The 115,086-nt window shown below is 38.2% G+C and overlaps 1 long non-coding RNA gene across 2 annotated transcripts; it reads right to left on the bottom strand.

Annotated features, from left to right (window-relative positions):
• Positions 1–50,692: 50,692 nt before the first annotated feature.
• On the bottom strand, positions 50,693–103,113 carry LOC111561484. Of its 2 annotated transcripts, XR_006600893.1 has the most exons (6): positions 102,948–103,113; positions 89,909–90,158; positions 81,231–81,347; positions 78,958–79,042; positions 52,379–52,476; positions 50,693–51,382 (listed from the first exon to the last, which is right to left on the bottom strand). It is a non-coding gene; the product is annotated as an uncharacterized LOC111561484 (long non-coding RNA). The 2 variants fall into 2 exon arrangements; XR_002744131.2 differs by lacking the exon at positions 52,379–52,476.
• Between the last annotated feature and the right edge of the window lie 11,973 nt (positions 103,114–115,086).

Here is a 115,086-nt window from a genome sequence, read left to right as displayed (position 1 = left end):
CACTACCTCCTCACCTCTCCTCAGCATCAGATATAATGTTTTGCACATACTCAGCCTTCAATAAATATTTAATGAATAAAAATATAATGGCATATCCATTTTTAGCAAGGGTTAGAATAAACAGTGAGAAAAGATCATAAGACAAGAGAGAAGCAAAGCATGTCTAAGCTCAGCCTCCTTGGGTCCTCTCTCCCCTTTTACAAATATCTAAAAAATCCTAGAAGAGATATTTTTTCACATTTTTAAGGACTCAGCTAGGACAGGCCTCTTTCTCTAGTCTCCCATAAGGGGGGAAGGCACTATTGTGAGGTGACCTAAATTCATTCATTTTGACATCATCTCCACATTTTTTTAAATTCCCCCTCTACCCTTGGAATACCCTCTCTATTTCTGTCCATTAATCTTCATTGAAAATCCTCTTCAGGACAAGAAATTTTTCCTACATTATGTTCCTTCTCTGTATTAGTGCACACTGTCATTTTGTATTTATTTGCTTTTATTGTGTTTTGTACTGTGTATGTATTTATTTGCTTTATAATAATCTTTTTTGGTTTTAGGTAACTACACCCTGAAATCGTACTCTGAAGGGGAAGAGGAAAGAGATGTAACATAAATTTGGGGCGCCTGGGTGGCGCAGTCGGTTAAGCATCCAACTTCAGCCAGGTCACGATCTCGCGGTCCGTGAGTTCGAGCCCCGCGTCAGGCTCTGGGCTGATGGCTCAGAGCCTGGAGCCTGTTTCCGATTCTGTGTCTCCCTCTCTCTCTGCCCCTCCCCCGTTCATGCTCTGTCTCTCTCTGTCCCCAAAATAAATAAACGTTGAAAAAAAATTAAAAAAAAAAAGAGATGTAACATAAATTCAAAAATATACTAAATGACAAATGTTTTAAAAATTACATCTCTTTATTCTTCACAATTATCCAGCAATAGAGATACCATTCATCCCTGCTCATAGATGAAGAAAATGAGGACAGCCAATTTTCTGGAAGCTATGCTGTAAAGCCAAGATTTAATGTACCATATTCTTGCCATGAAAAAAAGTCACAAACTCCCATCCTCTGTCTCCTACCCCCCAGTATTCATTATTTATGGTAGATTAACAACCCTGGTTCTTCATAGCCCTGCCCTCCACATCCATGGTCTTTGCCATACAACTTCACAGATCCTTTCTTTAATTAAAGAGGGGAATTGCCCAATTGCATAACTGGGCTTGCCCACTTGCTCCTCTGTCTTTGCCGTGAGATCATACCCAAGTTGGCCCAGTGGTGCCAGAAGAAGAATGAGAGACACAGAGAGCAAATTCAAATCAAAGTCCAGCCCAGTTTAGATCAGCTGACTCCGAGACCCATGACAAAGACCAGATAATCTCAACAGAGACATCCGCCAAATCAGCTGAGAGCAGCTAATCCTCAGCTGACTTGCAGGTCCTCAGAATACATGATTACTGTTAAAAAACAACAACAATTCTGATTTCAAAATGCCTACTTTCCTACTATACCACATTATTCTTAAGCTGGATACGAACTTCATCCTATGATGTCAGAAACATTGATCTCTTTAAACCTCATTCTCTACTGTAAAAGAGAAACTGATCTTCTCGTACAGGGGTCTCCAAAGTCTCTAAGTTGCAATGTTCCATGATTGTATTTCAATTTTTATAGGGGGTTCTGTCATTCCATTATTTGTTTCCTCTTCTTTTTCTACTCCCTAGAGGATAATGCAATAGCATATAACAGAAAGTTCTTTGTTCATTAGTTTATTCATTCATTTGACAAACTTACTGTATGTTGAACATAAAACAAAGTCCTATTGTCAGAAATGTATAGTCAAGTAAATAAAAGTTAATTGGGCCAAATGTTTAAATAAAAGTACAGCTTTAAAAATTTTTTTCACAGTGATTTTATTGCTTTTATTCATAGGTAGACGATGATGATGTATTCAGGCTCTAATTTATTGGAGAGAACACCTTTATTTTAGAAGTAAAGAGGATTTGGTAAACAAATAATCACCCTACAATTGATTATCAAGTTTCCTCTTTGAAAGAGTTATCTATGCCAGCCTATCAGCTTCATCTGCTCAGCAGCTAAATCTCAGTCAAGTTCTCAAAATACTCCACAACCTTTCCTTATGTTGTAATGGGGCCTAGGGATGCATGTCATAAGGCCACACCTATGGTGTGATGTTGAGTTACATCCCCCCTCCCAAAAAAGCCATGTTGGAGTTCTAAGTCCCAGACCACAGAATTTGACCTTATTTGAAGATAGAATCTTTAAGAGGTAATAAGGTTAAAATGAGATCACAAGGGTGGACTCTAATCCAATATGACAGATATCCTTATAAAAGGGAAAATCTGGACACAGAGGCAGACGTGCATGGAGAGAAGACAATGTGAAGACACACAGAGAGACAGCCATCCACAAAGCCAAGGAGAAAAGCCTGGGACAAATCCCTCCCTCACAAACCACACAAGGAACCAACCCTGCCGACACCTTGATTTGGGACTTCTAGACCCCAGAACTGTTGTTTAAATTTCTGTTGTTAATGCCCCTGGGTTTGTGGCATTTGGTTATGGCAGCTCTGGCAAACTAATCCAGGTATCTTTACACTTACCACAACTAATCCTGCTCTGGTCATAAGGAGACCCCCTTAATAAAAAGGAACTAGTCGTAAATTTGAAAACTGTATTTGCCTTTAAGCAGGACACTTTATAATTAGAGAAGTGCGTCTGTTTCTATGAGACTGCAGTTTCACTGGTACTTGGACAATGAGAAAAATATGACTGTGGTTTGGTGATTGACATTTTGCAAAGGAAGGGGATAAATGTCTATTTAATAAACTCTTTTCACAAAATAAAAGTTTGCATATCACCCATATCACCATCATGATCACCCTAGAGTGATTCTAAATTCACAGTAAGTCAACACCCTAAAAATCGCTTGGGAATTTTTTTTTCGTAAGTGTGTAGTCACTGAATTTGTAATTCTGGAACTGTGGCATGTGTGCTGGGAAAATCAATTGTTTCTTCTTTGCTTCTGTATTAGTCAGGGTTGGCCCGGGGAAAACCAAACCAATAAGATATATATTGATACATAGAAAGATACATTATGAGGGATTAGTTCACACAGTTACAGAGACTGAGAAGTCCCACAGTCTCCCATCTGCAAGGAAAGCCAGCGGTGACCCAGGAAAGCCAATGCTGTAGTGTCAGTCCTAAGTTCTGAGAATCAAGGGAACAGAGAAGTACTTGCCCAAGTCTGAAAGCCTGAAGACCAGGAGTGCCAATGTGCGAGAGCAGAAGATGGGTCTTCTAGCGCAAGCAGAGATGAAATTTGTGTTTCCTCCACCTTTTTGTTCTATTCAAGCCCTTAGTGGATTGGATGTGCTCCCCGACAGTGGTGAGGGAGATCTTCCATACTCCATCTACTGATTCAAAGGCTAATCTCTTCCAGAAACAGACACACCCAGAGATGTTTTACCAGCTATATGGGCATCCCTTAGCCCAGTTAAATTGGCACATAAAATTAACCATCACACTTTCTCTTCTCCTATATTCGGCCAACTCCTACAGATTCTATATTTGTACCTTGCTTTGCATACCACTTATAATAGTCCCCTCCTTTTCCTTAGGGGATATATTCCAAGACCCGCAGTGGACGCTTGAACCCGTGGGTAGCACCTTATCCTATATATACTATGTTTTTTCCTATACATACATACCTATAATAAAGTTTAATTTATAAATTAGGCACAGTAAGAGACTGACAGCAACTATAATAAAATAATTATAACAATATAGTGTAATAAAAGTTATGTGAATGTTGTCTCTCTCTCAAAATATTTTACTGTAATGTACTCACTCACCCTTCTTGTGATGATGTGAGATGATAAAATGCCTACACGTGAGACAAAGTGAGGTGCGTGGTGCCAGCATTGTGATGTAGTGTTGGGCTACTGTTGACCTTCTGATGATTCGTCAGGAGGATTACCCGCGTCCAGACTGCTGTTGACTGTGGGTAACTTACACTGCAGATAAGGGGGAACCACTGCGCCTCACTTCGATCACATCTGTTCATCCTAGCAAAGCAGCCTATTGAATGTATCTCCACCTCTAAAAGCTTTTTCTTTATGCCAGCCTATCTAGTTTAGTGTTCTTTTAAACTCAGTCATTTAAGTTTCTCCTCTGCACAAAATTCAAGGGTTCTCCATATCTCAAAAAAAAACCAACATTTTAAGGTTTTTTTACAATTTGTATCCAACTTATTCTCTCTCTACTTCCTCCTACTCCTACTTACATTTCCTACATTCACCTCATTTTTCCCTTTTTCCACACTTTTCCCCAAAACTTTCTTTTTATTCAATATGCCTTTATCTCTACCAATTCTACAAGGTCCATTTCAAAGATAACTTTTTCTTTTTCTTACAATGTATACAGTTACACACTCCTGTGTTCCATACACTTGGGTCCAATGGATTTCTGAATTCAGAATCTTTTGGAGTTTATACAGAGAATAAGTACACCTTCCATTTATTATGTAACATCCCCACTAAAGCCTGATCAGTCTCTTGAGATCAAACACATCAATTTTTATGCAATAAAACATAAAATCACACCGAATGGGATAAATAAATACTATTGGTAGTGTCGTGTCAATTCAAGTCAGAACTTGCAATTAAATGAGTTTGGCACAAACTTATTTTTTAAGAACTCAAGTTTTGGGGCACCTGGGTGGCTCAGTCATTAAGCGTCCGACTTCGGCTCAGGTCATGATCTCACGGTCTGTGAGTTCCAGCCCCGCATCGGGCTCTGTGCTGACAGCTCAGAGCCTGGAGCCTGTTTCAGATTCTGTGTCTCCCTCTCTCTCTGACCCTCCCCCGTTCATGCTCTGTCTCTCTCTGTCTCAAAAATAAATAAACGTTAAAAAAATTTTTAAGAACTCAAGTTTTTAGAGCTTTATAGATTTTAGAATTGTGGGTTTTTTCCTCATACTTAAAATGCTTGCAGCTTTACTACTTTCTACTTCGTTCATATTTGTTCATGCCTATATACAAGGAGAATTTATCATTGGCAGGTAGTATATTAAATATTTTATACATATGCACCAAAAAGGAACCTACCAGGAAAACAGAAACCAAAAATTTACAACAGAGAAACTGATTCAGGGAATTCGATCATACAAATGGCTGGAGGAACCGATAGCCCAACAGGGAAGAGTGAGGTAAACCAGACCGCAGCAATAGCAGGAGGTCACTGTCACCCTTAGGATGAAGAGACAAAAGAAGGAGATGATGTTGTAGGAGCCCAGAGGCTGGGGACATCTGAAGGAAGCAGGAAGCAAGGTGAGTCTGTCCAGCAGGGGCTAGTGTCATGGAGGAAATGCAGCTACTGCTTGACAATATCTCCAAGCAGAGAGGAAAGGGGATATATGCGCTGGCTTCTCGTTTCTTTCCACAACTCCGATCTTCCACCAGCCACAAGTCTGTTGACAAGGAGCCTGGGGAATGCAGCCTGAGGAGTCAGCCCCTCAGTGATACAAAGTAGAATGGTCAAGGAATGGATCTGAATGCAAACAATCCCAAAGTAGCCTGATACGATATGTTCCTTAACTCTTACACCCTACACGGAAGGCACTATTATTATCTTTTACAAATAAAGAAACTGAGATACAAAGAGGTTGGGAACTTGCAGAGCTAGTTGGCAGTGGAACCACAATGCCAACCCAATTCTAGATCCAGAGCCCTCCTAAATACCAAGATGTCCTGGAACAGAGTAGATACTCAAGAGATTTCTTTATTGAGCACTTCCTAGGTAGAGTCCAGAGATACAAATATGACTGAAAGCCTGAAGTTGGTACACTAACTCAACATTATTCAGCTCAACCAATATTTCAGAATAAAACAGAAAAAAACAACTGTTGACCCTTCATAATTTTGACAACAGTTCTAATTAATAGCATATTCATATAGTCATCTTCATATTACATGTAGACATAATGTCGACTCTTTATTTCACATGAGAAAAAATACCAGATAAATAGTGGCAACTGCTGAAGAGCATATTAATTTCTCACTCAGCAATAGTTTATGGATAGATGTAAGAAGAACCTGATTTATTTACTGTCTATAAAATGCAAGTCGCAGAATGAATAAGATTTGGGAAGGTCAAGCAAGCCCTCCTCTAATCCCATGAGGTCTGATTTCCTTCTCTTTACAACAAAAAAGGAGAAAGAAAGAAAGCCAATGAGAAAAAGAACTGAAAGAAAAAAATAGGAAAACTCACTTCTTGAACTAGATAATACTTACAATAAAAAAGGGAAACTAGGGGGCGCCCGGGTGGCTCAGTTAGTTAAGCGTCTGACTTCAGCTCAGGTCATGATCTCACGGTTCGTGACTTCGAGCCCCATGTCTGGAGCCTGCTTTGGATTCTGTGTCTCCCTCTCTCTCTGCCCCTCCCCTGCTCCTGCTCTGTTTCTCTCTGCCTCAAAAATAAATAAAACATTTTTTAAATTTTTTAAAAAATAAAATAGAATGGAACATTAATACATGACCTACGGTTACATGGAGTTTTCTAGAATGAGCAGTCATACCATGTGGTCCTAAAGTTAAAGATACATAGATATGTTGAAAGTCTTTTATGGCTGTTGCTATGTTGGTACCAGCAATGGTTAGGAGCCCCTAATTCAATAGTATTAAGAATACCCAAGTATGACTCTATAGAGCCACTGTCTCCTCCCCAGCCCCCCCCCCCCCCAGCCTCCACATTTAAGTACCATGGAAAGGTAGAGGAAGGAGCAGAAATCTAGCTTTCCTTTGTGAGTGAGCGTTATTCGGAATTTCTATAGTTCTGTTGCCTTAATTGTTGCATTATTACAATGATCAGCAAAAATGCCTTTTCACCTATATACTGCTTTTCTTTTAGTAATGTCTCTATCGTTAAGACGTATATCAAAATTCTTGCCTGATTCTGGTAGTTTTTCAGGTTGACTGAAAAGTCTGAAATAAAAAAAAACTTAAGTCTGTGCACTTGGAAGTTTCAATTCAAGGCCATTCTATCCTTCTATAGAAATTCTAGGGAACGATTTCCAGTTTAGCAGGACAGAAAAGAAATAAACATACACTTTCCTATAACCCTCATTCAAAAACTATGACTTTTACTTAGAAGAAGACAATAAAACATCATCTCTTAAATTACCTGAAGGAAAAAAACTAGACTAATTTGGACAATAAACATGAGAAACTACTTTGCCTGCTTTCTGACAGTATCATCTGAGCCTAGCAAGAGCTCTTTTGTTGTAAGCTTAATAATGCTAGGAACCTAGGGCATATGTCTGCTTTTTTGCCTTACATAGAGACTAATTTTCCTAAGGAGTATTGCTTATCAACTGTGTTATAGGTTTGGAGTATTGGTCTGTGATTTTATTTCCCTAAAGTAGTGAGTGATGTGAACTTACAGCAAAACTCCTGAACAGACAGCCTGCAAGGTCTATAAGGACTTTTGTGCAGATTCTGAAAACTCCTTGAGTTTTCTGGAAATCTAGTAAAAGAAATTTGAAAAGTAAAACACATAATTATTTCATAATGTCTTACACTAGATACTCAGGGAACATTTATGAACTAATTTTTTTAATAGAAGGAAAAACAAGTTAATGACAAACACTGGATTTTTGTAACAGGGGATTGGATTTGTTACCTGTCCTCAAGTCCTAGAAACACTCAAGGGTCACGTGTGATTATAAATTGCCCTAGACCCACAGACTATTTTACTCTTGAGTTCCTTCAGAAGAACTCTGCTCTCCTCTTGGATGAGTGCCCTCCAGTTCCAGCTATTTATTTGCATCTACTTTGTCATTAGGTTTAGAACATACTGTGCCTTTGTCACTATTTGTTCTGGTACCTCTGACCTTTCAGCTTCAAGTTGGAATTTGGGAGGGAAAATCTCCTTAGCATCTTCCTTAACAAAGAATGAAGCACAAAGTTGACTGGCTCCCTGCTTTTTTTTTTTCCTTCTCATTCCTAAAGGCCTCTTTCACATCATCATCAAACTTCACTCTGTCAGATTGTTCTGACAGAGCTGAGCAGTAAGGAAGCCTATTTTCTTCATTCTTTGCTACCAAACTCCCTGACTCCCAAGAGCCCACTGCTCTTCACTACACCCTACCTTTCGTTGCTTCTCTCTGACAAGGAGCCTAGTGCTTGCATAACCCTGGTCCTTTCTGGTCCTAGAAGAAATTAGTCTAATTTCACAAATTCTCACTGATAGTGATAGCCAGACCAAGATGCTCCAAGGCCAGGTGATTCTGAATGGAATGTACTGTTCTTGATTGAGCAAAAAGGGAACTCAGAAACTTGGATTGAAGTCCCAGATCCATCACAATTGGGATCGGAAAGGCAAGTTATTTGATCTCCCTGACCTTGATTTCCTCAACCAAGAAAATAAGAATGGTAATGACAATTACCATACATGGTTGTAAAGAAAACTTAAATATGATAATATCTGTGATAAGTGATTTGCAAGGTAATAATAGCAAGTTAATATTCACATATTCACATATGTTTGGATTCTATAAGGCACATAATTCATGATGCTCTTTAAGTTAATATTAATTTTTAAATGTCATAAAGTTGGAGAGCCATTCACAGTGATATAAGTGATTAGTTAACTGCTCCCCCACGTCTCATCCCCATCCTTCCCTCCATTCTGGAGAATTTACCATCCACAAGATGTCCATCTAAAGCAGACAGAAAATGTTTAAAGATCCAAGTCCATGCTCTGAAACAACAATACTAATTTAAGTACAAATAAAATGGCCCTATTCTCACAGATGTTTTTAGATAGAATTTTTCTTTTAATGTCTTCAGGCAAACTTATATTTTAGACCTGAGAGAATCACAAGATGGTTTGCTTTGGCCTACTCTGTCTTGCCAAGATCTTGAAATTAATCTTATTGTGAATCCTATTATCTTTTATTTCAGCTACACAGAATTCTATAATTAAATAACTGAACACTTTTTGTCTTCTTTGTCTTTGTAATTTCTTCAAGATGCAAATATAAAACAAAGCATAATTATTAGAAACAGATTTTAAGAGTCAAAAAAAATAAGGGGCATCTATGTCTATGTCTCTTTTTTTAGACTCATCCCATGTTACAGATACGGGCTTCAGAGAATCCATACACTTCCCTATGTTATATAAAATTGTTGTGTGTGCATTCTTTTCTCCGAGGAAAGGGTCCTTACTCTTCAGTGATGATCCATGATTCAACCAAGGTGAGCGACAACAGCTCTTCTTGGCCCCTGAGTGAAAACCAATGCCAATGGATGTCTGTGAACTTAAGACCTACTGTAAGTTTTCTTCCATCTACCACGAAGCTGCAGGCCTTTTCTCCACTAATTGTTGTATTTGTTTGTTGCCTTAGAAACAGCAAAAATCCAGTGACTGGCCCATCACTAGCTGCTCAAATGAATGATAAATGCAAATGGATGAACCCTGAGTGTTACCTTTTGATCTCCCAACTTGCTGGGGTATCTCTCTGGAGTTTTCTTTGCAGGGCAATTTGAAAGTTGCTTTTGAACAGCTTTCTTCTTTCATTTTTATTGGATAAGAAATTACTCTACATTCTGTTCAGCAGGGAACACATTATTCTGTCAAAGCTGCATAGAAAGAGAGGCATTTTCAAAATGAGTATCACATAGAGGAGGGATAATTCTTGAAAGAAGTTTGGCTCCGTAAGATAAACAGAAAAAAAAATATTCTGAAGAGATTTATGAGAAACAATGAACTCTGGTCATGTAGGACTGTCTATTTGAGGGAGAGCAAGTTCCCTTCTATAGTTACTGACATTCATTCTTCTTGTTGTTGTTTTCATCAGACATTATAGTAAGAGAGTTACAAAGTATCAGAGCATTTGGGATGCCTCTGAACACACAGAAGAAATATACACCTCTCTCCAGCCAAGTAAATTATTCTCTGAGGGTAAATTGGGCCCCTATTTATAGCACCATTAACTCTTTTAGCATGAAAGAATCTCTAGATATAGGACGTAGATAGTGCACCTGAAGAGCATACCACATAAGCAGCTTACTCTTCCCATAAGATCAGAATCACTATGCTATAAATAAAATGGTGACAGATGCGAAATTCTGAGTACCATATTTACTACCCTTGTTCTGCCTTCTTCATTCCTTTAAGAGCAAGCAACACACTTAATCAGACATGATCGACCTGAATCTGAATCAAATCTCTTCTGTTCAAAAAAAAAAAAAAAAAAACCCTCTGAGGTGAACTTCTGATCAACAGCATCCCTTAATTAGATTCGAGAGTTTCTCCCTACTACCCAACATTGCTAGAATTTTACATTAGGAATTATACGTGACCCTACAGGACTCCAGAAGGTGGGAGACAAAAAATAAAGAATGGAAGAAATAAAAGCTGGTAAGGGAAGGAGAGAAAGAACATTTGTTCAATTAATGATAGAAAGGGGGTGGGTCTATCAGCAGAGATCACTGTAAAGAGAGGCGACTCAAGGAGTTACCTGTAGGCTGTGATTTGAGTGTTCTAGAAAAGCTTTTCCCAGTCATCTTTTCCCCATCCCCATGCCACCTCCAATCCAAGTTCAAATCCACAGCTTCTTATTGGAAACCCAAGAGGCCAGGAGGAATTTGGAATTCTAAATTTTTGGGACTTCACAAAGTTACTAAGAGTACATATACCTTATGTTAGTTAACACCCTATGTGGAGTACTATCATCAGATACATTGATATATCTGCTACAAAATGTATGAATACTCACCCTAAATGTGAAAACAAAGACTATAAATAGCCTTTTGTCAATTCATGCCAGGTTTGTACCCAATTAGGTCAGGTCAGCCTTTGCCACCAAATTATTCTTTCGAGATGGAACACTACTATGTTAGTTCACTCCAAGTGGTCTTTCCTAGATCTCATACCCATGCCTTCCCATAGAAATCATTAGTTGCTTGAGTGGCCCCAAGTCCACCAGATTTCATTTTCATATTTGAATAAAAATGAGTCAAGTTCCCCTCCAATGTAGAGTGGGAAACTTCCTGCCTGCCACCCTGCCAAATCTCCACGCCCTCTCTGATTTGTCCTTTCTGCTGAATTGCCATCTCACTCACATCTGGCTTCTGATGTCTGTTTTGTGTTCTCTGTGTGGTCCAAATATGGAATACAACCCCTTTTCTTTTGAGTGTCCAATAAAAACAAAGCAAAGTGGGGATAGACCGGAGGAAAGAGATACAAGTGATACTGAGTCTGTAGAATGAATGGGATTTGGCTCTACGGGCTCCCAGAAAAAGAGAGGCATTACATTCCTGGCTTGGGTGAATGCCTAGGAATAGTGCTTCCTACCAATATAGATACGAAGAAGTTTCACTGAAAATATCTTACATTCTAGAATCTTACCAAACACATAGGGATAATGGCAAGGCGGGGGTGTCTGACATCTCAGAACAACGCAGAAAACAAATGAAAAATGTTAAGTTCAGAGTCCTCATCCATTCCCACCACTTGGAACTCTAACTGCCTGTCTTCTCACAGGACTCCAGACTCTGGCTATGATGTTGGGGATCCTCTCACTATTTCTGTGCTGTCCAATAGAGTAACCTACTAGCCACATGTGCCCACTGAGCTCTTGAAATTTGGCTAGTCCAAATTGGGACATGCTGTCAAGGTAAAATATATCACTAAAATTAACTTCACCTGTTTCATTTTACTTTTTAACCTAGCTGTTAGAAAATTTTAAAGTATATGGCTGGGGGTGCCTGGGTGGCTCAGTCAGTTAAGCCTCCAACTTTGGCTCAGGTCATGATCTCACCACCTGTAGGTTTGAGTCCTGCAGTCCCGCATCAGGCTCTGTGCTGACAGCTCAGAGCCCGGAGCCTGCTTCAGATTCTGCGTCTCCCTCTCTCTCTGCCCTTCCCCCGCTTGCATTCTGTCTCTCTCTCCCTCTCTCAAAAATAAATAAACTTAAAAAAAAAGTGTATGGATGACTCACATCATGCTTTTCATGGACAGTGCTGATCTAAATGTTTCTCTTAATTTCCTCCCTCTCAAGAGTCTCTTTCAGTCTTCTTTCAAAAACTCAAAAGTTCAGTTCAGTATACTAAGCAAGCAACACAGCCCCCTCCTGATCTGTCTATCTTATCTTGGCCAAGCCCACTTGAAAATGAGGGAGGCGAGGGTGATAGAGGGTGGGGGACAGTTTCCTATTTCATTCTCAGAGTGGCTGCTAGGGTACTTTCTTAAACATAGCTTATTTTTATCCAAAGACAAATTGTGCTGCTAACCTTAAAATAGAAAAATCTTCTTTCTATTACTGACCTACACTGAAAAACATATTTATCAGTCACTAACTTTGTAAGCTCTGTAGAACTTGAGCCACCCGAAATTCTTTGTTTCTTAATTTTTTTAAATGTTTATTTATTTTTGAGAGAGACAGAGACAGAATGCGAGTGGGTTAGGGGCAGAGAGAGAGGGAGGCACAGAATCCAAAGCAGGCTCCAGGCTCCGAGCTGTCAGCACAGAGCCCAACACGGGGCTTGAACTCACAAGCTGTGAGATCATGACCTGAGCTGGAGTCGGACGCCCAACCGATGAGCCACCAGGCGCCCCAAGCCACCCGAAATTTTTGACTCTATGTCTCCATTGAACTGATGTGAAAAATCTTGAATGGTGGCTGATACCCTGTTTGAGTTTCAGAGAACCCAAGATTGGGAAGCAAAACAATAGGAGGTTGACACCCTTTAAGGAGATTTCATTCAGAGCATGGCAAGGTCTGATGAAACAAGTCTGCCTGTTGTTAGAAAACACCTCTTCACTTACTCAGTGCATATGTAGTGAGCACCTACTAGAAAGGAGTAGTGTGAGGGCTGGACAGTAGGTGCTCAGCACACCCAAGTTCCTGGAGGCAGTATTCTTCTCCCCTGGACACCGAATGCCAATAAGTAAGTGTCTGATTTCCTACATTTCTCTACCTGAACATTGTTACTTTCTGACAGTGTATCTTGATGGTTACAAAATGAGTCATTAATATCACCTTTCCATTAGAGGAAAAAGAGATAAGCTACAACAGATGTTGAGTTCCACAAATTAATCTAAAAGGCAAAAATAAGAGAAAGACTATTTCACAGCCTACTTTTATTCTTACAGCTAATAAAAATATCTTGCCTTTTTTTTTCCCTTGAAATCACCAACCTACTTTATATGATTTAAGAACTCAGGAAATGTGACAGAATATAATTACCTACTCCTGCCTTTTAAAAAAGGTACCAGAATAAAAAGACCATCATGTTCCAATACACATCTGCAGAGATATAGAAATATCACTGGTTATTTTAGTTTTTTTTGTAATGTTTATTTATTTTTGAGAGAGAGAGAGTGAGTGGAGGAGAGGCAGAGAGAGAGGGAGACACAGAATTCGAAGCAGGCTCCGCGCTGTCAGCACAGACCTGAGCCGAAGCCGAACGAACACTCGACCCACTGAGCCACCCAGGCGCCCCAAAATACCACTGGTTATTTATGATTCTAGCGGAGCTTGCTACTTTTTATTAACAGTTATCAGGACAATTCAATCTTTGTACATTATGTTCCTGAGGATAAATGTAGTAAATTAGGTGAACTTTAAAAAGTTATTCTATGTATGTTTATTTCACAAGTATAAAGAAAATCACTCAGTTATTAAAATCACTGAAGTCCATATATATCTCCAAAGATACCAGTCCTTCTCTCTTAATTAGTTGGAATTTCACACCATTTAGATACTTTAAAAGCTCAAATGCACGTTTAATAAATAGTAAAGATAATAGCTGACACCATATATTTACTAAGTGGTAGGCACCATTCTAAGCACCTGCATATACTGACGTATTCAATCCGTACAACAATATTCAGAGGTAAATCTTATTATTTTCCACATTTTGCAGATAAAGAAACTGAAGGACAGAGAAATAAAGGAACTTGCCCAAGGTCACCAGGCCATTCGTGGCAGAACCTGGGTGATCCTAATCCAGTTAGTCTGATGACCCCAGAGTCCTCACTTTTCAACCTTGTGCTCTACTTCTTAACAAAATAATAACTAATAATAAATAATGACATTTGATGGGGTTATTAGTTTAATTAATAATGCAAAAACTGATGAAAACACATCTGACAAAACTGACCACAAACAGTGAACAAAGCAGACATGAAAATCAATCTACCTTGAGAGTAAACTCCAAGTACGGTCACTCAAAATTATCCACAGACACCAGCAATTTACCTCTGAAAATCATAGGCAGCTGCACTGCATTTATTTCAACTTCAGTTGAAATGAAGAAAATTGTTGGTAAAGCTGAAAGACAACTTTAAAAAATGTGAAAGTTGTTACACCAAGACCAGTGTGTGCTAGTATGAAGAAGATCAGACTGCGGTCCATGTGAGAAATGATACAGAGGAAATGAAGAAAGGAGACAGGTGAACTTAGATGGAATTTAGGTGGAGGTGACTTGGCTACTGGATGGACCTAACAAACGAAAGATACACATTTGAAGCTGTGGTTCAGGGACTTGACTTGAATGATGCTAAGACAATGAAGATCTCTGCCATTCGTTAGCGTAGGGGACAGAAAAAGAAAGGCACATTTGAGGGCATAGATAGTGAACATAGTTTGGGAAGTGTTTGGTTTAAAGTGAGTTAAATGGGTGAAGGTCAATAAGGAAGGCACTTGTGATGAGCACTCGGTGTTACATGTGAGTGATGAATCACTGAATTCTACTCCTGAAATTAATATCACACTGTATGTTAACTAACTGGAATTTAAGTAAAAACTTGAAATGAAGGAGCACATGCACCCCAATGTTTGTAGCGGCACTATCAACAATATCCAAACTATGGAAAGAGATTGACTGATGTCCGTTGGCTGGTGAATGGATAAAGAAGATGTGGTACAGGGGTGCGTGGGTGGCTCAGTCAGTTGAGTGTCTGACTTTGGCTCAGGTCATGATCTCGCAGTTCATGAGTTTGAACCCCATGTTAGGCTCTGTGCTGTCAGCTCAGAGCCTGGAGCCTGCTTTGGATTCTGTGTCTCCCTCTCTCTCTGCCCCTCCCTTGCTTGTACTCTCTCTCTCTCTCTCAAAAATAAATTAATCAACATAAAAAAATTGTTTAAGAAGATGTGGTATGTATGCATGTATATGGTGGTATGCATGTATGCATGATACATGTGGTATCCATGTATATACATGCAATGGAATATTACTCAGCCATCAAAAAGAATGAAATCTTGCCATTGACAACAACATGGATGGAACCAGAGTATATTATGCTAAACAAAATCAGTCAGAGGACAAATATCATATGATTTCACCCATATGTGGAATTTAAGAAACAAAACCAATGAACGTAGGGAAAGGGATGGAAAAATAAGATAAAAACAGAGAGGCAGGCAAACCATAAGAGACTCTTAAATACAGAGAACAAACTGCGGTTTGCTGGAGGGGAGGCAATGGGGGTGTGGGCTAAATGGGTGATGGGCATTAAGGAGGCCACCTGTTGGGATGAGCACTGGGTGTTATATGGAAGTCATGAATCACTGGGTTCTACTCCTGAAACCAATACTACACGGTATGGTAACTAACTTGAATTTAAATCAATAAATTTAAATTAAAAACAAAAACAAAACACGTGAAACAAACATAAAGTGTGAATGGAACATTAGATGATAATGTCCTGAAAGAGGTCGGAAGAATGAATCTGAAGCACAGGAAAGAGGTCTAAGTTGAAGACAGAGTGGCCATCAACACGTATATTATAGTTTCAACTATAGACACACCACCCCTACACATAGTGTTTTGAAAGGGAGCATTCCTAAAGTGAGTTTATTTAAATTCTTCTAACGTTCATGAAGTACCAGCTACACCTATGGCACTGTGATAAGCACTGTGGAAGTTCAAAAAGGTCTGTAACTACATTTTAATTGTACATTTCCTCAAAACCTTGCATTTGAACAGAGTAAGAAGACCAACTCATGAGACAGAATATGACAGAAATTTCAACAGAAACGCAAAACCTTTTAGTGAATCAAATGAACCACAGTGGTTGGATTATCAGGGAATATTTAATGAGGGAAGAAGCACTTGACCAAGGCGAGGCAATAAAAAAGAGAGGAAGGATGAAGTTGTGACATGGAAGTAGAAGAAACCACTTTTAGTGTTAGTCCAAGCTTAGTTGCAAAGGACAGAATCCATACCAACCTCTTTATTTTATTTAAAAAAAATTTTTTTTCAATGTTTATTTATTTTTGGGACAGAGAGAGACAGAGCATGAACGGGGGAGGGGCAGAGAGAGAGGGAGACACAGAATCGGAGACAGGCTCCAGGCTCTGAGCCATCAGCCCAGAGCCTGATGCGGGGCTCGAACTCACGGACCGCGAGATCGTGACCTGGCTGAAGTCGGATGCTTAACCGACTGTGCCACCCAGGCGCCCCTCATACCAACCTCTTTAAACAGAAAGGGATTTGCTATAATTCCGAGGTATCAAAAGGTTTACAGAGTAAATAAGAGAAATGAATAAATAAAATCTGGGCAGAGAGTCCAAGAATAAGTCCCCAGTTCCCACTGCAGGAATGGACTTCCTAGACACTGCTTCGCCTGCCATGATCAAGGAGCTGCCGCCTCCAAGGCCGGCCCCAGTGTCATCCACCTCAACAGCAATTTGTGCTAGCAAAATGGATACTTTTTGCTCTTCCTCTCTTCAGGACAGAACTTAGGTCCACATTTAAGTCTCATGTGATTTCATCTGACTGGCCGGACCTAAATCACATCTGACACCTTTGCGAGGAGATGTGGTTTTTAGCTTTCTAGCCTCTGCAGTACTAAAGAACACACGAAAAGGAGATTGGAAAAGATGATGGGTAAGACAATCTATATATCTGCCACACTGGACATTTTTGGAGGCTAGGAACCAAACACCCATCCACCAATTCATTTACTCATTTACCCAAAAAACATTTTGGTGTTAGCAATGTGCCAGTACTCAATATTAATTTTACATTTCTACCTTTACTCTAACTTTGATTCTCTGAGAACACATCAGTTCACTATTCAGCTACAGTCCGTTATGGTACACTTGCCACTTTTTTATCTAAAATATGCCTTTATATTTTCTTGACAATTGCTTTTATTGCTTGAAATGATAGCATAGTTGTTGGCTTTCTGTGTTGGAATCATCTGATTATTAAAGTAGTTTATATTCTTATCTTGTATCTGGTAGCAAAAGATCTCATAATCTTTGAAATAAAGAAGATAAAAAAATGTCTCACTGTCCCCCCATTTCCACTCATCTGGAGAACATATGTTTCAATCTTCATTTAATGATCCTCATCCTGGATAATGGTAATAAAGAGAAGGATAAGGTCTTACACTGTTGGTGGGAATGCAAACTGGTGCATCTACTTGAAAACAATATGGAGGTTCCTCAAAAAGTTAAATATATAATTACCCTATGACCCAGCAATACTCCTACTAGGTATTTACCCAAAGGATACAAAAATATAGATTTTTGCACCCTTGTCTATAGCACCTTTAGCAAAAATAGCCAAGTAATGGAAAGAGCCCAAATGTCCACCAACTGATAAATGGGTAAAGAAGATTTGGTGTATATACACACACACACACACACACACACACACACACACACACACACAATGGAATATTACTCAGCCATCAGAAAGAATGAAATCTTGACATTTGGAACTAGATGGATGGAGCTAGGGTATATTAGGCTAAGCAAAATAAGTCAGTCAGAGGAAGACAAATACCATATGGTTTCACTCACATGTGGAATTTAAGAAACAAACAGATGAGCATATGGGAATGGGGAAAAAGAAAGAGAGAGGGAAATAAACTGTAGAGAACAAACTGAGAGGTGCTTGAGGGGAAGTGGGTGGGTGGATGGGCTAGATGAGTGATGGGTACTAATGAGGGCACTTGTTATCACGAGCACTGGGTATTGTATGTAAGTGACAAATCACTGAATTCTACTCCTGAAATCAATATTGCACTGTTAACTAACTAGAACTTAAATAAAAATTTGAATAGAAAAAAAAATAATAATAATAATGATAAAAGAAAGAAAACCATCCAATTGGTTTCCAAATTATTGTAAATTTGTTTCATTTAAAGTGTCATTTTCAATATTATTTTCCTATGATAGGCTGTGTGCTATGGTCAAATCTAAATCCTTGAGCACTTGTTAATATCTTTATTTTATTGAAATAAATTAGGCTCATTAAAAATCACAAACACAACACCCCAGAAAATGAGAAGGAGGAAAATGAGAAAAATAGCATTAACAATTTTGTAGCGCTTACCACTTGCCAAGCACCATGCTAAACATTCAACTTAGCTTCTTTCAATTCTTCTAACAACCTTAGAGAGGTTCTATGATTACCACTATTTTACAGATAAGGAAACTCAGAATATGAAAGAATAATTCGGTCAACAAATTGGCAGTTTTAACCAAGCATAATTATACTTCTAAGCCCTTCTTTTTAACATAATGGAGCCCTTTCTGAAACTAATATAACATTGTATGTTAACTATCCTTCAATAGTTTAAGGAAGGATGTGTTTGCCCAAGTCAAGATTGAGTAAGAGTCTACTATACCTGTAAGGTATACATTTGATTGTAAGGTAATACATGTTGATTCATAACAAGTTACTCCACATCTGTATAATAAGTGTGCGGTTGTCTAGGAAAGTCACATCTAACTTAATTCTATCCTTTCTGAAAAGGAATCTTTCAACGTTTGTTTATTTTTGGGACAGAGAGAGACAGAGCATGAACGGGGGAGGGGCAGAGAGAGAGGGAGACACAGAATCAGAAACAGGCTCCAGGCTCCGAGCCATCAGCCCAGAGCCTGACGCGGGGCTCGAACTCACGGACCGCGAGATCGTGACCTGGCTGAAGTCGGACACTTAACCGACTGCGCCACCCAGGCGCCCCTGAAAAGGAATCTTTAACTCTAATTTTACTTTCAAACTGTAATACTCCATTGTACTAACATCAGACCATGTGAAACTCTATTGTTTTCATTGAGCCTATTATATTAGTACCTCTATCTAAAAGGTTTAAAGTCATCAAGAAGATACCTCTTCCTAAAAAAACAGAAATACAAATTAGAGCTCCACTTTTTAATCAACTTGAACCAAGTCTTGTCCCAGACTTTAATGGGAAATTCTTCAGTCATCATGACAGCACCCCCAGAAAATAAATCATGTTCCCCAGGCCCAGGTTCCTATGATTATCCTGGCATCAGATCATGACATTAATAAACTTAGAAACATGAGACAAGAGTGCCTGGCATAGAGTCCCAACTTGCTGTTAATTTGTGATGTGGCTTTAAATAAGCCATTTAACTTCTTCTCTATTTGCTTCCTCATCTGTAAAATCAGGATTAAAAATAAATTCTCAGAATTTGGTCAGCAATAATTAATGTTTTGAAACCATATTAAGATATGAGCACTGAGTAGAATAATATTAAAACTTCCAAATCAGTGTCCTGATGTGTCCAGGGTCAAATATCTAATTTGGCACTAGATTTTGTTCAAATCCATTTCCCACAAGTTCATCAAAGGACTGTCCAGGCAGTGATCTATTTGAAACATTATACCAATGTCTTTCATTGTGTAAACACGAAAATAAGTATTCACAATTGATTGTGCAGGAGGCATATAGAACTAGAGAGTAATTGAATTTTTACTAAGATAGCAATTCAGTGACATTATGTCTTTGTCACCTAGAAATTTCTTTATAACCTGAAATAATCACTGGAATTTCATTATAAATTGGACAGCTACAATTGCCTTAACAGAATAAAATTTGAGAGATTAAATATTTCTTGTTGATTATATTGTAAATGTTTGTTTGGTTTTGAGAGACAGTACGTGAGAATATATGTGTGATGGGGAAGGGCAAAGAGAGAGGGAGAGAGAATACCAACCAGGCCCTGCATTGTCAGTGCAGAGCCTGACACGGGGCTTGATGTCACAACCCTGAGATCATGACCTGAGCCAAAATCAAGAGTCGAATGCTCAGCCAACTGAGCCACCCAGCCACCCCTCTTGTTGATTATATTTTAAACAAACTGTCTTGTCCTACAAAAAAAAGGGGGGGGGAGGGCTTTTTTTGCCTCAATAAGACCTCATAACTGAAATTGTACAAAATTTGCTCTTTTTTCCTGTGAGTAGCAACATTGATCCAGACAACAAATACTCATTTAACATTATCATGTGCCAAGCAATATTCCTGGTCTTGCAAGTAGAATAGTAGGCAAAACAGATCAAAATCCCTATCCTTGTGAAGCCTACATTCTAGTGGAATGTGAGGAGAGACAGAAACATAAGTAATAAACATAAATAAATAAAATACATAGTATGTATGCAGATAGAGATAAATGTTATTTAAATAATAAATTCAAATAAATGGTTTTTTAAGAAATAAAACAGAAGAAAAATCACAAGGAATGTTGAGATATCTAGATGGGTTGAAGTAGGGTGAAGATAGCAATTGTGAAGAGGGTGGTCAGAAAAGGCATCCCTGGTAGGAAACTTTTGAACAAAGACCCATAGCTTTATTTGTTTGTCTGGAGAAACTACATTCCAGGTAGAGGGAAGAGCAAGTCCAAAAGCTTGAGGCATTCCTTGAATATTTGGAAACCAGCAAAGAAGCTAGGATAGAAGGAGCAGAGAAAACCAGGCACTGAGTAGTAGAAGAGGTTGGCAATATATCATGAGGTATACTTCTGAGGTCAAAAGGGTATTATATTATACTCTATGTGGAGACTAAATTATATGAGGACAAGGTGGTGGCTGGGAGACCTGGTAAGAGGCTATTACACTAATCCAGATAAAAAAAAGATTCTGTCTGGGACCAAAATAATGGTGATGAAAGTGACTGGACTCTCAAAATATTTTAAATATAAAGCTAAGAGGATTTACCAAATGATTTGATTTGGAATGTGAAAGAAAGAAAAAAGAAGGAAGATGTTAAGATTTGTATACTAAGTATCCAGGATAGAATTGCCATCAACAGAAATGGGAAAGACTTCAAGAAGTGCATGCTTTGGGGGAAAGCAAAGGTTTATTTTCAGGCAGGCTTAATTTGAAAATGTTATTAAACATCCAAATTAAGACTGGATGTACAAGATTGGAATTCAAGAGAGAAGTCCAGGCTAAAGAAATAAATTCAGTCTTCATCAACATATAAAGAGAAAATGTTTAAAGCCATGAGGCTCTATGAGATTGCATGAGAGTGAGAATAGCAAAAAAGTAGACAAAATAATTCAGAACAACTCTTCTGTTAAAAACTAAATGTTTAACTAAATATAAAAATACTCATATCCTCAGAAAAGCATCAAAGATCATTCAGGCTTCAAATCATCCGAGTAGTCCAGAAAATCTTAAACCTGACATTAAGTTAATGTGATACAGATTTTAATGCCCCCAGAAACTTGGCAGAAACCACCAGAGTCCTTTATTCAGGAATATAATACATGTGTAGACCTCGAAGTACTTATATAGTCAATTTTCCATTGTAATATTTGAAAAGCAATCAAAGGTAACTAGGCGCACAAGAAGACATGGCAGAAACTACAGACAATAGAAAGAGATCCAGAGGGGCTCCAGATATTGGAATTTCCAAAATAAGATTTTAAGACAACCATGCTTACTTTATTCATGGAAACAGACAACTGAGAACTATAAAAAGAAATCATAACAAATTTGAAAAGAGCTAAAAATATAATTACCATAATTAAGAAACCATGGAAAGATTTAAAAGCAAATTATATCTGGCTGAAGAGAGAAATGGGAAACTAGAAAAACTCAGAAAAAAAATATCCAGAAGAGAAAAATCATAGCATATGGTTAAGAGGGCTAGAGCACACTGTGAAGTTTGACATATATAACAGGATTCCCAAAAACAAGAGGACAGAAGCAATATTTGGAGAGGTTATAACAAATAATGTTTTAAAACCAATAAAATGCATCAATCCATAGATTCAAGAAGGCCACTAATTTCTAAGCAGAATAAACAAAAAATGAAGAGAATATTTTCATTGACCTAAGTCTATAGAACTTCAGTATTTAGAAGTTGGAGATATTGGGGGCACCTGGCTGGCTCAGTCGGTTGAGTGTCTGACTTCAGCTCAGGTCATGATCTCACAGTTTGTGGGTTTGAGCCCCACATTGGGCTCTGTGCTGACAGTTCGGGGCCTGGAGCCCACTTTGGATTCTGTGTCTCCCTCTCTGTCTGCTCCCCCCGGCTCGCTCTCTGTCTCTCTCAAAAACAAATAAACATTTTTAAAAATTTAAAAATAAAGAAGTTGGAGATATTGATGAATGAATGAATAAAGGAGATGTGGTTTATATATACAATGAGATATTGTTCAGCCATGAGAAAGAAGGAAATCCTGCTATTTCAACAATATGGATGGACCTTAGGCATTACATTTAGTGAGATAAGCAGAGAAAGACAAATATTGTATCTTAGGGCTTATACGTGGATTATAAAAAAGCCAAACTCATAGAAATGGAAAGTAGAATGGTGGTTACGAGGGGCTAAGGCATAGGGGGATTGGGAGATATTAAAGTCCATAGGAAAATGAGAACTCATCAATTGGGAGGAAGATAACAGGTCTCCAAAGAAGATCACATTTGAGATGGACATCAAAGGATAGATAGAATTTCAATAAATGGAGATGGACTTTATTTAAAGAATAATATGAAATCATCAAATGTTTTAGAACAGGAAGAGTAATCTGGTATGGTACATAAAATGAGATAAAAAGAAACTGAAGGCTGGAAGACTTCTCTCAGTGATCTATAGCAATAGTGCAGATGAACAGTGAAAGAAATAGAATGTAGCATTGAGAACGGCAGGGAAAGAAAAAATGAAATTCTGATTGTACCGGTCAGCTATTGCTTCCACAGTGCCATTTAACAAACAATGCTGAAATTCAGTGGCTCTAAAAAACAGTATTTTTTCTTGATCAGACATCAATGCATTGTCTAGGGTTTGGCTGATCTGTCCGGGCTTGTTCAGGCTTAGGTCCAAGTTGTAAGTTGGGTCTACAGCTGCCCCATGTTTTTCTCATCTCCCTTGGACTAGTGGAAATAGAAGAAATGAGAGAAATGCAAAATGCCTTTCCCTGAGTAACAAAAAAATAAAATAATAAACAAAAGAAACAAATAATAAACCAGTTGAAAAGCTGATTGAATGATTAGTCTGTGGAGAGACCAATGACAAGTGGTCACAGATTCTTTGAAGCTACATTAATTTTGAGTAAATTCCAAGTGTAAGCATCTCTAATATGAATCTCAAAATGAAGAAATTTTAAATTTGGGAAAGATATAATGATACTTCATTGATTTTAGAGGACACTCTTTCATTCATATATCCAGTACCATTGATTATGAAGAGCGATTGAAGTTGGGTTGAAGAGCAAAGACATTCCTAGAAGAGGAATCATCACAAGCACAACGTTTTCTAAAAAAGCAAGAGAGTGTTCCTATATCAAGTGCATGGGGCGGGTGGGGGAGGGGAGGGAGTGAAGGGTCACTGATAAGAAAGTTGGTAAGTAAGGCAGCAAAGAGCCAGCTTACAGGAGTCATAGTTCATGATATCCTCCAGGATAATGAGGAACCATTAATGGGTTTTAAGGAGGAGGAATAGTATCTATGCCATGCTCAACTGGGAACTTCTCTGTGGAGTCATCCTTGATTTTCTTCACTCTCACTCAACTTCACTGCCATCCAAACAATTTTCATATTCTAAAGATTTTAATTCCTATGAGTTTCTTAAGTCTGTATCATCCTCTCCATCACTTATAGCTACCAATCCTGTTCAGATTCTCTTTGTACTATTTTTATAGAAAGCCCTTCAGTTGCTGCATTAGTTATCTATTTCTGCAAAATAAATTATCCCCAAACTTAGTACCTTAAAACAATAATAAACAGAATTTCTTTAGTTCTTCAATTCAAGCTATTTCTTTGTGGTTCTTATTGTTGCCTTTGCTTAAAGTTACCCCTGGGTTCAGAATATCCTTTTCCTCCAGCACCCATGCCCAACCCTACCTTCATCTTTCTCCCTAATATCTTCTAGTAATCTTTCAAGAATCATTTCAGGAGATACTTTGCCCAGCAAGTCATGCCTGAGTCCCTCCTCCAACTTCTGCCCCAGAGTCTTGTACTTTTCCTTAGTGCTTCTTTAACACTATATGCATATTTTTCTCTCTTACAAATCACATTCTAGAATAATGGTCCAGTTATACACCTGTGTCCTCTGCTGAATAGGTAACATTTTGAGGTCTTAAGCCTTCTCATATTCATACACAAGCATTCACAGCACAAAGTGTCTAAAAAATAATAGACAATGAATGTTTGTTGAATGAATCATTGACTAGATTTGTATATTGGAAAGATTATTTTAAGAGTGATGGAAAATAGGGGCGCCTGGGTGGCGCAGTCGGTTAAGCGTCCGACTTCAACCAGGTCACGATCTCGCGGTCCGTGAGTTCGAGCCCCGCGTCGGGCTCTGGGCTGATGGCTCAGAGCCTGGAGCCTGTTTCCAATTCTGTGTCTCCCTCTCTCTCTGCCCCTCCCGCATTCATGCTCTGTCTCTCTCTGTCCCAAAAAAATAAATAAACGTTGAAAAAAAAATTAAAAAAAAAAAAAGAGTGATGGAAAATATATGTACTAGGAACTGAGGAAAATGAGGTCAGGGGAACCAGGTCAGAGGTCATTTAGACATTTAGCCTGAACGATGGGAAGTCAGGGGTGCCTGGGTGGCTCGGCTGGTTGAGTGTCTGACTTCAACTCAGGTCATGATCTTCCGGTTCACAAGTTTACAAGTTTGAGCCCCACGTAGGGCTCTGTGCTGCCAGCTCAGAGCCTGGAGCCTGCTTCAGATTTTGTGTGTGTGTGTGTGTGTGTGTGTCTCTCTCTCTGCCCCTCCCCTGCTAGTATTCTCTCTCTCTCTCTCTCTCTCTCTCTCTTTCTCTCTCTGTCTCTCTGTCTCTGTCTTTGTCTCTCTCTCTCTCTCTCTCTCTCTCTCAAAAATACATAAAACATTAACAATTAAAAAAAGAAAGATGGGTAAGTCACTGATGATAAAGTGGTAAGGACAGATTCAAAGGATGTTTATGAAGTTGAATCAGTAGAACTAGGTAAGAAATTGTGAGGAGGGAAAGGGTGAAAGTCTCAGCAGAAAGAGATGGTTGAATGTAGGAAAGATTACCAAGAAAATAGATTGGGGAAAAAAATCTGAAGACGTAAGTACAGTTTCTGAGACAGAGTAAGTGCTCAGCAAATGTTCATTGGCCTTTCTCTCTCTCCCTTTCTTTCTTTCTTTCTTTCTTTCTTTCTTTCTTTCTTTCTTTCTTTCCTTTCTCTGTTTCTTCCTTCTTTCCTTCCTTCCTTCCTTCCTTCCTTCCTTCCTTCCTTCCTTCCTTCCTTGTTTCTTTCTTAATAATGAAAGTGGAGCCAGGAGCAGGGAGGGAGGGGGGAAGGGAGAGAAGAGGGAAGAAGAGGCTAAAGTGAAAGAAGGAAGAAATAAAGAAAGGAAACCTTTTTTGCAAGCAAATTTTAAATACAGGAGCAATATCTTAGTAATAAACATTAGGGTTGTTTTCCTTAGAGACAAGAGAAAGAAGTAACTAAAACCTAATCTTGGTAATTTAAATGGGTTTAGTCACTTTGCCTGTATTTTAAACTCAAAGATCAAAATAAATGAACTGACTAGAAGAGTCAAGTAAAATGCATTCTTAATATAAATGTAACAGAAGAGATGAATAACAAGAGGGGAAATTAACTATTCATCTCCCCATTTCTGACTCATTTCCCTGTTGAAAGTGGGAGAAAACATTCACAAATCCCAACATTATCTTCAAAACCACGTCTGCAATATTCAATATGCTTGATATGTAGGTGAGAGGAGCAGGGCAGGAAACCTTCATTCATTTGGAGTACATACCTGGTCCTGAAGAGTATAGTGGTTGAAATGATCAGCAATTTTATGTCTTACAGAAGAGAGGATCACATGTAATTGGTATATAGTAAGTCTGGAACATCTGGCCAGATTTTTAATGAATCCAAAGCAAGTTTGAGAGGTATAGAATCATAATTGATTTTTTGACATCCTTATTGATACTCCAACAAAATTTGTAAGAGAAGGCAATGTAAAATCACTTTTGCTAAAAGAGAGTTCAGGGCCCCACCTCCAGAGTTTCTCATTCAGCAGGTCTGTGGTATGGCCTGAGAACTTGCATTTCAAACAAGCTCCCAGGTGAGACTGAGAAACTGAAGTAGTTAATGATGGAGATGAAATCTTTATTAAAATTGTATGTTTGTTTAAACTTCATTTTTTTCTATTTAAGCAATGCAAAATATTAAAACGGCTGTGGAATCAAACTGAAACAGTTTTGAGTTCCAGCTCTACACTGATCTGCTGTGAAATTTTGGGGAAGTCATAATCTGTAGAAAGACCAAAATAATGAGACCTATCACACATGGCTGTTACGAGGATGAAATGAAGTCATGTAAATCACTTCACTCCATGCGTGACACATGATAAAGCTAGATAAATGCCACTTATTATTGTTGTCATTATTATTACAAGAGAAAATATAGCTCTATATGGTACCTAACACACCCACTCCTCATTCATCGCACATCAAATGAAATAAAACATGAAGCTGATTCTCATAGGACACCATTCACTGGAAATGAAATTGTTGGTCAATGTCATCCTTTAAAAGAATTCTTTATTACATGGTGTGTGCAAAGTCCTTTTTTGAATGCTAGGACACAAAGATAAAGCTCCTACCCTCAAGGACTTTCCATCTTCTTAAGGAAAAATGACATAGAAAAACAGTATTAACTGTTGGGAACTATGCCCCAAACTAATGGCTGAAGGAAAAGAAAGTTTTATGGAGTAGCTGCAGTCACTTTGAGCTGGGGTACAAAGGAATGATTCATGGAGGAGGTGGACAGTGGAATTTGTTATTTGGGGCTCTCCAGCATCTGACTGTCCTTTTCTTAACAATATTCCACTCTCCCTTTTGGAAAAGTCCACAGTGTGAATACTCTTGGTTGGAGTTACTGTTCTCTGCACACTATGGAAACAGAGATCCCTTCTACAAACTGACCAAACAAATGGACATAGGACTTAGTCTGGGCCAACTAGGTGCTCTATGCCAGGCCTTGGAATTCTGAAGGGAATGCAAGGGATAAGGAATACTTAAAGGTCAAGGTCATGACAGCTACAGTGGCAGGGACTAAGTCCTTAATAGGCTTTTCTTGCCCTGAGATGCTTGCTATCTGTCTCCACCTTCTTGACCTTCTAGAGTTTTCCTGGTTCCAGATGCCCAAAACCTCCTGTGCCCTTCTAACCTCCTGTGAATTCTGTGATTCTTCTAGTAAATTCCAACTCCTCATATTTTTTGTGGCAGAAAGGAAGGTAAGGCTTAAGTTAGCTAGCATCCACTTTCATTGTTTTGAACCAAGAACTGATAGCATATAAAACATGAGTTTATTTTTCAAATAAAGGTAAAATTCATGAAAGAAGAGAAGAAAGATCATGGTTTGATAGGGAATATGGCAGAGACATGGAAATGAGCTCATGAAAAATTACTACATTCATTTGGTTAAAATAAGAGGTTGATACAAAGGAATCATGGAAAAACCACTCTCCAGCAAATCAGCCTAGGAAATCCTTACCCTCCCTCTTTAGATAATTCCTAAGCCCATTCAGAACTACTTTACTCCTTAGGCAAAAATCACAACAGAAACCATAGAACTCAGCTTGGTCACTTCCCTCCCTGCCCCCTGTACCGCCACATCTCTCTAGTAGTATAACAACCAAAATTTGCTTACCCTAATCCATTGATTGACTATTTCTTTGATCACCTGATAATGTCTACCCTCATCTGTCCTCAGACTGTCTTGTTCTTTAGTCCCCCATTTTTTTAGAAAGAGAGCACATGAGTGGGGGAGAGGGGCAGAGGGAGAGAGAAAGAATCTTAGATTAAGCAGATTCCACACCCAGCACAGAGCCCAATGAGGGGCTCAATCCCACCCACAACTCTGGGATCATGACGTGAACAGACATCAAGAGTCAGACGTTTGACCAACTAAGCCACCCAGGCAACCCTAGAGTCCCTAATATTCTTCAACACATTTCTGCATTGGCTCCATTTCAACAACCTACCCTTCAAATTGCCTTTGATTGCATTGACCTCTATCTCAAGCACTCCAGAGCTTCCAAGTAAATTGCTCTGCTTTAACATCTACATCCTAGACAACCACTAATGTGTTTTCTCTACTCCTCACTGGATATGTTGGTCTAGCTTTAAGGGAAATATATCTCCAGAACAGATACATTCCCAACTGGGTTAAATCCAGCCACTTAAATCCAGCCAGAGCATGATGGAGTGACTTGTTTAAAAAAATTGTTTGGGGGGAAAAATCTGGTACTAGCTTAGTAACAGTTGGAATGGGGGAGAAACTGAATACAAGAAGACCAGTTGAGAACAAGTATGACATAGGACTTGGACAAGGGTGGTAACAGTGGGACTTGGAAGGAAAAAAGGAGATAGAATACGACAAAGGAAAAATAGACAAGACTTAGTAGAAAAGAGATGGAGGTGAATCAAAAATAACTTTCTGGATTTAATCCATGACCAAACTAGAGAAATAGTATGTCCTGGTTCTGAGAAACTGTTTTATATACTTTCACAAAAGTTCAGAGAAGAAAAGAAGAATTTCAAGGCAGTGAGAACAATCAACAAGGCAAATGTTATAAGAAAGTCCAAAAAAAAAAATGAGTCAGTTATTTTAAAAAAAAGTCTTTAGATGTGTCTCCTAAAAGGTCACTGGTGACTACGAAAAAGAGTTCAGGAGAGTATGGGACTGAATTCGGACCTATAGAAAATAAAGAATGAATAGGCAGGAAATAGAGATGACAAATATCAACTATTTTAGGGAAGTTTGGAAATGAAAAGAAAGCCAAAAAATGAGGCAATGATTGAAGATGTTAAAGTTAAGAAAGGGTGATCCCAGTCTCGTTACAAAGCTATAAGGAAACTGTCCAGTGGTCTTTTCTGCTACTATTATGAGTCAAGATTTTTATAGATTTTTTAATGTTTATTTTATTTATTTTTGGGAGAGAGCAGGGGAGGGGCATAGAGAGAGGGAGACAGAGAATCCCAAGCAGGCTCCACACTGTCAATGCAGAGCCTGATGTGGGGCTCCAACCCACTAACTGTGAGACCATGACCTGAGCCGAAATCAAGAGTCAGACACTCAACTGACTAAGGCACCCAGGTGCCCCACAAGTCAAGATTTTTAACCTTAAAAGTCATTGCATTCTAAAAGGGACTGGCACAGTTTCTTGCTGTTAACATCTGTCGGCTGAGCTGGTTAAGACATAATAGTTGATCACACAGACACTGTTTCAGAAACATAGAAAAAATATAATTAAAACACAAAGAGACTGAGGTACCGACCAGTCTTATTCCTACCTTTCTACTCTCTAAATGAATTTGGTTTTGTTTGATGTGAAACAAGATCCAGAGAAAAGGGTTTTTAATTCAAAGCCTGCGCTCTCTCTTCCAAGAGAAACTAATTGCTTTATAAAGTCGAGAGTGCTTTATAAAGTCCAGAGTGCAGGCAAGGACTCGAGTTGCAGAGCAACTACATGGATTTCTGCATTTGGAAACTTGATCTTTCCAAGTCATAGAAATGAAAACAAAGCATATATGAAAAATGACTGCCCTGCTCTTATTTGAGTGTTTGCATACTGTTTCCCATAAAGGAGCAGAAATCCAGTGCCAGACTTGTGCATACTCAGAAAGGTAAAAAGATAGCATCTCAGGAATGAGACTGGAGAAATGTGACTCATCTCTCTTGTCCCTTGCCAAGCTTACCTTGAAATTTACTTCTATAAACATAGTCAGCAGAGACTACGCAAAAAAAAAAAAAAAAAAAAAAAAAAAATTATCTTCTGAATCTACATCTGGACTTTTTCTCTACTGCCACATCTTGACCAGCTAGTAGACTTTTCCCCTCTTCTGTTACATAGTGCTAGTTACCAGCCATGCAATGTACCTTGTACATTAGAAGTACCTTTCTTCTAACTTCCTCCTTGCCTGCCAGCCTCATTTCAGCTTTGCCATCACCCTGTGAAATGAACAAGGATGATAGGGGTTTTTTTGCCTTCCATTGATTATTAAGGCATCATGATGGCCATGCAAAGGGAACACAGATGCTTGACCTTATTTTGGTGTTGGGTGACAGTGCACTTCTTCTGTTTATACATCAGAATGCATCTTTGAACTAAGTTCAAAAGGTAGAAGTGTGGTCTGTATATCAAGCTTAAATGTGATCTCAAATACTTTTTTTTTCTTTTTAGTTATCTACACAACTCAAAGGAAAGGAATGGTTTTGACAATTGTTTGTTTGTTTTTAATCAGCCTAAAATGAATCAAAGATTGTTTGAGCCTCAGATGGATTTTTGGTTTGAATTCTTTATATTAGCTGAATGATGGTCTTGCATTATCTCTTCACGTTTACAAAATCATGTTCAGAAACTAGTACAGATTGTAAGTGTGTGTCATCTCATATACTCTCTGCACATTTTTTACATCCTTACTCCTCAGCAACTCAGGCACACCTCCAATTACTGGAACTCAAAACAAATTGTTCCTGTTTACAATTACTGAGGGATGAAAGGATTGGTCACTAGCCCCATAAACCCACAGAGAACTTCCCGCTATGGTTATATACTATCCTATCATCCTCATAATGTCAGCTAAATTCCCTTAGCCTAAATCTTGCCTTACAATATTAGACCATCTACATAATGCAAAGTAAAGAGTTTTGGTGTCAATTGTTCTATTCACTTGGTCAATTTAGAAAACTAAACAAGATCATTCAAGCTGCCGCTATTATTTTTTTTAACCTGAAGTGACTGAATTTACTTTGTGTTGTATAGACTCTTCCCTCCAGAGAGGAATTAGAGACTTCTATAAGATGGTTTCTATGGATGAGGAGACTTTTGCAGATAGTTAATGTCTACACTTGTACGACGTTAGTGTCAGGAGTTCTCTTCCAGAGTATCTGGTGGAGGAGCTTAAGGGGCAATAGTCTGACATAAAGGCAAGTCTCGGAACCTCATCTTAAAGGCTTGAGGTGGCTTTAAAGGTTGTCATGAGTCGGTCTTCAGCCAAGGATTTGCATACAGGTGGGGATTGTGGGGATTTTCCAGAACAACACTTATAAGGGAGTAAAGGAAGCAGGACAGAGCAGAGGGAGAAGTTGAAGTGCAGGAGAGTTGCAACAGAGGCTTCAGCCTCTCCCACCGAGTGCTCTGAAGCTGGAATGGCCCCTCATATCTGACCTGAACTGAAGCAAGGAGCTGGGCCTTTGTGCCCCTCCCCCTTCACACCCCCACTCACCCTTTACTCACCCATCAACTAGTCATAGGAAATACGCTGGCCCGGCTAATGAGATGTAAGCTTGGCAGGCAAAAGAATTTCCTGGGGGAGGGATCAGCTGTGAGCCCCAGCAGCCAACACTTCTGGCCCGTGGAGGGATGAGGGTGTTGGTGCTGAAGGCAGGATCTGGAGAAAGCACCACTTCATCCACAACAGGGGTGGATAATGAAAATTGTAGGGCTGCCAAGGCCATCCCCTTTCCTTCACCCCATGTGATCCTTTCTTCTGCCACTGCCTAAAGACCCCAGCCAGAGTCCAAGGACAAATTTGTGAACATGTAATATTTTTGAAGTTTGTGATTTTATGTTCGTGGAAATCTTTTAACAATTCACCTTACCCTGTTAAAATCTAAAACTTCTGTTTTGAAGAAATAGTTCAAATTGAATAACATTTTCATAGAATAAAACTTGTTTCTTTTTTAATATATATATTTAATGTTTATTTATTTTGACACAGAGAGACAGACAGACAGAGCATGAGAGGGGAAGGGGCAGAGAGAGAGGGAGACACAGAATCCCAAAGCAGGCTCCAGGCTCCGAGCTGTCAGCACAGAGCCCAAGGTGGGGCTCTAGCCCACAAACCGTGAGATCATGACCTGAGCTGAAATCAGATGTTTAACCGACTGAGCCATCCAGATGCCCCTAAACTTCAGTTTCTTAAATCAGTATTTCTCAAACTAGGATTTGGGGGGAGATCCTTAGGAAAGAGGGGATCCTTATGATATTTTTCGAAAGGAAGTTGTACATTATTCACTATAAACAAGTATAAGAAATGCTCTTAGCAGGTATTATAGCCTCCTCAATTACCTGTGCAAGAAAAGAACCATGATGTTAAATCACTAGTTGGATTTTCAGATAAAGTAACTGAAGGAAGGAAGGAAGAATAGAAACAATGGTGGCAGTGGGACTATCTGGGCTCAACAATCAGAGGACTTGGGTTCAAATCCTGCATGTGCTGCTTCTTACTAACTGGGTGACATTAGAGAAAGTAATTAAGTTTTTTTTTAATCTTTTATGATCTCATTTGTAAAATGTGCCTACTCACAAGGTTGTTGTGAAAGTTAAATAAAATAACCCAGCAAGGATTCAGCATAGTGCCTGGCATATTTAAAAACACTAAAGAAATAATACATATTATCATTTATGTCACTAAATCTTTGTCGCTGCTTTGATATAATTTGGCACACATCTTTTTTGCATTGCCTGAAAAAATACGTTAATAAGAAGATAATTAGAAATTTGTCACCATCCTATGATTGGCTTAATGTGGTGATGACATAACCAAGCCAAAGACCAAAATGCAAAAAAAAAAAAAAAAAAAAACAACCCAGCATTTTCAAGCTTTTTGTTGCTTGGGAGGTGGGTCTGAAGAGCCTCATTTAATGAAACCAAAAGAATTGAAGCATAGCTTGTAAGAGAAGACTAAAACTGTTGTAAAAGGAAAACAAGCAAACGAAACCAACCATAGTCTCTAAAAAGAGCTGGTGGAAGGAAATATTATGTCTACAGAATCATAAGTCAAGAAATTCTGGACATATAGCAGGCATTCAATAGATATTCCTTGAATTGACATACATCATATGAATACAGTGAACAAGACTGTGTTTACCAACTAGCATTTTACAATGGAAAAAAAATGAATACCTACCATGTACCAAAAATGTATATATTAAGGTCTTGAATATGTAAAGAGAAATAAGACATAATCTCCACCTTACAGAGCTCACTGTTCAGGTATGAGAGTGATATGTCAACAAATCAGCACAATACAGTGACACGGTGTATTGGGAGCACAGGGAAGGGGCTACTAACTGATGGGAAGGAGCAAGCTTAGGGATTTTGATATTTCCCCATAATCAACAGGAACAACACAGGCTTATAAGCAAAGGGGTGGCATTGCTTGAATTTGTTATTTTGGAAAATGCTCCATTCATTCATTTTTTTTAATGTTTTCATTTATCTATTATGGCCAAGTACTGTCTAGCGAGCAATACAGACAGCCTCTGTCAACTCCAGTTATAATGCAGTTATAATCAACTTCCAGCAGACTGCAGGAAGAACTGAAGCCAGGTGACTCTGGTGGCCAAGAGACCAGCTAAGAAGCTGTTGCATTTATCCTGTGAAGAAATGATGAAGAGAAAAGAACAGATTCAAGAGATAGGTGGGAGAGAGTCCTGCGTTGTTCAGAGAATTCAGAATCACATTTCATTTGCCTTAGAAAGATGCGCCCCTGAGGCCTTGTGATCCTAGTTCTAAAATCCTGGTTCTGTGGCTGTCAGCTGGGCCAAAAGGTCAATCGCTTGATGCTATTTCCTTTCTTCTTCCCACTGTCTTTTCTGGAGCATAAACAATCATGCTCCTCACATTCCCATCAGATAGGAAATTGTGATTCCAGGGAAATGGACCAAAATTAGCCAGCTTCCTCCTTATAAGCAGGCTTCTTCTCAATAAATAAATTCTATTTACTTTGAAACCAGAAACCTTGTTTAATATCTAGTATCAATATCAAAAGACAGTCTTGTTCTCTTTCTTCAAATGACTGAAAAAACAGATCGAAGATGAAACAGTTTTTAAGACAAGAGTTTTAGGACCTCTCTCAGTCAGACTCTGCCTGATAAAAATGACTTCTCTAGGATACTATTTTTAGCCTTCATCTTTTTCCTACCAAAATATGTTCTCACTAGTACAAAATGTCAGCTTAATGCAATAAGAGTCATTTCTCCCCAATTTTGCTATTAGTAAAAATAATTCCACCCAAACTAAGCAAATGATATCTGAGTGTTTGAAATGATGCCAATTAAACAGTATTTCATATCACTCTAAAGAGCTGTGGTAGAGATTTATTGATTGAGTTACTGTTCACTATAATTTGCAAATGTGATTGAATTCAGAGTTTGTTTATAGTTAAACATTTGGGGCACATGAGATTCAATGTCTTCTTCACCTTCCTAAGCCACAAGAAGACCGCTCCTCCCCTCCCCGTCAGTCTTGCCAGTTTGCCCAAATCGGCAGATATCTTAGTTAACTGTCTTTGCAAAATTGGTTGGCATCAATCTGTCTTCATTATGCTTTCATAGACTGAAGACAGCTGAGAAAGTACTTTCTACAAATCTGTATGGTCAAGGAGTTTAGTCTAAGAGTACGGAATAGGGTATCTTTGCATCATAATTACCTCTAATTCATTTGAGCCTGCCAACTTCACCTCTTCCCTGCCTTGGGAAGCTCTTAAACTAGACAGCAACTCAGAGTGTTCCTGGGCTCTGATAATAGAGTAGCTGTCCCTCCCCCCTAGCGTGCGTGCGCACACACACACACACACACACACACACACACACACACACACATCTCTTTAAAGGAAGGTTAAAAATGGCCCAAATAAGAAGTGAAGAACAGCAGAGCAAGAGATTGGCTAGTGGTAATGATGAAAACGACAGGTTTGATGGTACTGCCCAGGCTTCCTGAAGGGGGTCATTTAAAAGATGAGCTTGGAAGGAACAGGGATATTTGGAAAAACAGCAGTAGTAGAAAAGGCATTTAAGACTGAGGGAAATATGAGCAAAGAATAAAATCAAGAAAGCACAGTGTGTCCAAGAAAACCTGTGATACCCAATTTAGCTGCAATTGGGTACGTGGATAGCAATAAAACATAACCATGTAGATAAGGTAGGTTTATTGATGTGTGGATTGTTCTAGATCCTACAGAAAAAAAGATTAATTTGGTAGACTCAGAATAGGCTGATATTATGAAGAAAAAAAAAACATTATCAGATGCTTTAGGAAGCATCTGCTTATGCTGGTAAGCAGTTTTTAGAGTGAACAAGAGAAAGAAGAGACAAAGAGTAGGGAAAACATCAGGGAAGGGGGGTTATTTCAAGCAAAATGTACTAAAGCCTGAGTTAAAATGATGGCATTGGGAATAGAAATGACATAACAGATTCAAGAGCCATTGTGGAGTTAGGTTCTATATAACTAGGCTTCTTACTGTGATTACAGAGTAAGAAGAAGCAGGAGTCATAGATAACTCCAAGGTCTCAACTATAAATTAATTGAATAATTCAAATGTCATTAATGGAAAAGTTAGAGTAAGAAAAAAACAACTTGTTTTGGAGAACACACGATGAGTTCTATTTTATATATATTTATAGATGGTAACTAAGATTTAGAGGCAGAAATGATTATGTCAGATCCTCTTAAGTGCCACCCTAAATACTCTTAGCCTCATTTGCCTCTGGGTTCCTTGTCCAATTGGTCTACATGAGCCTTCACTTTGATGACTAACTCTACATGGGCTCCAACAGGTACACCTAATAGCACCTGACCATTCATGCCAATGAATACACCTTCCATCTTCAATCCCAGGGCTTCCCTGTTACCACTGAGATGTAACACCCTGCCTTGCTTATTCAGGACACATATATACACAACCAAAACACAGGGAAGCTAACACTTTTTTAATAACTCTTTGAGTAATGGGAGATAAAAGCTTATGGGTAATTACCTCTTCCCAAGATGGATGGTTCAGAGATGCAGTAATTTAGTACAGCCTGTTGGAAGGAGGCCCTTCAAGAGTGAGTAATCAGTTGCATTTGATACCAGCTGGTACCAAGGCCAGACTATATCCCTCTTTGGCTCTAGCAACTTCTCTCCTCATTCTCCTTTTCACTCGCACCAGCTTCCCGTATTCCCTAGTAAAAAGTTTCATGTAAGCTTTTACTTGGGCAATCTAGCCTAAGAGAATAGCTAAAGCCCTAACGAAGAGTGATTGGTTATTTATTTTATAAACACTTGGTCACTGAGATTAATGTGATGGCTACCAGTGGTATTCCAGTTACTCTTCTAGGCACATGGTAGATTTGCACTTCTCTCATCCCTTGACATTGAGTGTGGCCAGTCAGGTGTTTCTCTGGCCAATAATAACGAAATGTGAATTGACAGGATGGATCAACTCAAGCTTTAAATGCTTAACAAGGCAGTGTGTATTTTTCTGTGTCCCCATAAAATAATGAAATCTTCTTAAATCTAAATTTGTCTGAAAATCCTTTAAAAAATCATACACATCAACAAATATAATAAAACTTCTGAAAAAAAACCCACAAGATGGCAGAACAGCATGGAAGTTTTTTGTGTGTCTCACGTCCATGAAATACAGCCAGACCAACACTAAACCATCCTGCACACCTAGAAAACTGATCTGAAGATTAACACAACAATCTGCACAACCTGAACCACAGAACTCAGCAGGTACACGGCATAGAGAGGTGAACTTGGGGAGAGAAAAGCCGTGAGAGACAGGGAGGTACATTTGTGTGTGCAGAGAGGACAGAGATGGTGGGGAGAATACGGGAAAAGCACCCCTCCCCAAAAGCAGCTGGAGAGAAAGTGGAAAATTGGAAACAGCCGCAGGGACCGAACTAAAAAAGGAGAAAGGAGAAAAGAAAGGGTTTAAATTCCATTAAGACTGTAAACAGGGGGAACGCAGAGTCTGCAACCCCGTAGCTCAATACCTGGCAGTGCTCTGGTGGGAAGGGCAAATCCCAGGAGCAGAGTGGGGTCCGAGAGGTTCTCAGGCCACACGGCGAGAAGTGGTTCCACTGCTGGAAGGACATTTGGTAGAGACTGAGCAACCTGGGCCCAGCAGACCCCAGAGAATGACCACATTCTCTGGTGCTGGAATAAGGTTGTTAAGGGTGAATACTGGTGCCAGATGTGTGTTGTGATTTTCCATAATCCCTGAAAAGCTGCTGCTACAATATCTTGCAAACTTTTTCTGAGGCAGGCTGGCACCTGGCCGCAGTCTCGCAGCACTGGCAGCAGCAGGGTCCAGCAAGCATTCCTGGGTGCAGCCGATATTCAGCCAGTATTCATTTGGCCATTGCTCGGTGCGACCTTCCTGCAGAGGGGCAGAACGGGTCAAAAACACAGTCCTTCAGAAGCAAGGGGCCGGGGAAAACAGCCGCATCTGAGACAAAACTCGGGAGAGAGGTACTACCTGGGGCTTGGTTGCAGACAGTGTAAAAGCGGGGAGCAGACGAAAGCTGAAGACAAAGGACAAGTGCTCCATTACTGATCGGGAAGAACAGAGTTTCCAATACTAGAGACTGGGTAGCTGGGTGATGCCATTTTCACTGCTCCCGGGCATGCACATACTCACCTACAAGTGCCACAACAATCCACCCCAAGGCTAGCAGCGCCATCTAGTGAAGAACAGAGCCATTACACTAAGCCCCACCCAATGGGGCCAACCTCGCTATTCAAGAACACAAGTCTCACCGCCTGCTTAGTTTATGGACTATAAAGCGCTTCATAGTCTGACTTCTAGGGTAAAACAAAGTAATTTCATTCATATTTCAGTCTGTTAGCAGGTCCATCTATTCAAACATCTTTCTTTCTTTTTTCTTTTTTCTTTTTTTCTATTTTTCATTTCTTTTCTTTTTCTTGAATACTGAAAGAGAAAAAATTCATTTTTATTTTCAATTTTTATTAAAAATGTTTTTCTTTAAATTTTTTACTATATTTTTTATTTTTGTGTAAATTTTTTCAAATTCTATTTTACTTCCATCATTTTATTTTAGTCTACTTCAGTGTATTCATTTTTTCAAATTTTCAAATGATTTCCTTTTTTTTATTTTTCTCTCTTTCATTTCTTTTCTTTTTCTTGAATACAAAAAGAGAAAAAATTCATTTTTATTTTTAATTTTTATTTAAAAATTTTCTTTAATTTTTTTGTACTATATTTTTTACTTTTGTGTAAGTTTTTTCAAATTCTAGTTTACTTCCATCATTTCATTTTAGTTTACTTCAGTGTATTCACTTTTTTCAAATTTTCAAACAATTTCCTTATTTTTTCTTCTTTCCCCTTTTTTCTCTAATCTATCAAGCCACGTTCACACCCAGACCAAAACACACCTAGGATCTAGCATCACTTATTCTATTTGTGTGTGTGTGTGATTTTAATTTTTTAATTATAATTTTTTTTAATTTTAATTTTTTTAATTTTGATTTTTTTTCTACCTCATTAATTCCTTTTCTCCCTTCAAAATGCTGAAACGAAGGAATTCACCCCCAAAAGAAAGAGCAGGAAGAAACGACAGCCAGGGACTTAACCAACACAGATACAAGCAAGATGTCTGAACCAGAATTTAGAATCATGATAATAAAAATACTAGATGGAGTCGAAAATAGATTAGAATCCCTTTCTGCGGAGATAAAAGAAGTAAAAACTAGTCAGGATGAAATAAAAAATACTATAACTGAACTGCAATCATGAATGGATGCCACGGCAGCAAGGATGGATGAGGCAGAACAGAGAATCAGCAATGTAGAGGACAAACTTATACCAAATTAGTGAAGCAGAAAAAAAGAGGGAGATTAAGGCAAAAGAGCACAATTTAAGAATTAGAGAAATCAGTGACTCATTAAAAGGAACAACATCAGAATCATAGGGGTCCAAGAAGAGGAAGAGAGAGAAATAGGGGTAGAAGGGTTATGTGAGCAAATCATAACGGAAAACTTTCCTAACCTGGGGAAAGACACAGACATCAAAATCCAGGAAGCACAGAGGACTCCCATTAGATTCAACAAAAACTGGCCATCAACAAGGCATATCATAGTCAAATTCACAAAATACTCAGAGAAGGAGAGAATCATGAAAGCAGCAAAAGAAAAAAAGTCTTTAACCTACAAGGGAAGACAGATCAGGTTGCAACAGACATATCCACAGAAACTTGGCAGGCCAGAAAGGAGTGGCAGGATATATTCAATGTGCTGAATCAGAAAAATGTGCAGCCAAGATTTCTTTATCCAACAAGGCTGTCATTCAAAATAGAAGGAGAGATAAAAAGTTTCCCAGACAAACAAAAATTAAAGGAGTTTGTGACCACTAAACCAGCCCTGCAAGAAATTTTAAGGGGGACTTTCTAAGGGGAGAAAAGATGAAAATGTAAATACATACATACATACATACATACATACATAAATACCAAAAGCAACAAAGATTAGAAAGGACCAGAGATCACCACCAAAAACTCCAACTCTACGAGCAACATAATGGCAATAAATTCATATCTTTCAGTACTCACTCTAAACATCAATGGACTCAATGCTTTAATCAAAAGACATACGGTAACAGAATGGATAAGAAAACAAGATCCATCTATATGCTGTTTACAAGAGACCCACTTTAGATCTAAAGACACCTTCAGATTGAAAGTAAGGGAATGGAGAACCATCTATCATGCTAATGGTCAACAAAAGAAAGCCAGAGTAGCCACACTTATATCAGACAATCTAGACTTTAAAATAAAGACTCTACCAAGAGATGAAGAAGGGCATTATATCATAATTAAGGGGTCTATCCACAGAGAAGACCTAACAATTGTAAACATTTATGCGCCAAATGTGGCAGCACCCAAATATATAAATCAATTAATCACAAACATAAAGAAACTCATAGATAGTAATACCATAATAGTAGGAACTTCAACACCCCACTCACAACAATGGACAGATCATCTAATCAAACAATCAACAAAGAAACAATGGCTTTGAATGACACACTAGACCAGATGGAATTAACAGATATATTCAGAACATTTCATCCTAAAGTAGCAGAATATACATTCTTCTCCAGTTTACATGGAACGTTCTCCAGAATAGACCACATACTGGGACACAAATCAGCCCTCAGCAAGTACAAAAAGATTGAAATCATACCATGCATATTTTCAGACCACAATGCTATGAAACTCAAAATCAACCACAAGAAAAAAATTGGAAAGGTACAAATACTTGGAGACTGAAGAAAATCCTACTAAAGAATGAATCAGCTAAATAAGAAGTTAAAGAGGAAATTAAAAAGTATATGGAAGCCAATGAAAATGATAACACGGCAACCCAAAATCTCTGGGATGCATCAAAGGTTGTCATAAGAGGAAAGTAGATAGCAATCCAGGCCTTCCTAAAGAAAGAAAAAAGGTCTCCTTACAGCTAGCCTTACACCTTAAAGAACTGGAAAAGGAAAAATAAAATCCAAAACAACAGAAGACAGGAAATAATAAAGATTAGAGCAGAAATTAATGCTATCAAAAACAAAAAAACACAGTAGAACAGATCAATGAAACCAGAAGCTGGTTCTTTGAAAGAATTAATAAAATTCATAAACCCTTAGACAGTTTGATCAAAAAAAAAAAAAAAGGAAAGGACCCAAATAAATAAAATCAAGAATGAAACAGGAGAGATCACAACCAACACAGCAGAAATAAAAACAATAATGAGAGAATATTATGAGTAATTATACGCCAATAAAATGGGCAAACTGGAAGAAATGGACAAATTCCTAGAAACATATACACTACCAAAACTGAAACAGGAAGAAATAAAAAATTTGAACAGACCCATAACCAGTAAGGAAATCGAATTAGTAATAAAAAATCTCCCAAAAACAAAAGTCCAGGACCAGATGGCTTTACAGGGGAATTCTACCAAACATTTAAGGAAGAGTTAATACCCATTCTCTTGAAACTGTTCTGGGCGCCTGGGTGGCTCAGTCGGTTAAGCGTCGGACTTCGGCTCAGGTCATGATCTCGCGGTCTGGGAGTTTGAGGCCCTCGTCGGGCTCTGTGCTGACAGTTCAGAGCCTGGAGCTTGCTTCGGATTCTGTGTCTTCCTCTCTCTCTGACTCTCCCTCGTTCATGCTCTGTCCCTCTCTGTCTCAAAAATAAATAAACGTTTAAAAAAAAAAAAAGAAAAGAAACTATCTTAAAAAACAGAAATGGAAGGAAAACTTCCAAATTCTTTCTATGAAGGCAGCATTACCTTGATTCCAAAACCAGACAGAGACCACACTAAAAGGGAGAACTATAGACCAATTTCCCTGACGAACATGGATACAAAAATCCTCAACAAGATATTAGCCAACTGGCTCCAACAATACATTAAAAAAATTACTCACCACGACCAAGTGGGATTTATACCTGGGATGCAGGGCTGGTTCAATATCTGCAAAACAATTAACGTGATTCATCACATAAATAAAAAAAGGACAAGAACCATATGATCTTCTCAATAGATGCAGAGAAAGCACTTGACAAAATACACCATCCTTTCTTGATAACAACCCTCAAGAAAGTAGGGATAGAAGGAGCATACCTCAAGATCATAAAAGCCATATATGAACGACCCAACAGTAATATCATCCTCAATGGGGAAAAACTGAGAGCTTTCCCCCTAAGGTCAGGAACAAGACAGGGATGTCCACTCTCGCCACTGTTATTCAACATAGTATTGGAAGTCTTAGCCTCTGCAATCAGACAACACAAGGAAATAAAAGGCATCCAAACTGGCCAGGAGGAGGTCAAATTTTCACTCTTCGCAGATGACATGATACTCCATATGGAAAACCCTAAAGATTCCACCAAAAAACTGCTTAACTGATTCATGAATTCAGCAAAGTTGCAGGATATAAAATCAACACAGAAATCGGTTCCATTCCTATACACCAACAATGAAGTGACAGAAAGAGAAATCAAGGAATAGATCCCATTTACAGTTGCACCAAAAACCATAAAATACCTAGGAATAAATCTAACCAAAGAGGTGAAAAATCTATACACTGAAAACTATAGAAAGCTTATCAAAGAAATTTAAGAAGACACACAAAAAATGGGAAGATTCCATACTCCTGGATAGGAAGAACAAATATGGTTAAAATGTTGATACTACCCAAAGCAATCTATATATTCAATGTATTCCCTATCAAAATAACACCAGCATTCTTCACAGAGCTAGAAGAAATAATCCTAAAATTTGTATGGAACCAGAAAAGAACCCAAATAGCCAAAGTAATCTTGAAAAAGAAAACCAAAGCAGGAGGCATCACAATCCCAGACTTCAAGCTATACTACAAAGCTGTAATCATCAAGACAGTATGGTACTGGCACAAGAACAAACACTCAGATCAATGGAACAGAATACAGAACCCAGAAATGGACCCACAAATGTATGGCCAACTAATCTTTGACAAAGCAGGAAAGAATATCCAATGGAATAAAGACAGTCTCTTCAACAAGTGGTGCTGGGAAAACTGGACAGTGACTTGTAGAAGAATGAAACTGGACCACTTTCTTACACCATACACAAAAATAAACTCAAAATGGATGAAAGACCTCAATGTAAGACAGGAAACCATCAAAATCCTCGAGGAAAAAGCAGGCAAAAACCTCTTTGATCTTGGCCACAGCAACTTCTTAATCAACATGTCTCTGGAGGCAAGGGAAACAAAAGCAAAAGTGAACTACTGGAACCTCATCAAAATAAAAAGCTTCTGCACAGCAAAGGAAACAATCAGCAAAACTAAAAGGCAACCGACAGAAAGGGAGGAGATATTTGCAAATGACATATCAGATAAAGGGTTAGTATCCAAAATCTATAAAGAACTTCTCAAACTCAACACCCAAAAAACAAATAATCCAGTGAAGAAATGGGCCAAAGACATGAATAGACACTTCTCCAAAGAAGAAATCCAGATGGCCAAGTGACACATGAAAAAATGCTCAACATCACTCATCATCAGGGAAATACAAATCAAAACTACAATGAGATACCACCTTACACCTGTCAGAATGGCTAACATTAACAACTCAGGCAACAACAGATGTTGGCAAGGATGCAGAGAAACAGGATCTCTTTTGCATTGTTGGTGGGAATGCAAGCTGGTGCAGCCACTCTGGAAAACAGTATGGAGGTTCCTCAAAAAACTAAAAATCTAGGGGCGCCTGGGTGGCGCAGTCGGTTAAGCGTCCGACTTCAGCCAGGTCACGATCTCGCGGTCCGTGAGTTCGAGCCTCGCGTCAGGCTCTGGGCTGATGGCTCGGAGCCTGGAGCCTGCTTCCGATTCTGTGTCTCCCTCTCTCTCTGCCCCTCCCCCATTCATGCTCTGTCTCTCTCTGTCCCAAAAGTAAAATAAAAAACGTTGAAAAAAAAATTTAAAAAGAAGGACACAAGAGATATCTTAAGGCTAAATTTGGGGTAATTTTAGTAGCAGAAAAAAATAATGATAGTCAATTCATTTTTTTTTTATTTTTTTTTCAACGTTTATTTATTTTTGGGACAGAGAGAGACAGAGCATGAACAGGGGAGGGGCAGAGAGAGAGGGAGACACAGAATCGGAAACAGGCTCCAGGCTCTGACCCATCAGCCCAGAGCCTGCCGCAGGGCTCGAACTCACGGACCGCGAGATCGTGACCTGGTTGAAGTCGGACGCTTAACCGAATGCGCCACCCAGGCGCCCCGTCAATTCATTTTTAAAAAAATTTTTGGACTATGTGTCCAAGTGATACCAAAGAAAAAGGGGTGCAAGAGAATTTCTTTATAGGAGAATGCCAGCTAATAAATGTAGAATGAATGTTAGAATTAGAAAAACAACTTTTGCAACCATCGAGGTAATAATTGATTTAAGCAAAAATCATGAATGGGTGCTAAAACCATTGGGTGAAAGTTTGTTTAGATACAGAATATTTAAATATTCTCATAGTATGTCTCACTTAGATTGCTATAGCTTACAAAGAGAAAAAAAGTAATTTAGCAATGGGATAACTTTCGCTAAATTATCAGATTTCACATCACTAGTCATGGGACAAACTGACATGATTTGTGCATCCTAATATGATTCACAGTGCTCAGAGTAATCTGGGTTAAGAAAACTGGATATGACTCTAGCCACTTGCCACTACAAAAAGAACAATTACTTAGAATTATTACAAAATAACAAATCAGAATTACTGTAAAGCTCTAATGATATTATGTATCTGAAATAGGAGCAAGTCAGTATGCCAAAAATCAAATTTCTAAAGCCAATTCTATTAGCTAAATGACTAAATTTAAAAAGCCCCTTTGCCAACTCCCCAATATTAGTAATTTAACAAAGCCTTGTTTCTCTTAACTATTTGAATAGCATTTCAATAATTTTATGTAATTTTTTACAGCAGCAATAGGAAACAAATAAAGCCATTCTGCCACCTACATTATACAGTCCACATCCAAGCTACCCTCTGAAGACACTCACTTGAGCAAGCGCAGCCAACATCAGCAGATGTTAAACCACCCTGTTCATTACAACTTGCTATAACAATGACCAACATTTAAAAGATATTTTTGGTAAATTGAAACAATAGGTATTATTTGTCAAATTGGTAGACACCATTTTTTAGCAAATTCACTGAAGCAAAACAAAATACTTCAAAAATATTATTTTCATTATCGTGCTAAGAAATAGTCATTTTACTGGTGAATCAATTAAACTAAGTAGAAAGATAGAAACTACACATAAAAGAATTTAATACCCACTATTACATTGCCTTCTGTATAGCAATGATTAATTGAATATAGCCAAAGTGTTCTAAAATATGGAATAATTCAATCCAAAGCATCTATACATAATGAGTACTCGTGAGGAATGGAGTATAGGATTGCTTGTGTGTCTGTGTGTTTATGTGTATATTTGTGTGCATACATGTGTGTATGCTTCTGCATATGTGTTTTTCACAAAATGGCTACAAAAATCTTCATGTCCTATAGAATATGCTCTAGTTGCCTGAAAATCCAAAAACCCTTTTGGATTTTCCTATATGAAAAGATATATGATCATAAGATCATTATATTATATATATATAAGATATATATTAAATCTTAAGAAGATATAAGGTCATAAGAAATATCCTATTTCTTATATCCTATAAGCTATATCAGCTTAGGAAATATATGGAGAAGAAAGAGACAGAAGGAATTAATAAAAACATGTGGAGAAGAGAAGAGGAAAGATAAAGGAAAGCAAAATGAAGAAGGTGGACATTCAGTCTTTGGGGAGATAAAACAAACACAAAGATGATTGTTAATCCACTAGGACACAAACCTTAACCTAAACCAGTTTAATGGCATGGGACCCCAGACGTAGTCTGTGAAGATCATAAAAATGCAATGGCGTCAGCAAGAGGTGGTTCCTGGTAATGCAAAGGCCATTCTGTCCTAAAAGAAGTAGGAAGATATGATGATTTCATGAGAAGATGAAGCTGCCAAGAGCTGGAGAATCTTCCTTCATTGTCTCATACGTACATTTTGCCACACACAGACACTGACTGATGACATCTGAATATAACAGCTGATGAGGCACCATGGCCTTGGAGCCAGCAAATGTTTTCATCAATACACCCCAGCAGTTATGATTTGCATCCATTCATTCCTTGTTGATCTTGGAGTAATTCCCTTTTATTTTTAATGATATGATAAGATATTTGCTCCTACAATTAACTCAACATATCCAAAAAACAGTCTGCTCATGTTTTGATGGAAATGTTTTTATCTACAAATGGTCAATGTTATTTTTCCCAGCGCCTTTTGGAACCAAGCCATTCATGATTTCCATTGGGTGCACCCTCATATATTGACAGTAAAGTTCCAGTGCTTTGTAAACTTTTCCATAAACCACCTTCAGCAATAGTTATGAAATGCAGTCATACCACGGATATCAATCTCCCTTTTCTTATCCAGAACCATAACATCTGGGTAGGAAAAGGGGTGTAAGGTAGGGGAAGACAAGATTGGGGAATGGAACAAAATGTTCTGTTTTCATTTTTTTATTAACATTAATGTTAATGACACTTGCAATTCCATATATATATATATATATCTTCAAACATTTATACATATATACATATATATATTTATACATATATACATATATATATGAAGATATATATGATATATATATCTTCAAACATTTATATAGGCTAGATTAAAACTAATATTTTTGCTTTCCAGATAGAAAAAGTCTTCATTAGAACAATTTTGATATTGTCTAAGAGCAATGATAATATGTAGTGCAAACATAAAATCTCTGCAATATGTTGAAATAACCTCTTCTGGATCAATATCACAATGTCTGTTTCCTTTATAAGTCTAGCAAGTATATGAGATCTTCCTAAGACAGTTAGGTGTGTGACCTTAGACAAACTAACCTAACTTCTCTAAAATGAAGGATAAACCCTGGTATGTCTTTTATCTCTAACATGACTAAAATAACTGAGTAATCATTAAGTTTATTTTGATGTGACTTCCTTTCCACAGATGTTTAAAGCCCACAGTTACCTCTACTGCATATCTTCTTTAAAATAGCTCTCAACAATTTTACTGAAAGACAGGATATTCCTAATTTAGTCACAATTTTTTCTCAGCATATTTTCTTAATTTTAGTTTTTCTTTTCTAACATTTTTTTTGGTTCCTAATCTAAACATTTATGAATTAAGCAGATTCTTTAAAAGACTGATGATGCACAATCATTACTAAAGCTTTTGTGTGACATAATCTATAGGCACCTAAAATAAGCACTTAAAACATTCTTGACCAGGCAGCTCCTCTCCCCCAACTTCACCCACAACCTTGCTCTCACCACCCTGATCCAAGGCATGCCTTCCTGAAGAAATAAAGAAGGCAATGAAGAACTAAGACACTGTAACTATTTTATTATTAAATGTATCCCTGGCCCGAACTAGACAACTGAGTTGGGTCTTTCCCCAAGTTAGGTAAGTGCTCCTTTCTTACCTAGCACAGAATAGCACAGAATACAGCACAAGGATAGCACAGAATAGGCCCCTCTTGGCCTCTCTGATTTAATTGGTCTTGGCTGGGGCCCAAGTATCAACTTGTTGGAGCTCCTAGATGACAACAAGCTGCAAGTGTTGAGAAATGGAAGCGCTTGAGGCTCTTCTAAGCACCCCCTAAAAGAGTCTGAGTGGGGGAAGAGCTGAGGGGTTGTACATTTCTTGGCGGGTGGGGGTTGGCCTTGATCTTCCACATGGTATATTTGTCTTGTGCTTCATTTAAAGGTTATTTACCACAATATCAAAGGGATGAAATTATAAAGATTCAACAAGTATTTATTACATTGCATACTCAAGATAGAACTGTTCCACTTGCAAAATAATTGGATCTCATGGCATCCTTCCCACCAGCGGATGATGTTTTGTATAGGATTCAGAGTATTATTAACGTTAGCCACACAACACTAATCCCCAAACCATCTGGGATAACTATGCAAGTCACACGTGGGGAGATTTTTTAAAAGTCAGAATCTTGGCCCCACCACAAATCTACTGAATTTGGATATTCAAGTGCTTCACTCATCTCCTTTACTAGTTTGTAAACTGCTTCCAGAGTAAGTTCTTTGCCTCATACAGCTCTGCAGCCTTCACAGCATCTAGCAGGGTGCTTCACTCCTGATAGTGCTTACTTCATAATTTTCTAGATTAAAATGAATATGAACACTGGCAATTCTTCCCTTGATAGCCCAATTTCAATAGGTGATTAGAATAAATCAATAGACAAAGTATCAACTTAATTTATATATGAACTAAATTCAAACTGAAAACCTCAGGCCAGAAAAAGCCCATCATACTTGAAATAATACTGATGACTCTCCAGAAGCAAGGCAAAGTTCTCATTTATCAGATACCTGGAACATAACATTATCTTGAAACCAGTTTCGCAATTATAAGCCAATTCTTTTTGCAAAGAGTTATATGATAGTTTTCAAAGGTATAGGCATCTATTATTTATTTATTTATTTATTTATTTGGGAGAAAGTGAATTTATTTATTTATTTATTTATTTATTTATTTATTTATTTTGGAGAAAGTGTGTGCATGAGCACGTGAGCAGGGGAGGGGCAGAGAGAGAGAGAGACAGAGAGAGAGAATCCCAAGCAGGCTCCACGCTAAGTGTGGAGCCCAATGCAGGGCTTGATCCCAGACCCTGGGATCATGACCTGAGCCAAAATCAAGAGTTGGACATTCAACCAACTGGGCAATGCAGGCAACCCAAAAAGGTGTAGGCTTTTAAAAATACCAACAGTACTTTCATTTTTATTCCACTATGACTGAGTTTTAAATTGAGAAAGTCATTAAATAAATATTTATTGAATGCCAAATGTGAGCAAGGCACACTGCTGGATGATAGGTATTCGGCAGTGATAGGACAGCTTTCGTGGGGCTTACATTCTAGCACACGAGATAGTTAATTATTTTATGGCATTTTAAATAAATGCTATTAAAGAGAAATACAGAGTGGTGTGAACATATAACAGGTGGATTAGGTCCAGACTTAGGGTCAAGGCAATACCATGTATATACCTCATCCTAGCATGAGGCACAGCAAGTAAGAAGACCCTACAGCCAGAAAGGATGTGAAGCCCACAAGAAACCAAACGAAGGCTCTGGTGGTCGGAGTTCAGGAAGCAAAGACCGAGTGGTGAGAGATGGCTCTGACAAGACTGTCAGTCAGTTGGACTTTGTTAAAATGAAAATTGTGGTGCTTACCTCAAGAACAGCAGGAAATCATAATGAGATTGAAGCTGAGGGCTCGCACAGTCAGACTTGCACTTTTCAAATGCCCCTGACTGCAGTGAGAAAACCGGATGCAATTGGGAATGGAGGGAATGAAAGGGAAGAGATCTTCAAGAAGACTATTCTAGTGATCAAGGTAAACAAGATGGTATCTCCAACTAGTGAAGTGACGGTGGAGATGAAGAGAAGTAGGTATTCATGAAAGATTTAAAGCTAAAATCAGCAGGAATAGGTGACTGATTAAACATGAGGGTGAGGGAGGGGAAAGAGTTAGAGCTGATGCCCAGTCCTCTGGCTTGGACCACAAGACAACTGCATGCCAGGTCAGGTCACCCAAGGAACACATGTAGACATCTAGCCTTGGGGAAATAAAGCAATAAGGCTATTTGGGTGATGATAACACAAGCAGTTACACAGAAATAGCTCTGCACCTGATGCTGTTCTAGGTACTGTGTGTGTGCATATATATATTATTTTCCCAAAGCCTCATAGCAAGTCCATCAGATAGATTCTATACAGTCCTCAGTTTACCAATGAGAAGTCAGAGGGGCAGGGAGGCTAGGGGAGTTGCTCAGTCACACAGCCAGTTAATGGCACAGTCCCTCAACCGCTATATTCATATTCAACAACCTACCTATACTGATTTTGAGGTGCCTGGGAGGCCTCTGAGTGGATTTATCAATCAGCTGTGTTTGAGGAGGTCGTCGAGAAGATGTGACTGCTGGTTGACCCATGAGCTGGACCCAGAGCATAGGAGGTTTCTCACCTCCAACCCTATCCTTGGAATGTGCGTTTCACCCACCATTCTCATAGCCAGAGCCATAATCAACGACACAGCTTGGAGAGAGCAATGTGTTGTTGAGACTATCTGAACTGTATAGTGACCGAACTCAGTTAAGACCTCTCGGTAAACTAAGATTCTGGCCAGCAGGTGTGGAGACCTGCTTGTCTTATGGCCACAGGAGACAAGCCTCATGTGTAAGTTCCCTTGCTTTTTAAAACTGCCACCTACCAACCTAGAGTGGTCCGCCTCTTTCTTTGGTCTCTCCTTGCCCTCCGTGTAGCCCCGGAGGCCAGTTTGCAACCATTTAGATTCATAGGTCCGGAATTAATTGAGGTCTGGCTGGATACATTGTTACATAAGAGAAAATAAGGTTGTGTTAGCAGAGTTAAGAACATTACTTAATTTCAGCTGATCCTTGAAGACCAAATAACCTTTCTCCAGAATAAAAATTTTTAAGTGGAGCAGATTAATTTTGGAACTCTTCCCAAGCGATTTTCTATTTAATTGCACTGAGGACATCAACACCATACCATTTCCCCCCCTTTACATGAATGGCGTGGGTTTCAGATAAACATGGATTCCAACCTCAGGTTCCCCTTATAACTAGTTCTGTGCCCTTGAAAAAAAAGCTGCTTTGCCAGTTTGAGACTCAGTTTCTTCATCTATTAAATAAAGATAAAAAAAAAAAAAAACCCAGCAACTGCTTTCACATGTATAACAATTCAGTGACATAACATATACAGAACCAGGCACCCCCTTCTACTATCTCTCCACATGGCCTCCTGATGAATATGTTACGGCAAGACTGTAATGTAAATAGTTTCCTTATTTTACATTAATTGGATTATAATGCAGTTGTAAGAGTGTGTAGACTGTAAAGGAGGGGTGAGAACAGTCTCCATTCAGCCTTGTGTTTCTGGCAAGCATCCAAGAGCCTTAACATCAGAAGGGAGGACACTGTTGGGGAGGGGGTGACGAGAATAAAAATGTTCCAGGATGAGAAGGTGTGTGACTACCTTGATTCTTACACTAAAATATTGAAAGTACTTAGAATTCTTTGTGTTAAGAAAACTGGATATATATTCCACCCACTAACGACCACAAAAAGAACTTAGAGGCATTTGGCCTGTGTGGACTTGCACCACGCCATTTTATTTGAACTCCTGTGGTAACGTCAACCTTTCATGGAGGAGGAGCAAGGAGGATTTGTTAGAAAAAGAGAGCAAGAGATTCTGCAGGAACTTCTTAAGTGCTTTTAAAGCAAACATTTGAACAGAGCAAGACGCACTCACTTTCTAAAATCGGGGCTTTCCATTTTACTGTTCATTGAATGTTTATTCATAAGCCTCCAGGAATTATACAATTTTCTTCAAGCTCTTATTTAATGCTTGATCGGTGCCAAGATCAAGGAGCTTCCATGCTGGAGAGGGGAATTTAAAAACATTTGCCTTGGTAACTGAAAAGAATTGTCTTCTACTGTACTGTTATTTTCTCCATTTGAGATAGGAAGCGGCCACGGAGGAAAAAGCGAAAGTAGAGGAACTTGAAAAACAAAAGTAGGAAAGGATTTATTCATCTTAGCACAATGACTGCAGGCAGACTGAATCATTCTTCCTTTGCATAAACATTCTAGAGTTGTAAGAATAGCTCATACCCCCAACGCCAACTGGAAGGAAAAGGGAAAGAGGTTAACTTTGTAAAATAATGGGCTTGTTATTAGTTTTCCATAACACCTAAACACAGGTTAACATAATGAATTCAGTCAAACACTTTCTAGCAGTTTAAAAAAACAGTATGTCTTTGGGGGTACCTGGGTGGCTTAGTTGGTTAGGTGCTCAAGGCTTGGTTTCGGCTCAGGTCATGATCTCACCGTTTGTGGGTTCGAGCCCTACATCAAGCTTTACACTGGCAATGCGGAACCTGCTTGGGATTCTCTTTCTCTCTCCTTCTCTCTCTGCCCCTACCCTGCTCACTCTCTCCTCTCTCTCCAAATAAATAAACTTTAAAATAATAATAATAATAATAATAATAATAATAATAAAATAATAATAATAATAATAATTTTTAAAGTATGTTTTTAAAATTTGAAATCAACTGGGGCACCTGGGTGGCTCAGTCAGTTAAGCGTCTGACTTCAGCTCCGGTCATGATTTCACAGTTTGTGAGTTCAAGCCCTGTGTCGGGCTCTGTGCAGACAGCTCAGAAGATAGAGCCTGCTTCAGATTCTTTGTGTCCCTCTCCCTCTGCTCTCCCTTGCTCATGCTCTGTCTCTCTCACTCTCATACAAAAATAAATAAGTCTTAAAAATATAAAAATAAAATAAATAAAAAATAAAAGTTGAAATCAACTGCATGGGTCTACATGGACCTCCACTACTAATAAGGTTGGTATAAACTATGTTTTTAAAATAACAATACTTGCTACCAATAGGTAGGACAACTAAAATGCCCGAATTTTTAGATAAACTTTGACTGTCAATCTATCAGTTATAGGTGGAAGGGATCCCCACTTTCCAGACTGTGGAAGCTTAGCTCAGGAGCAAAGGGAATTTGTCAGGAGCCATGTGTACAACTGACCCTTTCAGAACTGACTTTTGGCTAATGAATTATTCCCATTAATGTAGAAGCAACAACAATGGCCACAGAGCACAGTCCAGACCTACACAGTTTCCTTTCTGGAAGGTGATCAGAACCAAATCACAGATCCTTCTGACTAAGTGAACATCCGAGGGTTCTTAGATTGATCAAAGGGGAAAATATCCTACAGAGGAAAAAAAAAAAATAAAGGTCATTCTTGAGCTATTGATTTTAATAATAATTTTTAAATGTTTTGGGGCACCTGGATGGTTCAGTGGGTTAAGCATCCGACTTCAGCTCAGGTCATGATCTTGCAGCTCATGAGTTTGAGCCCCATGAGCTCCTCTGCGCTGACAGCTCAGAGCCTGGAGCCTGTTTCTGATTCTGTGTCTCCCTCTCTCTCTGCCCCTCCCCCACTCATTCTCTCTCTCTCTCTCTCTCTCTCTCTCTCTCTCTCTCTCTCTCTCTCTCTCCCTCTCTCAAATAAATAAAAACATGAAAAAAAAATAATTTTTAAATGTTTCCTATCCCCTAGCTCATATTGCAGGATATATTGTAAATGCTTTGTAAATCTCCCATGTCCATTAAACCATTCTGAGCAGAACAGCAAATTACAGTGACTTATACGTTTACTCTCTCATAACCACTGCAGCCTCTGTCTTATAAGGGGTACGCTGGCTGTGGCTCTATCCCTTAAGGATTGTATCTTGAGAGCTCCCTTTTCGAGGGGCTGAGAGCCCTATGGGAAAAATATCCTTGTATACTTTCTACGGTAAAGAAAAAGAGCAGTGGTGAATCACTTAAAATATCAAACAGTAGGTATAAATCACTCAGTACCTCATCCCCATTTTGCCGATGTAAAAAGTCCATTTCCATGGAAACAGGGATTAGAAATAGCAACCTATGAGAAACACTGGGTTTATTGGAACACATGGAAGTTTTAGTTTGGTTTTCAGCCAAATCTTGAAAAAGAAAATCTTTGACTAATACCTACATGCTATTTTTATCACTTGGAGAAGCAATGTTTGAATTATGGATTAAGGGAAAATCATTTTTTTCCACTTAAAGGCAATCAAAAACAACATAAGCTAATTTAGGGATTGGAAAGCATTATAAGATTTGAAAGGTTCTCCCTGGTTGTCCCCAGTTTTCTATCTCTGCTCTGCCTAAGATAAGTGTACAACAACAAAATAAGGAGAATAATCTGTCTTGATTTGCAGATTTAATTGCAGGTTGAACCCAGGGCTTTTAATTGGTATCTATCCCTAAGTGGGAAATCTCCAGACTGTTTTCATTCACAGACAAAAGAAACATGGAAAGACATCTAACAATACTGTATTGTGTAAATTAAAAGCCTCCCTATGTTTAATTATTGAACTGCTTCTTTAATAAACAGGAAACTGCAAACTCAAAGATTCAGCTTGGGAGACAGCATGGTATCCCAGAGTTAGCAAACAATCTGTGGGCAGGAAGGTAAGAATTTATAGGAGACTACATCCCTTTAGGGCCTGCTATCTCTCCTCATCTATCTCTCTCACCTTTATTTGCTCCTCCCGCAAGGCCTACCTCAAAACTCGCCTCTTCCTCAAAGCCAGTCCTCCAGATTTACAGTGTACATTATTCACAGGTAAAGTTTTTGCAAACGCACCAACTGGCTACAGTATACTTATAGCCCTCAAAATCGGCAGTGACGCCATTTTCCCAGTCACTCTCAAATATATGGAGAGCACACCTTCCCAGGTAAAATCTAACCAGGCAACATTCTACCCTCTTGTTTCAGCTCTTGTACTATATACAAGTGGCCTTTTTGTCATCTATTCAATACTACGTCTTTTGCATGTTGGTGTTTCCTGTTGGTGATTTCGCTGTTTAAAATGGCCCCCACGCACAGTGCTGAAGTGCTGACAAGTATTCCTAAGCATAAGTAGCTGTGATTTCTTACAGAAAGAATGCGTGTGTTAGATAATCTTCATTCAGATGTGAGTTATAGTGCTGTTGGCTGTGAGGTCAATGTCGATGAATCAACGATGTATATTAAATAAAGGTCTTTAAACAAAGACACACACAGAGTAAGATTATGTACTGATCAGTTGTTGAAAATGTCCTGACCAGAGACTCACAGGAACCTAACCCTGTACTTCCCCTAAAAGCGGTGGGTAATGTCTAAAGCAACTAGCTTCAGTATTCCCTGATTCAGTGCTCTCAGGAACTTCATAGATCATAACTACTGCAAATAACAAGAATTCACTGTACCTTAAACTCATGTTGCTCTCATTTTAAAAATATCTTTACCTTCCAACTAGCCCCTTATTGTTGATGGCCTTAGACTCTGGTTGTTGATATTATACTGTTTAGCTCTTTGTTATGTACTTTTTGATAATTAATAAAACGATCATCATCATCATCATCATATCAGCTCTTAGTGATTGAGGTCCCACTGTGTGACAGAGTACTGAGAGCTTTACAACTATTATCCCTTTTGTGGATGACCCATACCCCAATTTGATGACAAGTTCCTTTATAGTCAGGAACCTCATCATTTTTTACTGTGTAATATCGTCTAGCAGAGAGACAGGTCCATAAACCTTGCTGAAAAAATGTAATTTTGCTATTTTTGCTCTCATCACACACTTCCTTAGGTAACTATTTTGGAAAGCGATTTAATGTAAGTAAATTTTAAGTTATGGTTAATGATTAAATCATAGTTATCATATTTCTTATCTCTGTCATGTTTGAGCACTTATGATTTCTCTCACTGGCTGTGTTTGGTGCCATATATATATATATATATATATATATATATATATATATATATGATATATATATATCATAGATATATATCATTGAAATGGTTAAAACACCTATAGAAACCTAATACAAAAAAGTTTAAGTAACTTTACAAAGTCATTGGCCCTAAGGGATGGAATTGGACTCGAATGCAGAAGTTCTTACCCATTTCAAGTATTTTCCCTCTTAAAATCAGAATGTTTCTAAATTCCCTGTAAGACAGAAGTTATAATAATAACTAAAACTTAAGTGTTTAGTCTGAGCCAAGTGCCGTCTAAGTAACTTGCATTCATCAATTTATTTAATCCTCATAGCAATTTTATAAATTCAATGGTATCTACCTTTTACAAGAAAGACACTGACCTCTAGAGAAGTGAAATAACTTGCCCAATGTCACCTAGCTAGAGAATAAATAGCAAAGCCAGGATTTAAATGCAAAGTGTTCTTCCTCCAGAACCTCAGTTCTTAGCCATTGCACAATATTGCTTTCAACCCATGGGTATATTTTCTTAGACTGTTACTATATAATGACAAAAGGAAACTCTAAATTTATTAAAGATATAATTAGATTTATAATTTCTAATCATAAAATCAACCATATATTTTGAAAAATAAGCATAGGTGAATGTGAGAGATACGTTGTTTATTCTATGGGCATGTGACCAAACACAGTCTTGGTTTCTCCACCACAGGCTGACATGTGCTTCAAACTGATTAGAACCTGACAGAGGAGCTAACCATGTGACTGCATGATTCTGGGGTCAGACAGACCCAGGCTTGACTCTCAACTCCACCATTTACTAGGTATGGGATATTAAACAACTGAATTACCTTCTGGGGTGTCATTTTTCCACCTTTGTCCTAAAAACTACTATAATACTATCCAGCTCACAGACTTGCTGTGAGAAATAAGATAAAATATTTGAAGAACCCACCATAACAAATAATAGGTAATCAATAAATGTAGGTTCCTTACCTCCAGGGAACTCTTAATCCTCTTCTACTAAAATAGGGCACCTAGAAATCAAGGGCTGCTCAAATCAGAAAAGAGCTCACCCTTTGATTCCTGAGATTTTGACTGCTAGCCACTGTCATAGCCACATTTTCACAGGAATAGTTTCTCTCCAAGCATAGTAGACCCTCCCTCCCCCGCATTCACCATTTTGCTTTCCCTTCATTTCAGGTGGTCAACTTCAAGTCAGGAAACAGATGGTCGTCAATATGTCAGACAATATGTCAGGTCTGACAATATGTCAGAAGGTCAATAATAGCCAAACAGTACATGATAATATCCATGTCATTTACCTCACTTCATCTCATCATGTAGGCATTTTATCAACTCGCATCATCACAAGAAGAAGGTTGACTACATACAGTACAATAAGACATTTGAGAGAGAAGCCATATTCACATAACTTTTATTATAGGATATTTTTATAATCTATTTTATTAGTACTTGTTGTTGTCAATCTCTTACTGTGCCTAATTTATAAATTAAACCATCATGGGTATGTATTATAGGAAATAACATAATATATATGGGGTTCAGTACTATCTGGAGTCTCAGGCACCCACTGGGGGTCTTGGAATCTATCCCCCATAGACAAGTGGGAGAAATACTGTATTCTAAAATTTATTGTGATGGCGGTGGCACAACACTGTGAATATATTAAAAATCATTGAATGTTATACTTTGAAAGCCAATAGTACATGCATTTTATGTTGTGTGACGATAGATCAACAGAGTTTAATTAATGTCAAATGATAATTAATTATTAATCAAGGCCTTACATTTCTAAATCAATAAGTGTTTTTTTTAAATCTTCTCTTTGCATTAAAGTGAGTTGAAGATAAAGAAATAGAGATAACTAAATTAGATATCAATACAGCAATTGTCTGTGAAGGGTACGACAGATGGGGTCACAACGGAAGGGTATGAAGAGTCATATGCCTCTTTAGAATTTTACTACAAGAGAGGACGTTTAGAGCAAAAGAAAGCTCTGTTCAAACAGGTCCTCAGTGTGAAAACACACCTAGGGTAATGAGTAACAACTCTATAAAACTTAAATTTTCCTAAGATTTCCTATTTTTTTAAACTCATATTCATCCTTTTATCTTTTCTAGCATTACAAAGTATACTATGAACTCATAACTGTTGGGAACTACTAGCCTAGTCTTGTCATGTCATGATACCCCTGAGAGATACTGCATTTCTGACCCTGAATCCCATCCAGATCTGTATCAATCTCCAAGGCCAAGTCAAAGACTCTGGAACCCCAAGTGCCACCAACTCTGGATTTCCCAGTCCTGGTCTCCAGCTATCTACTCAGATAACAGGACTCAAATTCATCTTTTTTGCTGCTGCCAATTATTTACCTGACCTATGACCCAAACTATAGCTTCTCCTTCAACATTGCATTTTGTTCTCCAGAATGAAATTCCTCTGTCGACAGCAATTGCTGGGGCAATACTTCCAGCCCAGGAGCAGTTATAATTGCTTATCCAACCCCCACCACAATCTCCATCCCATCTTAAATAAATAATCATTCCAAGAAGAATGATTAGTTCTTCTAATATGGTCACCAAGATCTAAGTACATAGGAATGACATTCCTTTGCTCACTAGTTAAGCTCCAAAATTCTCAGCTACCTTGGACTGTTTTTATTGCTCACAGTCAATCAGTGAGTTAATGACTGTGGCAGTTACTTCTTCCGTTTGGCAGTACTCACATCTCTTCTACTACCAGTCACATAGAATAATTGCATTTCTCTATCCTATGAAGTGAGGCAAGACCATGTTATTTCCTTAAGTCCATAAAATGGTAGCAAAAGTTACCTTGTAATAGAATGATTTAATTGATAGTGCTTGACTTTCTAGCTCATGCTTCTCCTGTCACAGTAATCATAAAAGTACTTGTTGATATAGATGAGTCATAAAATCAAAGAATCTCATAATGCTAAGCCAATGCATGTAGGATAACTACCCCAAAGAATCACCTAAATTTGCAAAGTGCTAAACAAGAAATACATCTATGTTGTATCAGGCACCTGAGACTTCAGGTTTGCTTGCTAATGAAGCATAACTTGGACTATCCTAACTGATATAGTCACCAAATTCTAACTGAATGTATGAAAGTATATTTATTGTATGTGTCAGTGATGATGAAAAACTAGAAACAATTCCAATATCATCAACAAAGAATTGGTTAAACAAATTATGGTACAATGGAATAGTGTGCAGTCACTGGGAGGAAACACATAATAACATCAAAAGATGTCCAAGCACTTTTCTAAAGAAGACATCCGGATGGCCAACAGACACATGAAAAGATGCTCAACGTCACTCCTCATCATGGAATTACAAATCAAAACCACTCTGAGATACCACCTCAAGCCAGTCAGAGTGGCTAAAATGAACAAATCAGGAGATTACAGATGCTGATGAGGATGTGGAGAAATGGGAACCCTCTTGCACTGTTGGTGGGAATGCAAACTGGGATACAGTTACCCAAGGGATACAGGAATGCTGATGCATAGGGGCACTTGTACCCCAATGTTTATAGCAACACTTTCAACAATAGCCAAATTATGGAAAGAGCCTAAATGCCCATCAAGTGACGAATGGATGAAGAAGATGTGTTTTATATAAAGAATGGAATACTACTTGACAATGAGAAAGAATGAAATGTGGCCTTTTGCAGCAACATGGATAGAACTGGAGGGTATTATGCTAGGAGAAATAAGTCAGGCAGAGAAAGACAGATACCATGTTTTCATTCATATGTGGATCCTGAGAAACTTAACAGAAGACCAGGAGGGAGGGAAAGGGGGGGAAATAAAGTTACAGAGAGGGAGGGAGGCAAACCATAAGAGACTCTTAAGTACTGAGAAGAAACTGAGGGTTGATGGGGGGTGTAGGACAGGGGAAAGTGGGTGGTGGGCATTGAGGAGGGCACCTGTTGGGATGAGCACTGAGTGTTGTATGGAAACCAATTTGACAATAAATTATATATAATATAAAAAAATTAAATAAATAAATAAATAAATAAATAAATAAATAAATAAATAAAAGATGTCGAAGATATACTCTCAAAAAGAAAAAAAGGTCAGTTACAAAGCATCATATATAATGTAAAAATTTTTATGAAAAGAAAACATATGTACATGTGTACATATAACATAAATAAAATCTGTACATGTAACATGGATGTAGGCTATATTCTATTCATGCTACTATATGCGAAGATAGATCTGTAAGAATATTTTACAAGGTAAATAGAATTATAGGACATTTTTTCTCTTTAGTTAAACACTTCTGCATTGTTGGAATTTTTTTTTTGAGGATCACAGTTTACTTTTAAAAACAGAAAACATACATAAGTTTTTAAGTAAGCTCTATGCCCAGCACAGGGCTTGAACTCACGACCCTGAGATCAAGAGTTGCATATTCTACTGACTGAGCCAACCAAGGGCCCTATAATGTTTTTAATATAACATTCATGTTTGCCCACCTTTCTATTATCTCACCACCTTCAAGAGGTAACACATCTCCCATAGGTTTAAAAAAAAAAAAAAAACAAACCCAGGGGACCAGGGTGGCTCAGTCTGTTGAGGGTGCCACTTCAGCTCAGGTCATGATCTCACAGTTCCTGGGTTCAAGCCCCATGTCAGACTCTGTGCTGATAGCTTGGAGCCTGGAGCCTGCTTCAGATTGTGTCTCCCTCTCTCTCTCTGCCCCTCCCCAACTTGCACTCTGCACTCTGTCTCTCTCTCTCTAAAATAAATAAACATTAACAAAAACTTTTTTTAAAAATCTAGGTAAGAATATAGTGTTTTGGTTTGGTTTTTTTTCATTCCATTTGTTTAAAAATACCTATTCACCAGCAGAACAGACACAAAGTTCTACTTGTTTATTTCCATGCCTGAATTCTATGAGACAATTCAAAATTACTTTGTTGATACATTATACTTAATGCTTTCAATGCCACCTTATTTAGTTGTTGTGTTGGTCTTCTCAAGAATTCTTCTTTGCTAGACTACATGAAATATATGCATTCCTGTTTGCTTTTGGCATCCAACATTGCAATGCTTCTGGTTAATGTTTTAATTAGGCATCACTTCAAGCAAGGGAGGAATTCACTACACAGCAGATAGTTCATTGTGTCCAAAGAATGTTTAAAAATGTAAATTTTTAACAAAATACTAGAATAGATTTTTTAAAGGATAATTGACTCATTTAATTCTCTGTGTCACTTTGATTTGCCACGTTTATGCAGTAGTTCTCTTTTATTAAGAATTAGTATTCTCAATTACTGTCAATTTAGCAAATAGGAGAAATAAATTTCACTTTTTGTACTTCATTGGCAATGGTGTTTTCAGTATTTCAATATAAAAATAACAGGTAAGGGCCTTATTTAAGCTACTAACCATGTAATAAATGCAAATTGAGAAGGGGATCCTTAATGGTACAGAAAAATTTGTTTACTTGTCCATATTGGTCTAACCAGTGAAGTATTTGGTGATGTTTCTCAACCTAGAGTCACAAGAACAGGCTCTACAGTCAAACTGCCTGATTCAAATTCCAGCTCTGCCACTCACTGACCACATGACCTCAGGCGAACTACTTCATTTCTTTATCTGCAAAATGGGGGTAATAATAGTACCTAATCACAGGGTTATTGTGGCAGCTTAAATGAGAAAATCCAGACAGAGCAGTTAGCATGGCACCTATCATTTTGCAACAACTCGATAATTGTTACCTGCTGCTAGTTAGTATAGTTTATAATGACATTGATATTGAAATTGCTGATTCTTTGTTTTGTTATATGTTGATTTTTTTCCATTGGAATATATCTCTTGGTGGTAGTGTCCATCCAGCAAGAAACTAACAATGTGAGTAAAAATCCCAATTTTCTTACCCAAGTTTTATTTTTTGTTTTTTTTGACTTGACTTAGACAAATAAAGTTTACAGTGACCCTAAGAGAAAAATCAAGACTTGAGTATCTTGCTAATTGTTTAGAGACAGTGCTAAAGATTCATTTTACTTAGAAAAGTTGAGTTTACTTTTGGCTTATTAAAGAAATGCAGTAACAGGGATCAAAATTTAACGAGGCAATAAGAACTTTAATAAGTCTTTAAAATTCTTAAGAATTATGGCACCTGTGATGATCCTGATATACCCAACATCTTTTAAAACTTACTGTAATATTGTATTTGTAAATTCGTGGCCATTTAGAAAATTACATCAGCTCTAAAATGTCCATAATCAGCAGCAATCTTTCCAGGAAATCCACTTTATTCATATTTTTTCCTTTAAAGTGTGCATTCTTTTTCTGTTCCATCACACCTTAATGACTAGCAGACATGTTTTCATAAATTTTAACAAAATGAGTTTAAAGGACATTATAGTCTCTGAAGGGAAAATTCTGTAAATCATTGTCTCAAACTGATCCTTGGGAGTCTTCTCATTAGTTAATGAGAAAAGAACAGCCATGGACTGAATACCTAAATGATGACTCCGTACCAAGTGAAGACCAGTGATATCATGGCATGCTGTACAAAGATTTCTTTATAGTCCAACTTGTAAACATGGTGACAAAATTAATGACAAAATATGTCATAGTATAGACATAGAAAGCTCCAAAGAGCCTGCCCTTTAATGGTCAGTATTCACATAACAACTAACAATTTCTTTCTAGCAAAACCTCCTCCATCACATTAAATTAATGTCGCTAACTTATATTTTACTGGTTTTGTAGTTTGTACATGTGTGTTAGTTTTGTTGGTCGTGTAAGAACCATAAGCATTGGGAATTTATTTATTTGTTTGCTTATTTATGTATTTATATATTTATGTATTTATGTATGTATGTATGTATGTATTTTAGCATTGGGAATTTAAACCTAGTTTGTACGCATTTAAATTAAAAAATAAATTTTCAACACTAAAAAACACTGAATTTGAATTTTTTAATCGATATTTGAGGATTTTTAAAAGACTAGTAGTGGGGATCCTGGGTGGTTCAGTTAGTTAAGCATCTGACTCTTGATCTTAGCTGAGGTCTTGATCTGACAGTTTGTGAGTCTGAGCCCTACTTCGGGCTCTGGGCTGACAGCACAGAGCCTACTTGGGATTCTCTCTCCCTCTCTCTGATCACCCCCCAACCCAGCTCACTCTTCCTCTGTCTCTCTCTCAAAATAAATAAACTTAAAAAAAAATTCTAGTAGTTAATTTGTCTTAAAGAAAATGAAAATATAAGTTCTATTAATTCTAATATTTTCTTCCTGATGTTTTAGTTGAATCTAATATTAAAATACACATAAGATGGGGCACCTGGGTGGTTCAGTTGGTTAAAAGTCTGACTTCAGGGGCACCTGGGTGGCTCAGTCGTTTGAGCATCCGACTTCAGCTCAGGTCACGATCTCTCGGTCCGCGGGTTCGAGCCCCGCGTCGGGCTCTGGGCTGATGGCTCGGAGCCTGGAGCCTGCTTCCGATTCTGTGTCTCCCTCTCTCTCTGCCCCTCCCCTGTTCATGCTCTGTCTCTCTCTGTCTCAAAAATAAATAAACGTTAAAAAAAAATTTTTTTTTTTAAATAAAAAAAAAAAGTCTGACCAGCTCAGATCATGATCTCGCAGTTTGTGAGTTCAAGCCCCACGTCGGGCCTTGTGTTGACATTTCAGAGCCTGGAGCCTGCTTCGATTCTGTGTCTCCCACTCCCATTCTGTGTCTGACCTGCCCCTACTCATGCTTTGTGTGTGTGTGTGTGTGTGTCTCTCTCTCTCTCTCAAAAATAAATAAACATTAAAAAAATTACGCATTCATAGTACATATACCACCAAGTTGAGGGTTGAACATGCATTTGTACGTTGTTAGCCATGGTGGAAACTAGTAAGTGAGGCATGGGAAGAATGTCTGCTTTCCTCTTTCTTTTCTTTTTTTTTTTTAACCTTTATTTATTTTTGAGACAGAGAGAGACAGAGCATAAACGGGGGAGTGTCAGAGAGAGGGAGACACAGAATCGGAAACAGGCTCCAAGCTCTGAGCTGTCAGCACAGAGCCTGACGTGGGGCTTGAACTCACGGATTGCAAGATCATGACCTGAGCCGAAGTCGGACGCTTAACCAACTGAGCCACCCAGGTGCCCCTGCTTTCCTCTTTCTTTAGAGATGTAATTACAGCAGAAATTTGTCAAGTAGAATGTCTCTAGAAATTACAATTATTTAAACAAATTTAACTTTTGAAAGTGTTCCTCCCATCATTTAAACATAAGTGATCATAACCATACAGTTATATATTTGTCTTGTTTAGAATAAACCTTGTTTATACTTTTTAAAATGTGAAAATTTTGAATGTGATCCAAAAGGATACAGTTTCACAAAACTGATGGCCTGTTTTCTTAGCCTAAAATATTATTGGCCACACCTAATATAGCATATCTAATGTTCAATAATTAAAAGTTTTGCATAAGTTTATTTTTATTTATTTTGAAAGAGAGAGAGAGAGCACACGGTGGAGAAACAGGGAGAGAGGGAGACAGAATCCCAAGCAGAATCCCAAGCAGACCCCAGTGCGGGGCTCAAACTCACAAACTGTGAGATCATGACCTGAGCTAAAGTCAAGAGTTGGATGCCTAACCAACTGAGCCACCCAGGCACTCCAAGAATTAAAAGTTTTGACCACAACAGTTTTATAAGAAATTTAATACAGAGACTCTTTATTTTAATGCTGAGGTCTCATCTTTTATTTTTTAATTTTTTCATGTTTTTATTTATTTTTGAGAAAGAGAGAACGTGAGTGGGGGAGGAGCAGAGAGAGAGGGAGACACAGAATCTGAAGCAGGCTCCAGTCTCTGAGCTGTCAGCACAGAGCCCAATGTGGGGCTCAAACTCACAGACTGTGAGATCATGACCTGAACTGAAGTCGGACATTTAACTGACTGAGCCACCCAGGTGCCCCTCACCTTTTTATCTTTAGTAAGAATGACTTCCTAAAGTCATTACTACATCTTACTAAAATAAGATATTTGAGTATTATGAGTGAAGAACAACAAAGCATCACCATGTTTTTAGAAATATTTGTGTGAATATATATATATATATGTACATATATATCAATGCAGTATGTTCCTTCTCAAAAAGAGACGAATTAACAAAAATTTTACATTAATAATGTTTCTGATATTCATTCAAAGTAATTTGTAATAGCTATGCATTCACAAAATTTCCCAAAGATTGAATAATCGTTAATTTTTAATTCCAGCAAATCACAGAATACCTTCCTTTCTTCTGGCTGTGACAAATTTACAACAAAGTGACATTTTATCATGGGTTTCTTTTTTTATTCCTTCCTTTTTTTTTTTTTTTGCTAGTAACTGTAATCACAATTAAAAAAAACATATCAATAAAATTGTTGTAACAGCATCTTTAAAGATGTTTTTAAATGCTTATTTATTTATTTTGAGAGAGAAGGAGAGTGAGCACAAGTAGGGGAGGGGCAGAGAGAGAGGGAGAGAAAGGATCCCAAGCAGGCTCTGCACAGGGCCCAAATTGGGGCTTGATCCTATGAACTGTGAAATCATGACCTGAGCCGAGATCAACAATTGGACGCTTGACTGACTGAGCCACCCAGACCCCCCTAAGGATTTTTTAGTCTCATTTCTCCTACTCCTACAACCCTTTCTCAACTTTATTATCACTATAAAAACAAACCGCAAGGCCATTTATGATGCACTTAGAACATTCTGTACCTTTATATATGGTTTTTTACCAATTATGTCTAATTTAATCTTGTCTTAAGGGCACTCATTACTACATTCAGCCATTCATCGCAAAGCACCGTTCCAAGTTAGGGAGATCCACAGTGACTATGACACCTTACCTTCCATTCTCACGGTCATGCTGTCTCAATAAAAATAATAATCACCACTTACTGAGCACTTAATTAGACAAACTTCGCAGTGAGGTGTTTTGTTTTGTGTTTTGTTTTGTTTTGTTTTGTTTTGTTTTGTTTTGTTTGAGAGAGAAAGAGTGTGTGTGGGAGAGAGGGGCAGAGGGCAGAGGAAGAGAGAAAGAGAATCCCAAGCAGGCCCTATGCTCACCACAGAGCTTGACACAGGGCTCGATCCCATGACCCTAGGGTCGTGACCTGAGCTAAAATCAAGAGTCAAATGTTCAACCGACTGAGCCACCCAGGCACCCCCAGTGAGATGTTTTTAATAGAATTGTCCATTTAATTCTCACAAATCGACCATGTAGGTAACAGACAATATGGTAGAGTTCCACTCACTTCTAGCTCTGCCATTTACACATTTACATGTGTCCCTTGGGTGTGAAACTTAACCTCAACTTAACCAGGCCTCAATTTCATTTCTTTCTTTCTTGCTTTTTTTTTTTTTTTTTTTTTTTTTTTTTTTGGAAAATTGGGATAATCATAGTATCTTCCCTTTAGCTATAAATCAGGAATCATACTAGTAGCTAGCGCAGGATTTCTTGTGAATATTACATTCATTAATGTATATAAAGTAGGTAGAACAATGTCTGACTCAATAAATGTAAGTCATTATAGTTGCTGTTTTATCAGTGAGGAATTTGATGGATTTAAGTTACCTGACATAAATGACACAACAATCGAGAGACTACAGAGGAGTTCAAAAGACTGGCCTAACTCCTTGGATATCCAAGTGAACTTATTTTTGTACCAATACCAAAATCTGCAACAGCTTTTTCCCTCTCAGGAAAATTGTAATATAAAAAAGAAGAAAAAATAACCCTCTGAATGAAACTGAAGAAACTCTTTGAAACAGTTTAGTTTTCTCAAGTATAATAGTGAGGAAGATACTAAAGATTCTCACCTTATTGAAAGGATGAGAGAAAATAAAGACAGAATACTTAGACCTACAACAGAAGTGAATAACCCAGGGATGCCTGGGCGGCTCAGTCAGTTAAGCATCTGACCTTGGCTTAAGTCATGATCTCAGGGTTCATGAGTTCAAGCCCTGTATGGAGCTCTCTGCTGTCAGTACAGAAGCCCTCTTCAGATCCTCTTTGCCCCTCCCTCCCTCTCTCTCTCTCTCTCTCTCTCTCTCACTCTCTCTCAAAATAAATAAACATTAAAAGAAATTCCTTTTATTTGCTGTTTACTCCTTTGAACACAGGTAATATTAGGTACCTGTGACAACATGCAAAATTAAAAAAGCAAAATCATGGGCTAATCAACAGACATGAGTAATTCAATCTACACAAAAACAAAGTCAAAGCCTAACTCTGGCTTTTTGTCACTTTGGCTTATCTTGAGCCAGTATTTTAGCATTTAAAGAAAATGAATCAGTCATATATTAAATCACTTCATAAAATTTCTTACTTCTTATGGTTTGCAGAATCACAGTAAATGTGAATGTTAAGCTTAGTTTTAAAAGGTGAAAAGTGAAAAAAAAAAGTTATTTCACTTCTAGAGACATACTTTCCACATTATTCATATAGAAAAATAATTTATGGAACTCTGAATGTTGACCACTAGTGTATTACATCACAATACCTCTATGTTTTTTTAATAAAGTTTATTTATTTATTTTGAGAAAGAGAGCAGGGAAGGGGCAGAGAGGGAGAGAGAGAATCCCAAGCAGGTGCAGAGCCTAAAGCCCAGTTTGCACTCATGAAATGTTTAGTCAGGTCCTCTGCCCATTTTTTAATCAGATTGGTTTTGGGTGTTTTGTTTTTATTTTTGTTTTTGGTGTTAGTTTTATGAGTTCTTTATATATTTTGGATATTAACCCTTTATCAGATATATTATTTGTAAATATCTTCTCCCATTCAGTAGATTGTCTTTTTATTCTGTTGGTAATTTCCTTTGCTGTGCAAAAGCTTTTTATTTTGATGTTGTCCCAATGGTTTATTTTTGCATTTGTTTCCCTTGCCTCGGGAGAATATTTCTAGAAAAATGTTGCTGTAGCTGATGTCAGAGAAATTACTGCCTGTCCTCTCTTCTAGGATTTTTATGGCTTCAGGTCTCACATTTAGGTCTTTAGTCCATTTTGAGTTTATTTGTGTGTATGATGTTAGGAAGTTTCTTTTTTTTTTTTTGCATGTAGCTGTCAAATTTTCCCAGCACCATTTATGGGAAAGTCAGTCTTTTCCCCTATTTTATATTCTTGCCTCCTCTGTCATAGATTAATTGGCCATATATATGTGAGTTTATTTCTGGAATAAAAAGATTATTTCCATTGATCTCTGAGTCTGTTTTTGTTGTTGTTGTTGTTGTTGTTGTTGTTGTTGTTGTTCCAGTACCATTCTGTTTTGATTACTATAGCTTTGTAGTATAACTTGAAATCTGGAATTGTGATACCTCCAGCTTTGTTCCTCCTTCTCAGGATTGCTTTAGCGCTTAAGAGTCTTCTGTGGTTCCATACCAATTTTAGTTATTACTCGTTCTAGTTTTGTTGGGAAAAAAATGCTGTTGGTATTTTGATAAGGATTACATTGAATCTGTAGATTGCTTTGGGTAGTATAGACATTTTAACAATATTAGTTCTTTCAATCCACGAGCATGGAATATCTCCATTTGTTTGTGTCATCTTCAATTTCTTTCATCAGTGTTTTATAGTTTTCAGAGTACAAATCTTTAACCTCTTTGGTTAAGTTTATCCCTAGGTATTTTATTCTTTTTGGTACAGTGTCTCTATATTAAGTTAAAGCATTCATTCTCAAAAAAAGATTATTTTTCCCCAAGAGTTTAGAGATCATAAACTATGTGTGTCTACAGCACTTAAAAACTGCTTAATAATATGTATCTATTAAATAAGTCCTAAGGATCTAACACAGGATATGGTGAATATAGACAATGATATTATATAATAATAATCAAACTTGTTGAGAGACTATACCTCAATTATTTCCACAACAAAAAAGAAATGTTAATTGTGTGATGTAATAGAGATGCTAACTATCACTACAGTGGCAATCATATTACAATATACAAGTGGATTAAATCAATATGTTGTACACCTTAAACTTACCCAATGTTATACACCAAATATATTTCAATAAAAATGTATTTTTTCTTTTGGTTTATGAGGAATCCCATGTAAGAAGAATAAAACATAGATGATATTGTTCCCTGCCTTGACACAAGAGTAGCAATGGATGCCTTGGCAAGTCTTCAGTTGATAAAATGGGTAGAAGAAACAGCCGGAGCATGAGTGATGCAAGAAGTAAATACAAACCAGCCAAACACATGAGGATATTATTTGGGGCATTTTTGCTTGCATATGTTCACATAACATTGCAGCTGGGTAATGCTGGGCTTTAACTTATGCATATCTGTGGGATAGAGGAATCTCTCAAAGAATGAAGAGAGACTTTATTCAAAAGTGTACAGTGGAAAATTAGTCCTCACAATGGGCTTTCTTGACAGAAAACCACCGGGTTAGCAGTATGTGTTCCATCACACATGATTTTCTAGGGTTTGATTCAGCTGGTCCAAGTAGAAATGACAATTAGGGCACTGTGCAACAATAATTGCTTGCTGTGGCACTAATCACTTGCTGTGGCACTGATTGAAGCAAATCCTCTCCCCCCTCCCAAGGAAAGATGTTTAAGCAAAAGGATGTGACTATGGTATCTTTAACTACGATGTCCATGAACAGTGTTTAAATATGAACAAATGAAAGGCAGCCACGTGTGGAGGAACACAATAATGTAGTAACTTCAAGCTGATGTGTCCATTGCATTTGAATAAGAAGAAATGAGAACAAACTACACTTGAAAAAAATTTTACTCAGACTAAGATTCTACTTTTGGGGGTGAATGAGGAAATAAGGTTTTCAATCAATATAATAATAAAGCTTGATACTGGAACAAATAAAAATATCTCCATACATATAAATATAATTCTGGGTAAAGGGTGTATGTAAGGGATATGATCAATAAACAAAGAAAAACTTTCTATTCTACTGGGAAAACAATAGGCTTATTTTAGGCATATGGGATCCAAAGTAGTCAATCATTAAGATAAAATTAGTTGAAAAATTATTGGTCAGTATCTACTAAAACCAATATAGGTGCACCCCATGACCCAGCTAGTCTACTCCTGGAAGTATAGCCAACAGAAATATATACAATGTCCACTGAAAGATATATATAAGAATATTCATGCCAAAGAAACATTCCAAACTTGCCAAAGTCCATTCAAAAGTATAAAAGATAAAGATATAACTATACAATAAAGTACATTTTAGTAGTGATGTAATAACAATGAATGAGTTTTTCTTACACAGAATTTAATGAATTAATCTTTAAATATATTCTGTGTGATTCCATGATCCATTTACATGAAATTGAAAAACAAACAAAGTATCCAGGGTGTTAGAAGTCTGGATATTGGTTACCCTTCTGCGGCAGTGTTGTGATAATATGAGGGGGCTCTAAAGTACTGGGAACATTCTGCTTCTTGGTCTGTTTGCTGGTTACACAGTGTGTTCACTTCATGAAAGTTCATCAACTATTCATATTTCTGCTTGTATATTATATTCATTAAAAAGTTTACTTAAAAATACAAAGCAGATCTGGATTCAAGTCCCGACTCCGTGTCCTACAAGCTGCATGATATTAAACAAGTTACATAACCTCTCAAAGCATCAACTTTCCAATTTGTAAAACATAACAATTATGTAATTATTTATGTAAATGATTATGTAAAACATAATAATAGTGCCTATAATTATATAAGTTAATGGGCCTGGCCCAAAATAACTACTTAATATATCAGTCATGAAACGCTGAGCTATAGAAGAAAACAACCTGAGAGCTAAGAGGAACATCACTGGAAAGGCTCAAGGCACATTAGATAAAAAAGAATACCATTTGAAAGCAAGAGCCATCAACAATGTCAAGTGCTGCAGAGACGTCAAGAAAGAAAGGGAGAGAAAATATTTGGCAATATGAAAGTCCTTGGTGACCTCTACCTGACTAGATTAAACCAAGGTAAAAGCAGAAGTCAGACTGCTGTGAGTTAAAGCACAGAGGAAAGGTGAGGAAATGGAGATATGTAACTAGCTCAATAAGTGTGGCAATGAAAGAGAAAGGAAGAAAGAAGGAAAGAAGGAAAGAAAGAAAGAACAGAAAGGAAGGAAGGAAGGAAAGAAGGAAGGAAGGAACGAAGGAACGAAGGAAGAGCGAGTGGGCCATAAGTAGAGAAGGATATAAAATTAAGGATAATTTTTAATTGGCAAGAATATACACACATAAAGAACCAATGGACAGAAATTGATAACACAGGAGACAGGAAGATCAACAGAGGTCCCCAGTGAGGTGAAGAAAATGGAAACCAAAGCACAAGATAGAATTAATCTTGAGCAGGAGGAAAGACCTCTCTTCCTGTGTGCCAAGAGGAAAAGAAGAAAGAATGAGTGCAAATTCTGAGCCAATGATAAGCAGGGAGACAATATGACCAGATGGTTTCAATTTTCTCAGTGAAGTAAAAAGCAGCATATCATCTACTGAGAGTAACGGTAGAATTGGTGGAATAGAGACCTTTTAAATGAAATTAAAATACAACTACTGAGTAAAGTGGGAGTGGCCTTAACCAGAGATACACAAAAAATATTGCCAGGTAGTTCTGAGGTCCCAACTATGTTGTGAACCATGACTGTTCCATGGCACCAACCTGGTAGTTCATGTAAAGTCCTGCAGTACTTTGCAACTCTGAGCTATTCTTGTAATGACTCTTCAATTTTAAGACCCCAGGTATACAGAGATGACAGATTGCTAGATTGATCCAGATATGAGTTTTTGGAAAGTTTGGTGCAAAGGAAAGATTCATGGTTTCAATGGCATACACCCAACTCAAACTAGCTTAAACCCATAAGAAAGTCGATGAGGCTATATAACTGGAAATTTCAAAGTATATCTGGTTCCAGGGGTTAATCACTGTCACTGTCTTTTTCTCCATTTCTTGACACCATTTTCCTATCTAGTGTTTTTTTTTTTTTTTTCAGGAAAATTCTTCATTATTGGCAGTAAAGGAGAACACTTGAATCTTAATCCATCACTTACAGTAGCCATCCCCCTCAAAAAGAGAGCACATCTTTCCCATTAGCTTCAGAAATTATTACAAAAATGACTCCTATTTATCTTCTTGGATCACAGGTCTATCCTTAAATCAATCATTTCAGCCTAAGCAACGGAATACTCTGAGTGGCTACCTCTGGAGCTGATGGGTGGAGTAAATTCCACTCAAACCACATGGGCTAACAATATGAGGGAATCCTTAACCAAAAGGAAGAGATGCAAGGCTGACAAAATGGATAAAAAGGAAAAGCTTAAAAGCATGTCACTTGTCTTCATTTATTTTATTTTCCAAGTGTCCCCTTTGCATTCAGACTTAAACTTATACTTTTTATATTTCTGAATACCCAAGCTTAATCTTTTATTTTTTCACTTTCTCTTCCACACATTCCCATGATTCTATTCCTTGGTGTCACCCTCTATTCATCTACCTTCAAAATGCTTACTAATCTTCACTTTCTAAAATCCTTCATTGACCAAAATTGATTCAATACTTAAAAAGCAAAGCTATTTTAATTTTTTCAATGAATCCAATTTAATCAAATCATTACTCATCCTCAAAATGCTGATGGGTATCCAAATTAATTTTCAAAATATCTCTTTATACTTAAGGACATAGTGTGAAGTAAAATGTGCAACTAGACTGCACACATGTATTATTCCACAGATAATTCAGTTAATATATATTGGCAATCCAAATGTAATTGACATTAAACTTAGGAGTTAATACAAATTGGATCTCATTTCCTCTGCTCAGAATGCTTTAGTATTTTCCATTTCTCTGAAGGAAAAGATCAAAACCCTTAACGTGGTGCACAGAGCCCAGCAGATCCAGTTCCTGCTACCCCCTCATTATGTCACACCCTCTCTGGTCTTGCTCCACTGAAGCCTCACTGGTCTTCCTTCAGTCCTTCCTTCATAACAGTCAACCTCCCAACACAGAATGGTCTCATAGTCTCTTATTTTTGCTGGACAAGTCTCTCATTTTTCATCCTTTGAGGCTCTGTTCAAAGTTCCCATCTTCAGAGAAGGAAAAGCCTTCCCTGACCTCCTTGACCACATCAATTCATCCATCAGATTAATTTCAATTTTTGTAGCATTGAAATCTTGACTCCTCTTGATACAGTCATAGCTTTATAGTTGTGTGATTACTTCACTATAGTCTTCCCCACTCACTGCATTATAAATACTAAGAAAGCTAGGGACTGTCTAGTTTGGCCCACTGTTGTATCTCTAATATTCAATACATTGCCTTGGGCATTGCTGGGACCCAATAAAACAAATACATTTTGAATGAGCCAATCTATTTATAAATTCTTGATATAAAAAAATAAATTCTTTTCAGTTGATTTCTTAGTTTCCCAAGAAAGAAAGAAGATGATAAAATATACTAAAAGAATTTTTACTGAGCTCAAGATTTTACTTTGGGTGTAAAAAATATCAGAAGTAAGTATTTACTAACATTTATTTTCTAAATGTGGGTTGTATATGTTCAACTAGATTTTCTTATAAGCCATTTTTTGAGAGACAAGATGATAAGTGACATGCTTGTCTTCGGTCCAATATCATCAGACAGTTGTTCACAGTACAAAAATAAAAGTCCATGCATAATGAAAGCTTTAGACTTTGGTTGCTACTTAGCATTGTCTGATATAGACAGTATAGTTGTCTATTTGACAGCAGATGTTCTATGTAGCTTGGCATCAACACTATTGTTTACATATTACTGATTCTCCATGAAAAACATCTCTTCACTTTGTACCCTAGAGGATTCATTATCTCTCCAGGGGCAGATGGAGATTTATATATAAAAACTGGTAATGACCTTCTTTGCAAAATTAAAGATGTTGGCCAACTCCTTCTTTGGCAGCTGTCCAACTTGCATAATTGCATTTGCCTTTCTAAATTTCCCTGGAAGCTGCAGTTGAATAAGGTGTTCTTTTAAATTTGCATTTTGAAAGGACTTAATCATGCAGCATTAAACAGCTGCCCCCAGCTGAAGTCTCAGACCTGGCTGGTATTGGTGAACTTTGTGTGTTAGCGAATCACCTTAAGAATTTTCCAGTCAAATGAAAGCCATTAATGTCAGTGCATTTATATGAACAAAATGTTTAGATTTTGTGCAATGTCCATTAGCTACAGTTAGCATTCCTAAGGTAATTTTCCTACTCTACTCAATCAGAATTAATAGCACATTCAATAGACATGCTTACTAAGGATTTGCTCAGAATGGTACTATATATGACAGTCAGTAAAGAGAAGTAAAGGTAAGTTTTATATTTCTTACATCCACCAAAGACTCTGATCTAATGTCATCTAATCTTTAATGTAAATAAACTAGAAGTCTAACCAGGAGAGGAAGTTGTCATTCTCCAACACCTGTTATACCAATAGGCACCTTCTGAGAAAGCAACCGCATGTAACTTCTAATGCAAGGTTGGTTGAGTCCATGTGATTGGACTACACATACCTCCACCAATTTCCTCTACAGAAGCAACTGATAGGCTGAACCAAGAGCTTGTTAGTTAGCTTGGAACAAAAATTTTGCATAATGGACTCCATATTAAATGGTACTAATTCTACTAATTCTACTAATTCTATCAGGTGTTCTAGCTTAGGACATTTTTATTCATTCAACAAGTATGCATTGAGAACATACTGTGAGTCAGACAGTGCACTAAGTACTACAGACACTGAAGAATGGACAGTGGTTTTCTGTACTCATGAGGCTTACTAATGGAGAAGTCAAATAGTAGTCAAATAATCACATGAAGGAGCATATCTTTACATTCTAATACATGTGCTAAGAAGAAATAAAACAAAATACTTTCAGAGGCTGACCTAATATGGGAGGCTTAAGGAAGGCTAACCAGAAAAAAATGAGGCTTGAGCTGAAATATGGAGAAGAAACAGAGCTAACAAGCTGAATTAGAGAGAAACATTACTAGTAGAGAGAACAATATTGTGAGACTCTTGTAAACACATTAGAGAAAATTTCAAAAAATAATAATAAATAATAAATCAGTGCCATTGGAATGCAGAGACTGAGGAAAAGAGTAGATTGCGGTTAGGCTGGAGACACAGATAGGAGCCAACCACCGAAGCCCTAGAGGGCTATATTTATTATTTTCGTTTCTACCTAAAACAACAAAGGTAAGTCCCTCAAGGTATGGGACATACTCAAAATTATGGTAATATACTCAAAATTATACTTGAGTATAACTCAATAAGAGGGAAACCTGGGTGGTTCAGTCGGTTGAGCATCCGACTCTTGATTTCAGCTCAAGTCATGATCTCCCAGTGATGAGATCCAGCCCCACGCTGGGCTCTGCAATGGGCATGGAGCCTGCTTAAGATTCTCTTTCTCTGTCACTCTGCCCCTCTCCTTGGCTTACATGTGCTCTCTCTTTCTCAAATAAAAATAAAAATAGGGGCGCCTGGGTGGCTCAGTCGACTGAGTGTCCGACTTCAGCTCAGGGCATGATCTCGCAGTCTGTGAGTTCGAACCCCACATCGGGCTCTGTGCTGACAGCTCAGAGCCTGGAGCCTGTTTCAGATTCTGTGTCTCCCTCTCTCTCTCTGCCACTCCCCTGCTCATGCTCTGTCCCTCTCTCTCTCTCTGTCTCTCTCTATCTCTCTGTCAAAAATAAATAAACATTTAAAAAATTAAAAATAAAAATAAATTTTAAAAAATAACAAAGTGATGAAAGAGGTAAGAGAAGACCTCATATGAGAAGACCAAACAGAGTGGCTTCTCAGGCTAGAGAAAATGGTAGTGTGGGCTAGAGCAATAGCAGTAGAAAAGGGGAGAGGTGAACAAATTCACAGGATATTCAGATTTGTTACAGGGTTTAGACATGAGCTCGAGAACTCTTTGAGACACTCCAGTAGAGATATTGAATAGGCAATTAGGTACATGATCTGGTCTGGTCTGGTCTGGTCTGGACTGGAGGTATAAATCTGAGAATCATTAGCCTTTCAATGAAGATGAGCCATGCATATGGAAAATACTATCTAGAGAGAGAATATGTGATAGACACAAAGATGCACCACTCACATCTCCCAACAGATATTCTTCAGCTATAAGCTCCTTCAGCATCTGCCTCAGGTAAGAGAATCTCCACACCAGACCTCATGCCCTTCCTGGGCACCCCACATCTAGCGAATGAGTAAGGCAGATGTATGAAGGCTCAGCCATTTCAGTTTCATGGTGGATGAGTCCATGATTCAGAATACCCCCGCCCTCATGCCCAGATTGGCCAAAGCTTTGTTGGGACTGCAGCAAAGCTCAACTTCTTTTTCACACCTCTGCTTTCTTTCCACAGATGTTGATTCATAATAAACACTTTGCATCCCAAACTCTGCACAACATCTGATCTGAAGAACCCAACCTGTAACAGAATGTAAAGTGAAAGGGGAAAGTGCTCAGAACACACCAAACAGAGAAGGGTGTATCTGCAAAGTAGCGGAGAAGGAAATGCTAGAAAGGAAGAAGTAAAACCTGGATAGCACTGTGTCCTGGGAGCCAAAACTAACATATTACCAAAAACACAGAGGGGACAAGAGTGCTCAGAGATCAGAAAAGAATTACTGGTAAACATCCATTTAGTTTAAATCGTGGAGGTCATCGGTGGCCTGAGCCACAGTGGTTCTGGTGCAGAGCTAGAAACAACGGTCATAATGGAGAGAGTTGAGGAGTGAGTTTGAGGTGAAAAAATGGACTCGGCAAATAATTAAGCCCTTTAGAAAATTTAGAATTTAAGAAATGAGAAATACTAAAAGGAGTTGGAAGGGAAAGCGGGAGTCAAGAAAAGGTGGTTGTTTTTAATAGAGAAGAGATATGAACAGCTTTAAATGTAATTGGAAATAATCCAACTGAGATGGATATGTAGAATAAACAGCAGAGAAGAGGTGAAAAGGAAGAATTGATAATGTTACATCCCTGATAAGGCATGAAAGGATGAGATGCAAAACACAGGTGGAGAGATTGGCCTTAAATAATCAGAAGACTACATCCTACACTAAAATAGAAGGAAAAGAGAAAAACATGGGTACAGATGGAACTGTATGAATTTGGTCACAGGAAGCTGAGGGAGTTCCCATCTGATCCCTTCTATTTTCTTCAGGAAGTAGGAGGTGAAGTCATCTGCTGAGACTGAGGAGAAGCTAAGAATATTTGAGGTTTGAATAGAGTATAGAATGCTTAAAACAATTTTTGAAAATAGAGGGAGAGAATTTACCAGGGGAGCAAAGAATTGGTAGATTTAAAGTGCCCGATGTATCGGCACCAATCTGTCCTGATGGGTGACTTTTGTGGAAGTGCCAGTTGTTCATTCACAGGCACAGAGAAAACAGAGATCCATTCATCCATAGTTGGGCTTTTGTCAGATAAATGGGAGGAAATGTTTAAGAGACGAAAGGACAGGGAGTTAAGACTATCAGTGTGAGCATCATTCAAATATAGACTGTGGGATCTCAATTAAATAATGCTGGTGAAAGCATGAAAAAAGATGAGAAAATAGAAGCTGTGGGGCTGGGAGAAAGTTAAGGGGTTAGCACATCGGGGCAACACTTCTCCAGATCTGAGGATCTTACTAGTATGCAGAAGATGATTCAAGTCTGGAAGGGGGACCTGAGATTCTGCATTTCTAACAAGTTCTCAGTTAATGCTGATACGACTGAGCTAAGGACTAGACTTTGAGTAGTAAGTCATTAGAAGTTCAAATAAAATCAAAAGTACTTTTGAATCGGAGAATGAAAGAAAGGAGAGAATAGAAGAAGGCAGAAGCAATGAGGGGGAAAAACAGTGGACAATGAGTTAGAGAAAGAGAGAATCAGAAAGGAAAGCTACGGTATTGGAATTTGAAAGGAACAATGGATGCCCACTTCTGAGAGCAGGCAAATGTCCAGGTCACCAAAGATGCTGTTAGATCACTAGAGCTGTGGTAACTGAATGCTGAGCAATGATGAATGGGATTCCATCAAGGAATCCCCCAGCCGCTAAGGAGTCTCTTCTTTTTGTTCATGTACTCGTGTATTTACAAAATATCCCCATTCATGTGAGTGACTCTCTGTCTTGGCCACCTGAGAAGTCCAACTAAAGGAGATGCCTTGCAGGTCCTGGTTAGGTAAGTTGTAGTTCAGTGTGGAAGGGATACCCATCACACTATTACTAGGGAGGCAGAAAATGCAGGGCTGTTTTTTGAGAATAACTCTATTGCAGTCAGAATTTTAAGATGCACTTCCAACATATCCCAGAGCTTCAAAAGACAGTGTAGCCCAATTTGTAGGGTGATTTAAATAAACAAACAAACAAACAAACTATGGAGGGCTTTGGGCTTTAAACACAAGTAAAGAAGGGAAAAGGAAATTGTTAGAACTTCTGGAAATAGCCTACTCTGACTTAAGGGACAATTTTTTTTTTTTTTTAATTTTTGTTTCAACGTTTATTTATTTTTGGGACAGAGAGAGACAGAGCATGAACGGGGGAGGGGCAGAGAGAGAGGGAGACACAGAATCGGAAACAGGCTCCAGGCTCTGAGCCATCAGCCCAGAGCCTGACGCGGGGCTCGAACTCACGGACCGCGAGATCGTGACCTGGCTGAAGTCGGACGCTTAACCGACTGCGCCACCCAGGCGCCCCAAGGGACACTTTTAAATCTAGACAGCTCAAACAGGATTGTCTAACCTTAGGCTCAGGTGATATAGATGGGTCCACAAAGTTCATTTTCCTATCCCGTTCTATGAACCGTACCTTCCCAAGAAATTGTAACTTGACTTCTAATTCCTGAGTAAGCAGCTAAAGATTGCCTCAAATGCTGAATGAAATCAACCATCAAGACTTGTATTCAAACAACAAAATAATTTTAAAAAATAAAGGAAAATATTTGTAATTCAAGGTGAATTGATGCAACTCAAACTTAGGGGAAAAAAACAAACTTGGATTAGACAAATATTGATAGTATCTAACTTTATTTCTCCCTTTTGTGCTGAATATTTGATTTGCTTTCAATCTTATCCCATGTGACTCTTCCTTGGAAATGTAGAGATTAAACTCTAGTAAGTGTTTGTTTTGAAGGAATTCTAACTTTTGGAAGGGAAACAATTGAACAGAAAAACAAGGTACAATTATACCGTCAAAAATATACTTCAAAAATTAAACTATCTGAATTACAAGGAAGGCCCCTTACCCAGGCACAGGTAAGCAAAAGCCATAAGTAAGTATGGAACTAATAAGTAATAATTAAGTTTTCTGGCAGAGTATTCAGAAAGCAGCAAGTAACCTTGTGTAAAGCACCCTTGCAAACTTGAAATCTATAAAGAGATGACAAATGGCACAAACATAAGAGGATTTATTTGCTATTCAACAATAGCTTAATTGCATCAACCTCAATAAATGAGAAATATCATCATCTCTAACACATGACTCACTGGCAGGGAAAACAGGGGGAGCGGCAGATTTTTCTGATATTCTGCACATCTCAGAAACTAGGCAAATGTCCATCCATGTACATTCCATTCTTTTACAAACTTGTACATTAGGGACAGAAGTCACTATTTAGTATAAACCAGAAATTTATAATTCAAGAAGTATAAAAATGCTTGAAACTGGCCACAGATTATTCTGCAAAGAATATCTGTGGTAATTGGGCAAAAAGAGCTGATCACCTAGATTCTTATATATACGAAAAATCTGTTTGTCATAACTGCTCAGTTTGATTCAGGAAGAAAAGCTTGTCAGTGTCATCAAATGAGTTAGTTCTTTCTTGACTTGGAGAGATCTTATAGACACATTACATTCTCAGTGCTGTGTTACTCACTGTGTGATGGCATCACTCAATTCCAGGGTATTCCCTGATACAGCGTTTTATCCAAAAGAAAATTATTTAAGGGAAGAAGTCTGGCCTAAAAGAAAAAAGTTGCAGGCTTAGTAAGTTTGGAAATTTTAGACTGTAAGAGATAGGAGAAAAAACTCACACTAGAGTGAAAAGAACATAGAATACTCTCTCTCTCTCTCTCTCTCTCTCTCTCTCTCTCTCTCTCTTTCTCCCCACTTCATAATACTTTTCAAAATAAAGAGTATGTTTTTGGTTTTGGTGGCTTTTATTTTTTAACCTCTTATTAAATTACCTGATGCTGTAGCTCATCATATACCCAAAATAGCAATCACAAATTAAAATGCCTACAGGGGTGAGGCAGATAAAGCAAAGGAGCGAAAGCATTTCTGTCAAGTTGAAGAAAATGTGCTGTGGTGAGAACTTGGCAACTTGTAGAGTACATGAGCCGCCTAAAGATCTCTGTATTTACTTACCTCCACTCAGTTGTCACAGGCAGAAATGCAGACTGAGTGTTGCCAGATGTTACAAATTTTCAAAATAAAGTATAAACCTGAATTTTTGTGTGCTATCTCCTAGATTTTAAATTTGGCAATGATTCCGACATTGTTTGGAAGTGCGTGGGGACTTCTAGTCAAGATGGTTTAGTAAGTTCATAAATTATCATGCCCTCTCTGCTCCAAACCCTCGGTCATGATTGGAAATGTCTAAAAAGATAAAATCCCTATGACATTAGCAGGGTATGAAATCAAGACAAATATCTCCACAGACCAGAAACAGAACAGAGGGGCAATGTAGTGAGCAAAGCTTGGGCAGATGAGTAGCCAGAACCAGGCAGGATGCCTGCAGATTCACTGGGACTACCAGAAACATGGAGGAGGCTTAAAAAACAGTTGGCTTGCTGTTAGGGACTATGGTTTATTAGGAAGTGTTGGACCTGAGAAAATATGAGGAAAAATGACACAGTTTTAAGACCAGAAGTGATCCAAAGATCCCCTAGCACCATAACTGTATCAGCCTTATCTCCAACATTACTATGGATCAGGAGCCCCCAAACAAAACAACTCTAGAGATTTTATAGGAGTTGTCTGTCAAACCAGTATAACACCTAATCACACAAACCTTTTCATCAATTGACTCAATTGTTTACTCAACAATTATCTATTGGGCAGCATGAAATGCCAGGCAACATTCTAGGTACTGGAGAAAAATAAGTGAACAAAATAAAGTCCCTAATGTATTCAGGTTACATTCTAGTTCCAGGGGAGGGGACAGTATGAGAAACAGATCACAAATAAAGAAGAGAATATATAGTATGTCGGAGAGTGAAAGTCCTAGGAAGAAAAAAAACACTAAGGTAAGGAGGAAAAAGAGCACCAAATTGGAAGGAAGGGTACTATCTTATAGAAAATGCTAGAGAAGACCTAGTGAAAAGGTGTTATTTTAGGGTGCCAGCCACATAGGTAAGGGACAAGTGTCCCAGGGAGTGCAAAGGCTTTGAGGCAGGGCCATGCACAACACATTCAAGGAACAGCAAGGAGCCTGGAGTGGAATAAGGAAGAAGAGTAAAAAGAGAAAAGTCAGAATTATAGCAGAAGTCCAGATGACACAGAGCCTACCAAGCCATTTTAAAGTCTTAAGCTTTTACTCTCTGTGAGGTGAGAAGCCACTGAAGGATTCTGAGGACACAAGAGACAAGATGTGACTTTTACACCGAGAAGATCACTAGGACAGCCTTGTTCAAAAAAGACCAGAATGAAATGGTAGGAGCAAGGAAAGAGGCAAGAAAACTAGCTAAACGTCCACTCAAGGAATCCAGGTTAGCGATGAGGATGGCTTGGGCCAAGGTGGAAGCAATGGGGGTGGTAAAAAGTGGCTAAAATCTTAATATAAGTTGAATAGAGAGAGAGAAGGAGGGAGGGAAGAGGATTGCTGTCAGATCGAATGGTGCATCGAAAGGCAAAAATAACTCCAGACTTTTTGGCCTCCATAGCTGAAAGAATGATATTACCATTTACTGAGTCTGGAAAGTATGTGGAAAGGTCAGGCTTGAGGTTGAAAGTTGGGTGAGAATCAGAGTTGGGAGGTTTGGCACGTATTAAGTCTGTGATATATAGAAGACATCCAAGTGGAAATTTCAAGTAGGAATCCCAAGGAAGAGGTCCAGGCTATTAAAAATTTAGGAGTCATCAGTGGAATCATTAAATTAAAATCCATGAGACTTGATGAGATCAGCAAGGATGAACACATAGACTTACCCATCAGTCCAGGAAGTACACTCCTTGAGAAGAGTCCAATAAAGGGTCCATTTAAGGGGTGCGGCAGGGTTGAAGGTAAAGAATAAGGGACGATGCACTACCCCAACAACAGAAAACCTGTAGGGGTAAGAGAAGGGAGAAGTTACTGGGAACACAGAAGAGGTGGCTGAATGGAGAGGGCCTCCTGACAAAAGCTATAACTTTTAGTCAAGGGAAGAAACACAGCAGTTAGGAGTCTAGAGGAATAAATAGCCCAACTTCACCCTCTTCCCAGCTTCCAACAGGAAGACGAGGGCAGGGAAATCTGTTGATACAGTGCACTCAAATCACCTCTTAGGGCACAAATGAAAGACGAGAAGGGAGAAAGCAAATGTGGAAAGGCGCAAGATATTCAGCACAATGGACAAAGGCACACAAGAACTAAATCTTGAGGAATCACAATTTTAGAGATCAAACAGTTAAGGAGTGTGGCAGGCCTAATTCTAAGGTGACCCCTATGTGTTCTTACCCTTGGTGTTCTGTGCCCTATAGAATCCCCAGTCTTTGAGTGTGGGTAAGACCTGTGACTTGCTTCCAACCAATAGAATATTGCCAAGGTGAAGTTATTTTGAGATGTAATTAAGGTCCCAAATCAATTTGTTCTGCATTAATCAAAAGCAAGATTATCCTGGTGGGTCTGACTTAGGTAAAAAGTCTGACAGTATAGGGGGCTGAGGTCTTCTTGAGGTCAGAGACTCTCCTTTTGGTCTTGATGAAGTAAGCAGCCATGTTGGAGAACCCCATATGGCAAGGAAGTGTGATGGTCTGTAGGACTTGACAACTAGCAAAAAGCCATGACCTTCAATCATATAGCCAAGAAAGTGGCATCCTAAAAGTAAATCCAAAATATTTCAAGAAGAGAGTTATCATTTAATCGAATGTTTCTGGTAGTTCATGTAAGGCGATAACAGAAAGCTGACCATTAGAATTTAACTGGTGGCTTTAGTGTGCAAGTGAGGACAAAAGCCTGATTAAAATGGACCCAAGAGGGGGCGCCTAGGTGGCGCAGTCGGTTAAGCGTCCGACTTCAGCCAGGTCACGATCTCGCGGTCCGGGAGTTCGAGCCCCGCGTCAGGCTCTGGGCTGATGGCTTGGAGCCTGGAGCCCGTTTCCGATTCTGTGTCTCCCTCTCTCTCTGCCCCTTCCCCGTTCATGCTCTGTCTCTCTCTGTCCCAAAAATAAATAAAAACGTTGAAAAAAAATTTAAAAAAAAATGGATCCAAGAGGGGCACCTGGGTGGCTCAATCACTTAAGCATCCAACTCTTGATTTTAGGTCAGGCCATGATCTCAGTCATGAGATCAAGCCCCATGTCAGGCTCTAGTTTGGGCATGGATATTGCTTGAGATTCTCTCTCTCCTTCTCCCTCTGCCCCTCCCCTGCTTGCTCTCTCTCTCTCTCTCTCTCTCTCTCTCTCTCATAAAAAAATAAAATAAATTGGATCCAAGAGAGGATGGAAGGAAAAGAAGTTGCTGGTGACCATAAATTAATTTTTCAGTACATTTTACTATCATGACGAGCAGAGAAACATGGTAGTAGCCGGAGATGGATGTGGGGTCAAGGGAGAGTGCTTTCACAATAAGAGGTATTACATCATTTTTTAATACTTAGTAGAATTATCAAGGAGATAATAGAGAGGGGAAAATATCAATATAAGGAAGAGATGGAGAATTTTCTGGAATTAAGTCCTTAAGTAGGCAGGAGGGGCTAGGAACTAGTGCTAAGGTGGAATTAGACCTGAAGAGAAACAAAGACAGTTCATACATAAGAATAAGAGAGAAGTCTGATCATTTGGGTCCAAACACCAAAACTAAATAAAGACTGTGTAAGAAAAAAAGGCAAAGAACAATTTCATTCATAAACATATATGCAAATATCCTGAATTAAATACTAGAAAGTTAAATCAACCATGTATTTAAACATTTTTGAGATAAAATTCACCTTTTTAAAGTGTCCAGTTCAGTTGTTTTTAATACATTCACAAAGTTGTGCAGGCTTTCTAGAACACTTTCATCACCCCAATAAGAAATCCCATACCCGTGAGTCACTGCCAGTCCCTGCTCCCTGTGCCTAGCTAGAAACCACTGATCTAACTTTCTGTCTCTATGGATTTTCCTATTCTGCATATTTACCATAAGTGGAATCATATGATACTAATCTTTTATGAATGTCTTCTCTCCTTTGGCTTGTTTTCAAAGTTCATCCATGTTGTAGCAAGTATTAGTACTTCGTTTTTATGGATGAATAATATTCCATTGGATGTATATACCACCTTTTGTTTATCCAATCATCAGTTGGTGAACATTTGGGTTGTTTCCACTTTGGGGCTATTATGGATCATGCTGACATAAATATTTGTGAACAATTTTTTGTGTGTGGGTCTGTGTTTTCAGTGTCTACATAGCTAGGAGTAAAATTGCTGGATCATGTGATAATCCTTATGTATAACATTGTGAGGACCTGACAATCTCTTTTACAGAAAAGCTGCACTATTTTACTTTCTCACTAGAAATGTACAAGTGTTCAAGTTTCTCTACATCCTTGTCAACACTTGTTATTGCCTAATCTTTTATTATAGCCATCCTAGTGGGTGTGAAGAGGTATCCCATTATAGTTTGCATTTCTCTGATGACAAATGATTTTGAGCATCTTTTTGTGTGCTTACTAGCCTTTGTATATCTCCTTTAGAGAAATGTCTATTCAAATCTTATGCCCATTTTTAATTGGGTTACTTGTCTTTTCATTGTTGATTTATAATAGTTCTTTGTGTATTCTGTATACTAATCCCTTATCAGATATATGATTTGCAAATATTTTCTCCCATTTGGTGGTTTATCTTACCACTTTCTTGATAATGTCCTTTAAAACTCAAAAGTTTTTAAGTTGATGCAATCCCCCTTTTTTTTTTCTTTTGTTTCTCGTGCTTTTGGTGTCGTATCTGAGAAACCATTGTCTAATCCAAGGTCACAAGATTTATTTCTATGTTTTATTCTATGGGTTTTATGATGTTAGCTTTTAAACATTTTTTAGTTAATTTGTGTATATGTTGTAAGATAGGGTCCTAATGTCATTCTTTTACCTGTAGAGATCTGGTTGTCACAGCACCACCTGTTGAGAAGACCTGTGTGTCTTTATTGAGTTGCCTTGGCACTGTTGTCAAAAATTAATTGATCTTAAGTGGAAGGATTTATTTCTAGATTCTCAAGTCTACTCCATTGATCTATAGATCTATCCTTATGCCAGTACCACACAGCATTGATTACTATCACTTTGTAGTAAATTTTGAAATCGGGAAATGTGAGTCCTCCAACTTTGTTAATTTTCAAGATTGATTTGGCTAGTGTGGGACTCTTGCATTTACATATAATTTTAGGATTAGTTTGTCACTTTTTTTTATAAAGGCAGCTGGAATTTTTTTATATATATATTTCATCTGTAGATCAGTTTGAGGAATATTTCCATCTTAATAATATATCTTCCAGTCCATGAGCAAGGGATATTTTTCCATTCATTTAGATCTTCCTTAATTTCTTTCAAAAATGTTTTAGAGTCTTCAGTGTGTAACTTTTTTAAACTTTATTCTTAAATATTTTATTCTTTTTGATGCTACTATAAATAGAATTATTTTCTTGGTTTCCTTTTTAATTGTTTATTGCTGGTGTATAGAAATACATTTAATTTTGAATATTGATATTGTACCCTGAAATTTGGATGAATTTATTAGTTCTAATAGTTTGTGTGTGTGTGCACATGCACATGCATGTTTGTGCCTGTGAGAATTCTGTAGGATTTCTATATACAACATCATGTCATCTGCAAATAGTTTAATCTCTTCCTTTCCAATCTACATGTCTTTTATATCTTTTTCTTGCCTAATTACCTTGGCTAAAACCTCCAATACAATAATGAATAGAAATGAACAATGTATTTTTTAAATCTCATCATTTTTTTTAAATTTAAATCCAAGTTAATTAACATATAGTGTAGTAATGGTTTCAAGAGTAGAATTTAGTGATTCATCACTTACATACAACACCCAGGGCTCATCCGAACAAGTGCCCTCCTTACTACTGCCCATCACTGATTTAGCCCATTCCTTTACCAATCTCCCCTCCAGTAGTCCTCACTTTGTTCTCTATATTTAAGAGTCTCTTATGATTTGCTTCCCTCTCTGTTTTTATCTTATTTTTTTATTTTTTTTACATTTTATTTATTTTTGAGAGAGACAGACAGACAGAGCACAAGTAGGAGAGAGACAGAGAGACAGGGAGAGACAGAGAGAAAGAGACAGACAGAATCCGAAGCAGGCTCCAGGCTCTGAGCTGTCAGTACAGAGCCTGATGTGGGGCTTGAACTCACAAACCATGAGATCATGACCTGAGCCGACGTCAGACACTTAACCAACTGAGCCACCCAGGTGCCCCAGTTTTTACCTTATTTTGCCTTCCCTTCCCCTATGTTCATCTGTTTTATTTCTTAAACTCCACATATGAGCAAACCTCATTATGAAATATGACATTTTAGGAATGTAAAAGCCATTTGATATAATAATATAAATGCAAGCAGTATACTGAATGAGAAATTTCAAATGATCAATTTAATATATTTATATAAGGAACACATATCCTGCTTGCTATGTATCAGTATTAACTCATTGAACCTTTACAACAACCTATGATTAGGTGCTATCATCCCCTATATTACACATGAGAAAATGAAGCCAGAGTTAATTTATCCAATATAACACAGCAGTTAAGTGACAGAGCTGGAAATTAAACCCAGGCAAGTTACTCCAGAGTCTAGGTCTTAACCATTTGGAATGCTGACTCACATATATCATTATTCATCAAGGAGCTTATGATGAAACTTGAGAAGCATTCTTTTAAAAGTCAGGAAAAAGACAAGCATGCCAGTTATCACTACTTCTATTAAACATTTTAGTGTAGGTTCTAGTAAGTGCAAGCCAATAAAACTCTTTGGCATAATAATTGGAAGGGAAGAGACCTAACTGCTATGCATTTGTGGAAAATATGGTTGTCTACACAGAAAATTCAATGGCCTCTAAATTCAGCCATTTCAATTTAAAAAGAGTCAGCAGATTTATGCTTAAAAGGGCTATATACAAAAATCGATGGTATAATCTTAAGCACCAGTAATAATCTATTGGATAATATAACAGAAAAAAAATTCCACTCAAAACAAATACTGTAAGATATCTAAGAATAGATCTAGCAAAAGATAAACAAGTAGGGGAATGGAGAGTTCAAGAAAAGAAAAGCAGACCAGTGTAACTAAAGTATAGGGTTTCTCTGATGAATGGATAAAGAAATTGTGGTTTATATACACAATGGAGTACTACGTGGCAATGAGAAAAAATGAAATATGGCCTTTTGTAGCAACGTGGATGGAACTGGAGAGTGTGATGCTAAGTGAAATAAGCCATACAGAGAAAGACAGATACCATATGGTTTCACTCTTATGTGGACCCTGAGAAATTAACAGGAACCCATGGGGTAGGGGAAGGAAAAAAAAACAGGTTAGAGTGGGAGAGAGCCAAAGCATAAGAGACTGTTAAAAACTGAGAACAAACTGAGGGTTGATGGGGGGTGGGAGGGAGGAGAGGGTGGGTGATGGGTATTGAGGAGGGCACCTTTTGGGACGAGCACTGGGTGTTGTATGGAAACCAATTTGTCAATAAATTTCATATAAAAAAAATTAAATTAAAAAAAAAATAAAAAAATAAAATAAAATAAAGTATAGGGTTTCTGCAGGGGGATTCAGAAAAATGAATTTGGCCAGATTAAAGGGGTTGAATATATACTCCACAGAAAGTTTTTAAGCAAGGCAGTGGCAAAATTAATGTAATAATTAGAAAATTCATTCTGACACCAGTTAAATGGAACCCATTGGTCTAAGCAGGTCAGAAAATGTGGGGCTGGTATTCAATTATAATCACCATCACCGTGGAGATTTTTATAATCGGAGCATTCTCAATAAAAAGAAATATACTGCCACTGGCCCAAATAAAAGAAAAAACAGTATTTTAGATATGACTCTGTTTTTCTGTACAGTAAAACTGAAAAGCAGAAAACACTGCTACACTGTTACTCATCAGATAAACTCTGGCTCTCATATTTTCAATATGAGGTCAAATTATGGAATCTGAGTCATTCAGTGGCCTGGGTGGTGACCAGGTCTTCTATCTAATGACTAATTTTGCCATTTAGATTTTTAAAAAAAAGACTAAAAATATAACTGTGATCATGGGCAGAATTTATTTATTGAAAAATGAGATTTCAGGCTGGTTTTATAAAATTGTAATGAGACAATGGTAATAAGAGAACGTAACTCTAAGAGTTAAAGCACAGATTAAGATTTTCACATCAAACTCTAACATTAGTTTGGCACTAGATAGGGGGTTTTAGCACCCAACTGACCTATTATTGCTAAACATAATATATTCAGGCCTTTATCTTTTCTGACTTGTGTATAACATTTTCATTCACCAAATATTTATTGGGCACCTACTATACATCAGGTACTGTGTGAACTCCAAGGATTTGAGCTTAGAATAAAGCAGATGCATCATCTGCCATCTCATGGTTCATATTTCTTCCTGACCACATTGTTGCACACTACTCCTGGGCTTTCAGGATACCACTTTCCAGAGTTTCCCCCCGCCACTCCCATAGCCTCCTTCAATATTGTCTCCTTTTGTGGCTCCTATCAGTTGCACTTAACCCTCAGCTCTCTTCTCTCCCAATACTCTCCCAGAGGAATCTCATATATTTCCCTTTTTTTACTTCATTTGTTTAGCAAAATTATATATATATCATGTATATCTATGGATTCCATATCTATGGATTAATATACACATAGATGTATTACTATGTGCCAAGCACTGTTCTAAACATTTTGTGACTATCAACTCATGTAATCCTCATAACCACCCCTTGAGGTAGATGCTACCATTTCACAGATGATGAAGCCAAGGCACAAACTGATTAAGAAAGTGGCAGAACTGGAATTTGAGCCGAGACAGACCATGCTTTAAACCACTCTGCAATGCACACTCCCATGACCTCAACATGAGTGGATGCCGCCTTCATATAAATCCTTAAATCAGAACATTCTGTATTCAGTCTCATTAACTAATGGCTACCATATATCTGTACCTGAACTTTTCAGACAAATCAGAATCAGTGTGCTCCATTTTTCAAATTGCATTTCTTTCATGCTTTACATTCTGTATTCAGGTTCCTTTCAATTTCCTTTTATAACATTCTCCTAACAGATTTCACTAACCCCGCAGTTCTCAAAAAATGGTCCCAAATAATCCAGCAGTATTTGAGACCATTCCCAGAAACTCACAAGGTCAAAATTATGTTCAGAATAATACTAAGATATTTTCTGCTGTTTTAACTGTGTTAACATTTGCACTAATGGTGCGAAAAAACAGTGGTGGTACAGCTGGTGGCAACTTAGCATGACGATTTAGGGGCAGCCAACTATGCTAGAATGCTATTGCACTCTTCACTACCATTAACTAAGAATATCTTTATTTTAAAAAAATTTTTTTAATGTTTATTAACTTTTGAGACAGAGAGAGACAGAGCATGAACAGGGGAGGGGCAGAGAGAGAGGGAGACACAGAATCTGAAACAGGCTCCAGGCTCTGAGCGGTCAGCACAGAGACCGATGCGGGGCTCGAACTCACGGACCGTGAGATCATGACCTGAGCCGAAGTCGGACGCTTAACCGACCGAGCCACCCAGGCGCCCCAAGGATATCTTTAAAGAAGCAGTAAAAATTACTAATTTTTCAAAATCTTGACTCTTTTTTTTCCAATGTTTGTTGATTTAGTTTGAAAAAGAGAGAGAGTGAGGGAGAGACATAGAGAGAGAGAATCCCAAGCAGGCTGACAGCAGGAAGCCTGATGCAGGGCTCAGTCCCATGAATCTGAGATCATGACCTGAGCTGAAATCAAGAGTTGGATGCTTAAGCAACTGAGCCACCCAGGTGCCCTGTCAAAATCTTTACTCTTGAGTACAAACCTCTTAAATGCTGTATGAGACGAAATGGAAAGTACACAGAAAGTGTTTCTAACATATTGAAATGATACTTATCTCAAAGAAAAGCAATTATGTCAAAGTTTGAGTTGCAAGCAGGATTTTCAAAACACTTCTTTCAAGGACTATTCAAAAAGTGTAATATTTATCCTAATTAAAATACTAGGAAAATTAGAACTTTGGAAATCTTGTACCTGATGCTGTGAAACCAAATTGTTTCCAAAACTTGATTTTTCTGTTGAGGTGACAGTATTAACAATTTTTTAAATATTATATATTGAAATGTATCAACATTTATAATATTTATATGATTCAGGGAAATAATATTTTTCAATGACAGATCTATGGTGGCACAAAATCATACATGGGTACAAGACTCATCCAAAATGCAAGATAGACCAGTGGTTTTTAGTGCAGCATAGTAACAAATGTGCTTTCGGATTCTACGTTGCAACTAAGCTTTATGAAATTACCATTTATTGAGTTTTGATTTCCAAACAGAGAATATTAGACACCCTAAGTTTGGAGTTCCTCAGCCGTGACACAAGCCCATTGCATGTGGAACACCTACCTGGGCATCTTTGCATCCCCCCAGCAGTGGACTCCTGGAGCAAGGACAACTGATGCAAACATGAGGCTCATGCTCCTTGCTCTGCTATGAGTAATGTCCCAGGAATTTCATGTCTTCTGCCAGCATCCATGAAGTCGTGGTAGGCTAATTTGTTAGTCTGCAAATAAATCTCAGACTCCTCACAGTTCTTGAAGCACAATGAGTGATGAGAAAATCTTTTAACTAAGTGAAGTGATCATGTGAGGCAATCCTGGGGAATAGATTAAAATAATTAGAGTAGAGATGGTCTGAAAAGGACATGATCTATAGGTCATAGGCAGCTACAAAGGGTTCAGCATAAGTAAAACCTGACAAAAGTGTTACTTCACTAAAGTTAATCTGATGGTGGCATGCCAACTGTCAATGTAGAGCTGGAACAAAACCCAAATATCAACAGCCACGGCAATTAACATTTACAGAGTGCTAATCATGAAGAAAGCATTACCATACCGATTGAATTTAATCCAGTTATGACTAAGGTCATTATGATAAATATTAACACTTATATAGTACTTGTTATGTGAACAGCTTTAAACACACAAACTCATGAGACTTGCATCTCAACTTTATAAGGTAGATACCACTATTACTACAATTTTACAAATAAGGAAACGAATAACTAAAGGTTGCTCCAGGTTCCAACAAATCACAAACAAGTTCTATAAATGGTAGAGGTAGGATTTGACCTTAGGAAGTCTTTTCTTCAGAGACTATGTTCTTAATCATTATCCTATACTACCTCTTAGGTAAGTCATATATAATCACTATATATATATATATATATATATATATATATATATATATATCAGCCATGTAAATAAGTACAACAAAAATAAACCAAAGCCATAAAACCAGTAAATGGTGAAATCAGGAGTACTCCACTTAATATAAAAAGAGGGAGGCTATGTACTCAATTATATAAATTCAATTTCTACTCATTTAGGTTCTTTTAAACTAATCCTTTCTTTGACTGATTCATTTATACATGCAATATGATGACTACAGTAGTATTAGCTGGTGCCTTTATCATGTCACATACCTATAATTTTTTTTTATGTTGAGAATAGATAAGAACTAGTGTCTTAGCAACTTTGAAGTTTAGACTACAGTATTGTTAATGATAATCACTGCGTTGGCATTAGATCTCCAGAACTTATTTATCTACTAGTTACAAGTTTTGACATTTAAACACCTCCCCAATTCCCCCACCCCATGTTGTAAATGGTAGAATTTTCTTCCTCCTCATGGCTGAATAATATTACACATATCTACACCACTGATTCTGATTTAAAGTGATTCCTTTGAGGGCCTGGAGGAAGATGGCGGCGTAGGAGGACGCTGGGCTCACCGGCGCGTCCTGCTGATCACTTAGATTCCACCTACACCTGCCTAAATAACCCAGAAAACCGCCAGAGGATTAGCAGAACGGAGTCTCCAGAGCCAAGCGCAGAGGAGAGGCCCACGGAAGAGGGTAGGAAGGGCAGCGAGGCGGTGCGCGCTCCACGGACTGGCGGGAGGGAGCCGGGGGGGAGGGGCGGCTCACCAGCCAAGCAGAGCCCCCGAGTCTGGCTGGCAAAAGCGGAGGGGCCTGACGGACTGTGTTCCGACAGCAAGCGCGACTTGGCGTCTGGGAGGTCATAAGTTAACAGCTCTGCTCCGAAAGCAGGAAGGCTGGAGGACAAAGGGAGGGAGAGCTGCTGAGCCCCCTGACGACAGAGCTCAGTTTGGTGGGGAACAAAGGCGCTCGCCAGCGCCATCTCCCCCGCCCATCCCCCAGCCAAAATCCCAAAGGGAACCAGTTCCTGACAGGGAACTTGCGCGCTCCGCGCAAACACCCAACTCTGTGCTTCTGCGGAGCCAAACCTTTGGCAGCGGATCTGACTCCCTCCCGCTGCCACAGGGCCCCTCCTGAAGTGGATCACCTAAGGAGAAGCGATCTAACCCTGCCCCTCCTGCCCCCGTGCACCTTGCCTACCCACCCCAGCTAATACGCCGGATCCCCAGCACCACAAGCCTGGCAGTGTGCAAGTAGCCCAGATGGGCCACGCCACCCCACAGTGAATCCCGCCCCTAGGAGAGGAGAAGAGAAGGCACACACCAGTCTGACTGTGGCCCCAGCAGTGGGCTGGGGGCAGACATCAGGTCTGACTGTGGCCCCGCCCACCAACTCCAGTTATACACCACAGCACAGGGGAAGTGCCCTGCAGGTCCGCACCACTCCAGGGACTATCCAAAATGACCAAACGGAAGAATTCCGCTCAAAAGAATCTCCGGGAAATAACAACAGCCAATGAACTGATCAAAAAGGATTTAAATAATATAACAGAAAGTGAATTTAGAATAATAGTCATAAAATTAATTGCTGGGCTTGAAAACAGCATAGAGGACAGCAGAGAATCTCTTGCTACAGAGATCAAGGGACTAAGGAACAGTCACGAGGAGCTGAAAACCGCTTTAAACGAAATGCAAAACAAAATGGAAACGACCGCTCGGATTGAAGAGGCAGAGGAGAGAATAGGTGAACTAGAAGATAAAGTTATGGAAAAAGAGGAAGCTGAGAGAAAGATAAAAAAATCCAGGAGTATGAGGGGAAAATTAGAGAACTAAGTGATACACTAAAAAGAAATAATATACACATAATTGGTATCCCAGAGGAGGAAGAGAGAGGGAAAGGTGCTGAAGGGGTACTTGAAGAAATTATAGCTGAGAACTTCCCTGAACTGGGGAAGGAAAAAGGCATTGAAATCCAAGAGGCACAGAGAACTCCCTTCAGACGTAACTTGAATCTATCTTCTGCATGACATATCATAGTGAAACTGGCAAAATACAAGGATAAAGAGAAAATTCTGAAAGCAGCAAGGGATAAACATGCCCTTACATATAAAGGGAGACCTATAAGACTCGTGACTGATCTCTCTTTTGAAACTTGGCAGGCCAGAAAGAATTGGCACGAGATCTTCAGTGTGCTAAAGAGAAAAAATATGCAGCCGAGAATCCTTCATCCAGCAAGTCTGTCATTTAGAATAGAGGAGAGATACAGGTCTTCCCAAACAAACAAAAACTGAAGGAATTTGTCACCACTAAACCAGCCCTACAAGAGATCCTAAGGGGGATCCTGTGAGACAAAGTACCAGAGACATCACTACAAGCATAAAACATACTGACATCACAATGACTCTAAACCCGTATCTTTCTATAATAACACTGAATGTAAATGGATTAAATGTGCCAACCAAAAGACATAGGGTATCAGAATGGATAAAAAAACAAGACCCATCTATTTGCTGTCTACAAGAGACTCATTTTAGACCTGAGGACACCTTTAGATTGAGAGTGAGGGGATGGAGAACTATTTACCATGCTACTGGAAGCCAAAAGAAAGCTGGAGTAGCCATACTTATATCAGACAAACTAGACTTTAAATTAAAGGCTGTAACAAGAGATGAAGAAGGGCATTATATAATAATTACAGGGTCTATCCATCAGGAAGAGCTAACAATTATAAATGTCTATGCACCAAATACCGGAGCCCCCAAATATATAAAACAATTACTCATAAACATAAGCAACCTTATTGATAAGAATGTGGTAATTGCAGGGGACTTTAACACCCCACTTACAGAAATGGATAGATCATCTAGACACATGGTCAATAAAGAAACAAGGGCCCTGAATGATACATTGGATCAGATGGACTTGACAGATATGTTTAGAACTCTGCATCCCAAAGCAACAGAATATACTTTCTTCTCGAGTGCACATAAAGTGATTCCTTTGAAAACTGTTACAGAAAGAGGGCTAACTCACACTTAAATGGGACCTGTCGTCATTACCCTGGTGACCAAAATAGGCAAATGAAGCAAGCAATGTCTTACAGGATGGCATCATCATCATCATTTAACTCAGGACTCTTTGACTAAGGGTGACAAGAACTCAGTTCAAAACTCGGGGTCAGCAACCAAGGGCACCAGGGCCTCAATGTCCCTCATTCTCTCTCCCTTTGGTATATCCACCTCTCTCTGACCATGACCATCATTCTCACAATCAAATTTTCGCCACAAAGCTGAAACAATGTTTATCACCTCAAGGCTCACATCTTATTATCTTCATCACAAAAAAAGAGAAAAAAGTTCCCCAATTCGAGTTCAAAAGATACTTAGGAAGGGTGCCTGCATGGCGCCCTTGGTTCAGCATCCATCTTTGGCTCAGGTCATGATCTCAGGGTTCATGAGTTTAAGAACCACAGAGCCTACTTTCTCTCTCTCTCTCTCTCTCTCTCTCGCTCTTTGCCCCTCCACGGCTCACACTCTCTCTTGTATAAATAAATAAATAAATAAATAAATAAATAAATGAATGAATGAATGAATGAATGAATGAATGAATGAATAAATAAATAAATAAATAAAAAAGATACTTAGGAAAGTATTCCATCTAGCCTGGCTAGAGCCATTCCCTAATTATGACCAATCCTTGTGAGCAATAGGGTGATATGCTAGAATAACCCAGGTCACTTACCCACCTCTGGATGAGGGCAGGGTTGGGAGTATATAAAGAGCAAGTCAGGAAAAACATGATAGATAGTCCCTTCCACAACCATGTGATTGGAGCTGAAGAGCTACTCTCCAAAAGAAGTAGGCAGAGAAGGTGGACAGTGATCTCAGGCAACCAGGAGTAATAGATCCTCACAATATCTGAACAGGCACTTTCTATTTGGCTTTGGCATCCTTCAATTTGAAATGCATTTTGAAATTCAGTACATAATTCAATTCAGTACAGAGCTGGGTTTCATTGCTTTATGCATGGATATCTTGATTTCTCTAACGAGACAATAATCTCATTGGAGAAGGAGACTGAGCCCGTACTGGGTATTTTCATACACTTAGTAAATTCTTGTTGAAACAATGTCCAGCCAACTTTTGGTGTCACACTATAAATAGGAAAATCTTTCTTTGGTTTATGGCAGCGGTACTTTAAGAAAGACTGATTGTTTGAAATTCTTCCTCTTTGACTGACAGCTGGCATGAAGTTTTGCTCCCAAAGAAAGAGATGGTCCCTACATCATTTTTTAATTTTTTTAATGTTTATTCATTTTTGAGAGACAGAGAGAGACAGAGCATGAGCAGGGAAGGGGCAGAGAAAGGGGGACACAGAATCCAAAGCAGGCTCCAGGCTCTGAGCTGTCAGCACTGAGCCCCATGCGGGGCTAGAACTCACGAACTGTGAGATCATGACCTGAGCCGAAGTCGGATGCTCAACCAACTGATCCACCCAGGGGCCCCAGTCCCCACATCATTTTGTCTTCATAGCACTAACAGCTCACTGCCACTAACAGCTCAGTGTAGCTGAATCAAATGCCCATTAATTTGACTGTCATGGTAATTAACACGTTCCAGTGTTTTGATGTTTATAATACACTCTTACCACGCCTAGTTTTTAAACTTAAAAGAGTATCCACTATTTTTTAAGCACTTGGTTTGGTGTTTTTATATATCTTAGCTGATTTGACAAAGAGCATTTACACACACACGGAGACACCCACACCCACCCCCCCACACACACAGTTAAGATGATGAAGAAGCTGAGGTCTAGAGAGATTAAGAGATGGAACCAAATGCATGATCCTTGTGTGTTATGTAGCCAGATTTCCCATCCAAGTCTGTCTGACTTCCAAGCCTGCCTTGTGGCACTATTTAGCTAGAAAATCACATCCTACTTGCATCCCTACCTATTACACAGTTAATGGTTCCTTTGAGAGACATCAGTATACATTCAGTCCAAGCAAAAATGTTCACCTCCTAACATAGTGACACTTTCCTCTCCACACATCCAGCATGGAATTTCCAAACATTCATAATCATTTCAATGTGAAGCTACTTGTTTAGAGAAGTCCTCATCTTGAACACTTTTGGCTGTCAAGAACAGGGACAAATGTGTGTTCTCATGGTACGGAGATGATTTTCTAAAATTATCTTCAGAAACAAAATCATCACAAAGTTTTGGATGGTGAGGGGAAAACTTTTTTTTTTTTTAAATTTTGTTTGTTTTCTCTTACTGAAGATATTTTCCTCACATATTCTAAAAACCTCATTTGGGGCAGAAATCAAACAAAGCCAGCTTCAGTCAGGGGAAAAAAAAAAAAGAAGAAGAAGAAGAAGAAGGTGTGAGCAATAGTCCACTGCTAGCCAATGACCTTAGCACCTCACTTATGTGTCAACACCTCTCCTTCTGGTAGCCATGTTGGTACAGTCACCAAGAAAGGAAAAAAAAAAAAAAAAAACAAACTCCTAACTGAGGCATGTGAGCCCAGCAGTGACTGAAGAGAACGGCAAAACAGAGTCAGTAAGCGACATAACTGTGGGTGACAAGGGGTCGTGTGGTCTAACACAAAACTTTATATTTCACTACAATAGCTACAGAATTATGTGGGGTAAAACACATTTGTTACCAAAAGGGAAAATGTTTCTCCTTTCTTAATTATGGAATAAACTGAGTAAACATAATCTGAATCCAACAAGATTATATCACAGAAAGAAGGAATTCCCTGAATTTTTCTCTGAGACTAAAAGAACCCAAGGAGTTTGAACAATGCATTTTTTGGTTGTTGAGGCTTTTTGCTGTTTTTTTTTTTTTCCTCTCTTCTCTTTTCTGAAAGAATTTAGAATGTCTCAGTTGATGTCACCGACATATCTTGATGAGGGAGAGGAGATAGAAACAAAAGACAAGGAGGGGCGCCTGGGTGGCTCAGTTGGTTAAGTGGCCGACTTCAGCGCAGGTCATAATCTCACGGTTTGTGGGTTCGAGCCCCACATCAGGCTCTGTGCTGACAGCTCAGAGCCTGGAGCCTGCTTCGGATTCTGTGTCTCCCTCTCTCTCTGCCCCTTCTCCACTCCTGCTCCGTCTTTATCTCTCAAAATGAAATAAACATTAAAAACAAATTTAAAAAAAAAGAAACAAAAGACAAGGAAATAAATTTAAATTGGTCTTCTCTTGCCTTTACCAGCTGGCTAAAATTCTCTTCCTCATAAATTAGAGACAATTCACAACCTGACTATAATGGAAGGAAAGCCCAGCAGTAGCTTAAAGCAATGTAATATATGTGTGCTGATTTTGATATTGAATCCTTATATATATTCATCTGAATATTCAAGTGCATAGACTGATACATTGTCTGTATGCTGTGCATAAACATATAATTCTAATAACTTTAATAATAACTTTATGTTTTTTGAAAGAATATCATATTTGTTTTATATATAGTTTTATATTTGGGATGTATGCATGTGTTTGTAAGCCATTCTTTAAAAGAAATTAAACACATTTTCATGTGTCCACACAATAACATGTTAGAAAATACAATGAAAGAAAATTGCATTTATAATAGCAACAGTAAAAGAAAATTCCGAGGAATAAAAATAAATAAAGTTCACAAGATCCATATGAAGAGAATTTTTTTAAACACTGAGGAAGAGATCTACAGAGAACCTGGACAGTTGGAAAGGCATAGCATATTCTTGGATAGGAGCACACAGTGTAATCAGAATACCAATTTTCTCCACTATAATTTAAAAGTTACCATAATCTCACTAAAATAACTGTCGGATTTTTACAACCAGACAAGCTAATTCTAAAGTTAATATATAAAATAAACATGAAAGAATAATTCTGGGGAGAAAAAAGTCTACAGTGAGGAAATAACCTTATTAGATATTTAAAACATATTATAAAGCTATAGTAATTAAAACAATCTGTACCTGCATATGAGTAGAGGGAGGAATCAACGGAGCCCTACCAAAAGCCCAAATAAGTACCAGAATTTGTATATAATGAAAGTGGCATTACTAATGGTGGCAAAAGGTGGATTAATTACTGGCTTTGGAAAACTGGGTAGTCATCTGGAAAACAAGTTAATCCTATCTGTAGCACCAGAATACAAAATTAATTTCAGATGGATCAGAAGAAATTATGGCACATTTTTTTTTTTAAAAATATAGTCTTCGTGTGTGGGAGACCTCCCACACTGGAGTGTGGGAGTGTGACTCAAAACCTAAAAGTATAATTGAACCAATAAATACAACTCTAAGAAAATAAAAATTTCTGTATAGCAAAAACTATTAAAAGCAACACAAAAAGACCAATGATAGACTTGGAAAATACATTTCAACGAGTATCACAAAGGGCTATATTAGGGCTCACACAAATCAAATAGCAAAGCCATCCACACAAAAGGGGAAAAAAAGGAAAGAACAAGAATAGACAAGGAAACAAAAATGAGAGAAAGACAAATACACTTCACATTGAAATATCACTTTTTACCTATCAGATAGGTGAAGACCCAAGATATTTATTGTGTCCTCTGCTGGCAAGTGCACTGGGCTCACACACTTCCATGCATGTTGAGTATCGGTAAAACCTCTTTGAAGTATAACATAACAAAGACCATCAAAGCTATAAGTATGCATGCTTTTTAGCCTAGCAGAGATTGTCCTGCAGATTTACTCATGCGTATGTGTGGAATATGAAGGCAGAAGATTACATATGGCCATTTTCTAATAGCAAACTATTAGAAACAGCTTAATATCCTGCAATACGCACGGGCAAAATCAAAGGTGGTACACATGTTTTACTCTACTAACATCATACAACCTCAAACAGTAAAGAAACAAGAAAAACATAGGCGCAGTTTATTTATGGTGATTCAAAATCCCAGTTTCCAGAGCAGTCTGTATTCATACTTTTTGCCCTGGTAGTCCAACCAATTAGTGCTGCCTTTTCCTCGAAAAAGTGTCCCTGTCTGTGTAATAAATAATTCAGTCGCCCTAAGTGTAATTCTTGGGAGTGAGGAAAAGGAGTAGGGGTGAGGTGCGGAACAGAATATGAAGTTGAAGGGGGGCCCAGGTGGCTCAGTCAGTTGGGCGTTAGGTCACGATCTCATAGTTCATGGGTTCTGTGCTGACAGCGCAGAGCCTGGAGCCTGCTTCATGGATTCTGTGTCTCCCTCTCTCTGCCCCTCCCCACCCCCTCTCTCAAATAAACATTTAAAAAACAAAGAATATAAAAAAAAAAAGAATATGAAATTGGATGAAGAGGAAAAGAAGGCAAGGACAGCTTGATGTTTCCCAGGCAGGCTGGCACTCCTCAGTTCTCCTTCTCTTGACACTTTCGAGGCCATCAGTCTCTGGAGCCAGATAGCTGGTGTTCAAATTCTGGCTGCACTACTTACAAACTTTATGACCTCACAAATTCCTTAATCCCTTTCTGCCTCAGTTTTATTATCCGTAAAAGAAGGATAGTAGGACCCATCTCACAGGGTTATTGGATTAAATAATAATTATTATTATTATTATATATATGTATATATGTATATATATGCTTTGTAGATGTTTTGAGTGATATACATATATACATATATATATATATATATATATATATATGAATATGTGAATATTACCATGATTCATAATGCTTCTCTTGAGGCTACCATACCTAGATCCTGACAAATTCAACACACAGAAAGACTTAACTACTACAAGTAATCACATTTAAGATCGAAATATAAACAGGATTCACTCATTCAACAATTTTTCACTGAACACTTATAGTTAAGGCTCCGAGCTAGGCTCTAGAGGAATAAAATTATACAAAACACAGTAGAAAAATAGGATGAGTTGGCATATAGCCTACATGTATAAGATGGCACTATTTGTTTTGTTGTAAGATTTATTGATTACCTAGATTAAATTCAGCAAAATACAAATGTTCTAGTTTCCAGTAATTCGTCCATCTCTTAATTATCTGGCAATCTTCATAAAATGTCAAAACAGAATACAAACCTAGAAATATAGACAAATAGCTATTTCCAAACAATAAATAGGGATGTAAGTATACTCGCATGGTCAAGAACCAGACCTTTGGAACCAAGACTGACTCAGGCTTAAAACTGGTTCTGCCACTTTCCATGTGCAACCTTAGGCAAGTTACTTTCTATCCATTAATTCTTCACATTCAAAAAGAGTAACTCTAGCTACCTACTTCAAGTGAAATTATGAGGATTAAATGTAGGGCATTTACCTAGTACTTAGCACATAATAAATGCTTAATAAATATTAGCTAATATCATTATTTCTCTGACTTTAAATACACAACAGTCAGTTGATTATCTATCCACATTACGTCTTCTCTGCCTGACTTATCTCCATTTATCTCTAAGCAAATGAGACAAAAGATAACTTGTTCTTGTTAGAATATTCAATATTTTAAATGTGTTGTCAAAAAACAGTGACTGGCTGATATTTCTCATAGCAGGAGTATAAACTAACTCCCCTCCCGGGAATCACATTTGTTTAGGTGATTTGTAGATTTCCTATTTAGGCAAGGCCTTCATCTGCAAGATCTACTTCTTCTAATCCTGCTCTGCGTGATAGAGCTATGAAGTGTCCCTCCTCCTCCCTCAGGAATCATGTCTTTTCAGGATGAGGACCCAGTTAGTGGGATTCTACTCGTAAAAGACACCTGCGATCCATTTCTTTCTTCAGCACACGTCTGTAGCACCAAAAATTACATTCTAAGCCAAAAGTTTTGCTAAATTATTCATGTTTATAGGCATTTAATTTATCATTTTAGAATACTAATATGAAAGCAACTTCAAATTATCTGGAGTTTGAGACAGAAGAAAGTAGATGAATTATGGAGATAATTACTAAAGTGCATCTGAGGAATTTTAATGTCACATGTTCCAACAGGAAAAAAGCATGTTTGAGAACTAAAAAGATTAACTGAGAACTGAACTCTGAAGCAGGTATTTTTAGGAATCTTTGGTAATGTTTTAATGTCAGTTAGCTTAAGAAACAAAGTGTTTGTTTCTTTTAGTTGCTAGGCAACATATTGGATTTGGTTTGGTTTCCAGTCATTTTAAATAACAGTGCCATGATTATAATAATAATAACACAGTACCACCTTCTTCTGAATTTAATATTAAAGTACTTAAGAACAATTGGCTGTAGTGAAGTCATTATTACTTAACAGATTTTTTGTTGTTGTTTTCCATATCCTTATTCTAGAATCCTGGAATCACATACCGTACTCTTAAAAGAACATCTTATGTTCCAATTATGCATTAGACTGTATTTCTATTTTAGCCTAGAGATTCACATAAATTTCAAGATGCTGAACTTTGTGACCTTTCCTGTAAATTGCTACATACTCTAATCATTATATTACTGAATCGTCAAATATTCTCTTTTTAAGAAGGCAAAGGAGGAGCATTTCAATACTTGAAATGTTGCTATGGAAGCAGGATAAACTTCAGACGTTTAAAAACGAACCCACCTATACAAAAACCTAATACTCCAACCAAACTACTAATATTAGTTTTCACTATTAACGCATCTCTGTGAGTTCTTGACATGGATGATATTTTTTGTTTTCTTATAAAGTTAATATACACTTCAGTTATTTTTTAAAGGTTTGTTTATTTTTGAGAGAGTACAAGAGGGAGAGGAGCAGAGAGAGAGGGAGACAGAGGATCCGAAGCGTTCTCTGTGCTGACACCAGAGAGCCCAATGCTGGGCTCGAACTCACAAACCTGACCTGAGCTGAAGTCGGACACTCACCCAACTGAGCAACCAGGTGCTCATACTTTTTCATTCTTTTTTAAAATCAGACACTAGAAAGTAGTATGAAACGAAAAGTAACATCCCTTTTCTTACTCCTCCTCAAGTTCAATCCTACTCCCCAGGAATAATCTGTGCCAGCACTTTCTTATGACTATTTCATTTTTAAATTCTGCTTGGAGACCAGCATTTTATATTTTGACACCCAACTCATCTATTGTTAGAGCTTGAGTGTTGTCTTCGTTAGCACCCAACCAAGAGTGGAAGTAAAGGAAGGAAGGAAGGAAGGGGGAAAAGTAAAGGAAGCAAGGAAGGAAGAGAAAGAAGTAAAGGAAGGAAGGAAGGAAGGAAGGAAGGAAGGAAGGAAGGAAGGAAGGAAGGAAGAGAAAGAAGTAAAGGAGGGAAGGAAGGAAGGAAGAGAAAGAAGTGAAGGAAGGAAGGAAGGAAGGAAGGAAGGAAGGAAGGAAGGAAGAGAAACAAGTAAAGGAAGGAAGGAAGGAAGGAAGAGAAAGAAGTAAAGGAAGGAAGGAAGGAAATAGCAATTTTCCAGCAAAAAACTACGTCTCTGGACCCAAACCTTTCCCTTCTGGCTCAGCTCTAGCAGCACCACTTTACCCCTAGTCCATTTCTGGACAACATTCATATGGAGGCCAAGGACCCAGCTAACTTACCCTATTGGATGGGAATTTCTGGGTGTATGTTTTTAAAAGATTGTTTCTAAAGTAGCTTCCCAGTACTTAGCTTGGTCTAAGTTTAAAGTACCAAACAATCTCTTTCCATCCCTTCCTTTCCATCCCTCTCCTTTTCCTCCTGCTGTCTTTCTCCCTCTCCCTGTCCCCAGCTCTGTCATTTCTCTACTTCAATTAACTTTCTTTTGTTTGCCTTATTTATTTCATTTATACTTCGCATAGAAGTCTGGAGGGCTTGAATGATCTGGACCCCTTAGAGTATAGGACATACACTCTAGGGACATGTACAAGTTAAAGCGGCACTGAACTATTAACAGCCCTTGTTACACACACATTCATTCCATCAGAAGGCTTTTCCTCTGGGTCCTGCCATCCAGGTTCAGTTTTCTGGATAGTCTAAACAATTCCCATCCTCCAGCCCTAGGACAACCTACTGTTCTTAGACTCATTTTTGGTATCTGGAAGATTATTTTCCTTCCTGTTTAGGTCTGGGGTTTTCTGTAGTAAGAATCCGATATTCATTCTCTCTCTCTCTCTCTCTCTCTCTCTCTCTCTCTCTCTCTCTCTGTCACACACACACACACACACACACACACACACACACACACACACACATTTAGAAACACTACCATATGCTGTTTTTCCAAACTGTTCCTCAGCAACCATACTGTGAATTAAAACCACCCTGGGTATTCAGCTTACTGCTTGTCATGAACACATTTTCAAATGCTTCTTTAGTTCATGCCTTCTTCTCTGAGAGTCCACGTCTCTGTACAGTCTTAGCCGTTTATATCAATAACCTCGCTCCTCCTGGGTCAACAGCTGATTGGATCACTGGCGGGCATCTGACCCTTGTGCTGGTCCACCAGAGCCCCTCACTCAAGAATTTGAACTAGGAGTTCCAGAACCTGGGAATCAACTAGAGTTAAAGAGGTACTGTAGTTTCAAGAACCAGGGTGGGCATTTGGGTGTAATTGTACTGATAAGGAAGCTGCAAGAACCAGATTTCAGAGAGAAGAAGGTTAAATAATAGACACTCAGAAACAGGCAGAAACATGAGGCCATGTGAAAAGAGAAAGTGGAAACAAGACCAAGAATATAAGACAACAAATCTTTCTTAATTACTGACAACTTCCCATTTTTTCATGAAGCAACAGATTTTCTGACCTGGGATCCTTCAAGATATCCCAGAATTCTTGTTAAAAAATTCATCTTCCTTTAAGAGAGCTTAAATGGGCCTTTATGTCTTACAACCAAAAAATATCCCTGATTATGATCTCCCTTACCTTCTTATCTTGTTCTTTTTTTTTCCCCCTCTCATCTTCCTTGGTTTTCCCTGACCCAAACAAAGGGTAATGCCATCTGAATATTGTCTCTTAATCTCCAAATTAGGCCCAGAAATTGCATGGCAGATAATCAATTCATGGCAGATAAACTTTCACAGCATCAGAACAGAAATGACAGGATCAATTGAACCCCACAATCTAAGCTTCCATTTTGTACACCAAATTTGAGGCACTGCAGCAGGTAATTTACAGTTTCTTTTTTTGTCCTGTTTGGAATATTTAAGTTACTTTCTGTTCATTAGAAGTACCTGAGAGCTGAGCGGTAAACTAAAAGAAATCTAAACTAAACTAAGCGGTAAACTAAAGAAATCACTCTTATGCACAAAATCAAAGATTTCAACTTTGGATGGAAGATTAGACAGGAAAAAAACTATTCAGTATGATGGAATAGCAGAAGGCCTCAGGGTTAAGAGAGGATTTTTAAAGACAAAGTATACTTCAATATCCCTGAAGGAATGTGTCGGAAGAGAGGAAGGTTGACAATATATGTCAGTATACTTAGGATTTCAATTCACCCTGAAATCAGCAGATTAAGGACACCTTATTAAATCAAGACATGTACTATATGTTATGGCCAAAAACTAGACCAATAAAACAAAATCAGAAAGTTAAATATGTCCACTAAAGACTATCATTTCTTTTTTTTTTTTTTTGCCTATAATATTATTTTTTTAGGTGCATAAGTACTACTAGTAGAATCTAAATGTGTTACATGAATATAAATAATTCATTATTTTTATTACTATCGTGGTCCAGATAAGTGTTTGAACTCAATCAACATTTTTCATATACTCATAGGATATTGGCAGTATAGGAATTAGTCATCAACTCTTCTTCAGCAACCTTTCAAAGGTGAGAGTTACTGGTCTCCTATAGATGATGCAATAGGATTCTGAGAACTATATAAAATAATGCTACCCAAGGACACATGACATAGTACATACAACATACTAGAGTCAATGTTGTAACCTCAGTTTATCTGGCTCCCAAATAAACTCGCTACTACACCAAGTCCATATATTTCCATATACAGGTGATCCTTGAACAAACAGGTTTGAACTGTACAGGTCCCCTTATAAGAGGATTTTTTTAAACAAATACAGCACTGTAAATGTATTTTCTCTTTCTTATGGTTTTCTTAATAGCATTTTCTTTTCTCTAGCTTACTTTATTCTAAATACAGTATATAATACACATACAAAATATATGTTCATTGGCTGTTTATGTTATCAGTAAGGTTTTGGTCAACAGTAAGCTATTAGCAGTTAGGTTTTGGGGGAGTTAAAGATTACACGTGACTTTTGACTGCATAGGGGGTCAGCACCCCAATCCCTGCACCGTTCAAGCATCAACTATATTTTGTTTTTAAATGTAATATATAGACTGAAAAGAAGCCAAATCTCCCATTGGAGTGTTCACAAAAATTGCACAATAAATGACAAAGCAAGAAGTCTTCAGGGCTACTGGGGCTGAAGAAGCAATGTTACAACACAGCAATAAGGATCAAGGAATGAATGAGTTTGAGCTACAAAGGACATTAGGGTCCATGTTCATAACCAGTGAGCTACAAAACCACTTTAGTCTGTGTAAACTGTAAATCTATTCTTCAGCGTGATTCCAGTCATTCTTAATCCATTGTAGTGTCATCATAAAGTTTTGAACTTAAAAGAATGAATTCATTCTTGGTGTTGCTATAGGTCATATCTGGATACAAACCAGAGGCATAAGTCCTTGCCTTTAAAGAGTCTTTAAAATTATTCTAAGCCTGCTTCTGGTCCTTTCTCATTGCCACTGATTACTATACCTCATTTTTAATTCATGCCTGTTTAAGCCTGTCTAGGTTTGTGGGAGGAAAATGATAGATAGATAGATAGATAGATAGATAGATAGATAGATAGATGATAGATAGATAATAGATACATAGATAATCTAAGTTTGGGACTATCTTCTGAGCTTTGGCAACCAACTTTTGGCTCATGGACTTGAGTTAGGAGTTTACTTTCAGTTCCATGCATTGTTCTCATTTTGTTATAAATCACTAATTTTGTGTGTTTGGGTTGACTTGATTTTCTTTTTCCATACTTTCTGTTCTCATATGACCCACTCTCCGATTTAGGCAGCAGTTTAGGTGGTTTAGAATAATAACAGGGGCGCCTGGGTGGCCAGCCATTTAGTATCTAACTTCGGCTCAAGTCATGAACCCACAGTTCATGAGTTTGAGTCCCACATTGGGTGAGCACAAACCCTGATTTGGGTAAAACACAAGCCACCCCTTTGGGTAAAACACGGGCCCTGGGTGAGCCCCATTTCTCTCTCTCTCTCTCTCTCCCTCCCTCCCTCCCTCTCCCTCTCTCTCTCTCTTTTTGTCTCCCTTTCTCACTCTGCCCCTCACTCACTTGCGTCCTCTCTCTCTCTCTTAAAAAAAAAAAAGAATAAACAACAAAAGTGTCAAATATTTTAACTTTTGAGTTTCTAGGACCTGGGCTTTATAACTTCAAAAGTAGCTAAATAAAGAGCTTAAGGCATAAATATGTGCTATTAATAGCATCCTTGTGAGATCATACTATCAACCAGAGGCAGTGTTTACGGCTCACTTTGGAAATCAGATCTGGGAAAGATAATGACTCAGAGAAAGGAAGACAAGAATATGGATTCTGGGTCTCTACAGGAGTCCCATGCCCTGACATTACCCATAGTCCAAATCCAGGATTTGTGGCAGAGGAGTGAGGGAGATGGAGAATGAGAGAGTCTTGGACTTCCTTCTCTCAGATGTTACACAGAGACTCTGAGATCCAGGGCTCAGTAAGGTGCAGGACCAGTGGGGTAATATTGACTACAGGGAATGTATAGGCAGAGAGAGACTAAGCTCATAGAGATCCCATGGCCCCAAAAGGGACAACTACCAACAAAATTTTCTCCTTCCCACTAGACCATGAGCTAGAGATAGTTTAGCAGCAACCTGCAAGGGTTGATGAACAGGACCAGAAAAATAATGTCCATCTCAGCACAGTCCTGAGTGAATTTGTCAAAACAAGCAACGAAAGATGTAAAGCCTCCATACCCCTTCATTGATCCTCTATAAACCATCCTAGACATTGGCTACAAGCTTGGGGTATGGGATGGTGAAACCCTGAAATGACTGAGATGATATCTCAGCCACTGACGGTAACCAGCACTCAAAATGGATATTAGTTTCAAAAACAGGAAAATGATACAAGTTATGTTTCTTACCCACATGTATTTGTGAGCTGTTACTCCTACCTTGCTAGCTCAGCTTTTCAATTCATGCCTTTATGAACTGTGATTACTTTAGAACACTGTTCCACCTAACTCCTAGATTTAACAAGCATCCGTTGCTTTACCACAATTCCAGAAGAAACCAACCAATACTTTTAGTCTTAATTCTTTGAGTCTTCCTGATAATCTGGTATCCAAAACACCCAACTATTCTTTGCCAGTCTTAATACTAAGAATGTGATCTAAAGAAAAAAATAGAGGGTCACCTAGATTGCTCAGTCGGTTAAGCATCCAACTTCAGCTCAGGTCATGATCTCACGTTTGTGAGATCGAGCCCTGCCTCAGGTTATGATATCACAGTTTGTGAGTTCGAGTCCCATGTTGGGCTCTGTGCTGACAGCTCAGAGCCTGGAGCCTGCTTCGAAATCTGTGTCTCCCTCTCTCTCTGTCCCTCCCCCGCTCACACACACTCCTTCTCTCTTGCTCCCTCTCTCTCTCTCTCTCCCTCTCTCTCTCTCAAAGATAAACATTAAAAGAAAAAGAAAAAGAAAGGAAAAATGGAGAAAAGTTGGTTTTTATTTAACTGCAAAACATCAGAAATAGTTGCATCAGAAATGGTTGCATTTTAGGGGCGCCTGGGTGGCTCAATCGGTTAAGCCTCCCACCTCAGCTCAGGTCATGATCTCGTGGTCCGTGAGTTTGAGCCCCGCGTCGGGCTCTGGGCTGATGCCTCAGAACCTGGAGCCTGCTTCCGATTCTGTGTCTCCCTCTCTCTCTGCCCTCCCCCATTCATGCTCTGTCTCTCTCTGTCTCAAAAATAAATAAACGTTAAAAAAAATTAAAAAAAAAAGAAATGGTTGCATTTTAAAGACAGGAAAGAAGATATGCAGGGATTAAGCAAGTTTTCTGTGATTACAAAGGTCAAACTTTCAACAAGATGAAGACTTTTATTTTTTTATGATTTACTTTTGTGGATGGCTATGTGGTACGTCAGACAGGAGGAAGGTCAATTAAGGCAGCATTCTGGAAAAGATTGTCTCAATTGACTACATATATGGCAAAATCAGAGTGTGGGGCATATCTATGGCAGACCTGGGCGGGGGGGGGATTAGGATCGTGTTGTTCAAAGCTGGGGAGCACAGGTTGGATTACCAAAAGCCAGCAGATATTCTGAAATTGGAATTAAGGTCAAACATGTACACCAAATCCATGCTTCTAAGCCACACTTCTAAGTCTGGGGGCCAATATTGTCTACCAGCGGGGTGCCTGGGTGGCTCAGTTGGTTAAGCATCCAACTTCGGCTCAGGTCATGATCTCACGGCTGATGAGTTTGAGCCCCACGTCAGGCTCTGTGCTGACAGCTCAGAGCCTGGAGCCTGCTTCATGTTCTGTCTCCCTCTCTCTCTCTCTCTCTCTGCCCCTCCCCTGCTCACACTGTCTCTCTCTGTCTCTCAAAAATAAATAAACATTAAAAAAAAACTTTTAGTTACACTACCAGCAATAACAAAAACATAAGGCGGTGGGGGGGTGGGGAGACATAGTCTCTTAAGAAACAGATTTTCCTACGGGGGAGACATAGTCTCTTAAGAAACAGATTTTCCTACAGTTGATAAAGCATTTTAGGAAGCCTTGCAGAATCATTTGGATTAATGGCCTCCTATAGAATACACAAAAACATTGTATCACATTATTTTAACTAGAAAGTCTGTGCAGCCACCTAAGAGTTCCTAGAACCACAAGGTGCTTTATACCTCGGAAAACATCTGTGTCATTTAAAATCATGCTTACTTTGAACATTGTACATTACAGAATTCAGTATGTGCTTTATAATATAAACTCTCCTTAGTTTCTTTTGTCCCTTAGCCTGTTTTACTCTTCTTTCATACATTTTTGCCTTGGGCCCCAATTCCCAGGAGTGGAAGGCTTTTTCTAAATCATACGCACCCTTCCTAGGGGCTAATAAAGATTGATTGATACAAAATATGCTCTTTCATATTCTCTGCTTGCTTGTCAATTTATGATTTCTTCAAGGCCAAATTCTTGTCACTGCCCTCACTAGAGTGAAGGTCAGTCCCAGGGAGAGGTTCCACGTATCCAGCGAGGTCATGACCCGACCGTGACATCTGCATTCTCTTTTCTACACTTAAAAACAATGTATTGGTGCCACAGGGCATCAGTATAGTCAGACCTTTGTTAGAAGACAGATTCATTCTGTATAAAAGCATTCTCTGAAGAGTAACGTTTCACTTCTTTTTCCTTCAAAAACTTGTTTTCCCGCTGTGTCTGATAGAAAAGCAGCTATTAAGAAATGATTCTTTTTAAAACCTTAATGTCTTTCCCTGTGTTTCATGCTATTAAATTACTATAATTCCATCAGATTGCATATTGATATTGCATAAAGAATCCATATACTAAAGCCATAACTGTTTAAAATATAAATAAAAATTTTTACCAGGCATCTGACATTCTACATAGTGAAATGGAAATTCAACTTTGTAATTCTCTATGGTCCCTGAATTTTTGATAAACTACTTGATAATTTAATTTACTTTTCTCATCCTTAACCATGCTTCAGAAAAGCAGACTATGGAGGTATAACGTTAATGTATTTGGGCATTGTCAAAACTGCTGCAAAGGAATGATACTGTACATATTTAAGGCCAGTATCCAAATATTCTGGAAAGCTGAACCACATAAATATAGAACACTTTATACCAGTCACTACATAGTTGGGAAACTATGCATCAGTTAAACAAAGAAATTAAACACATAGGGCCTGCTACATTTAAATATTTAAGTGCCATATTTTAAACAAATCATATTATTGTAGGCCAGAGGATTTCCAAGACAAAAAGTAAAGTCTGAAGCTTTTATAGAACACCTTTTTTTTTCTTGAGATTTTGAACTTCACACAATAATGCTTTTCATTTCTGTACTTTCTCCAAATGTTTTCAACTTCTTAGAGGCTACATTGTTTTGTAAGAATAAACTGTAGGTTTTCCAGAGAGCCTCTCTCTCCCACTCAGCTGCCCTGAGGGAATTAGAGCCTGTGCACACAACTTATTTTCATTTCCCTCACCCCAGAAATGATCAAATAAGGACTGTTTCCTCACCAACATTTCTAGGGCAAGAGCCTCTAACAAGTGCAACCTTTATCACCGCAAACATCTCTTCTCTTTCCTGCTCTGGCACGTCCAAAGAAAAAGGTTTTTTAACACACACAAACCGTGTTAGAATCGGGGCTCCAACAATTACAAAGATGCACAAGGTGAATATACAGTTCTAAGCCGTTGGAAAGTGGATACATTGAGCATCTCTGGAATCCGGCCACAAACAACCGGGAACGCTCAAGCAATGCTACAGAATCAGTACAGTGTCTTCAGAATCTGCCCCTGCTTGCCACCAAAATAGACATTTGCTGGCTGCACAATTCTCAGCATCCTGGTTCAAATAAGGATACCACATATTACATATTCTTTACTATTTTGGAGTTGCCATGGCAGAGTAGAGAAGAGATATTTTTGTTGATGGAATGTCTCCTCACAGAGCTCCTTATTTTGGCCTTCCTGACTTTCTGACGCAGTTTTCAGATTTACTTAAAAATCTTTCCAGGACTTTCTTTAAAAAAAAAAAATGATTTGAAACAATCAACATTCCAGCATCCCAGAAAGAGTAGAAGATACGTTGTTCAACATGCAAAAAAGCAGATGATTGGAATTTAACGATACGGAGTTTAGATGAAAAGAATGAATAATCTGTCAAAATTTTAATGAGCTCTTTAACTTTCAGTCCAAACTCCTGGTCCTTTCTCAGCTTCCCTTTCCTTTTCTCTTTCCACTGACTCTTGTCTTCTAGTTATTCACTGCTGCCTTACTGTGTAAAAATAAAATTAGTGTATCAGATTGGACTAGGTTATGCTATAACTTGAAAGAGAATCTTAATGGCTTCAAATAACAAGTCTTATTATTTTTTTCATATGCTGGATATCCTTTGTGGATCAGTTAGGGGCTTTTCTCTGTGCTCTTCTCCCTACCCCCTACCCCCGCCCCAGGGAATCAGGTGTATGGAATACCCACCATCTAGATCAGGAACTAATAGGCTATGGCCTCTAGGCCAAATCTGGCAATTTGATAAAACACATGGACACATTTGGGGTACCTGGCTGGCTCAGTCGGTTAAGCACCGACTTCCGCTCAGGTCATGATCTCATAGTTCATCGGTTTAGGCCCCACTTTGGGCTCTGTGCTAACACCTCAGAGCCTGGAGCCTGCTTCAGATTCTGTGTCTCCCTCTCTCTCTGCCCCTCCCCTGCTCACACTCTGTCTCTCAAATAAATAAAGGTTAAAAAATTTTTTTAAATATTCTTTAAAAACCCCACCTGAACATATTAGAGTCGATAATGAATTAACAATGATGCTTTTTAAAAAGGTGGGGGGAAGAAATGGACAGTAAAACAAAACAGAACCCATGAGATACTATTGAAATTTCTAAGAGCACCGAATCTTCACTCCGTAAATTCGTAACGGAAGGAGAATTATTATGCATTTTATCCTGCCTTTCCTGGATGAATTATATTTCAGAGTAACTAAATATCTTTGGTGGATGAGACAAGTGAATCTATTAATCAACAATACCAGTTAATAAATGCAGATAAAGTGTAGAATTAGAAAACTGCCATTTATAGGAGCGCCTGGGTGGTCGGTTAAGCTTCTGACTACAGCTCAGGTCTTGATCTTACGGTTCCTGAATTTGAGCCGCATAGAGTTCCGCGCTGATGGTGCAGAGCCTGCTTAGGATTCTCTCTCCCTTCCTTTCTCTCCGCCCCTTCCCCAGCTTGCATTCTCTCTCTCTCTTTCTCTGTCTCTGTCTCTCTCTCTCTCTCTCTCTCTCTCTCTGTCTCTCAAAAATAAAGAAATAAACTTTAAAAAAAAAAAGAAAATTGCCATTTACAAATTGTAATTAGCTAACTGGTTCAGGATATGGTCATCGATGGAGGTAATAACATTAGATTAATGGTTGATGGCAAACTATGGAATGAAGAGATCAGGCTATTACCACTCGCACCTATAGAGCAGTCTTAATAATATTAAAGTGAGATGGCCTGGCATTATATGTCATCTGATGGGATGTAATAGAAAATACTACATGTGAAAGAAATATGCAGAATTATCTATGGTATATTCTTGACAAATTCAATTTAAAACTAATTCCAAGTTTCTATATCTAAATTCCATTCTGTAGGAAATACTACAGATAGAGAAACAAAGGACATCCTAGGAAGAAATGTGTCGAATGCAGAATCCCCCAGGACACCTGATCCAGTTTCTTCAACAAGTCAATAGCAGGAAAAAACAAAGGTGAGAGGACAGCTCTACATTAGAAATAACCTAGGGGCACCTGGGTGTCTCAGTCGGTGAAGCCGCCGATTCTTGGTTTGGGCTCAGACCACGACGTTCATGAGTTTGAGCCCACATGTGCCTCTGCACTGACAGTACTGAGCTTGCTTAGGATTCTCTCTCTCTTTGCCTCTCCCCTGCTTGTCCCCTCTCTCTTTCTCTTTCTCTCTCTCAAAATATATAAATAAACAAGGGGCGCCTGGGTGGCGCAGTCGGTTAAGCGTCCGACTTCAGCCAGGTCACGATCTCGCAGTCCGTGAGTTCGAGCCCCACGTCAGGCTCTGGGCTGATGGCTCAGAGCCTGGAGCCTGTTTCCGATTCTGTGTCTCCCTCTTTCTCTGACCCTCCCCCGTTCATGCTCTGTCTCTCTCTGTCCCAAAAATAAATAAAAATGTTGAAAAAAAAATTTTTTAAAAAATATATAAATAAACTTGAAAAAAAAATTAAAGAAATAATCTAAAAGATTTAGTAACCAAATACAGTGAGAGTACCTTACTTGGATCCTAATTCAATCAACTGCAAAAAGACATTTTTAGATAAATGGGGACATTTGAATGTGAACTGAATGTTAGGTCATAATAAAATTTATTTACAATTATATGAGATATGATAATGGCATGGGGTGGTGTGAGAATATACTTCTCCTTTTTTGAGATGGATATTGATATATTTAGGGATCGAAGTGATGTGATTCTGAGACTTACTTTGAAATACTTCGGCAAAAGTAATCACAGGATTGATGAAGCAAGCATGTCAAAATGTTGATGTTCATTAAAGTTGGGTGGTGGATAATTTTTCATAATAAAAAAGTTTAAAGGAAACAGGAAGTCCTAATATAAAAGTGCCAACATCTATAAATTCCTCTTAAAAGTCAAAGTTATGGTGATCAAAATCCCAAATGTGTTCATCTTTCTTTCTTTGTTTTTCCTTTTTTTTTTTTTTTTTTTTTTTGAGAGAGAGAGAGAGAGAGAGAGAGAGAGAGCGAGAGCGAGCATGGGAGCAGGGAAGGGGCAGAGGGGGAGAAAGAATCTTAAGCTGACCATGGAGCCCAATGCTGGATTTGATTCCATGACCCTGGGATCATGACCTGAGCCAAAATCAAGAGTCAGTAGCTCAACTGACTAAGCCACTCAGGAACCCCCAAACACGTTCTTGATACTATTTGACAAAATCACTTTAAAACTTATATGGAAACTTAAAGGATCACAGAGAGCCAAGACATTTCTAAAAAAGAAAAGATCAGAGAGAACTGCCTACAAAATCTAGAGATTTATTATAATGGTGTAGTAATAAAGACAGTGAGATGCTGGCATAAGAAAAGACAAATACACCAGAGTCAAAGGACTCGATAGATTCCATATAAAAATGGATTCTTAATTTATGGCAGAGCAGACTTTAGAGAAGGCTATGAAAGGATGAACTATTCCATATACGCCACTAGGAAAATTGGTCATCTAATTATACACAAAATCAAATCAGGTAAAAATCTTAAAGGTGGAAGGCAAAACTATAAACCTTTTAGAAGACATATGTCATGACAAATAGATCATGGTTGGGGCACCTGGGTGGCTCAGTCAGTTAAGCATCTGACTTGGGCTCAGGTCATGATCTCACAGTCTGTGAGTTCAAGCCCCGTGTCAGGCTCTATGTTGTCAGTTCGGAGCCCGGAGCCTGCTTCGGATTCTGTATCTCCCTCTCTCTCTGCCCTTCCCCACTCATGCTCTGTCTCTCTCTGTCTCACAAAAAATGAATAAACGTTAAAAAAAATAAAAAAATAAAAAAAACAAATAGATCATGGTTTATTTACATAAGGAACCCCCAAGTATTTCCAAATTCCTGAACAAGCTGACAATATTTCCTGGCAATTTTTCTCTTTCTAGGTTTAAGATGTAGTTCCTGAGGTCATACTGGGGAACCCCCAGGTCAGTTCCTGAAAGTACCAGGCAGCAATATATCCCACTTGGAAAGAGAAATCTAGTGCCCACAGTAGTGTTAATGGCAGATATATAAAATCTGCTCTTAAGTTCTGAAAAATTTGACAATTGCTATGATTTTTATGTAGAAAAAGTCTCTGATCTTTTCTTTCTTTAAAGTGAAAAGAAAAGCTTTAACTATGCATTTAAATCGTCTTTTTAAGAAAGAAATTGTCATCTATACTCTGCATGTGTTTTGGGCTTTTAAAGAGCTGCACAAACAGTTATGTGTGCTTAAAAATTTTCAGCGTTCAGTTTAAATATCATCTCTTTATTTGGTTATTCCTTTTCTCTCTTCCCTGTCCTGTCCTAATCTCCATCTAGAATTAATATTACCATAATTTAATTCATCAATCTTTTCCTTTGTGACTGACTAGTGCTTTTCATGCCTTTTCTTTTTTAACGCTTTTTATTTTATTTTTTGAGAGACAGAGCACAAGCAGGGGAGGGGAAGAAAGAGAGGGAGACACAGAATCCAAAGCAGGCTCCAGGCTCTGAGCTGTCAGCACAGAGCCCAACGCAGGGCTTGAACCCACGAATGCGAGATCATGACCTGAGCCGAAGTTGGATGCTCAACCAACTGAGCCACCCAGGCGCCCCCAGTGCTTTTCATGTCTTAAGAAATTCTTTCTATCCTGAGTCAGAGAGATGTTTTACTATATCAGAGGTCAACAAACTTTTTATGTAAGGGGCCAGAGAGTAAACATTTTGGGCTTTATAGATCATACAGTCTCTGTGGCAACTACTCAATTCTGTCACTGTGAGACAAAACTGCCATAGACAATACATAATGAATGGGCATGGCTATTTTTCAATAAAACTTTATTTATGGACACTGAAATTTGAATTTTATATAATTTTCACATATCACAAAATGTTATTATTGGAG

This window comes from Felis catus, chromosome B4 (genome assembly GCF_018350175.1).
Source record: "Felis catus isolate Fca126 chromosome B4, F.catus_Fca126_mat1.0, whole genome shotgun sequence".
Classification (NCBI taxonomy): domain Eukaryota; kingdom Metazoa; phylum Chordata; class Mammalia; order Carnivora; family Felidae; genus Felis; species Felis catus.
This window is presented reverse-complemented; position numbering and strand designations above follow the sequence as displayed.